This window comes from Rana temporaria, chromosome 5, assembly GCF_905171775.1.
Source record: "Rana temporaria chromosome 5, aRanTem1.1, whole genome shotgun sequence".
NCBI classification, from domain to species: Eukaryota; Metazoa; Chordata; class Amphibia; order Anura; family Ranidae; genus Rana; species Rana temporaria.
Window position 1 is genome coordinate 321,142,243 of NC_053493.1, and position 144,179 is coordinate 321,286,421.

A 144,179-nucleotide genomic window follows, 5' to 3' on the forward strand; every position below is an offset into this window, starting at 1 on the left:
GCGCAGGCGCCGTATAGAGCCGCACCGACGTTCGGTTTCTTTCGGCTACTCGTGATGCGATGTATGCGACCGTCGGAAGACTGTCAATCAAATAGGAACGCCCAGTCCCGAAGACCATACCCGGAAGCGGCGGAGAAGATCGCTCTCTAAAACGGTAAGTACTGCTTCGATTTTAAAAAAAACTACACGATTCCCCTTGACAAAATGAGCCTCAATCTAATGTTAAAAAAAAAAATTTAAAGTTGCATTTAAATATGTAACTTTTGGAAACGCCAGTAAATTTCAATCTGGTAGGTTGGCAACACTGTTCAGGTGACTATTTTTTTTACATAGTAATGTCCCAAGTACAGCACCAGGAACTTGCTGAAATAATCCAAACTTTTTTTTTTTTTTTTTAACATTAAAGAGATAGAAAGTTGAAGCACAACATACAAACAAATCTTTTTAATGAAAAGCTCTATAAAACGAAATCCAGCATGACACAATGTTTAGAAGGAATGAAGCTCAAACTAATCATGTTCCAACATAACTTACTTTGGTGTCACAATTAGCAATTTTCATTTCATGATTAGAAGAACATTTCTAACATTGGAAAAGCCATACATGAGAAATATTAAACTTGTCCACAACCTGTGGCAATATTATGTACACTCATTTTTAACAGCTTTAGGGTCCGACGGGGCAAGACTAATTAATGGCATACAATACAGTTGGGGTATTGGCTAAAAGTAAAACGGATTTGTCGCATATGATCAGACGGAAATGATGCCATAGGAGGTGCTGATAAAAGTTTAAAGTTGATCGTTATAAAATTAGTTTTCCGTTTTAAACTTGCACCATAAAATTGGGGCATTTTTTTTTGTGCAAGGCGAATTTCCAAATTGTTCAGTTCTTAAAAATTCAGATCCCACAAGTTGAATCCAGCTTAAAAAAAATCCAATTTCGGAGAACCACTTGAATGAATCAATTACAAAAAACTCACTCTTCCGTTAAAGTCGGTTGCATTTTCTTTAACAAAACTGAAACAAAAAAAAAAAAAAGGTTGGAAGTTAGTTAACTTTATATTAAGCATTACCACCTAGACTGACAAACATATTGCAACCATCAACCAATAGTAATGTCACCTAAACTAAAGTGAGTACAGATTGTGTGAAAAACCTTTCCTCCACTCTCAGCAGCACACATGGGTGGGTGGGGAGAATGAGCTTACACTGTGGGATCTAATTGGGAGGAAAGAACCCCCCCATCCAAATAGGCAGAGGTACAAAGGAACATGCAGTGCTGTAGTCTGAATAAGCAAGCTCTCTGCTTATCGCCCTTTAAAAAAAAAAATTAAAGCCAGCAGCTACAAATAATGCAGCTGCTGACTAAAAAAAAATAAAAAAATGAACACTTACCTGTCCAGCGTACCCACCATGTCGTCAGCCGAGGACGAGCAATCGCTCGTCCCTCGGCTGCACCCGCCGCCATCCTCGGTTAGGGAATCGGGAAGTGAAGCGTTGCGGCTTCTCAACCCGGTTCCCTATTGCGCATGCACGAGTAGCACGCCGCGACTGGTCCCCACTCTCTCCTGGGAACAGTGCATTTCTGAGGAAACAGCGGGGGTGGGGGGAGTGCAGGTAGGGGCGTGTCTGCCGCACTAGTTGTTCCTGGAAGTGGGTGCAAATACCTGTCTTAAGCTCTCCCCAACACAACATTTTCAGCTCATGTGTCAGAGAGCTTGTCAGAAGTGACACATGCTGATAACAGAGGAACGAAGCACCAGAGAGAAACACTTAGAGCTTTGGAGAGAGATAAACACTACAGGTATATGTGCTTAGGTCAACTTTCATGAATGGGGTTTACAACCACTCTAAGGCTTGCTTTTGTAAAGGCGTGATCCCTTGCTAGGAATTTATGGCTGATATAGAGGCCACCGTGGAAAGCTCCCCACCCTCATGATAAAAGGCCATCTTGCCTGCAGAAACTGTCACTAGCTTCTGAGTTCTCAAACACTTATGGAGAATCCATGAGCGTGCAGAGCACAGAAATGCTGTATGACTTGACACAATTGATATCAGTCAGTATTCAGTAAAAACGATTGTTACAAACGTGTTTATTTTGGATACTGTGATGGAAGCAATCTAGTATCCAATTGCTAGGAGGGCGAGAATAGACATGAATCAATATACTTGGGGGATCTATGCAGAAGGTATACAAGGCAGTCTAACAGTTTTATCATCCAAAGTAGATAAAGGGGACCAGAGAATATAATAATGTCTTTGGGACACATTGATAATGCAGCCATATGGCCTTACTGCTGGGGGGGGGGGGGGGGCACAATTCTAACAGCATAGCTTTGTGATTTCCACTTATCTTTAGAATTCTGAAGAAAGTACAGCCCTGTTTTTTGAAGAAATGGGGGAGAATGACGAGCATGCTCACTATTATGCAGAAAACACTTCTGCTTGAAAAAGCCCAGTACAGCAGGTTGGTTAAGGAGTGAACATTGCAATGTACTGTGAACAGCAAATAGTAGCACATAACCTTCATAATAATTGTCCTCTTGGTGTAGAGGGTATAGTGCAGTATTGTGTCTCAAGTTTATCAAACTATGGACCAATTTAATGAAGGCATTATATACAGACTACCATGTAGGTCACCCAATATCATTACATTATTAACAGTGCCTCCTAACTGAAGATAAAGGTCTTTACAAAAAATGCAGTAATGTCTAAATATCTCCGTACTAGAGGGGGGTTACCCCATAGCTTTCTTTTTATTTAAACATTTAGCTATAGGACTAATTTCCAATCATTCTGACATCACTGAACAGCAACGGGAAGGTTTTATTGCACCTAAAAAAATAAAACTCGACTTACAACCACTTTAAATGGTAGCATATTTTTATGCCAAGAGCTTCAGTTTAAATCCAACTAAATAAAATTTCCAGGATTTTTTATTTTTAAATCGGCTCGTTGCACAGTATTACCAATTTAGTTTGGTGCATCAGGACAGTTTTAGGCCCTTGTGACCAGACAAAGCGATTTATATTTAAAACACCAAATGTGCTGTAAACAAAGTACAAAAATTGCACCATGGCAGTCTGTCTCATTGCAAATAAAGCGGGCAAATATTCAGGACAACACAGCGTCCCATAAGGCCTCAGGCACACTGGACGTTATTTTGCAGCTGTTATTAGGGGCGTCTGGCATTTTTTTTCCTGCCTATAATCTCCCTGGCATGTTAGCCTACAGTACGTGTCCATACACACAGACCTTTAGTATTATTTAGTAGGAGAGTTTAGAGACTGGAAATTTTTTTTAAAAAAAAAACACGCGTCAAACAGCAGCAGCGTTCGGGCAGAAAAAATAAAATATTTATTCTGGTCAATTATGAACGCCCAATTGCTAGACAACTAGAACAAGCCTAAATGCTTGTAAAAGTGCCAGATACTTTGCTTAGCACCGACGTGTGACAAATGTCACTTTGCCTCTTATCATAAGGACATGAATAGCCAACTCAGTAACAGCAACAGAGGTACATACACAGGGACATACATACCTATTGACAAAAAAGATTTCCAGCAAATCAGGCAGCATGTGCCCGCTCAGATGCTGGAAAGAGTTAATGAAGACACGGCTCACCAGCAATAGGATGAGAACTTTGTGTATCCTGCTTCAAGTCACTATTTTTGTACCTTCCTTATTAATGTTAAACTATTTTAAGCCTACTCTAAACAGAGCACACAGAACACCAGGGCAATTTAGATAACTTAATAACGTTTATCTTACCTTCCAACGATTTCCACATGTATTACAGAATACAAATGTTGTCATAGGTTCATCAGCGCTTCGGGTTTGAACCTGTAATATAAACAGACATCCTTAGTATGTAGACAGAAGCTTACACCGATATGTTGTGTGGTGAAGATAGATCGTGAATTTAAGCCCAGTACACAACCCGCTGGTTAAAACACACCACACACCTCACAGATCAGGTAGGAGCCGCTGTACTAACAATCCAATGTTAGTTCAGCGATCCCCCCTGCTGAGCCATTCCGTTCTGGTGGGGGGGGGGGGGCTGCCCCCCTACCAGAACACTCTGGTCAGCGCTCGGAGCCACTGGCCAAAAGCGCTGATCCAGCAGACCTTTTCGGTCATGACCCTTCGACAGAAAAATAAACAAAATGGTCGGCTTCTGTATGACCGGCTGCCAAACACAGGGGCCGAATGTATAATATTTCAATAGAAACCGGCCAATGTCGCTTCACAATTGGCCCATGTGTACTAGGCACTTCTAAAGGGCTCAGATAATGCTGGTTACCAACAAAGGCCACCGATAATTTTGTAGACACAATGACTTCCAGACTCCTGGGATTTGTTTTTCATAGATTCATAGCATAACTTTTTATTTTTCTAATTCAGACACTCTGAAAATTACACATTAAAAAAAAATGGGGAATGTATGTTACTGCTTGTAATTACTGCCATTGATATTTTCCATCCTGCAAAGACTGTTCATCAGCACTAGAGGGAGGCAATGAAGGCAAAGCTACCTACAGAAGTGATGTAATATTTACCTACATTCATTCTCTGCCAGGACCCACACATGTAATAGGGAGGTTCTAGCACTACCCAATCCTTCCACTGCCCTTTTAATAGACACATGGTGCTGGTTTTAAAATAAATGCAGATGTCAACAAAAGAGAAAAAAAAACTGAGGAAAAAGGATGGCAAACAGAGGAGCATATAGACCTACTAAGAGGGAGGTGTGGAAAACTTAGGACCTCTGATCTATGCAGTCAGAAAAGCTCAAATAGAGGTTAATCTCGTCAATGCGAGGGGATCAAATACTAATTTCACTCATTAAAATGCAAATCAATTTATAACTTTTTTTCTGGATTTTTTATGGTTGCTATTCTGTCTCTTACTGTTAAATTTAAAGTGGATGTAAACTCTCACATATACCCAGTAAACAGCCTCAGATGATACACAGGGATAAAAACAAATCTCCCTACATACATTTTACATGAATATCTGCTGTCTTCAGCTTCATATACAGTGGAACCTTAGATTATGAGCATAGCCCGTTCCAGGAGAATGCTCGTAATCCAAAGCACTCGCATATCAAAGTGAGTTTTCTCATAGAAGTCAATGGAAACGAAAATAATTTGTTCCACATCGACTTCTTTGGCATGCAATACCGCATGTGGCTAGAGGTGGGGGGCACCGGAGAGACTCAAATAATCGGAGACTGTTCGGCTGCATTCGGAAACGGAGTGTTAACGAACGGCGCCGGCCCCTCTGGCCAAATGCGGTACTGCACACCACAGTGGCTTGAATCCTGCTCATTTTGCGAGACAACACTGCTATTGCAAAACGCTCATTAACTGCATTATTCGCAATCCGAGGTTCCACTGAACTTTTTAGAAAGTGCACATTGTGTTAGGAGATTTTCTCATCCTGTTCAACACTGCAGTGAAGCCTGGGCATACAGGCGATTGGAGGAAAGGCACACACCCCCTCTCCGCATAGGTAGAGACTCAGCTGTTCGTTAAAGCGGTAGTTCACCCTCACCCACATGATTTTACCATCGAGACAGGCATTGTAGCGCGAGCTACAGTATGCCTGTCCCGATTTTTTTAACCCCGGACTCACCTTGTAATCGGACATCGTAGATTTCGGCTCCCGCGGGGAATGGGCGTGCCTATGGAGAGGGAGGATGATTGACGGCCGGCCCTGGCACGTCACTCTCCCCGAAGACAGCCGGAGTAGGTCTCGGCTCTTCACGGCGCCTGCGCACAGGCTATGCGCAGGCGCCGTGAAGAGCCAAGCCTATTTCGGCTATTTCCAGAGAAGCGTGACGCGCCAGAGCCGGCCGTCAATCATCCTCAGTCTCCATAGGCACGCCCATTCCCCGGTATCTTCGATGAACGATTACAAGGTGAGTACGGGGGTAAAAAAAAAAAAATCGGGACAGGCATACTGTAGCTCGCGCTACAATGCCTGATTTTATGGTAGTAGAAAAAAAAAAAATTCCGTTCATAGGGTGAACCCCCGCTTTAAATAGTTCAGCTGCCAATTTAAAGCATCCTCAACACAAAACTCAGGTTGCTTTTATCTCAGTTGTCGGGGAACATGTCAGATGTTATCAGGCTGATAACAGAAGAATGGAGCAGGAGAAAGCTAGGGGACATAGAGATAACAAAGCACTGCAGATATATGTGCCCAGCTCAAAGTTCATGAAATCGGGTTTACATCCACTTTAGACATTAAAATTATAGACTGATCATTTCTTTGTCAGTGGGCAAATGTACAAAATCAGCAGTAGATAAAAAAATGTTATATTCATTAATTACAGTGTGTGTGGGGAAAGCAACAAAAAATTGATCAGAGAATCGGAGGTCCTGCTACTATACCTACACAGCAGTTGGGAGACCTTCTAGATAAGCAACAAGACACACAGGAGTCTATTTAAGGATTTGTTGTGCAACTTGCACAGCATGCCTACAAAGACATTAGTTCATTTGTGCAACATTCTGCTATCATTTTCAGAGGATTTACCCCATTTGTCCATTATATAGAGGATTTGCCCATCAGCATACAACAAAATAAAGAGATTCCAAAGATTCGCCCATCAACATACAATAGGGAGATTCCAATATAACAAGATTCACCAGCTGGCGCTTGAGGTGAATCCTATTTGAAAACGATAGCCAAATGCTACAAAAGCACAGATGATTGAACACCAAACATTTAGTCTGGTGTTAAGAGATCCATTGGCGGAGTAACAAAGAATATATCCCACCCACCTACAACATACTGACTGACCAGATCCATTCATTAAAAAGCAATCTGCCAATATATGCATTTACTTTATACACCCCCCCCCCCCCCCCCGCCTTTAAAAAAAAAAAAAAACACAACACTTCAGAAAATCATGGATACTGAAAAGGAGCATTGAAAAAACAGTTCTTGTATTAGAAAGCTTACCTGAGTGTATGTACAATTCTTCTTTTTACATTTTCCACAGCTAAACAGGTCAGTCTCTGTACCACCAGTCTTGGCAATTTGGTGCTCCCGGATGGCCTCCTTAGTCATGTTCTTTCTCATTTCCTTAAGTTCATCGCTGGCCATTTCCTGGGCAAAAATCGTAAGAAGCCACATTTCAGACACTTCATAGCAATTTAATGGCTGAACAAGCGGTCACAACTAAAAAACCAAGCCGTTTAAGACAATGCAAATCAGACTTAATTTCTCCAGCCTACAAATAGTATAGATCTGACCCGCTGCCAAGGACAAAAATAAGCTCTGCTATTATTTAGTGAACCAATTTCTGTTTCAACTATTCATCTTTCCATGTCACCTGCTTGTTCGGTGGATCAGTGGTGGGATTAAGCAGATTCGTCGTTCAATGAGAAGGCAGGCGACATCAGGAGCTACAAAGTTGTATATCATGACACCCTTTTGGCAGGTAAACAATTCAACCAAAATGCATTCCAAGTATCGTTTATCAGAATTTCTTCATTGGTTTCTTATTAACCCAACCTTCCTACTGTAAGCCATATTAGGACTCATGCACACTGGGCGCATTTAAAAAAAACAAAGACATTTGGCAGTTTTTTCCCCTAACCTCTAAATGCACCGTTAGCTTATCTGACCATATGCACATAAGCATATTAGAAGAGGAGTGATTAGAGACTGGGGGACCACACACACACACACACACACACACACAATCACTTGCACAAGATAATCTTCAATTCCCAATTTCTGCAAATATACGATACTGGACTTATAGAATGCCAACACTTTAGAAAATAGGATACACAACAATACAGTTATACAATTCAATAAACGAGGTCCCTGCTCATGAGAGCTGACAAACTAAAGAGAAGGGGCGTGTGAGACAAAAAGTTAAAGACTACTGGGGGGGGTTTGAGCTGAGAGAGAAGAGTAAAAGTTCAGTTGTAGGTAGAGAAAGCATAAGCATCCTTGGGGATATGTGTCAAGGGAGAGAGAGGTAAAGATTCCAGAGAATAGGAGAGGTTCTGGAGGCATGGGAGAAGGGACGAGGAAGCAAAAGAGCAGGAGGTTTTGGGAGAACAAAAAAAGAAGATTTGGCTGATATTTTGAGAAGGTTAGTGATGTAGCTCAGGGAAGACATATGTAAAGTAGATGGCTTTGTAGGTTAGTATTTTGAATTGTATTCATTAGGGCGAGCAGAAGCCAGTGGGATACTGTCGTTTGGTAAGATGGAGTCTGGCAGTAACAGGCCAACAAGCGAGTTGCAATACTCAACACAAGAGATAAGGGAATTCGTGCCATCATTGATTAAGAAGGGGCGTATTTTGGAGATTTTACAGAGGTAACGGCAGCAAGATTTATACAGTGACTGGATGTGGGGCCCAAAGGAGAAGCTGGACTCCAGGATTACACCTAGCACCCTGGCATGAGAAGAATGGCAGATAGTTGTGCTATTAAAGGGGTGTAATGGTAAACGTTTTTTCACCTTAATGCATCCTATGCATTAAAGTGAAAAAACATCTGACGGTAACGCCCCCCCCCCCCCCCCCGTTTTACTTACCTGACCCCTCGAAAGTCCCACGCGCATCCACGTGATCCTCTTCGGTTCCCAGCCTGGCCGTTGATTGGCTAGGCTGGACGGATTGATAGCAGTGCAGCCATTGGCTGGCACTGCTGTCAATCACAGCGGATAACGTGGTGCGCCGGGGGCCAGGGCCGAGTGATACAGTCGGCGGCTATGCCCGCCGCTGTATCACGGGAGCGCGCTCGCAAAAGCTTTCCACCATGCTCGCATGAAGGTGGAAAGCTTTTGCGAGGAGGAGCCGAGACAGCGGCCGAGGGACCCCAGAAGACTGGATTAGGGGACACTCTGTGCAAAACGGGCTGCACAGTGGAGGCAAGTATAACATGTTTTTTTTTTTTATATAAGTTTGCTTTTAGTGACCCTTTAAGCTCGATGAAAAAGTGAGGTAAGTGGGAAACCTCAAGCAATAAATTAATACTCTGCAACTTTTGATAATTGTGTTTTTTATCTTCTGCGATTCAAAGTCTTGCACCAATTCTACTAAGAACAAGGCGAAAGGGCTCAGGGGAGCACATTTTATGTGCTAAGACTGCTAAAACATCTTTGACATTTTTACACACTCACCTCTGCAGACATCTTGGCAAATAGAATTGGAGAAATGTTGCCACAAAGGACATTTCGCCTTAAGTTTGGGTTTTTTGCATCCTTTAGGTTGGCGATTCTGCTCCGAACTCTGTTCTTGTACTTTGAATCGGTGTGCCTAAACTCTTGAAACACAGGTTCAGCGCAGTCAAGGGAAAACAATTCTTAAAGTGGACCTTAAATATCTTCACATAATTAAATTCATATCACAATATATTTCCACATCCGGGGGGGGGGGGGGGGGGGGGGGGGAACCACACGCACGCACCCTTCATTCTTAGGACAGAGATGTGCGCCTGTCTACAGGCATTTTAAGGCTTACAAATCTTTTAATAAAAAGGATATCTTCTTCAATCTGAGCCCCAAGCTCCTCATCATCTGCACCAATTGTAATGTAATCATCTATAGGAAGAAAACCAAAAATGAAAAACAGAAAGACAAACAGTAATAGAATACATATTACATCCAATGTTGTCTATCGGCCACTATACACCAACATTGTATTAGCGGATCCTCAAATATGCTTCACTCAAGAATTATTTTCCAAAGCTATAAAACAGTTGTAACTCGACCCAATGTCTGCTTACCCTCAACAAAAGACATCTGAATGAGAACAAGTAACGCCATCAGAATCAAAAAGAATTTGTCACCACTATGCATAATAGTGCCTTTCACTGGGCAAAAATACCAAAAACTTTTAAACTCAGCACAAGACGGAACCAATATACAGTCCAAATGCCAAAAAAGTGGGGATGCCGTGTAAAAGCTATATAAAAAAACAGAATGCAATGATTTACAAATCTTAAATTCACATTTTTTTTTTTTGTGAATAAAAGAAAACATTGTAGGTTAAGTTTGACATTGATGGCAGCAACACGTCTGAAAAAAGTTGGGACAGGGCAACAAAAAGCTGACAATATACAGCCCAAACTCTAAAATGTTGGGGCAGTGCCACAATTACCACAGTGTAGCACCCCCTCTTTAACACTCTAAGCTTCAGGGAACTGAGAAAACTAGTTTCTTGAGTCTTGGGTGAATATTGTGCCATTTTTGCTGATAAGCTGGAATGTTCCTCTCTTTAGTCTGAGGATGCAGCACTCACGGTTGTCAAAAAGAATGGGCGCTGTGGGAATTCTTCACTTCCTATAAAATAAGTGGGAAGAGAGGCATATCCCATATATATATATATAAACTACTTTCATCTTTTCCAATTCAAACCAAAACTTTAAATATGATTAAATGGGAGAAGGATCTATCACAAACTTTTACGTGGGAAGAATGGCAAAAAGCCATCCATATTAACAGTTCTTCTTCTGCATGTGTAGAACATTGGGAGAACGCCCAGAAAATACTAAACCGCTGGTATTTGACCCCTTACAGACTATCCAAAATATTCCCTAGCTCCTCCCCCATATGCTGGAGATGTGAATCCCACACTGGCAATTTGTTACATACCCTCTGGGATTGTAAAACCTTATCTAGCTTCTGGAATAATGTATCCTCCTTTATCGCATCCTTCACTGGTAATCTAAAAATACTCACACCTGAATTAGCCCTACTAGGTTTAAATCTAGATGTCTATCCTCCTCAATTTAGAACTATAGTTGCCAACTTCCTTACAGCAGCGAGACTCACCATAACAAAACTATGGAAATCTACCATAGCACCTAACTTATCTGATGTTGTCCAGAGACTCAATACTCAGGCTCACTATGAGCTAATGTTAGCACATAGGAAAGGAACCATAAGTAAATTCATTAAAAATTGGAATGAATGGATTACTCATCCTAGGGCCTCAAATTTTCTGAAGAATTTTAATAATTATTAAGTGTGTTCCTGAACGACTACACTCCTAAACTAGACCGGATGTAAAAGATAACTTCCTACTCACCTTCCCCTCCCCTCCTTCCCTTGATACCCCTTTATGTTAATTTTGATTTTATTAAATAATATAAGATAATGAGCCATAATCCCTTGTTTACAGCATGATCCCGTTGGGGTAAACAGGGATTGCTAGTTACTTGTTTAAGCATCTGACCACTATCCAACTGGACTAAGGCCCTATATGGTTACTGTTTAGTAAAATGATAATTTGAAGCCTACCCAGGCACACTGTTGAACACATAGTATGACTAAGAAACTGTTGTATTGTTATGACTCTTATTTGTGCTTTATTGTGTATCTTTGAAAAATACAATAAAAAAACATTTGAAAAGAAAAAGAATGTCATATTTTGATTTATCTGACCACAGAACAGTTTTTCACTTTGCAACAGACCATTTTAATTGAGTTTTGGCTCAGAAGACTGTGGCATTTCCAGATAATGTTCAGGCGATTACTGAAAACTCTTCTCTTCATGGAAGCTTATCCTGCCTTCAGCTAACAAATCTAATTTCTCCCATCAGTTCATCCCCCAGTCCTTACCTGTTCCACCTGCCCCTCCCCTAATAAATTAAAAACTCTCCAGGAGCAAGGTCCTCCTAACCCTCTTGTATTGTTGCTGTATGGTCTCCCTTAATATTGTAAAGTGCTGCATAAACTGTTGGCGCTATATAAATCCTGTATTAGAATATATAAAATATTCAGATATAGCTTCTTCTTTGCATGACAGAGATTTGCCTTGGATAGATTTTTGGTGAACTCTGTTCAGACAGTGACTGTTGGAAGTATTCCTGAGCCCATGCAGTGATGTCCATATAAGATGCTCATTGTTAATGCAGTGCCATCTAAAGGCCCGAAGATCACAGGCATCTAATATTCTAATTTAGTGTTTTGGCCTAGTCCCTTGCACACAGATTTCTACAGGTTTTTGGAAGCTGGATAGTTAATGCAATTTTACATTGAGGAAAATTCCAAAAATAGTTCGTCAATTTTTAGACAGCGCTTTTCACAGATTGGTAAACCTCTGCCTATCTTTACTCCTGATATACAGACAAAACATATAGGATAGTGGCGCTGTTAACTAGTGCAATGTAAGAGTTAAACAAAGTCCGTTACATTGGTCCTTTAAGTGTTATTACTGAGTGTGTTAAGACACTTGGGGTAGGTCTCATCCCCATCTTTACTCCTGAGGCACTGACGCTCCAAGATGCTTTTTATATTCAATCATGTTACTACCCTGTTGTCAATAAACCTAAATTAGTTGCAAAAATGTTCTTCCAGCTCATCCATGTTAGTACCACTTTGCCAGGTTTTTGGTGCCCTGTTCCATGAATTTCAAACTTACCTTAAATTTTTCTTAAAATGGCACATTTTCTTAGTTTAAACACTTGATGATTTCTATTGTAAATATGGGTTTATGGGATTTGCAAATCATTGCATTCTGTTTCTATGTAGATTTTTCACAGCGTCCCAACATTTTTTGGAATTGGGATAGTCATTTCTGGATTGATATCAAGGATATTGTGAGGGCTAAACTGCATATTGCCTCATTCCAAGAAAAAGCAGATTCTCAGACCTATGAAGAATGTTATGGAAAGGCTTACATAATTTTCAGTTTGATTCCTCACAATTTCCTATGGTGTGATATTATAAAAGATACATAAACATGCTTCTGTAACGTCATGCATCTCTCATACACAATGCTAAAGATAGTTATGCCCTCTAGTGGCCACAACTAGAAGAAAAAGAAAAAAGGAGTAAAATAAACTAATGAAACCTCAAAAAAGCAGAACTATTTATAAAAACTGATCAAAAAAAGTTCATCTACCTCCCAAAAGAATGCTAGAGTGACCATTTAAATTCATAGTTTCCTAAAGCGACTATAGGCATGTTTCTACTTTGTGGAGAACTTTGTTTTCCCCAATACTAGTCTAAAGTTTGTTATAGGCATCTACTGAAACTCACCTCCTGTTTTCAGGGCTGCAGACAGCAGTTCTCTGCATTTAATCCTAACCGAGTCTGATGTACTAGGAGCTCGTGGATAAGATGTAATGAAGTTTTCAGGTGGGGCGGCACAGTCCTCCTTCAGAAAGCTGGAATTAGTGCTTGAACTGCTGAGAATGGAAAAGAACAGGAGGATAAAGCAGAACGGCCTACAAAACTGTATACTGCTCTGAAGCAAACCAGAATCCGTCAGTCATTCTAATTGGATATGTACAATTTACTAGCAAACTCTAGCAGAGACAAGGGCTTCCATTGCAGTGGAAATGTTCAGCTCTACTCACACAAAGCACCTGAAAAACTAGAAGGGTGGATTCCCATTGGTTGGTAGAGTCCAGGTAAAAAACTATTCAATTTAGATGAAGAAGCAACTGAAGGAGAAATTTCAAAGTAACAAGTTATAAAACCCATCCAAAAATAGGGCTTTTTGGTGGTATTTGATCACGCCTGCGGTTTTTATTTTTTGCGCCAAGAAAAAAAAAAAAAAAAAGCAATATTTTTTTTACCTTTTTCTATAATAAATATCCCCCCCAAAAAAAAAAAAAAAAAAAAAGGATTAACCACTTAACCACTTAAAGACCTCAGGTGTTTTTCAGATTTGGTGTTTGCAAGACTAAAACATTTTTTTCTGCTAGAAAATTACTTAAAACCCCCAAACATTATATATTTTTTTTTTCTAACACCCTAGAGAATAAAATGGCGGTCATTGCAATACTTTTTGTCACACCGTATTTGCGCAGCAGTCTTACAAGCGCACTTTTTTTTGGAAAAAATTCACTTTTTTGAATTAAAAAATAAGACAACAATAAATTTGGCCCAATTTTTTTATATATTGTGAAAGATAATGTTACGCCGAGTAAAATGATACCCAACATGTCACGCTTTAAAATTGCGCCCGCTCGTGGCATGGCGTCAAACTTTTACCCTTAAAAATCTAGATAGGCGACGTTTAAAAAATTCTATAAGTTGCATTTTTTGAGCTACAGAGTAGCTCTAGGGCTATAATTATTGCTCTCGCTCTAACGATCGCGGCGATACCTCACTTGTGTGATTTGAACACCGTTTTCATATGCGGGCGCTACTCACGTATGCGTTCGCTTCTGCGCGCGAGCTCGTCAGGACGGGGCGCTTTAAAAAAAATTTTTTTTTGTTTTCTTATTTAATTTTATTGATTTTATTATTTTTTACACTAAAATATAAAAAAAAAAAATGATCACTTTTATTCCTATTACAAGGAATGTAAACATCCCTTGTAATAGAAAAAAGCATGACAGGTCCTCTTAAATATGAGATCTGGGGTCAAAAAGACCTCAGATCTCATATTTAGGCTAAAATGCAAAAAAAAAAAAAAAAAAAAAGGAAAATTTGTCATTTAAAAAAATGACAGAAAAAAAATTGTCTCTTTAAGAGGCTGGGCGGGACTGACGTTTTGACGTCACTTCCGCCCAGCAGAGCTATGAGGACGGGTGGGGGCCATCTTGCCCTCACTCAAGTCCTCACTCTCCTGGCGGCAGCATCGGATCTCCTCCGCCGCTACCGACGGCTCCGGTAAGCGGCGGAGGGCGCGGAAAAGCGGCGGGAGGGCCCCTCTCCCGCCACCAATAACGGCGATCTCGCGGCGAATCCGCCGCGGAGACCGCCGTTATCGTTTACACGGCCGCCAGCTGAAAACATGGATATCTCAGTTGTGGCAGCAGCTGCTGCCGTTACTGAGATATCCATGTTTAAAAAGAGGACGTATATATACAGTGGGGGGTCCGTAAGTGGTTAAGCCCCGGACCAATTTGCTGCCTAAAGACCCAAGGGGTTTTTACAGTTCGGGACTGCGTCACTTTAACAGACAATTGCGCGGTCGTGCGACGTGGCTCCCAAACAAAATTGGCGTCCTTTTTTCCCCCACAAATAGAGCTTTCTTTTGGTGGCATTTGATGACCTCTGCGGTTTTTATTTTTTGCGCTATAAACAAAAATAGAGCGACAATTTTGAAAAAAATGCAATATTTTTTACTTTTTGCTATAATAAATATCCCCCAAAAACATATATAAAAAAAAAAATTTTCCCTCAGTTTAGGCCGATACGTATTCTACCTATTCTACCTATTTTTGGTAAAAAAAAAAAAAAAAAAAAATATCGCAATAATCGTTTATCGGTTGGTTTGCGCAAAATTTATAGCGTTTACAAAATAGGGAATAGTTTTATTGCATTTTTATTTTTTTTACTACTAATGGCGGCGATCAGCGATTTTTTTCGTGACTGCGACATTATGGCGGACACTTCGGACAATTGACACATTTTTGGGACCATTGTCATTTTCACAGCAAAAAATGCATTTAAATTGCATTCTTTATTGTGAAAATGACAGTTGCAGTTTGGGAGTTAACCACAGGGGGCGCTGTAACATTTAGTGTTCACCTAGTGTGTGTTTACAACTGTAGGGGGGTGTGGCTGTAGGACTGACATCATCGATCGAGTCTTCCCTATAAAAGGGATCACTCGATCGATGCGCCGCCATAGTGAAGCACGGGGAAGCCGTGTTTACACACGGCTCTACCCGTTCTTCAGCTCCGGGGAGCGATCGCGACGGAGCGGCTATAAACGAATAGCCGTGCCGTCGTCCCGGATCGCTCCCCGAGGCTTACCGACCGCCACATGTAGCGGGGGGGGGTCCCGATCGGACCCCCCACCCACGTCAAGCAGAGCACGTACAGGTACGTTGATGTGCCTGTCCGTGCCATTCTGCTGACGTATATCTACATGAGGAGGTCGGCAAGTGGTTAAAAAAAAAAATGCTCTTAGTTTAGGCCGATATGCATTCTACATATTTTTGGTATAAAAAAAAAAAAAAAGGCGCATATATTGATTGGTTTGCACAAAAGTTAGCCTACAAAAATAGGTGATAGATTTATGGCATTTTTATTAGTAATGGCGGTGAGCTGCGATTTTTAATCGGACATTATTTTGGGACCATTGTCATTTATACAGTGATCAGTGCTATAAAAATGTACCGATTACTGTGTAAATGACACTGACAGGGAATGGGTTAAACACTAGGGGGCAATCAAGGGGTTAAGTGTGTCCTAGGGGGTGATTCTAACGGGGGGGGCTGGTCTCACTAGCCGATGGAGACTCTTTACACCGTAAAGGTAAAAATAAATATGCTGTGCAGTAAATTTATGACAACTATGGTCTGTAAGTCGGAATTTACTGACAGGAAATGGTTTGCAAGTTTGGTTACCAGCAGTCACTTTTAAAAGTTGCTGACAGCTTTGCCTTAGGTAGCCTCATAGCAGCTGCGCCTATGATAGGTCATAAGAAGAGTTCTCCATAAATTGACCAAAAATTAAGAAGCCAACAGGCCTGTGACCTTCAGAAAAACGCACCTCCTAACAAAGGTTCATTCGTTGCTTTGTTTTAGGATATACATTTACAGCAACCAAAGTACTTGTCTCCAAAGTCAAGCAGCACACCTTTGTAGGGGGACTTATTAGTCAAAAAGATTCACCAAGAGCCAGTGAGAAAACATGGATACTCAATACTACCATCTCTACTGTGTCATGGGTGGGAAGGTTACCTTGTAAGACTACAGGTAGGATAGAATAGTAGAAAAGCTGCACAATACCTTTCTTCCCTGGGCTCTGGGCTGTTCTGGGCAGGAGGCAGTGGCTCTTTCTTCTTTTCCTCTGGTTCTTTGTCATCTGAAGGACCATCTAGAAAAACAAGGGAAATGTTGCCAGTCAATTATAGCCTTACTAATGTAAAAGGGCATGTCAGTTATCCTTGGAAAACCAAACAATGCATTGTTAAAGCCACAATCTGCCACATAATATTCTACCACAAGACTTAGACAAAAAAACAAGAATCTGAGCCAGTATCGATTAAGGAGCCGGCAAGTTTTTACAAAGGTAGCGCCCTTTTATTCTTTAGGTGATATTTTCCCTGCAACCTGAGAAACAAGTAAATGGTGTTAACTATCCTTGTCTGGACTGATTTATACTACACCAATGTTTCTCAATTCCAGTCCTCAAGTGCCCCCTACAGGTCAGGTTTTCAGGCTTTCCATTTTGCACAGGCGATTTGATCAGTTTCACTGCCTTAGCATTTACCACAGCCGTTTCATTTGAGAACAAGCCTGAAAACATGACCTGTTGGGAGTACTGGAGTTGAGAAACATTGCACTACACCATGGATTGCAGCCTTCTAGAGCAGTGTTTCTCAACCTTTTTCCAGTCGGGGCGCCCTTAAAAAGTATTTTCAGTCTTGAGGCACCCCAGTCCAAGACTTGGTTCACGTTACTGTGTGTCACGGAGCACACGCAAAATTGCACTCATTCCTGACACACAGACAAATGCTCTGCTCTTTAGGGGTACTGTCAATTCTTAATGGTACCCAACACATTTGAAAACGTGGGGTGCTATTGGTGCAGTGAAATTTTTTTTTTTAAAGGTCGGAAACTTCTTTCCCTGCATTTTTGTGGGTAGGGAAGCCCATTGAAATGAATGGACTGCCCTGCACGCAGCCACACAGATGTGAACCAAGGGCTTGTTCACATGTCAGGTTGGAGGGGCGGTAAAACCACATGGTTGAGCTGTTTTTACCACCCCCAACTTCTCCCCCTTTAGCTGCAGATGTAGCAGCTGGGGGTGTACACATGCTGTGGATGCAGCTGGAGGTATACCCAGGGTGAATGGTGCTGCACTGCAACTACCTGTGTGCATTGCACGGTTGCGGTATAGTGATGCTGCATTTACGGGCTTAAAGCAGGTGGTGGAGGCGGCAATATAATGCCTCTTTACGGCCTGTCAAATGCCTCTGAAAAACAATCTGTGCATGGATTTCTTTTCAGAGGAGCAGCAGTCCTGGCTTCTTTTACAAACTAGCCCTACAAAAGCAGTTCTGATGGTACAGGAATGGGGGGGTCAGGATTAAAAGTAACATATTCACACATACATACACACAGACACATGCGCGTGCACACACATACAGACACAAGCACACATACAGATAGACAGACAGGCACATGCACACACACATACAGGCACATGCACACACACATACATACAGGCACATGCACGCACACATACATACAGGCACATGCACGCACACACATGTATAAAACGAATCTAGCTTCTAGCAGGACAGTACCTTCCAGTTTCCTCATTCAGCTGGGTACTGCACTATAGGGGGAAGCAGAGAGCACAGCACACTCCCCTGAACTTCACTTTTGAGACTGATGGAGCTTCTCACAGTGCCAATGTATAGTTCGGTAGAGGATCGGGAGATAGGGCTCATCTGATAGTCCTTCTCTCCCCTGATCCCGCGGCACACCTGAGAACCTCTGACGGCACACTGGTTGAGAAAGGCTGTTCTAGAGTCATTTCATCATCCCAGGCATTACTTGGGTGGATAAGAGGAGCTCTTCAAGAGAAAAACAGCGGAGGAACAAAATACTGGTACACAAAATGTTGTGTCCTTATTAAATTTGTTTTAAAAATCCCCTTCACCCAATTCTTATGGTACCCCTCCCTAAAAATGAAAGCAATTTTAAACCCATGTTTAATAAACAAACACCTAGCACCAAACAAACTAATTATACTTACTTGCTCGGTGCAATGCAATGGTGTTGCACAGAGCAGCCCTGATGCTCCTCTTCTCAGTTCCCTGCCAGCGCTCCTGGCTGCACTCCCCACAAAGTGCCCACCATAGCAAGCTGCTTGCTTAGGGGCACTCATGTGGGCTCGCTCCCAAGCCAGCTAGGTGTCCTAAGACACACCAATAGCTCCCTCTGCCATCTCCTATCTCGAGGAGGCGGAGCTTTGTTACAGTGGACGGCACAGACACTTCCTATACACACACACACACAGCGTAAGATGGTTACACTAGTGTTTAACCACTTAAGACCCGGACTTTTAGGCAGCCAAGGGACCTGGCCAGTTTTTGCGATTCGGCACTGTTGCTTTAACTGACAATTGCGCGGTCGTGCGACGTGGCTCCCAAACAAAATTGACATCCTTTTTTCCCCACAATAGAGATTTATTTTGGTGGTATTTGATCACCTCTGCGGTTTTTATTTTTTGCGCCATTAACAAAAATAGAGCGACAATTTTGAAAAAAATGCAATATTTTTTACCTTTTGCTATAAATATCCCCCAAAAATGTATAAAAAAAGTTATTTTTTTCCCTCAGTTTATGCCGACGTATTCTTCTACCTATTTTTGGTAAAAAAAAATATCGCACTAAGCGTTTATCGATTGGTTTGCGCAAAATTTATAGCGTTTACAAAATAGGGGATAGTTTTATTTATTTATTTTTTACTACTAATGGCGGCGATCAGCGATTTTTTTCTTGACTGCGACATTATGGCGGACACTTCGGACAATTGACATTTTTGGGACCATTGTCATTTTCACAGCAAAAAATGCATTGCTTACTGTGAAAATAGCAATTGAAGTTTGGGAGTTAACCACAAGGGGGCGCTGAAGGGGTTAAGTGACCTAATTTGTGTTTCTAACTGTAGGGGGGTGTGGCTGTAGGTGTGACATCATTGATTGAGTTTCCCTATAAAAGGGGACACACGATCAATGACACCGCTCTCCCCATTCTTCAGCTCCGGGGACCGTTCGCGGGACTCCAGCGGCGATCGGGTCTGCGAGTCCCGCGGTCACGGTGCTTCGGACCGCGGCTGGGCACTTAAAGAGGACGTACCTGTACGTGCTTGTGCCCAGCCGTGCCATTCTGTCGACGTATATGTGCAGGAGGCGGTCCTTAAGTGGTTAAAATGAGTTTAGTAATGCGAGTTCTAAAAGCTTTATAGAGAAAAAGAGGCAATAATGTCAAGAAAGAAGATTATCTACTTAAAGCGGGATTCCACCCGCAATTTTTTATTTTTTTTAACACTGTAGCTGCTGACTTTTAATAAGGACACTTGCCTGTCCTAGTCGGTCGCAATGTCGGTCCCCCGACGGCGATCGCACGGTCCTGGCGCTTCCATCCTTACTAAGGGAAACAGGCAGTGAAGCCTTACGGCTTCACTGGCCGTTTCCTGTGGGGCTTTGTAAATGAGCGGCTGCCTCCTGGAATACACACAGTTCCCAGAAGGCAGCGCGGCTCATTCACCAGAAGACACCGCGACGGAGGACGAGCCAGAAGATCGACCACGGTGGAAGAAGAGGCAGAAGAGCTACTTCCACATAGCAACCGCCCTTTCAGGTGAGTATTAAAAAAAAAAAAAAATATGGAAAGATCTCCACTTTAAAATGGTGCAGGGTGAAATTAAGATGTGCGCAGCACCTTGGATTAAGTATAAATGCTTGGTGGGTATTTAATATAAACTAATGAGGCTGAAAATGGGCACAGCGAGGCAGAAAATGGGCACAGCTGACCCTCTTTTCTACTTACAGTAGCTGCTGCATTCTCACCCTAGGCTTATACTCGAGTCAATAAGTTTTTCCATTTTTTGTGGTGAAATTTGGTGCCTCAGCTTATATGGTAAGTGTCTGTTAATTAAAAGTCAGCGACTACAAAAAGTGTAGCTGCTGACTTAATAAACATAAAAAGCCTGGAACTCCGCTTTAAAAAAGGACAAATATCAGCCGACTGATATATCGGTTGACCTCCAATTCACATGCACCCTCCCAAAAAAAAAATCCAGCAATACACAACAAACTGAGCATGTGCAGCTTGTCACCTGTTGCTCTGTATAGATCAGGATTTATACTGGAGTCAGTGGAAGAAGGGAGAGGATCAGACAGCCTTTTTACACAGTGCAGAGGATTAACCCCTTAGGTTCCACAGTGAGTACAACAAGCCTGCTTTACTGCATATACAGACCGATTTTATTGTTGTGGGTTTAAGGAGAGAGTACCTGGTTTTAACAGGTACCCGCTCCTGCACTCCCGTTTGGATCACCACGGTGATCCGAGCTCAGCCCCTCCTGCCCTGGCAGCCTTCTGGGATGCCTCACAGGTCCCAGAAAGCTGTGGGAACAATCAGATGGCAAGCTATAAAGCCACAAGCAGTCACAGCTGGCTGCCCAGTTAGCATGCTGGCACCAGTGGCTGAATCCCAGTGAAATAAACCAGCCGGGTGAGCATAGCGCTGGATCCTGGGCAGGCGAGTGTAATTAAAAGTCAGCAGATAGTTTTTTTTGTAGCTGCTTACTTAATTTTTCTAAATATGGCTGAAGTACCTCTATTAAAAAAAGATTAACAAACCTTTAGCCTTTGGAAACACTTTAAATAGAAAGATACCGTATTTAGCGGGGTATTGCACGCTCCGGCGTATAACGTGCATCCCTAATGTGGACCCGCAATTCCTGTAAAAAAAACATTTTAGTACTTAGTTTTGGTGTCTTGCGCGGCGTCCATCGGCGGCCTCATCGGGTCTGTCTGCGGCGTCAGTGGTGTGCTCCCGGCTTCTCCCGCGCTGTCTCCCCGTCGAATCGCCGCTTCCCGCGCTCAGTTCGAATGCCTGCGCCGACCTATACCGAGTGCAGTACACTCGGCTACATTCGGCCAGGCCGGGCTTCGTTCGTGCTCACGCTCTGTGACGTTTATGCGTGAGCACGAGCGAAGCCGAGCCTGGCCGAATGTAGCCGAGTTTACTGCACTCTGTATAGGTCGGCGCAGGCATTCGAACTGAGCGCGGGAAGCGGGTATCGGCGTATATCGTGCACCCACGATTTCCCCCTTATTTTAAGGGGAAAAAGGTGCGCGGTATACGCCGATAAATACGGTAATTAACAGAACATCAATTTGTAAGTTGGCCCCAGTGCCCTTGAGTTCAGTCTGAACAAACATTTAAAATGGCAGAGACGACGTCTCCTTTTGAAAAAGCTTAGTTGCTTTACAAAATGGTTTTCCAATTTGGAGTTCAGTAGGCTACATGCTTGCAGTGGTTTGGTGACAGAACATTGAGGCAATTTATTGGGTACCTCAGCTTCTAACAGTCAGGAATATGTGAAAAAAAAAAAAAAAAATTAGAAAAGTCCAGCCTTTCAGAAAACAAGTTACTTCTGTTCATTGTAACAAACTTTTTTTCTCAAATAATTGTTTTACATTTATTTTAAACCTACCTGGAAATTAGCTTTAAGGGGCTTCTAGTGTGATTTATATCCTGGGCTCAATGCAAACTTTGACATTTTCCATTCACAGGAGTCATAGGAGGCCTGGCTGCCTGCAGAGTGTCAGTTTTGAGTATCCAATTCCAATGCATTTGTGTGAATGGACCCTGAAAGAGGAAGTAAACCCTGATGGGTTTTACTTCCTTTTTGTTCCCTGCAAAGTAAAAGCATAATGTACTAGTATACATCATTGCACATTATGTGACACTTACCTGCAAATGAAGCCTGCGCCATCACCGTTGGCCTCCGGCTCTGACCTGGTCGCATGACGTCACTCCCACGCATGCGTGCAGGAGCAACCAATCACAGCATTAGCTAGTGAAGAAATGGCACAGAGGGACGTTTCTTCACAGCGCATGCTCCAACATCGGCGCAGTACAATATCACAGTAAATATCTCCTACGGCACACGTTGGGAGATCTTTACTGTACCTATAGGTTAGCCCTATCATAGACTTACCTATAAGTAAAGCTTGAAAATTTAGGTTCACAACTTCTTTAAAGGGGTTGTAAAGGAAAAAAATGTTTTCCCTAAATAGCTTCCTTTACCTTAGTGCGGTCCTCCTTCACTTGCCTCATCCTTCCATTTTGCTTTTAAATGTCCTTATTTCTTCTGAGAAACCCTCACTTCCTGTTCTTCTGTCTGTAACTCCACACAGTAATGCAAGGCTTTCTCCCTGGTGTAGAGAAAGCCTCTTGAGGGGGGAGGGGGCGAGCAGGAGTGTCAGGACACTCTCTACTTTACAGATAGAGAAAGGAGCTGTGTGTCAGTGGGCGTCCTGACACTCCGGCTCACCCCCTCCCCCCTCAAGAGGCTTTCTCCACACCAGGGAGAAAGCCTCGCATTACTGTGTGGAGTTACAGACAGAAGAACAGGAAGTGAGGATTTCTCAGAAGAAATAAGGACATTTTCTAAGCAAAATCGAAGGATGAGGTAAGTGAAGGAGGACTGCACTAAGGTAAATAAAAAAATTTCCTTTACAACCCCTTTAAGTTAATATAATGCAGTGCCATAGCATCTGTAGACAAGTACATAAAATAATTCCCGGGAAAACTAGCACAAAAAGCAACTTCCCTTTTTAAACATACATTTCTATTAAGGGTATGTGGTTACAAATAGCTTGAAGAAGGCAAGTCCATTGTTACCTAAAAGTTTTTTCCAGGACTTAATGAGCGATTTGGCTAGAGACGTCACGTCATCATCGGAGCTTTGTTTACGGATGGCGTTCACCGACATTCCAATTCGCGTGGACTGAAGAGGAAAAAAAATAAAAAATGGGTTGGGCACATACAGGTATAAAAACAATACTAGAGAAAGCACTGGTGGTGCACGTTCTGTTATTTTCTCAGCAGGGGGTGGAGAGAAGAGAACATATATTTAGCAGAAAGTCCACTGCAGTGACTGTGCAGCAGTTACAGTAACAAGGCAAGTTGAACCTGCAATGTGTTAAAGTGCTTGTAAAGCAATGAGTGCTCTTTTTTTTTTTTTCTAACCCTGCAAGTTAAAGGCATAATGTGCTAGTATGCATTGCTTACTAGCACATAATGTGGAACTTTCCTGAAAAACGAAGCATTCCAGCGATGCAATCTCATTCCTGGAGGCCGCTTCCATCTTCCCCTTTCTTCCGGGTCCGCGGACTCCAGGTGTGTGAATGGCCGGAGCAGCAATGACATCTCTCCCGTGCATTGTGCTGAAGAAGAGTTCTACTTTCACTGTATAGTTCCTCTGCAATGTGGCATAAAACTAACTATTTACACGACTGCTGTAATAGACTATAGTAGCATTAGCTACATACAGTATGCCGCCAGATATAGGTTGTGCGAGTCTTAGCGCACTGTCATTGGCTAAGGGGGAGAGGCAGGAATATGACGATCTCCACCCTGGCCATACTGCCAATGATTAAATTTGTGACTTCACCCGAATTAAAAAAAAATATATATTTGGAGACTCCATCAATTATTTTTTTTTAAAGTGGCGTTCCACCCAAAAGTGGAACTTCCTCTCATCGAATTCCCCCCCCCCCCCCACGTCACAATTGGAACCTTTTGGACAGGACACCAGTCTTTGACAGGTATCCTTTCCCACTTCCGGGAGGTCCGGGCTGCAGCCCGTGACGTCACCGTGGGGGGCTCCCTCCTCCTCCCCCGGCTGCCGGGCCAAAAGGAGAGAGGGAGAGGGGCCTCTGGCATGCGCAGTAGGGTTCCTGGCATGAAAACAGTTGAGGGTGCAGACATTGCTGGACTCCAGGACAGACAACTGTCCCATTATTAAAAGCCAGAAGCTGTAGTATGTGTAGCTGCTGGCCTAGGTAGGGGGGGCGAACACCGCTTTAAGAGCGAGCCCCCGAGCATTCCTCCCCCTTACATTAGAAACGTCTGCTCTCATGTTGCCACAGGGAATGTTTATACTGGACACAGACTAAGTACATTCAAAACCCTCAATGGCAGCACCCAGATCATGTGCCGTTATCTTCAGTTCTGCGTTAAAAAAAAAAAGCAATGCAGAAAACTCACTGCAGCCATAAAGAAAAACGGAAGTGAAACATTTAATGCCATCAGACAGCCAAGTTTCACATTGCATTTGAAATGAAAGCTACAGGCTGGAATTCCCCCCCCCATGCATGTTCATTAGCTGCTAGAAGGCCTCATTTACATGGTGTATACCATACCGTACACCCATGCACAATCGCGTTTACCCGCACGGGGATGCACAGGAATTAAGTGCTTCCCCATGCAGACCGGGCCACTGATGTCAATTGGGACACAGCTGTTGTGTCTCAGCATATCATCAGTGTGGGCACATGTGAGTGCGTGTCCCCCAACACTGTCTGAGGGGACAAAACCACATGAATGGATGTATTGGGACACACCAGCTGTGTCCCAGTTGACAGCAATGGGACTATCTGCGGGAGAGATGCATTGAATCCCTGTACGGGTAAACATGGCCCTGCATGGGCATACAATATAGTACGTCCTGTGTGAACGAGGCCTAAAATAAAGCGATAAACAGAAAGAAACATGCAATTGATAATCTCCGAATACATACAGTAAGGGGAAAAAAGTATTTGATCCCCTGCTGATTTTGTACATTTGCCCACTTACAAAAATTATACAATTTTATTGGTAGGCTTATTAACAGTGGGAGACATAAGAACAAAAAAAAACATTAAAAAAAATTATAAATTGATTTGCATTTTAATGAGCGAAATAAATATTTGATCCTCTATCAGCAAGAGATCTGGTTCCCAGTCATCTTCTATACAGGCAACAAGCTGAGATTAGGAGCACTCTTTTAAAGAAAGGTAGTGCTCCTAATCTCAGCTTGTTACCTGTATATAAGACACCTGCCCACAGAAGTAATCAATCACATTCCAATCTCTCCACCATGGCCAAGACCAAAGAGCTGGCCAAGGATGTCAGGGACAAGATTGTAGACCTACACAAGGCTGGAATGGGCTACAAGACCAAATTGCCAAGCAGCTTGGTGAGGGTGATAACAGTTGGTGCGATTATTCGCAAATAGAAGAAACACAAAATAACTGTCACTCTCCCTCGGTCTGGGGCTCCATACAAGAACTCACCTTGTGGAGTTTCACGATCATGAGAACAGTGAGGAATCAGTCCAAAACTACACAGGAGAATCTTGTCAATGATCGAGGCAACTGGGACCACAGTCACCAAGAAAACAATTGATAATACGCTGTGAAGGACTGAAATCCTGCAGAACCCGTAAGGCCCCTCTGCTCAAGTAAGCAGTTGTACAGGCTGCCTAAAGTTTGCAAATGAACATGTGAATGATTCAAAGGAGAACTGGGTGAAAGTGTTGTGGTCAGATGAGACCAAAATGTACCCCTTTGGCATCAATTCAACATGTTTGAAGGAGGAGGAATCCTGCCTATGACGCCAAGAACACCATCCCCGCCGTCATAAATGGAGGTAGAAACATTCTTTGAGGGAGTTTTTTCTGCTAGGGGGACGGGACAACTTCACTGCAAAGGGACGATGAATGGGGCCATGTACCGTCAAATCTTGGGTGAGACCCTCCTTCCCTCAGCCAGGGAATTGAAAATGGGTCATGGATGGGTATTCCAGCATGACAATGACCCAAAACACATGGCCAAGGCAACAAAGGTGTGGCTCAAGAAGCACATTAAAGGTCCTGGAGTGGTCTTGGCTGTCTCAAGACCTTAATCCCAAAGAAAATATGTGGAGGGAGCTGAAGGTTCGAGTTACAAAACGCCAGCCTCAAAACATTAATGACTTGGAGAGGATCTGCAAAGAGGAGTGGGACAAAATCAACCCGGTGAGCAACTACGAGAAACGTTTGATTGCCAACAAGGGTTTTGCCACCAACTTAGAAGTCATGTTTTGCCAAATTTTGGGTCAAATACTTAGTTCACTCATTAAAATAAAAATCAATTTATAACTTTTTTGAAATGCGTTTTTCTGGATATTTGTTGTTATTCTGCCTCCAACGGTTAAAACAAACCTACCATTTAAACTATAGACCAGTGTTTCTCAACTCCAGTCCTCAAGGCACCCCAACAGGTCATGTTTTCAGGATCACCATTATTTTGCACAGGTGATTTGATCAGTTGCACTGCCTTATTAATTACCACAGCCGTTTCATCTGAGGGAAATCCTGAAAACATGACCTGTTGGGGCGCCTTGAGGACTGGAGTTGAGAAACATTGCTATAGACTGATCATTTCTCCGTCAGTGAGCAGACGTACAAAATCATCAGGGGGGGGGGGGGGGATTAAATACACTCCCCCCCTCTCACTGTATGAAATATATAAAGTCTGTTAAAATGTCAGGTTTTTGTGATGTCAAAAATAAAATAAAAAAAATTAGACAAAGATGAAATCATTTCAGAACTTTTTCCACCTTTAATGTGACATATAAACTGTACAACTCAATTGAAAAATAAACTGAAATCTTTTTAGATGGAGGGAAGTAAAAATAAAAATATATGTTTGCATAAGTGTGCACACCCTTAAACTAATACTTTAAAGCACCTTTTGATTTTATCACAGCACTCAGTCTTTTTGGGTATGAATCCATCAGCATGGCACATCTTGACGTGCCAATATTTGCCCACACTTTGCAAAAACACTCCAAACCTGTCAGCTTGTGAGGGCATCTCCTGCGCACAGCACTCTTCAGATCACCACACAGATTTTCAATCGGTTTTCAGGTCTGGGCCATTCTAAAAAACTTTCATCTTATTCTGGTGAAGCCATTCCTTTGTTGATTTGGATGTATGCTTTGGGTCATTGCCATGCTAAAAAGATGAAGTTTCTCTTCATATTCAGCTTTCTAGAAGAAGCCTGAACGTTTTGTGTCAATATTGACTGGTATTTGGAAGTGCTCATAATTCCCTCTACCTTGACTAAGGCCCCTGTTCCAGCTGATGAAAAACAGCCCCAAAGCATGATGCTGCCACCACCATGCTTCACGGTGGGTATGGTGCTCTTTTGGTGATGTACAGTGCCGTTTTTGCACCAAACATATCTTTTGGAATTATGACCAAAAAGTTCAACCTTGGTTTCATCAGACCATAACACATTTTCCCACATGTCTAAGAGACTTCAGATAGTTTTTGCTAAATTTGGCCAGGCTTGGATGTTTTTCTTCGCAAGAAAAGGCTTCCGTCTTGCTACTCTAACCCATAGTCCAGACATATGAAGAATACGGGAGATAGTTGTCACATGTACCACACAGCCGGATATTCCTGTAGCTCTTTTGAGGTTGCCTTAGGCATCTTGGCAGCCTCCCGACCAGTTTTCTTCTCATCATTTCACACATTTTGAAGAGACGTCCAGTTCTTGGTAATGTCACTGTTGTGCCATATTTTCTCCACTTGATGATTGTCTTCACTGTGTTCCATGGTATCCAACGCCTTGGAAATAATTCTGTACCCTTCTTCTGTGATAACTTTTTACAATGAGATCCCTCTGATGCTTTGGAAGCCCTCTACGGACCATGACTTTTGCTGTAAAGTGCGACTAAGAAAATGTCAGGAAAGACCTACTAAAAACAGTTAAACTTAAATTTGGGGTTAATCAGAGTCACTTTAAATGATGGCACGTGTGTACCGCCTCCTATTTAACATGATATTGCTTCATTCTGAACACAGCTACATCCATAGTTATAAGAGGTGTGCACACTTATGCAACCACATTTATTTTAGATTTCAGTTTGTTTTTCAATTGAGTTGTTCAGTTTATAGGTCACAATAAAAAGGTTGATGTTCTGAAATGATTTCTCATTTTTTACATCACAAAAACCTGACATTTTAACAGGGGTGTGTAGAGAATATTATAGGTGGGACATGCGTGCTGCCAGCGGCTCGTTCCCGCTGCAATTACACACAGCAAGAGCTGATCTGCGGGTACCACGTCCGCTGGCACTCAATCATCAGGCAGAAGCACAGAATACATTTCATCTCTTCCTCTAGTAAAAGCACATCCCACAGTGTGGCAAAACCACTGGTTAGGCACACAGTTAACCCTTTAATCGCCCCTGATGTTAACCCCTTACCAGCCAGCATCATTGCATTTTTTTTTGCACTGATCACTGTATTAGTGTCACTGGTCCCCAAAGTGTCAGTGTCCGAATGTCCACCGCAATATTGCAGTCCTGTTATAAGTTGCTGATCGCCACCATTACTAGTAGTAAAAAATAAAATATTTAAAACATCCCATAGTTTGTAGACGCCATCATTTTTGCGCAAACCAAGCAAACGCTTATTTGTAATGTTTTTTTTTTTTTTTTACCAAAAATATGTAGTAGAATGCTGGCCTAAATTTATGAAGATTTTTTTTTTCAATGTTTTAATTGGATATGCTTTATAGTAGAGAGTAGAGCTGCACAATTAATCGTTAAAAAAAAAAAAATTGCGATCTCGATTCAACCCCCCCCACCACCTCTATTGCAGAGTTTCCCGATTCTTTCATGTAACCAGTGTAGAGACTTGCGCAGGTCTCACATGGTCTCGACTCCCGTGTCGAGACCACGTGAGACCTGTGCAAGCCGGAGGCCAACGGATAGACGCAAGACGGCGTTACACTTGCCACGTCCTGTCGCATCTGATTTTAACTTTTTACCTCTATGTAAGAGTCCAATTTTTTACAATAAAGAACCCCCTGTTTTCAACATACATACCATTGGAGGCATCCACTTTCTCCTTCCTTCCCCTCACCGCTTGACTGCACGGAGCATTTACTAGGTCCTGTTACACAGCCTTAATAGGAACCAGCAGAGTGAAGGATTACCACCTGAAGGAAGTGAGGTCCACATCTTGGAGATGCTGACATCTACACTACATGCATATATATAGCACCTTCAAGGTAAGGGCATAGCGAGACTGGTCTTTGGATGTCATTTCCATTATTGAGAAGATCTTACCACTATATCAATATCATCAGAACGCCGAACCTGTATTACTCTGACCAATTTTATTCATGAACTTTGTACTTTTATTTATTACTACTGTTTCTTTATGTATTTAGCACTTAATGCACTTTTATTCATTGGAATCACTGGTTATTTATTGCTCTGAGTCTTTGTACTCAGTTACAGCTGCAGGCTTTTAATAAATGGAGGAGACTTACCTGTCCTGGTGTCCCTCGATGTCAGCTGTCGGGTGCTGCCGTCGCCATTGCGGGTAAGGGAACCCGGCAGTGAAGCCTTTTGGCTTCACGCCGGGAACCCTACTGTGCATGCGTGAGGCCCCTCTCCTCTCTCCTATAAGCCCAGCGGCCAGGGGAGGCGGAGGAGGGAGACCCGTGGCCAGACTCCAGGAAGTGGGAAAGGATACCAGTCTTTGACAGGTATCCTGTCCCCCCCAAAGGTGGCAATTGTGGCACTGGAGGGGGGGGGGGTAATCCGATGAGCGGAAGTTTCACTTTAGGGTGGAACTCTGCTTTAAAGTCTATAAATTTTAATTTGGCACAGCATCGCACAATTTTCAGTTACATTAACGCAGCATCGTATTGCAAAATAAATAAAAATGGCCTGAAGTGAAGAGGGGTACATTTTGGAGAGCTACTGCAAGCTACAGGCTTATCCTATGTGGTGTATAGAATTCAGCAATAGAAGACTTCATACTTGCAATACCCATCTACCATACCCTATCTACTTATAGTTTTATTTTTAACCCCAAAACCAGAACAGTGCCACCAAACTTACCTGAAGAAGCTCCAAAGTCATTGGGAGATTTTTAAGTTCCTTTAATAAATCTAAAGCCCCACCCTGCAAAAAAAGAAAACATTTCTCAATAAATAAAAAAATACTGTAGAGTACATCAAGCATAAGAAACCCAATCTACCAATGCATATCATTTAATGCATCCCCATTTTTAATATCATTTAAGTGATCAAAATGTATTTAAAGCAGATTTTTAATACATAGGAGAAACCACAAACGCTATATAATAGGGAGTTGTTAGGCAGGGCTGTGCCCCCCTCCAACCTTCATGGAAGCTGTGCCCATTGGGCTCCTTCTGATCCCTGAACTACAGCTCAGATAAGCTCATTCTCTTACTGACAACCTCCATCTGCGCACTGCTAAGCTGCACAGCACAGCAGGCAGCTTCACAGTGTACAGATAGAGGCTGTGTGTAAGAGAAAGGAGGAGGGCAGCAGACAGATATTAGCGAGTCCGGGGAGCCCGCGATGTTGGCACCCCAGACGATTTTCGGATCGGCTGTCGGGTCCTGCAGCCACCGTTCATTGTAAGGGAAACTGGGAGTGAAGCCTTTCAGCTTCACAGCCGGTTCCCTACTGCGCATGCACAAAGGGCTTTCGCACTGGCCCGGCGGCGGAGCCAAAACTTTGAGGGACGGCGCCGCAGCAGAGTCTCCCGGAAGTGGGGAGGGGTACCTGAAACAGATAAACATAGCTTCCACTTTAAGACTGTCAGCAGATCGGCCTCGATAAACTCAGCAGTGCCCCCAGATTACTGGCATCTCTGTATTTACATGTGACCATCTGATTGGGCACAGCCGATCACATGGTTAAAGGTCTAATCTACATGCAGGGCGCCAGACGCACGGATTTCAATGGGGTTTTTCTTTTTTTTCTTAAAGCACATGATTAGAGTCTGAGGCTCTAATTGGATTAAAAAAAGGGTGGGCACAGAGCACTGCACCCTTAGCCCACCCAGTTGTGTGACATTAGTGAATTATTATTAGCCAGTTTCTTCACGTTTCTCCTTCTGGCCAATCAGGAAGCGGGTTCTGAGACCCGACTGGCCGGGAGGAGAAGCAGTGACCACTGGGACACAAGCAGCAACCTGGACGGGGTAAGTGGCGATTGATCAGCGGGCAACGGGGTGGGGGGGGGGGGTGTGTCTCAGGTGTGGCCCTCCCCCCCCACAGAGCACCTGCCACCACTGATCATATACCAGGGAGACAATCAGGTGACTGGTGGAAGGAACAGTTCAGGGAAAGCATTCCTTTTATAAAGTTCATTCCCAGCAGGTATTTCCCACATTCTTCTATTCCTTCCCCTGGTCCCTGGGTGTTCAGTCTATGATGAGGGTTCATGTCCCCTCACTGGCTCCCTCTACTGTTTGGCACATGGGAACCCCAGCAGACAAGGACCGGGGGACATCTCTGGCTCTTCCACACTCAGGAAACCCCCCTGTATAAATCAGCTCCGGTGTACTGCGCCCTATACCGCCAATCACGAGCATTGGTTTGTAGCTCTAGGCGGCACAGACACCCTCTGATAGGCTGCCCGAATCCCCAGCACACACCATTCCATGGGGGGGGGGGGGGGACCAGGGACACAAGGTGTGTGCCAGGAGCGGCCTGTGCCATCGCCACAGCGGGCTCACCGTGTTCTTCTTCTGTACCATCCGCTCCATCTTCTTGGCGATACGGATAATCTCCTCCCCGCCGCACCCGCTCATCTCTGCGTTATTGTTGGCCGCAAACAATGACACGGAGGAGCCTGGAGAACAACACTGGAGCGAAAGGCAAATTCCCGCTTAACGCGACCTCTCTACAGCCCAGCCGGAAGTTTAGCACGACAGTCCCAAACAGCGAGGACGCAACTCTGTTATCGTTCTAGAAGAGCGGCCTCTTCCGGGGAGGTGCTGTACAGTCCGCCACGCCCCGTAGTAAGCGGCTCTTAGTAAGGTATGGCGAGTGCCTGCGCCACCTGGTGGTCAGATATGGGAAATGCACGCAGCGTGTAAACAGTATGACGAGTGTTGCTTCCACCTTGATCATTCATTGGTCAGCTATGAACCTACCCAGCAGATACAGCAGCTTTAGTATTACTTGTGCCTTATTCACCATTTGGTACCTTATTGATAATTTTTGTTATTTATTTTCACTTGGTTCACATTCCACCACTCGCAGTAGCGCAATAGACCACTCATTTACATTACTACCCATCATTGGGCTTGGAGAGCAGGCCTGTTCTGACACTTTCTTTTTGATGTAAAAATCAATTTTTTTATTTATTCCAAAGTTACTTTTTAACTACTTGCCATCCAGGGCCATTTCTGACACTTCGCTCCTACATGTAAAAGTCAACTTTATTGCTAGAAAATAACTTAGAACCCCCAAACATTATATATATATATATATATATATTTCTCTTATCGTCCATGGACGGACACAGCTCCTTAAATCTTGACAAGTGGGTTATGTTCCCTGTTTACAGGAGAGGACTAGGCAGAAACATGTTAAATAGTTAAATACATGTTACATTAACAGAGTTGAACAGCCCCGCCCAGGGGGCGGTCCCTCCAGACATAACCCTCCTCACTGCAGCCTCAGTTTCGTTCTGCCTAGCAAAGGAGAAGGACGTATGGCTCCCTTTGGGCCCAGCGCCCTGAGGAGAAATTTTATTTTATTTTACTTTACTTTTTCTTGAAGAATCTTCTTTCAACTGTTGGCTGAGAGACAGGCTGGATATTATAGATCCTTGTAGTCTACTCAGTCCGACCAGCAAGCGTGGGCACACCTTTGCAAAGAGGCTTGGTCTGCCACGCCATACCTCATGACTCCTGAGGTGGCCGGTGAGCTTTGCTCCGAGGTCCACATATGACTGAGCTGTGGTGTTGCCTCAATCACAGTGGACCGGGCCGACAGCTACCTCCATTGCGGTTGTAGGTCTGTCAGGAATGCGTCAGCGAGTCCTCGCTCGGACGGGTAAGTACAGTCCCTCCTGCTTCGGTGGGTTGGTACAGCTGGGCATTCCTGGGGTTCGGGGGTCCCTTCCCCTTACTTCCCTGCTCCTTTCCCTTGCTGCATTGCTAACATTGCCGCTGTCAGGGGGGGAGGGGGCCTTCCTGAGGGGACTGTTATCTGGCCTGTGTTTTTTCTTTTTTGTATTGGGCTTTCCTGTGAGGTAAAAAGCCCTGTGATGAGCACAGATGTTTATGATTATACTTCAGCAGACGCTGACTGATTGGTGACACCTGTAATGGTTTTGCTTTTTATGCTGTATCTGTGACTTGTCCTTAAATAAAACAGCCCTATGAGGCTTTTCCTGTTTAAACACAGGTCCCTGCAAAAGTTACCTCACGGTTCTTTTCCTCACAGGCAGCGCTGTGCAGTCTCCTCCTGAGGGAGTCCCCTGGTTACACCTGGTCAGCGCAGCAAGTGGGTGAGAGGCCCTGAATAGGGCTCTAGGAGCTTTTGTCTATTTGTATGGACAGGTGTGCATATTATAATACACACTATATGTAAATATTGGAGTCAGTATCTGGGTCCTTCCCCACATGCTGGTGGTGGCAGCAGGTGTTGGCACCTGTGATTCCCACAGAGTTTTTATTGTTAGTCCTGGACACAGTTTGTGCCAGGGTGGGGGTGGACTGCGGGCGGGCGGTAAAAGAGTGCCCCCTTCCCCCGTTATCCCCTGGGGAATGCTCTGTTATGGAGCCATGGACTAGGTACCTAGTTAAAAAAAAAAAAAAAAAAAAAAGGCAGAATAAGGCATTTATGGGTGCGCTTTTTACTGCTGCAAGGGACTCTCCTAAGCTGCATAGTGCAGCTGGGTTTCCGCCGAGGGCTCGGTCTTTTTTGGATCACACAAATCAGACCGCTGTGTAGGTTTTTCCTTCTGTGCCCTTCTTTGATAATTTCTGAGATGCGGAATGAGAAAAGCCACTGAGGGCTTTTGTAGTCCCTCACCGCCGGGCGGGAACCCCTACTTGTCTGGATCTGACTGATAGAAGATCCGAAGTACTGACCCGTTCCATGTTTACCATGCTGGGGTCTGGCTTGCGGCCTATTGTGGCCACTACACTGGGGTCTCAGTGGTCGCTGGCGCTATTTTTTGGGAGATTTTTCAATTACATTGAAAACTCCCATTGGCGCCCATTTTGTCGTAGCCACGCTATGGCGCAGCTTACATTGTGCTGGCCTTTTTCCTGTGGCCGCGTTCTGAACGCTCGGCGGCCATCTTGGAGTAGTCCTGACCCCTAGTGCTGTATACAACTCACAGAGTGAGCATTTTGCACCAGACAGTGGAGGAGCACCGACTCTCTCCTGAGGTTATTAGCCTAGCGGACCAGCTGGTCCAGGGCCTCATCTCATATAGGTCTGTGATGCTTCATTGAATGCTGCGCCCTTGTTATCCAGGGCGTCTGTTTCAGAATGGTTTTATGCACACGGTGGTGTAGTGCTTAACTCCATTACTTGGCAGCAAAAGAGTCATTGGTTCGAATCTGCACACTGACGCCAATCTGCCTGGAGCTTGCATTGTCGCTCCCTGTGTCTGTGTGGGTTTCCTCCGGGTACTCCGGTTTCCTCCAAAGACATGTGTGCATACACCTACATAATATACATACACACTATGTGTGTGTATTATTTAGGGGCAACCCTCCCAGGCCGTCAAAGGCCCAGCTGGGGGACTAATCTGTCCCTGGGTGCATAAGCCGATCACGCCGGCACCCAAATCCTGCCAATGTATATAGCCTTCCCTCCCTGTCTCTAGGTGGGAGGGGCGGCTTGCAGGTTCACAATTCAGTGAAACCTCCCTGCTCTCCGACTAGTGGGTCTGCGAGGTGGTCTCTTCGGAGTACTAGATAGGGTTTCCTCCTATCCACAGAACAAAGTTCTGTCCTTGTGTCTTCCCCTCCCGGCACGTCGGTCTGCCTTGGGCAGTGTGGGATTTGCTAAGCTGCGGGGTAATTTTACCTCTCCCGCAGGACGAGAGTTTTGGGGTTTTCTATGGGCCTCAGGCCCTAAATACCTTTGTGAACGTCGGGTAGTTCCGCATGGAATCCATTTGTTCGGTGGTAGCTGCGCTTCATCCGGGGGATGTCCTGACGTCCTCGGACATCAGGGACGCATACATGCATGTCCCGTTTTGCACATGTCACAGTGTTTTTTTCTGTGCTTCGTGATGAGAGAAGGGTCTCTGTCAGCCTGTGGCCCTCCCTTTTGATCTGGCGTCAGCACCATGGGTTTTCAGCTAGGAGCTCGCACTTATTTGAATTTTGTTGGGACAGCGAGGCTTTGCCTCATTGGCTACTTTGACGACTTTCTTCTGAGAGCAGCTTCTGTCTCCGACCTAGTGGATGGGTTATTCCCATTCAGACCCTCCGAAGATTCGGGTGGATGTTAAACGTTTAGGCCAGAAAGTGTAGCTCAGTGGCAGCAAGCCTGCCCTACATGTGTGCGACCCAGGGTTCAAATTATGGGCATGCTAGGTTCCGACTCAGCGTAGGAGTATCTAGTGTTGATCCAGACTCCTCAGTGGCAAAGGTCCTTCTTCCCCTGGAGAAATTGCAGACTCTTCAGTCTGCGGAGAAGGTATTGGCATCACGCAATCGGTCTTCTCTCCGGGCGCCTGCTGGTTCAGGGTCTGTGGGTAGCCTCCTTCAAGGTGGTACTGTATGCCCAGTTCCACACCCTGGTTTTCCAGTGGAACTACTGTCCAGGTGGTAAAAATCTCTTGTCTCTGAAATCATTAGATTCCTGTGCGCCACCTAGTCAGAGTCTCTCTGAGTTGGTGACAGAGATTCCCGACTCTTCGGTCCGGGAAGTTGTTCCTTCCTTCCAGTGGTCGGTGTTTACGACGAATGCCAGCTCACGGGTTGTGAACCTGGAGGTTCACAAAACTGGGGGGTCCAGTCGGCCCTGAGTCGCTGGACTTGCGTGGACCTATGACCACACCTCCTTGAATGTGTCTGGTCTCGGTAGCTACCCAGGGTCGGGCCTGGCTAGTGCCTGGTGGAAGACCGCCTGGGAATACCAGGTGCTGTCTACTGTTCATTGTCCTACTATTTTAGGCGATCAGGCTATGCTTCTCCTTGTGGTCGACCAATCTGGTTTCAGCCGGACAACGCCACGGCCGTGGCTTCAGTCTACCATCAGGTATGCCGGCAGGCAGACTACTGGAGTCGCCAGATGCTGGACCAGGGCGACTGGTCTTTGTGCTTGGGGTGTTTCGGCTCCCTTGCAGGAGGTGAGCCTCACATGGCATGGATCTCCTGGCAGCTTGTCTCCGCCGCAAGGGTGTCAGTTAGTGGCCAGGTCTAGTGATCTTGTACAGACGCGTCAGTCGCGCTGGTGGCCCTGTGTTGTCTGTATCGGTGATTTTTTGCCATTCCTCCATGGTAGTTGCTTCCTCGGCCGCTCCACAGAGTGGATGCTGAGGAGATCCCGATGATTCTAATCGCTCCAGATTAATCTCGGCGTCCTTGGTACGCTGATATCGGGCGCCTGGTAGCGGAGGCACCCTGGCGATTGCCAGGGCAGGAGGTTCCTGTCTCAAGGTCCCATACTTCCTCCTGTTGTACAGTCACTGACTTGCTTAACATGGTTATTGGAAGCCAGACTTTAGGTGACCAGGGTCTGTCTGACTCGGTCATCTCAACAGGGCACCGTAGTCTTCTTCCGGAGGATCTACCGTCGCACCTCTCTTGGTGCGAAGGGATGGAGTGACGTCCACGGGCGTACTTTCAATGTCCAGGGTCCTGCTGTTTTTAAAGCTTGGATTGGATCTAAAAATTGCTTAAAGCACCGTTTGGGGGCAGATTTCAGCCTTGGCTGTGTTCTTTTAGTGGCCTTTTTGCGGCCCGTTCCCTGGTGGGTCCCCTTTTTTTGTGTGCAAGGGGTTTGTCATATACTTTCCCCTCTTGGCCCATCTCTTCCCCCATGAGTTTTGACTCTGGTGCTCTCGGTTCTTCAGGAACCTTCCTTTTGGAAACATCAGAGAGATTTTCTCTTGACATTATCTCAGAAGGTGGCCCCTTTAGTGGCCTTTACCTCTGTTAGAGGGGTTTCTGAGTTGGCGGTCTTGTCTTGCAAGCCGCCATGCTTGATCCCCCATAAGGATTAGGTGATGGTGCGCCCGCGACCTTCCCTTCTTCCGAAGGAGGTTTCGGCCTTTCATACTTTAGGCGTGGTACGCGCTTTGCGGGTATACCAGCCTACTACGGCTCCATTTCGGAGCTTCTGACTCTCTTTTGTGTCGGTGTCTGGTCCACAAAAGGGCCTGGCGGTCTCGTCGACCACCATTTCTCGGTGGATCGGGCAGGCCGTCATACAGGCCTATGCTCCTAAGGGCGGGCCCCCCTTTCCGGTCACGGCACTTTCGACCAGGGCAATTGGTGCTTCCTGGGTTTTTTTTTTTTTCCCCGACATCATGCGTCGGTCTCACAGGTGTGCGAGGCGGCGATTTGCTCGTCCGTTCACGCTTTTTCCAGAATTTACATGGTTGCTGTGAGTGCATCTTATGATGTTTTTTTCAGCCGCTAGTTTTTGCCGGCGGCTGTTTAAAGTTGCACCTCCTCCGTTGAGGAGCTCTGCTTGTTTTGGGGTGAAGTTAAAATTGTTTTTACTGATATATTTCCCACCCCTCGTTTTTTGACACTGCTTGGGGACGTCCCACTTGTCAAGATTTAAGGAGCTGTGTCCGTCCATGGACGATAAGAGAAAATAGGATTTTTTGTACTCACCGTAAAATCCTTTTCTCTGAAGTCCATGGACGGACACAGCTCCCACCCCTCCTTTTTAGGTTTGTACTGCTTGTTACGAACTGAGGCTGCAAGCTGCAGTGAGGAGGGTTATGTCTGGAGGGACCGCCCCCTGGGCGGGGCTGTTCAACTCTGTTAATGTAACATGTATTTAACTATTTAACATGTTTCTGCCTAGTCCTCTCCTGTAAACAGGGAACATAACCCACTTGTCAAGATTTAAGGAGCTGTGTCCGTCCATGGACTTCAGAGAAAAGGATTTTACGGTGAGTACAAAAAATCCTATTATATATATATATATATATATATATGCAGGGATATGCAATTAGCGGACCTCCAGCTGTTGCAAAACTACAAGTCCCATCATGCCTCTGCCTCTGGGTGTCATGCTTGTGGCTGTCAGAGTCTCGCAATGCCTCATGGGACTTGTAGTTCTGCAACAGCTGGAGGTCTGCTAATTGCATATCCCTGCCCTAGAGAATAAAATGGTGGGTGTTGCAATATGTTATGTCACCACTGTATTTGCGCAGTGGTTTTTAAAACACAATGAATGAATTAAAAAAAGAAAAAGAAAAACACTAAAGTTAGCCCAGTTTTTTTGTATAATGTGAAAGATGATGTTACGCCGGTTAAATAGATACCTAACATGTCACACTTTAAAACTGCGTCTGCCCGTGGAATGGCGGCAAACTACGGTACTTAAAATTCTCCATAGGCGAGGCTTTAAACGCCTTTACAGGTTACCAGTTTAGAGTTGCAGAGGAGGTCTGGTGCTAGAGTTATTGCTCTCGCTCTGGCGTTCATGTGGTTCGATCGCTGTTTACATATGCATGCGGGAGTAACGTATGCATTCTCATTTGCACATAAGCACAGTGGAACTGGTGCGCCTAAAGTTTTTTTTGTTTATATTTATTTTCTGCAAAAATATATATTTTTTACACTTTTTTTGTACAACATCCCTTGTGATAACAGCCGTGACAGGTCATCTTTATGGAGATTTTGGGTCTATTAGACCCCCAAATCTCTCCCCCAGCCTCCCATGTAGAAGTTCAGACACCGACTCCCCTGATCGGCTACTTACCTGGCCATTGGTGACCAGGTAAACAAATGGGCGGGACAGGAAGTGACAAACTACTTGTCGCTACCAGTTTCCAGGGTTACAAAGTGAGAGGAACAACGTCAGTTGCTCTCTCTCTCTCTCTCTGTACAGGGCAGCCATGGGACTGGAGAGCCCGGGAGAGGAGGCAGCGGGAGGGGGGTGGGACCCTCTTCCGCCACCCGCAGAAGTGATCGAGTGGCTAATTAGCCACTTAGATCACTTCTGCCTCGTTTAGAATCACCAGCTGAAAAGATTAATACTTGGATGATGTCTGTAGTTGCAGGCATCATTCGGGTATAACCACTGAAACCGGATGTACGTCCTGCTGGCGGGAAGTGGTTAAAGTGGGGGTTCACCCTAAAAAAAACATTTTTTTTTCTAGCATGCCATCAAGCATACTAGCGCGATCTACAGTACGCCTTTATTTTATTTTTTGGCGCTGTACTCACAGTTTACTGCCTTAGTGAAGTTTCAGACTCCCCGAGGGGAATGGGTGTTCCTATGCAGAGGGAAGATGATTGACGGCCGGCTATGGCGCGTCACGCTTCCCAAAGATAGCCGAAATAGGACTTGCCTCTTCACGGCGCCTGCGCAGTCAGCTTCGATGTCTGTGCGCAGGCGCCGTATAGCGCCGTGAAGAGGCAAGTCCTATTTCGGCTATCTTCGGGAAGCGTGACGCGCCATAGCCGGCCGTCAATCATCTTCCCTCTGCATAGGAACGCCCATTCCCCGCGGGGAGTCGGAATCTTCACTACAGGATTAAACTGAGTACGGCGCAAAAAAAAAAGAAAGGCATACTGTAGCTCGCGCTAGTATGCTTGATGGCATGCTAGAAACTTGTTTTTAGGGTGAAACACCGCTTTAAAGCAGAGAGCCTAGAGAATAAAATGGTGGGTGTTGCAGTTAATGTCACACGGTATTTGCACAGCAGTTTTTCAAACGCAATTTTTTGGGGAAAAAATACACTGGGGCCCTAGCAGTGGGACCGGCGTTGATTTTGGGGGGCAGGGCCAAATCCCGCTGTCTGTGTCAATGGAAGCAGCAGCAGTACTCGGGAGCATGCCCGCACGAGTGCCCCCATGGAAAACGCTTCTCTGTGGGGGCACTCGAGAAGAGGAGCAGCCAGGAGCACCGCTGGGGGACCCCAGAAGAGGAGGATCGGTGCCACTCTGTGCAAAACCCTAAATATAACATGTTTGTTTTTTTGGTTTTTAAATGAACCTTTACAACCCTTTAAAACTCTCTTGGCAGGCCCTTCCACGCAAGCTGTAGTTGTGTCTATTGGCATTGTCAAACCATGGCTATGTGGATTAGGTGCATGGTCCAAAATCCTAGTTCCATTATATGGATGCCCCCCCTATCCATTAGACCAGGGATATGCAATTAGCGGCCCTCCAGCTGTTGTAGAACTACAAGTTCCATGAGGCATAGCAAGACTGACAGCCACAAACATGACACCTAGAGGCAGAGGCATGATGGAACTTGTAGTTTTGCAACAGCTGGAAGTCCGCTAATTGCATATCCCTGCATTAGACCATGGGTGCAGAACCTGTGGCCATCCAGCAGTTGCCAAACTACAAGTCCCATCATGCTCTGCCTTTGGGATTCAGGCTTGCAATGAGTCATGGTACTTATAGTTCCACAACAGCTGAAGGGCCACAAGTTGAGCACTCATGCATTAGACCTTTTACCTACGTAAAAGTTACATTACTGTATGAATGGCTTGGTGGATACATTTCACCAAATCTCACGGATAAGTCTTCCCCACAGAAGAAAAAGGCCTATGCTACTACTAGTAGATCTTCTACTCCTGAAGATAGAAAGTATTTATTTCATTCCTCTCTGTCTTAATCTAAAAAAGGAATGTACTATCATCAGAAGATATTGCGCTCTAAGCCAGTTAAGAATAGTGCCAGCACCTCCCACAGTGATGGGGCACCCCTACTTTTCAAAGTAAGGAGGTGTCTGTCAGCCTTCTGGTCACAGAAAGTCTCAGATGCCTGGGTACAATGTGTAATTACCAAGGGTTACAAAGTAGAATTTCACATTCTGTCTTCTGCTTTAAGCTTTCAAAACAAAAAACGGTCACGGCCAGCAGATTGGTTTGCGGCTGGCCAGCATTTCTTGTCTCAAGGAGTCATTACCCCTGTACCAGCAGAACACTTTCAAGGTTTCTACTTAAACCTTTTTACAATTCCCAAGCTAAAAAAGGTGAAAGTCAGGCCCATTCTGGATCTGAAGACTCAACTTGCTGCTATGGGTTCAAATGTTTTGCATAGAAAATGCCAGATCAGTCATTGCCTCCCTGCTTCCAGCAGATTTTCTGGCTTCAATATATATCTGGGATGCCTACCCTCACATTTCTATCTCATCAACAATATCAGCATTTTGCAGTGGGTAATCAACAGGATTAATTTGTCATCCTTCCCTATAACCTATCCACAGGCCCCTCCCAGCTTTCATCAAAGTGCTTAACCCTGGATTTTGGCATTGCTCTGTGCTCAAGTAGTTCATGTTGTAGGGTACTTGGACAATGTCTTTTGAAAGGATCAGTCCTCCTTACCTTCCTCCCTCCTTAGCCAATATCCAAGACAGTACAGACTCTGCTAAGCTTGGGTCTAATGAACGAGAAAAACAACAACGTGAAAAAATAGAGCAGGTTCTAAATTTTTAACGGACATTTTTCTAGTCGAGGAAAATGCTCTGGAGCCTACACATGGCCATTTTTCACAACCAATTTAAAAAAATTGAATTTTTCTCGTCATAAAAAACGGCCGTGTGTACGCGGCATAATAGTTGCCTACTACAATATGCCCAGTTTAAAGATCATTTCAACTCAAAATTCTGGCAACGTGGGACATATTTGGTCCTTGAACCACCCCAAGTGTCTGACCCTCAAGGCCATAGTGAATTTCCAAGCCAACACTGCAGTAGAGGAAGCCATTTTTTGCATGGCTGTGAAAAGGTTCTCATGAGAGACACCAGCCTGTTGGGCTAGGGAGGAGTCCTGGACACTCTCATAGCAAGGAAACTTGAGGAGAATCCAATAAATGGCCATGGACCACATAAATCACGAAAAGGAGGCAACAGAGTAGCACCAATCCAAGGAAAGGCATGAAAACATGGCAGGTGGACTCTGTCATCAGTATCTGGATCAGGGGGAAATGGGCTATTCTTCTGGAGGTCTTTCAAGTCCATTACCACAGATGGTGGATGCTAAATATGGATCAACTAGATTCAAACTCAACTACAAACTGGACAGGTTTGTTGCCAGGTCCAGGGGGGCCTTCACTATGCATGCTCTAGTAGCAGGATCAGTTCTGCCCGATCCATGCCTTTCTGCCCCCTCCAAATTCTTCCTTGCCTACTTTGTAAGATCAAAGAGGGGGCATTCTGGTGATCATTGCATCGAAATGGCCCAGCGGGTGTCCAGATCTCCTGTCCTGGCCAGTGTCCCAGCCTGCTTCTCAAACACTGGCTTTACAGCATGGCACTACCGTGTTTCCCCGAAAATAAGCCATGGTCTTATTTTAATTTTGGTGACAAAGTAGGGCTTATTTTAAAATAGGTCTTACCATGTAATGTGCTTTCTTCTCCCTGCCCGACAAGAATTCCCAGTGTGAACAGTTAAAATGCTTGTAAAATCCTATAATTTACTCTATTACAGTAGTATATAATGTGTGTGTTTCTGTAATATAATTGTGCCAAATACCTCCGTTATAGTGCTGCTGTGCGCTTCTGTGACCCGCCGGAGCTCTCTTCCCCGCAATTATATTAAAGGAGAACACACATTGGATTATAGTTTTTTTACAAGCATTTTAAGCTAGGGCTTATATTGTAGCCCCCGTGGAAAATAACGCTAGGTCTTATTTTCAGGGAAAATTGGTAGTTAAAGAATGGTTCTAGGTGTAGCTCACATCTCCCCACTGTACAATCTACTGTGTCCCATTGTGCCCTCAATCCAGTTCTTTCTGCCCTTTGAACCTGTTTGGGATATTTTCTTGTCTGACTTTGCCTGTAAGGTGGCATCCCACATCAGAGGGGAGTTTCAATATTAGCAGCCTAATCTCTGCATAAAGTTGTCTTGAGGCCTTCTGCCTCTAATCTCAAAAGGGGGTCTCCGCCTTTCACCAATGAAAATATTGTCCTTCCTTTATATTCTGACTGAAACAACCTAGGGAAATACATCACCTGGATGTGTTGCATGCTCTGAGAGTTTACCCTTTAGCCATTGCCTCCTTTTGGAAATCAGATTACCTTTATGCACTTTCTGAATGTTCCCACTCCACCATTGCTAGCTGGATGAGGCAAGAAATCATTAGAGTTTATAGTCTGAAGGATAGAGTAACTTCCCCCCCAGATTTGTTAGGGCTTTGTCTTTTCAGCATAGGTTTGCAAGCTGGCCACCTAGACTCCTGTGTATACATTTGAACGCCCCAGTCATAGTAATAGTGCCTGTCTTTTATACTGTATGATTTGGGGGGCGGGGGGGGGGGGGAGTGTTAACATAGTAACATGGTTTATTTCAAAACCTGAGTAAATACATAGACATGAAAGCCAAGATAAAAAGGATAGCATGGTGAAAAATGCTTAAAATCATACACAGGTTCTTGTATAAAATATGTGGAACTTTACAAGCATCTAAAAACACGTTTCACAGGCCACTGCTCGCTTCTTCAGGAGTAGGTCTTTGCATGTAGTATATCTAAAAAGACAAGGCAAAAGTATCAAATGAAAATATATATGGTCACAAAAAATCTATTTTGCACATAGAGGCCCACAATAGTATTCATTTGATACTTTGCCTTTTTTAGATATGCTGCATACAAAGACCTACTCCTGAAGAAGCAACAAGTGGCTCGCAAAATGCGTTGTTTTAGATGCTTGTATAATTCCACATTTTATACAATAACATGGTGTATGTTTTTAAGCATTTGTCACCACGCTACCCTTTAGCTTGGCCTTCATTTCTATGTATTTACTCAGGTTTTGAAACAATGTTACTAGGTGTACCCTACTTTGTTGGTCCCCCCATGCTCGCCTCATTTAAAGTCTCATGGGCTATTCTCTTTTCTGTTGCAATATATAGGGATGGAGGTGTGTCATGGGTAGTATCAGACCTGTCTCTTTTGTATTATATAGCTTTTAATCATATACAGTAATAGTGGCCACCTTTAGTAATTTACCTTTGGAAAAATCTGACTGAAATTATGCAGCTCTGACACCATGGAAGCAGATACATCACATCCGTTTTGAGTGGGACAAAACCAGGAGTCCGACTGTCAAAAGATGCAATTACAATGGGCAGTTCAGATTGGGACCATAAACATAATATACATAAAATAAAATAAAACATTTAGTATTGAATAAAACTTGTATTGAATCCTTGTGCTCATGCAACACACAAAAATCCATAAATAAGTGTAGTCTGATTAAGTGTCCCTTTGCCCTCTCCTCCTTTACACTTGATCATGGACCACACCCATTTATGGATTTGTGTGTGTTGCATGAGCACAAGGATTACGGTTTCATTCAAAACTTTTTTTTTATGCATTATGTTGGATATAGCACTGCTTCTTTATTTGTACATGATACCAAACGTGTTAAAAGGGTGCACTTTAAGATGGCAGCTGAAAAATACATTTATTGGGGTATTGTTTAAATCACAAATGGTTTTAGGTAGTGCAGGAGTACACTTTTTAGTACTTTGTTCAGACTGGTAGACAGAGACTATTGGGTTTGCATGCTAAAGTAAGCAGGGATGCAATTATGTCCCCACTAGTGGCAAAGAACTACAATGGGATGCTACAAGACTTGAGGTCGAGGTGGGGAATGGAGGGCATACTTACCCATTTTCTGCCTGCCTTGGTCCAATCACATAATCCCACGTCAGCCATTGGTGGCTGCAGGGGAGAAGAGCTTGTTCGACAATAGCCAGGAAAGCCTTAGCCTCCCATGTCCGACCTAGCTTTTGTTGATGCTCCCTCCTCTCCTATGAATCCGCCGCTGGCTGACACAGAAGTCTGATCACCTGACCCTTCCAGATCTGGTTGATAATAGGCAAGTATCTGATACAGGCCTAACGAATTCCAGTGGGGGACATTCCAGCTGCACAGATGCACGCCCACTGAAGCTTGTCATAATTAGACCCCTGAGGGATCTCAGATGTGGTCACGTCCGGCCAGGGTATGAGGGGGCGTGCAGTGCAACCATGTATATGCTCTTGTATGTTTTTGTATATTCCCACCTGGATTTCCTTCTTGCAATGTATGTATGATTCAATATTGTTGGGGTCCATGTGGGCCAGTTTTTCTCTGCTTTGAACAAATAAAAATAAAAAATAAAAATGGGCAAGTATATGCACATCTTTTTTACACAGGTTAGTCTATATGGGGTGTGGGGGGGGGGTTTAACATGTTTAAGACTATTTAGGGGACAGGCCTATAAATCATATAAAAAGCATGGGTTTCTAATATCCTGGATACCTATGCATATAACAATAGGAAACAAAACGCTTTTATACACATTCAATAAAATATCTGCTTAAAGCTGTAGTCAAGCAAAATGCTTTAAGTACTTTTATGGCTTAATACACCCTTTAGGTTTTAGTGCCGACAATTTTGCGTCATAACTTCAGTAGGACTTTTTTTCGCCTGCAGTTTAAAAAGCTTTCAACACACAGAAAAAAAAAAAAATAATAATAATAATAATAATAATGTTTTAGGACTAGTTTTATTCTTAATTTTATCTTTGAGAAATCATAAAAAAAGCAAGTTCATACTTTAGACGAAAAAGAAAAAAAAAAAAAAAAAAAAATAAAAAAAAAAGAGAAGGGGGAGGATTATTCAGATGTATTCTTTATTAAACATGATCTTAATGTACCAATATTAAAAGAAGCATTATTCTTTACAGGTTTGGAATTTAGCAGTTGTATTAAATGTACCTCATCAAGAATTATCCCATCGTCCATTAGAGAGAATCAAAGACATTATTTTCTATCATAAATTACTAAACACCATTCTGAACATACCGCACAAGCACAGTCTCCATTCACATTTAAAAAAAAAAAAAAAAAAAAAAATCAAGCTGCATCTTAAATTTGCTACACCTATTATAGAGATGAAAAAAAAAAAGAAAAAAAAAAAAAAAGAACCATATGGCTTACAAAAGGAAATTCCCTCAACCTGAAAGATCTAACGTAGCTGGGATCAGCAGTGTGCAACTCCAGTCCTCAAATAGGGACTACAATGCATATTGTCCAATTTCCTATAAATACTCACACAATATTTAATTGTATTCTACAACATTGTCCAAAACCACTGCAGTACTTGAGTAAATGGATTTCACCTCCTAGTTTGATCACTGGGAACTCAAACTTTGCTATTGATTGAAACCACAGATGGCATATTGCTAAGGTTTATAGCCGATGATATAACGTTTCAAACCAGTCAAGCTATGTGCCACCACACATGACCAATTCCTTTCGGAATAGAAAAATATGCAATGTAAATAGTGGACCTTAAGTTGAGCCACTAGTCCCGATTATATGAAAAATTTACAATTGTACTGGTAACAGTAAAACCAGCCCCAGTGTGGATACAGTCTGGTAAAATTGTTAAATACATTTATCAGAAACGTTTTAATGCAGACAATCCTAGATGAGATCAAAGTTTTGAACATCTTAGTAGTTAGAAAAGTAAATAAACAAATGATAATACAACATGGACTATGACTGCAAATTGTTCAACGCAGCCAACCAAAGTTATAAGTGCTCCGAAAAATAACAGGGAGGTTGCATATCATGGGCACAACATAAAAATGAGAACCGCAGTATGTGGGTTCAAAGACCTTCAAGTATAATTTTTTGAACACTTTCAGTCCAGTAGCTTTACATTTGTCTTGTCCAATTGCTGCCATGACCATCTTTATTAATGGTGGATAAAGATGACCGATTTTTTGAAGACTTTTATACCATGGAGACACACACACACACACACACACACCTCAACTCTTATTCTGAAATTTGGGTCCAGCACTGCAGTACCTAAAAGATTTTCACTACAGTCGAGTGTTTTCTTTAACTCACCATTACTATGATTAACATATGTATAATAAAGAGCCATTTAATATGGTTCCTGTCTAGATCAGTGGTGCCATATTCTAGTCATCGACACCTACCAATATTGCATTATATTACCACAACCAGGAAGGTATCTTACCTGCAAGCCTGTGAAAAAAAAACTAAAAAATATGCACCGTTTTGGATAACGATTACAGCTGAGTACCACTGTTCTGGCCGATACATCAACTAACCTATTGCATAGCGTCATCCTTCTTACAATAATAATTTATCATCTTGAGTCTAGCACAAGTACATCCTTATGATGTATTCATGAAATGGTTACAATGAAGTCCACCTCAAAAAAGAAAAAAAAAAGGAAAAAAAAAGGAAAAGAAAAATCTTGAAGCAACTTTTAAACCTTTATTATAGTTATTTGGACAAAGGGGTCATAAATCAAAGGAATGGTAAACCCAATGCAAAGTATTAGTTTACCAATGTACTAAATTATGAAGGGGGGGGGGGGGGGGGTCGTCCCTGCTAGAAAAAGTAATACTTCTAAAACTGGATGTAAATCCTCACATCCAGCTCATGGTCCTGGAGCACCCAAAATACTTGTTGCCCTTGTACATTCAAATTTCTCAAAGTCCCTCAAATTTCTAGCTATAGTCAGTCCCTGTTCACTTCACATTCACTACTGCTTCTTACAAATCTGCAGTTACCTAAAGGGAAGGAGTGAGGGTAATTCTCTGCCCCATGGCAGCATGTAACAAAGTTCTAAGTGAACGTGGTCCATCAATGTTCAAATTATGACACATAAAAATGTATCAACATAGCTGGTAATAAAAAGAACAGGACTAATAAAACAGATATTCTGGGCATAGCTAGTATACTATTCCTGCTAGGCTATAAAAACAGCCAACATTCTATTCTGCCTACCAAAAACACAGCCTAAAAATCGCAAAATGTAACGCTAGCTGGTAACAGAGATATGGACTTTTCCATACATTTTAAACTTTTTATACAACTTTATTGTAGAAACGAACAACAGGTTAAAAAAGCTTAACAAGATGTACTGCATTTGATTGCACAACATGAACACAGAACTGGAAACAAATCTAGAGGGTTGTGTTATACTCTATGTACGTATAGACCCACCATCTGTCAACAGTTTTCAGAGTCCTCTGCTACTTCCATATCATGAAATAGCCCTCACAATGCTATAAATAATATAGCAATCAGTCAACTACATTTTAGTAATGTGGTCTTTAGTATTCTATATTTGGACAAAATTTAAATAAGCAAATCCTTGGTAACCATATTGATTATCCCAACCCTCATTACTGCATCTTATCAGAAGAACTAGAAGTTTCCTTATTGAAGACATTTAGGAGGAGCATAGTGACTGTTGCTGGTGCATATTTCAAAATTCCAAAAGACATACAGAAGTGTCAGTTAACTTGGAGGTAGCTGCTTCTCAATGAATTGCTTGATGTCAGACATTTCCTGAAATAACAAGACAATACATTAAACAAATAAATAGATATACACTATTCAAATACTATCATGCAACACTTTCTTTTGTTAGGCCTTGTGCTTGTTGGACAGTGTTGTCTTTTGCCATGTTTGGCCAAGCTTTAATTTTCATAGTAAAAGATTCTGATGACAGGTAAAAGATAATACACCAATTTGTATGCATTACATCAGTCACATAATCTGTACCTCCATCATAAACCATGCCCTGCCAGAATATCATCTGAGAACTGACTTCGGTTCATAATTTATTGAAGGGTCGTTTCAGAACGATTGCATCATCTTACTAACATATATATCTCACACACATACACACTTGAAAAAGGTATTCATACCCCTTGAAATTTTCCACAATTTGTCATGCTATAGTCCAACACAAAGTGGCACATAATTGTGAAGTGGAAGGAAAATTATGAATGGTTTTCAAATTTTACCATTAAATAGGTGAAAAGTGTGGGGTGCTTTTGTATTTAGTCCCCTTTACTCCGATACCCCTAACTAAAATCTAGTGGTACCAATTGCCTTCAGAAGTCACCCAATTAGTAAAAAAAGTCCACTTGTGTGTAATTCAATCTCAGTATAAATAAAGATGTTCTGTGAAACACTTAGAAGTTTATTAGAGAACCTTAGTAAACAAACAGCATCATGAAGGCCAATGAATACAACAGACAGGTCAGGGATAAAGTTGTGGAGAAGTTTAAAGCAGGGTTAGGTTATAAAAAAAATATCCCAAGTTTTGAACATCTCACTGTTCAATCCATCATCCAAAAATGGAAAAACTATGGCACAACTGCAAACCTATAAAGGCACAGATCAATCCGCGGTACTCCCAAAAAGTACAATTGAAATAATGTTGACTACGCCTCCTTTCCCTGCTGAAGCCAGTTTGGACGAAACGCCGCGTCGGGCGGAGCCGAGCATTTGACATCACTACGCTCATCAGCTGTTTGGACTGCATCGCAGCCGTCAGCTGTTACACACGCTGACATCCTATCTTTTGATTCATGAGGATCCGTGTGTGCAGGGTGAATTTGTTTTACCATCTGTCAGTGTCATACTGAAGAAAATAAAATCCTTTATTAAACCTACTGCACCATGAAGTCCTTTATGCTCTCCTTCTAATCCCACTCATTGTTTGAGCACAAATAATTTGTTTGAGCACACGGAACGGCATATCTTCCAATCCTGAAGGTCCAAGAAGGGAGCTGAGACACAGCATTGGAGTACTTCCCGGAATCCACGGAATTACAGCCCTCTGAGTGCCCAATAACCCCATGAGGGTACAACGTTCTGGTAACCAGCCATCCTATATCTTTTTGGATTTAAATTACCTGCCTGCTGATATCGCCATAGGAACAAGTGTTTATGAAGAGTATAAGATTTTTGAAAATCAGCTGCTTTGCGATAGGACTTATTTCACCTACTGCTTTACAACACTTGTGGTTATCTGTCACACAGAGACTTTTTTATTTGTATTTATATTTTTATTTATTTCCACCAACCCTTTTTTTGATGCATTCCATTCACTATGCACATTGGTCAACTATGGCTTTAATGCCATGATAGTAGCGCACTTGTATTTTTTGTTTTTATACAACTGCAAACCTACCAAGACATGGCCGTCCACCTAAACTGACAGGCTGGGCAAGGAGAGCATTAATCAGAGAAGCAGCCAAGAGGCCCATGGTAACTCTGGAGGAGCTGCAGGGATCTACAGCTCAGGTGGGAGACTCAGTCTACAAGACAACTATTAGTTGTACACTCCACAAATATGGAAGAGCGGCAAGAAGAAAGCCATTGTTAAAAGAAAGCCAAAAGAAGTCATGTTTGCAAGAAGCCATGTGAGGGACACAGCAAAACATGTGGAAGAAGGTGCTCTGGTCAGATGAAACCAAAATGTAACATTTTGGCATAAAAACAAAATTATGTGTGTGGTAGAAAACGAACACTGCACATAATGCTGAACACACACCATCCCTATCGTGAAACATGGTGGTGGCAGCATCATGTTGTGGGGATGGTTTTCTTCAGCAGGGACAGGGAAGCTGGTCAGAGTTGATAGGCAAAAAATTAGAACCAGCTCTCTTTCCCTGTCGTGATTCACGGCGGTCTTTCCCGTCGCAAAAACCGCTTGTGTGTATGCTTTTCCGAGGGAAAAAAAATGCATGCTCAGAATCAAGTATGAGACGGGAGCGCTTGTTCTGGTAATAGAGATAGCACATTCGTCACGCTCTAACGGACTGAAAAGCACAAAGACTGAAAAGCGCAAATCGTCTCTCAAACTTTTACTAACACGAGGATCAGCAAAAGCAGCCCAAAGGGTGGCGCCATTTAAATGGAACTTCCCCTTTATAGTCCCGTCGTACGTGTTGTACATCACCGTGCTTTGGTAGGGTAGGATTTGGCATGAACGTTTGTATGCAAGGCAGGCTGGAGAGGAATCACGTCGGGAAAAAAAAAAATAGGATTTTTTGTACTCACCGTAAAATCCCTTTCTCAGACGTCCATGACGGACACAGCTCCTTAAATCTTGACAAGTGGGTTATGTTCCCTGTTTACAGGAGAGGACTAGGCAGAAACATGTTTGTTAAAGTAACATGTATTTTATCTGAGTTGAACAGCCCTGCCCAGGGGGTGGTCCCTTTAGACATAACCCTCCTCCCTGCAGTATGCAGCCTCAGTTCATAACAAGCAGTACAAACCTAAAAAGGAGGGGTGGGTGCTGTGTCCGTCCATGGACGTCAGAGAAAAGGATTTTACAGTGAGTACAAAAAAAAAATCCTATTTTCTCTTATCGTCCATGGACGGACACAGCTCTTTAAATCTTGACAAGTGGGACGTCCCCAAGCAGTGTCAAAAACGAGGGGTGGGAACAGGATCAGTAAAACCAATTTTAACTTCACCCCAAAACAAGCAGAGCTCCTCAAACGAGGAGGTGCAACTTTAAACAGCTGCCTGCAAAACCTAGCGGCCGAAAGAAGCATCAGAAGATGCACTCACAGCAACCATGTAAATTTTGGAAAAAGTGTGAACGGACAACCAAGTCGCCGCCTCGCACACCTGTGATGTCGGAAAAAACCCAGGAAGCACCAATTGCCCTGGTCGAAAGTGCCGTGACCGGAAAGGGGGCGCCCGCCCCCTAAGAGCATAGGTCTGTATGACAGTCTGCCTGATCCACCGAGAAATGGCGGTCGTCGAGACCGCCAGCCCTTTTGAGGACCAGACACAGAGAGAAAAAAAAAAAAAAGAGAGTCAGATCTCTGAAACGGAGCCATAGCAGGCAGGTACACCTGCAAGGCGCATACCACGCCAAAGTATGAAACGCAACCTCCGTAGGACCCGCCAGCCGAGGACATAAGGATGGAAGAACAAATTCCTTATTCAGGTGGAAGCCCAAAACCACCTTCGGAAGAAGGGAAGGTCGCGGGCGCACCACCACCTAATCATTATGGAGGATCAAGCATGGCGACTTGCAAGACAAGACCGCCAACTCAGAAACCCATCTGACAGAGGTAAAGGCCACTAAAGGGGCCACCTTCTGAGATAGTGTCAAGAGAAAAATCTCTCTGTTTCCAAAAGGAAGGTTCCTGAAGAACCGAGAGCACCACAGTCAAAACTCATGGGGGAAGAGGTGGGCCAAGAGGGGAAATTATATGACAAACCCCCTGAACAAAAAAAAGGTACCCACCAGGGAGTGGGGCCGCAAAAAGGCCACTGAAAGAACACAGCCAAGGCTGAAATCTGCCCCCAAACGGTGCTTCAAGCAATTTTTGGATCCACCCCAAGCTGTAAAAACAGCAGGAACCTGGACACCGAGTACGTCCATGGACATCACCCCATCTCTTCCCACCAAGAGATGTAGGCCTTCCAGGTGCGATGATAGATCTTCCAGGAAGAAGGCTACCATGCCCTCAGCATGGTTGAGATGACCGAGTCGGACAGACCCCGGTCTCTTAAAATCTGGCTTCCAATAGCCATGTTGTGCAAGCCAGCAACTGAACAACAGGAGGAAGTATGGGACCTCGAGACAGAAGGACCTCCTGCCCTGGCAACCGCCAGGGTACCTCCGCTACCAGGCGCCGAGTTCGGCTTACCAAGGACGTCATGGCCAATATGGAGCAATTAGAATCATCGGGATCCCCTCAGCCTTTTCAGAGACAAAGAGATTTGTACCACTCAGACAGTATTTCCCTCTGGAAAACATGTGTGGAACTGGGCATACGGTACCGCCTCGGAGGCTACCCACAGGCCCAGGACTTGCATGCAAACAGAGAGAAAATAAACAATAAAAGAATAAGTAGGACCCTTAATGAAAAGGGGCATAAATATGATGAGGTTCAGAGGAACCAATCCAAAATAGTGTGAAAAAACGTTCAATAATAAAGTTCAGGCATATAAAATATAAGCAGTGGAGTCAGCGAATCCCGACGCGTTTTGATCAATCGATCGTCATCTGGGGTACCCCAGATGACGATCGATTGATCGAAACGCGTCGGGATTCGCTGACTCCACTGCTTATATTTTATATGCCTGCATCATCCACTGAAATTATATGTCCCTATGGTCTCACCGTCCATCGTACTTACCTGTGGAATCATCTCCCTGTGTGTTGTTGAAGTTACCCTGAAGTCAAGGCATTACTACCATTAAGCCTTAGTGACCTATTAGGTATACACCTATTTAGGTCCATGACATCTGGTAAGCCTCTGAATTTTCCTGGTGGTGGACCCTCTACTGCAATTTCACCTCACTTTCTTCTCAGTATCAAGTCACTTTTATGCTGGAGCAATTGTCATTTTTGAACTTTATTATTGAACGTTTTTTCACACTATTTTGGATTGGTTCCTCTGAACCTCATCATATTTATGTCCCTTTTCATTAAGGGTCCTACTTATTCTTTTATTGTTTATTTTCACTTATTATGAGCGCTACACTTTTTGTTGTTTTTTGCTTGTGTTTCAGAACCGATCTAGTTCTGTAGTGTTGGCTGCCATTATTTGCTTTTCTACTAGTAGCGCGGTGATTTATATACTATTGAATATTGTATTTATTGCAAACAGAGAGAAGACTGATTGCGTGATGCCAATATCTTCACCACAGACTGAAGAATCTGCAATTTCTCCAGGGGAAGAAAGCCCTTCGCCACCGAGGAGTCCGGATCAACCCTAGGTACTCCAACGCTGAATCGGAACCAGGACCGACTCCAAATGTTTAACACCCACCTGAATTCTCGGAGGGTCTGGCTGGCTATAGACACATCCACTAATTCTGAGCCAGAAGCTGCTCTCAGAAGAGAAGAGGAAGGGCCACAAACTGACAGTGGGCCTCCCCAATAGCGAAGCATAGAAACCTCTGATTTGGGCAAAAACGGGACATGCATGTATGCGTCCTTGATGTCCAAGGACGCCAGAAAGTCCCCCGGATGGAGCGCAGCTACCACCGAATGAATGGATTCCATGCGGAACTACCCAACGTTCACAAAGGCATTCAGGGCTTGAGGCCCAAAATCGGACAGACCCCGTCCGTCTTCGGGACCAAGAACAGATTCGAATAGAAACCCTCAAACCTCTTGTCCTGCAGGAAAGGTGAAATTACCCCGCAGCTTAGCAAGTCCCACACTGCCCCAAGGCAGACCGACGAGCCGGGAGAGGGAAACACGAGGGAAGAAATCTGTTCGGTGGATAGGAAGGAACCCTATCTAGTACTGCGAAGAGACCACCTCGCAGACCCACTGGTCGGAGAGCAGGGAGGTTCACCGAGTTGTGAACCTGCAAAGCCGACCCCCCACCCCAGAGACGGGCAGGGTAAACTACATACATTGGCGGGTTTGGGTGCCGGCGTGATCAGCTTATGCACCCAGGGATGTTTTAGTCCCCCAGCTGAGCCTTTGTCGGCCTGGGAGGGTTTGCCTGCGGACCCTGACGAAAAAAACGCTTTGGCGTGGCAAAGGAAGGACCCGGCCGACGAAGGGGCTCCTTCCCACTGGAGGACTGAGGGAGGAGAGTCCTATTCCCTCCAGTGACATCCTTGAGAATGTCGTCCAGCGAGGACCAAAAAGGTCTCCCACCCATGAAGGGTAAATCCGCCAGTGCGTATGTTAGAGGCCTGGCCAGCAGACCAGCATTCCAACCAGAGAAAACGACATAAAACCATCTCTGAAAAACAGAAGCCCTGGATATCAAGGACGTGGCATCCAGTGAAGCATCACAGACATATACAAGGCCCTGGACCAGCTGGTCCTCTAGCCTATTAACTTTGGGAGAGAGTCGGTGCTCCTCCACAGTCTGGTGCAAAATGCTCACTCAGTGAGTGACCGAGACCCCAGAGTAGTGGCCACAATAGGCCGCAAGGCAGACCCCAGCATGGTAAACATGGAACGGGTCAGTACTTCGGATCTCCTATCAGTCAGATCCATACAAGCGGGGGTTCCCACAATAGGGAGAGTGGATACCTATACACCCTGGCAACCGGAGGGTCCACCACCGGAGAAGAAGCCCACTTCTTAAAGAGGCTCTCCTCAAAGGGGCACTGAACCGCTAGGCAGTGAGATCTTAGAAATTATCAAAGAATGGCACAGAAGGAAAAACCTACACAGAGCGGTCTGATTTGTGTGACCCAAAAAAGACCGAGCCCTCAGCGGGAAGCCCAGCTGCACTATCCAGCTTAAGGGAGTCTCTTACAGCAGTGAGAAGCGCACCCACAAGTGCTTTATCATGCACAGACCCAGGTACCAGGTCCATGGCTCCATTACAGAGCATTCCCCAGGGGATAACGGGGGAAGGGGGCACTCTTAACCCCCGCCCGTCTGCAGTCCGCCCCCACCCTGGCACAAAAGTGTCCAGGACTAACAGTAAAGCGTCTGTGTGATCGCAGGTGCTAACACCTGCTGCCACCACAAGCATGTTGGGGAAGGAACCCAGATACTGACTCCAGACAAAACGGAAGCTCCTAGGGCTCTATTTAAGGGTAGACTGAAACCCACCCTCTTGCTGCGCTGACTAGGGGTCCCAGGGGACTCACCACAGGAAGATACTGCCCAGTGCTGCGGCCCAATATCAGTACACAGCGTGTGGAGGTAAAAAAAAAAAGGGAGGTATCTGATGAGGCATCTGAAGAGACCTGTGTGCGCCGTAGGATTTAGCACTAGGGGCCAGGACTCCTCAAAGATGGCCGCCGAGCGTTCCCAGACGCACCATAGTCCCCTCAGGAAGGCCCCCCCGAACAGCGGCAATGTTAGCAATGCAGCAGAGGAAAAAGGAGCAGGGAAGGGAGGAAAAGAGGACCTCCGAACCCCAGGAATGCCAATCCGTACCAACCCGCCTAAGCAGGAGAGACAGTACTTACCCGTCCAAGCGAGGACTCGCCAACGCATTCCTGACAGACCTACAACCGCAATGGAGGTAGCTGTCGGCCAGGTCCACTGAGTGAGACAACACCACAGCCCAGTCATGTGTGGACCTCGGAGCAAAGCTCACCGGCCACCCCAGGAGTCATGGGGTATGTCGTGGCAGACCAAGCCTCTTTGCAAAGGTGTGCTTACGCTCGCTGGTCGGACTACAAGGATCTATATATCCAGCCTGTCTCTCAGCCGACAGTTGAACGAATATTCTTCAAGAAAAAAATATTAAATAAAATTTCTCCTCAGGGCGCTGGGCCCAAAGGGAGCCATACGTCCTTCTCCTTTGCTAGGCAGAACGAAACTGAGGCTACATATTGCAGGGAGGAGAGTTGTATCTGGAGGGACTGCCCCCTGGACGGGGCTGTTCAACTGTTAAAGTAACATGTATTTAATTATCCAACATGTTTCTGCCTAGTCCTCTCCTGTAAACAGGGAACATAACCCACTTGTCAAGATTTAAGGAGCTGTGTCCGTCCATGCACGATAAGAGAAACTTCGTTTTTTTTTCCTGACAGGAAAACCGGTTGTGTGTACGAGGCATCAGTCTGAACAAAGACTTGAGACTGGGACGAAGGTTCACCTTCCAGCAGGACAACGACCCTAAACATACAGCCAGAGCTACAATGGAATTGTTTACATCAAAGAATATTCATGTGTTAGAATGGTCCAGTTAACTTGTCCGAAGGTGTGCAGATGGATCAGAGTCTACTCCCTCCTTCGAAACATGCTTCATATTGACCTCGAATGACGCTCTTCTCTGTAAACCAATTGCGGAATTGCTCCGTCCGGAACGCCAATTGGCCATGCACCTCTTTGCTGCAACTAAACTAACTATAGCAAGGGCATGGAGGACGCCAGTACTAAATTTTGAGGCAGTTAAAAATTGTATGAACGATATAATGGTTAACGAAAAGCCGACGGCTATCCTCTCAGACACCCATGATAAGTTCATTAGGGTCTGACAGCCCTGGGTTGATTATTCTACACCCTTCCCATCCCTGCTATTCTTAGACCCTGTTTTTTCCCCCCTTTTCTGTATTTCTATTCTCAGTTTAGACTATCAGGTCATCGGGCATAGGCCAAGAAGAGTTGGGTACATGGATAGTTGCCTAGCTGTTCATAGTTCGGCCCCTGTCCAGATAATACTCTATACACATCTGTTGAACAATGGACAATGCCCTAGTGCAGGGATCCTCAAATTACGGCCCTCCAGCTGTTGTAGAACTACACATCCCATGAGGCTTTGGAACACACTGACATACATGACTAGGCATGTTGGGAATTGTTGTTCCTGAACAACTGGAGGGCCGTAGTTTGAAGACCCATGCCCTAGTGGCACTTCTGGGACCTGCACATATTTAATTGCCTTTATGTACCCAACTTTCATTTACTTTTTACAGTGTTCTTTTTTTTGTTCTTAATACTAGCATTCATATTTTCTTCATAAAATGTTTTTTTTTTTTTTGTTTCCTGGTTATGTTTATTCACAATGTATCCTTTACACTGTTATACTCTGTAGTTGCTATGGATAAAAGAATGGCCCAGTCAAAGTCCAGACCTAAATCAGACCAGACCTAAATCCAATTGAGAATCTGTGGCCAGACAAAAAATTGCTGTTCAAAGATGCTCCCCATCCAATATGACAGAGCTTGAGCTATTTTTCAAAGAAGAATGGTCAAAAACGTCACTCTAGATGTGCAAAGCTGGTAGAGACATCCCCAAAAAGACTTGCAGCTGCGAGAGGTGGTTCTACAAAGTATTGGGGGGGCTAAATAAAAATGTACGTCACATTTATTTGTAAAGAATTTGGTCTCTCTCTCGGCTTGCTCCTGCTGCGATTACACACAGCAGTGGCTACACAATCTGTAATCGCTGATTAGATTGAATTGGTGTTTGGCTACCGAATACAGTCCGGTACAGGAAGATATTTGCGGTTTTCACAGCACAGCAGCTAACTAGGACAAAGTTGTCGCTGTCTCGGAGGTGGACATTTTCTTGGTTAGTTTCCGAGCAGAGTAACAATCTCAGCTCATAATATTGTGCACAGGACTCTATTCTTTTGCCAGTGTTGTGTCCAAACAGCAATTTGTGAAAATCTGCAATTCACAATGGTTTAAAGAAAACGGAAGTGACGCAGGCTGCTCATTCTGCCAGGTTAAACATTTTGTCAGAACACTGTATCGCAAAAAAATGGCCTGGTCAGGAAGGTGGGTAAATCTTCTGGAGGTCAAGTGGATATAAAAAAATAAAGGATTAAAATGATGCAAACAAAGTGAGCTTTAAAATGTCCTTTCTGAGGCAGCACACCGAGGATCAGGACTTCTGATGATCTGTGGTCTATATCCATCTATCCAACATCTCCCCACCCCTGCACAATCACAACTACCATGCTCCGTTATTAACAATCACATCCCCTGTGCAACATGCTGCCAGGGAAAGAAAGTTTGAAATTGTTCTGAAGAAAATGCATCAAACTAAGCCTATGTCGGCATGAAACATTTTAAAATGATTACCAAAACTACGATCACTCTGTACTGTGATGAAACAAGCTGCTGTACAAAGTCATTAAAATAATGAAAACATTGTGTTTCACCTGGTTGCATGAGCTGTGTGCCAAACCCGGGTAGGTCTTGAAATTAACATTCGGTGGATTTATTATAGCTTTTAGCTTTTCTGATGTGAGAGACCCGAACATGAGTGGAACTAGTGGATCACTTTCTCCATGGCACTGGAGAACACATACATCTTTGTTGGCACTATTAACAGCAGCCTGCAAAAAGGAAATAAATAACGTAAACCAAATAAATAATACATTTTTAAATGTATTAACAGGTGGGTGCATTCTTGTGGCTTCCTTTTATGCTTACTTTTTTTTTATTTTAGCTAGATCTCTTGAATTTTACTCACTTTTGTTAAAAAAAATAAATAAAAAAAATAGTTGAAATAAAAGAGCTACTAAAATGTTATTGAGGTCAATTACAATAATGATAATAATAATAATAATAACAACAACATTCATTGACTATTTTAGCGACCTCCTTCAGACCTGCTTTAAACCACTTGCCGACCAGCCACAGTATATATACACACATGCATACACACTGAGGCAGGTTGGCTCTCCTGTACTCTCCTTGATCCGTGTAATGTCAAACTGTGGGAGGGAGCGTGCCCACGGGTCCCGCAGACTGGATGTCTGCCAGACACCCGCAATCGCTGTGAGGAAAGGTAAAAAAGGGGGTTCTGCCCATGTAAACAAGGCGGATCCTTGTTCTGTCAGGAGGACAACTGAGATCTGCTGTTCCTAGTGATAAAGGAACAGCGATCTGCTTGCTGTCCCAGGCAGCCCAGCCCCCACACAGTCAGAACACAGTTAACCCCTTGATCACCACCTAGTGTTAGCCCCTTCCCTGCCAGTGTCATTTATACATTGATCAGTGCATTTTTATAGCACTGATCAATGCAAAAAAGTCACTGGTCCCCAAAAAGTGTAACTTGGAGTCAGATTTGCCCGCTGCAATGTCGCAGTCTCGCTAAAAATCGCAGATTGGGGCCATTATAAGTAAATACCAAAAGGGAAAAAAATAAATCCATAAATCTATCCCCCATTTTGTAGACGCTATAACTTTTGCACAAAGCAATCACAATATATATGCCTATTGTGATTTTTTTTTAACCGAAAATATATATTTTTTCCTTATGTATTATAGCAGAAAGTAAAAAAAATAAAAACATTTTTTTTTTTCAAAATGGTCTATTTTTTTGATTATAGCGCAAAAAAATAAGAACCGCCGAGATGATCAAATACCACTAAAAAAAGGATTTTTGTACTCACCGTAAAATCCATTTCTCTGAGTTCATAGACGGACACAGCCTCCATTGACCTTAGAGTTATGCTTCTTCCTACCAGGAGATTTAGGCAGAATTCTTACAGCACTTAAGGTGTTAAAAACTTTCCTTCATGCCGCTCCTCCCAGGGGGCGTGGCTCCCCCAGGCATAACCCACACCCTGCTCCAGCAGCTTCAGTTCGTAACAAGCAGTACAAACCAAGGAGGGGTGGGTGCTGTGTCCGTCTATGAACTCAGAGAAATGGATTTTACGGTGAGTACAAAAATCCTTTTTTCTCTTTCGTTCATAGACGGACACAGCCTCCATTGACCTTAGAGACGTCCCCAAGCAGTGTCAAAAAACGAGGGGTGGGAAAGATAACACAGCAAACAGGTTACACCCCAAACAAAACCGGAGTTACTCAACGGAGGAACTCCAACCTTAAACTGCCGCCTGTAACACCCTGCGGCCGAATGAGGCATCAGAAGATGCACTCACAAACTTTGAAAAAGTGTGGACCGACGACCAGGTCGCAGCCTTACACACCTGTAACACAGAGGCTTGGTGTCGGAAAGCCCAGGAGGCTCCAATCGCCCTGGTCGAATGCGCAGTGACCCGAAAGGGAGGCGCCCGCCCCTTCAGGGCGTAGGCCTGAAGCACAACCTGTCGGATCCACCTGAAAATGGTGGCCGACGAGACTGCCAGGCCCTTACTGGGACCGGACACAGACACGAACAGCGAATCCGACTTCCGGAACGGAGTCGTCGCCGACAAGTAAACTCGAAGGGCCCGAACCACATCCAGAGAATGTAAAACGGCTTCCTTCGGGTTATTCGGCTGAGGACATAATGATGGAACAACAATGTCCTCGTTAATGTGAAAGGCCGAAACGACCTTCGGAAGAAAAGAAGGTCGCGGGCGCAGCACCGCCTTATCCTGATGGATGACCAAGTAGGGGGCCTTGCAAGACAGGGCCGCCAGTTCAGACACTCGTCTGATAGAGGTAATAGCTACCAGAAAGACCACCTTCTGCGACAAAGTCAGCAAGGGGATCTCCCGAATGTCCTCAAAGGGGGCACGCTGAAGCGCCGAGAGGACCAAGTTCAAGTCCCAAGAAGGTAGCGGAGGGCGCACCGGGGGGCAACATGCCGGACCCCCTGCACAAACGTGCGAACCAAAGAGTGCGCTGCCACGGGACGCTGAAAATAAACAGCCAGAGCAGAAATCTGACTCTTGATCGTGCTCAAGGCAAGAGCCTGGTCCACTCCCCGCTGTAGGAACAGCAGGATCCGGGACACCACGTAAGTACAGGGGTGCCACTTCATCTCCTCACACAGAGATGTATGCTTTCCATGTACGATGGTAAATTTTTCGAGAAGTGGACTTCCGTGCACGCATCATGGTAGAGATTACCGGGCCCGACAGGCCCCGGTCCTTCAGTACCTGGTTTTCAACAGCCACGCCATTAAAGCCAGTGACCGTAAAGCAGGATGGAAGATCGGGCCCTGAGACAGGAGATCTTCCCTCAGAGGCAGGCGCCAGGGGGCGTCTGCCACCAGACGTACCAGGTCCGCGTACCAAGAGCGACGCGGCCAATCTGGGGCGATCAGGATCGTTGGAATCCCTTCGGCTTCCACCCTGCGCAGCAGGCGGGGTAGGAGCCTTAGAGGAGGGAAGGCGTAAAGCAGGTGATATTGACCCCAGGGAGTCACCACCGCGTCTGACGCGTCTGCCCACGGGTCCCTTGACCTGGCCACAAACCGTGGCACCTTCCGATTGAGACGGGACGCCAGAAGGTCTACGTCTGGAGTGCCCCATTTTTGGCACAGGATCTGAAACACCTCCGGGTGGAGAGACCACTCCCCTTGATCCAGAGTCGTGCGACTCAGGAAGTCGGCTTGCCAATTCAGAACTCCCGGAATGTATACCGCCGACAGGGCCGGAACGGACCTTTCGGCCCACCGAAGTATGTGAGCACTGTCGGACTGGATCCTGACAGGACGGCCCTGCAGCTCCAGGGACCACCTGACAAGGCACAGCTTGATCGCTCGGAGCTCCAGGATATTGATCGGCAGGCGGGACTCCTCCTGAGTCCAGCGCCCCTGGGCTGACTGGGTGCCCCAGACGCCCCCCCAGCTGAAGAGGCTGGCATCCGTCGTGACCACTGTCCAGCGGCACGGAAGAAAAGACTTCCCGGACCGAAGCACTGGAGACGTCAGCCACCATGCCAGGGAAGACTTGGCCAGATGGCTCAACCGAATCTGGCGATCCAGAGAAGATGGGACCCTGTCCCATCGTGACAGAATCTCCTTCTGTAGTACCCTGGTGTGGAATTGGGCATACGGAACCGCCTCGAAGGAGGCCACCATCAGACCCAGAACCCGCATGCAGAAGCGAAGAGACGACCACTTCTGGGTCGACAACTGTCTCACTGCAGATTGCAGGGTCCGCAGTTTTTCCGATGGGAGGAACACTTTTGCCTCCCCCGAATCCAAAACCATCCCCAGGTGTTCCAGCCTCTGGGACGGAACCAACACTGATTTTTTGAGATTCAGAAGCCAGCCGAACTCCTGCAGAGTCCGACACGTGATGGACACGTCCTCCTCTAACTCTGAGCCTGAAGAAGCTCTCAGGAGAAGGTCGTCCAGGTATCCCACGATAGCGATCCCTCGCTACCTTAGCAAGGCCAGGATCGGGGCGAGCACCTTGGTGAACACCCGTGGTGCCGACGCCAGCCCGAACTGGAGGGCCACGAATTGATAGTGGTCCTCCCCGATCGCAAAGCGCAGATACCTTTGGTGGCTTGTGCAAACGGGGACATGCAGGTATGCGTCCATGATGTCCAAGGACGCCATGAAGTCCCCCTGGTGGAGGGCCGCTATGATAGAACGGACCGACTCCATCCTGAATCGCTGCACCTTGACAAAGGAGTTGAGGGCTTTTAGGTCCAGGACAGGGCGAACCCCTCCCTTCTTGGGGACCACGAACAGATTGGAGTAGAACCCCCGAAACCGTTCCAGCGAGGGAACCGGCACAACCACCCCCCTGTCCAGAAGATCCTGGACAGCCCCGGACAGGGCTAGCCGACGATCCGGAGGAAGCTGGAGGTTGGATGGAAAAAATCTGTTTGGGGGACAAGAGAGGAACTCTATCTTGTACCCCGAGGCGACCACCTCGCAAACCGAACGGTCGGTCAGAAGAGAATTCCACCGATCCGCGAAGTCGTGAAGCCGTCCCCCCACCCGAGACCCGGGCAGGGGCAGACCTTCATGCGGAAGCAGGCTTGTCCGCAGGCTTGTTTGGTTTGTTGAACCAGGGGCGCTTACGCCCGGCAGCAGGGGCTTTTGCACCTTGCGGACCTTTTCCAGCCGCGCTGGGCGCACAAAAAAAACGCTTAGGGGTAGTAAAAGTAGGACCTTGCTGCGAGGTTCCTTACCCTTCCCCGACTGAGGGAGCAAGGTGCTCTTACCTCCAGTGGCATCCTTAATGATGTCATCCAGGGATGCCCCAAAGAGCCGTCCGCCCTTAAAGGGCAAATCCACCAAGGCCTTTTTCGAAGACTGGTCAGCCGACCAGCACTTCAGCCACATAAGGCGGCGCAGAACCACTGCGTAGACAGAAGCCCTGGAAAGCAAAGGAATCGAATCCATAGCCGCCTCACAGAGAAACTTCTGACCCTGAATCAACTGCTCAGCCAGGTCCCTAGAGGACTCGGAAGCACCTTGGACCTCCAGATCCTGCAGCAGGAGCTTCGCCCTTTCAGTTGGCGTCTGAGCAACCAGGGCTCCGGCCAGAGCCGGCCTTACCGCCGAACCCACCACCGAGAACAGGGAGCAGGCCACGGCCTCCACTCTCCTATCAGCGGGGTCCTTGAAAGCAGGAGCCCCCTCCACAGGCAACGTAGTAGCCTTACTCAGTCTGGACACAGGAGGGTCCACCGACGGAGGAGTGACCCACTTTTTTAAAAAGTCCTCCTCCAGGGGGTAACAGTAAAAGCCTTTTGCGGTGTATCCCATTCCTTATACAACATATTGTCCAGATAGGAACACAGGGGAATACCTTAGCGGTACGCGGTGGTTTGCGGAATCCAAAAGGGACTGACACCGCTGGTGTCTCCGCCACATCCTCTAAATGAAGAGTCTCACGTACCGCAGTAATTAGAGCTCCAACAAATTCCTTGTCAGCAGACTCTGCAGCAGAGTCATCCTCGCTGTCCATGTGGGTTAAGCCCGCATCCTCTGACATGACAGAACCAGAAGCAGCAACAGCGTTATCAGATTCTGCGTCAGAGATATCCCCAGAAACAGCCTCGGGGGGGGGGGGCGCTTTTTACCCCCCAACCGAGCACTGGCAGCTTCAAACCTGGTGAGAAAAGACTCCAGGACAGCCGACACCGACTCAACAGATGTGGCAGGGGAAGGGGCGCTAAGGGTTAATTCCGGCATTGTGAGGAATGAGGGGCCTGATTCAGGCTCCATATTGCAGCTGCCGTGTCACCCCCACTGCCAATGGCAGGAAAAAAGTCCCCCACAGGTCACCTCCCGGCCGCTAGAGCACAGTATGGGGCCCCCTGAGACTCACCACCCCCCTGGTACAGCGCGGTCTGTGAAGGACAAGTGTGTGCTGAGGAGAAGCTGCAGCGCTGCGTCTGTCCCCTCAGAGGATTCGCGGTCTTTTTTCCTCGCCGAAACGGCCACTAGAGGCCGAACTAGTGCTGAAAACGGCGCCGGCCACAAGAAAATGCCTGCCGAATAACACAAGCGCGGCTCCGGCAAAATGGCCGCCATTGCGCAGTTTTAAAAAGACAGTGTACCCAAAAAAGACAGTACACCAAAACAGCACACCGCACACACAAAAATGCCCAGAATGACCACCACAGTCCCCTGCAGCGACACAGAACAGCCCCAGCCATACCCGAGTGAAAAAAATGAGCCCCAGGGAAAAAAAAACCCTGCACAGCCGTCACCCAAAGGGGGAAGGAGGGAGAGGAATAAGGGAGAGAGGAAAGCAGGGAAAAACCCTCAGTCGACCTCCCAAGGGAAAACATTCCAGCCAGACCACTTACCTGAGTAAGGGGCCACTACTTACCTGTCCTGCGACTACACGGCTGGAGGTATCCCAGACAGAACCAACGCCCGCGAACGGCATGGTTGTCAGCCAGACACACTGTGACAAGGCCATAGAGACCGGTCATATGTGTGCCCTAGAACCGAAATTCCCCGGCCGCCCCTGGAGCCACGGGGCCTGTCGTGGACGTCCCAAAGCGGAGCTGAGGGCCGGCACACGCTCGAAGGCCGAACCTGGGGGGACTACAAGGGTCGAGGACCCAGCCTGTCACCCAGTCGGCTGTTGATAGAAGAATCGCAGGGTTCAAAAATAAAAATAAAATAAAAAAGCGAGGAAAAAACTCGCAAGATGCAAAAAAATTTGCAAGAAAAAACTCCAGAGTCCAGGACTCCAGAGAGAGCCTGACTCTCCTGACGGTTAGGCAGAAACAAAACTGAAGCTGCTGGAGCAGGGTGTGGGTTATGCCTGGGGAGCCACGCCCCCTGGGAGGAGCGGCATGAAGGAAAGTTTTTAACACCTTAGGTGCTGTAAGAATTCTGCCTATATCTCCTGGTAGGAAGAAGCATAACCCTAAGGTCAATGGAGGCTGTGTCCGTCTATGAACGAAAGAGAAAGAAAGTTCTATATCTGCATTAATTTTGTTTGGGTACAGCGTCGGATGCCCACACAATCGTCAATTAAAGCGAAGCAGTGTGGTATCACAAAAAAATGGCCTGGTCATTAAGGTGGTAAAACCTTTGGGGGCTGAAGTGGCTAAAGGATAAGTTCACTTATTTAAATAAAAACAAAAATACACATTTTTTGCAGATATTTTTTGTTGCAGGAGCCTGTAAAGCAGGGGTCTTCAAACTACGGCCCTCCAGTTGTTTAGGAACTACAATTCCCATCATGCCTAGTCATGTCTGTGAATGTCAGTGTGTTACAATGCCTCATGGGATGTGTAGTTCTACAACAGATGGAGGGCCGTAGGTGGAGGATCCCTGCTGTAAAGCATTCCACCAGATCTGGTGCCTTGCAGGTCTCCTACAGATCCGTCAATGTATCGGCTTGCTCATACCTCATACCATACATTCTGACAGAAAGATTAAATACTGTATTTATTGGCGTATAACACTCACTTTTTTACACTGAAAATAGAGGGTAAACTGTGCCTGCGTGTTATATGCAGGGGGCTTTGGCTTTTGAAACTTCCCTCTTCAAGTTGGGGTGTGGGTGTGTGTGTGTGTTATACGCCGATAAATACAGTAACTACCACAGCACAGTGGTAGTTCATTGAACGCTACAAGCAACACAGGCAGGGGCCGCTGCTTTCATAACGTTACAGATTACTAGCCTGAATATGGGTGTAACAGGTCATGAAAGGTAAACTTATCTTTTAAAGCAGAGTTCCGTTTTGGGGGGGGGGGGGGGAAGTCAGCAGCTTCAAATACTGTAGCTGCTGACTTTTACTATATTGACACTAACCTGTCCAGGAAGCCTGTGTTTTCAGCACCCCAGCCGACCTTCGGATCGACTGTTGGGTGCAGCCGCCGCTGTATTATTAATTAATAGATAGATATATCTCTTTTGTGGCCCCCAACAAATTCAAGCGCCATTGTCGGGGGGGGCAAAAAAGATAGATACCGTATTTGTCGCTAAGTTCTGTCAGCCATGGAGGGTACAGGGAAGGGGTGGGATGAGTTCTGTCAGATTACATACAGGAGAATCTCCTGTGTAATAGGAAGTCCTGGGTTGGCATAGAACAACTGTTCTGTCTATCATAGGAGGTGGGGAAGAAAGCAATTAAGCGGAAGTTCCACTTTTGGGTGGAACTCAGCTTTAAGTGGATTTTGCATTGCTATAGACTTGTGTGGGAATGCAAAGCCAGCTTGACATGACAATGCAGGACCTAAAAATGGAAATACAATAGGTTCATTCAATATAAGAATTTCAATGAAATAATCCCAAAGTTTTGGCGATCAATTGCACCAAATAGACAATAAATGATTCATACTGAAAAGAAACAGCTAGTCCTGAAAAAAAAAAAAATAGTTTTTTTTTTTTTTTTTTTTTATTGTATTCAATCAAAATACTCTGTTGTTTAATGATGATTTTGCTTGAAAACAAATCTGAAGCAACTGAATCTATAGCCTATCATATTTTTTTCCATGTACAGCCAGTATAATCCGTTGAGTGACTTTCTACATTACCTGGGGAAAAGAGGTTCTTAATGGAAGCCAACAGCTCAGGGCAACAACACCAGCTAATTTCTGACTCATTGTTAGAGCAGTGTACAGTGACAGAGCTCCTCCCTGAAAGAGTAAAAAGTCTGTTAACACAAATTCTACATTACAAATGTTGTTTATTACTACAACGACAGCCATAACTAGGTTTATAAACCCTGCTTTAGCCAAGCCCAAAGCTTGGCAATTAAAAGACAACCCAGCTGGGTGCCACATTCTTTCATTGTATGGCAAATGCATTCCAACAGAGTGCAACTTGTACCTTTGTCACTCACTGACTGCTTGATTTCAAGTTACGAATCATGAAGCTAAATCAGGCTACTGCACCACTAGACTTCTTATATAGCTTTAAGCAGTAATAGAGTAAAAGGCTGTGAGGGTTAGAAATGTACAGAGAAAACAGATTTACAGCCTTCAACAGTTTGAAAGGACTTTCTAACAGGTCTGACTTACCTGAGAAAATCCTCCTAAAATGATTCTATTTGAGGGTATACCATTCTTTACTTCTTGGTCTATAAGAGCTTTAACTGGAAAGAAGAAAATAAATATATATATTGGTTATAAAATTACGCAACATTCATATGGCTAATGTTTTTCATAGTGGTACTAGCCGCCAAGCAGCTACAGTTTCTTCCTCAACCTTCCATTAGTCATTTGTTTCATAATCACTCTTTATGAAATTACACATTGATTCAAAGTCTTGTCAAGCACTGAACTAAAAGGATGCCTTTAATTTCTAAGTGAAATATTGTGAAATATATCGTATATATTCAAATATAAACAAGTTTTTCATCACATTATTTGGTGCTGAAAATGCCCCCCTCTGCTTATACTCGAGTCACCTTTTTGCACGTGATCTCCTGGACTTTGGCACACATATAGCCCCACTCTTCCTCTACAAGTGTGCAAAGTACAGCCGGGGAGCACTGTTTATTCAAATTCGGGCACACCTTCCGTAGACTCCCATGTTAACCGCTTCCATACCGGGCTTTTATACACACATCCATACCAGGCCTATTCTGGCACTTCTCTCCTACATGTACAAATCATAATTTTTTTGCTAGAAAATTACGCAGGACCCCCAAACATTATATATGTTTTTTTTAGCAGACACCCTAGGGAATAAAACGACGGTCATTGAAACGTTTTATCTTGCACGGTATTTGCGCAATAAATTTTTCAAACGCCTTTTTTTGGGAAAAAAATTGTTTCATGAATTAAAAAAACAAAAAAACAGTAAAGTTAGCCCAATTTTTTTGTAAAATATGAAAGATGATGTTACACCGAGTAAATAGATACCCAACATGTCACGCTTTAAAATTGCGCACACTCGGAATGGCGCCAAACTTCGGTACTTAAAAATCTCCATAGGCAACGCTTTGAAATTTTTTACAGGTTACCAGTTTAGATTTACAGAGGAGATCTTGTGCTAGAATTGTTGCTGGCACTCTAACGCACGCGGCGATACCTCACATATGTGGTTTAAACGCCGTTTTACATATGTCGGCGGGACTTGCGTGTGGGTTCGCTTATGCGCGCGAGCTACTGGGGACAGGGGCGTTAAAAAAAATATATATATTTTTTTTTTTTACACTTTTTTTTTATTTTTATTTTTTTGTTATCACTTTTATTCCCATTACAAGGAATGTAAACATCCCTTGTAATAGGAATGTGTGTGACAGGTCCTCTTTATGGAGAGATGCGGGGTCAATAAGACCCCACATCTCTCCTCCAGGCTGGAAAGCATGAAATTGCGGCTTTGTTTACTCACGGGGACCCGGGCGTGACGTCATCACATCGCGCCCGGGTCCTCCGATGGTCCAGTCATCTCTATGCTTCCTGCCAGCGCCGGACGATTTGTTCTCCGGGCCCCCGATGGCACGGGAGAGCCCGGAGAAGCACCGGATGGCGGCGGGAGGGGGGGGGGGGATGTCCCCTCCCGCCGCCTGTAAGAACGATCTAGCGGCGGAACTGCCGCTATGATCATTCTTACGTTGTGCAGAATCGCCGGCAGAAGAGAAGGATATCTGAATGATGCCTCTAGCTGCAGGCATCATTCAGATATCCCCCCACAAAGCCCAGTTCTCCTCTACAAGTGTACAAAGTTGCTGTCTGGGGGACCTACGGCCAGGGAGCACCCATTTTTCAAAGCCGGGCACCCCTTCTATATACTCCCATGTTAAACGCAAGTCTAGTCATGGACGCAGTGAGGCATGCAGATAGACACCCTAGGCTTATACTCGAGTCAATACGTTTTCCAATTTTTTTGTGGTAAAATTAGGTGCCTCTGCTTATATTCGGGTCAGCTTATACTCGAGTATATACGGTATGTAGAAGATGAATTCTATATAAAAGAATGCCTACAAAGAAAGCAGTAAAATAAGAGAAAGCCATACTGTTCTCTGAAGCCTGCTTAATGCCAGCATCATCCTCCTGAGCATCTGGAGACAACCCAATGATGTCAAACCTAAAAAAAAAACATAATGAGCACAAATTATTAAGAAAATATGCCTCGAGTATTAATTGTATAATAAAATATGGAACTGGTTTATCAAAATCGTTCCCAATTAAGCTGCAAACATCTTAAATGAAAGCTACATTATCATTATACAACCATTGTTTTACGCTTAAAGCCTTAAGGAACCATTCATTTGTGTTGTTACCAGACAACACTGAGCCTGCTTTGCCCTGTGGACACTATGCATTTTTAATTACAAAGTAATTTAAAAATTAATTAGGAGGGAAGTAGATATTTTTAAAGTCTCCTGACAGGACTACAAGAGGGAGGCCAAAAGCTAGCAGGGAGATGTACATTCATTAATAAAAAGCACGTCTGAAGCTACAGTGTGTTCTAAATAGCAGGAGATTATATCCACTTCATTATAGGGGGAAGCATCAGAAATAAGGGTATGCCACAGAGCCGTTTAGTCATTTCTAACCTAAAAGGTTTCTTGGGGGGGGGGGGGGGGGGGAAGAAAGGCCCTGGACTCTGGAAATTGCAAATAATATTTTTCTACAAGGACCAATCCCTTGTTCACAAAATGCTGGAATGATGCAGAGCAAAAAAGTGACAGGGAAATGTCCCCAATTCTTCGTACCTTCAGGCACTGTATGACAAAAGTCTCACTCTTTCATCCTGGTCAATATGAAAAGTAGAGCCTAAACCTGAGGGGAAAAAAAAAAAAAAAAAAAAAAAAAAGCGCAAGCCCCCCCCTTCCCCAAAGCACCCATGTTGAGAGCATGCGGCCTGGTGGATGGGGCGCTCGCTCATCCCTACCCTTTTTCTTGACCTGCCGTGCTCGGACATCGTGCTATGGATTTTGGGGGGCCCTCACGCCTTTTTTACAGTTTCCCCTAAAGATTCATACAGTCAGGATGAAAGAAAGGAAAAGAGAAAAAAAAAAAAAAAAGCTGCCTATGACCAAGAACACCACCCCCACCAACAAACATGGAGGTGGAAACATTACGCTTTGGGGGTGTTTTCTGCTAAAGGGACAGGACAACGTCATCGCATCAAAGGGACGATAGACGGGGGAAAACTTGGACGAGAACCTCCTTGCCTCAGCCAGGGCATTGAAAATGGGTCATGGCTGGGTATTCCAACACGACAATGACCCAAAACACATGGCCAAGGCAACAAAAGGAGTGGTTCAAGAAAAAGCACATTAAGGTCCTGGAGTGGCTTAGCCAGCCTCCAGACCTTGATTCCATCGAAAATATGTGGAGAGAGCTGAAGGTTTGAGTTTCCAAATGTCAGCCTTGAAACCTTAATTGACTTGGACAGAATCTGCAAAGAGGAGCATGACAGAATCCCTCCTGAGAGGTGTGCAAACCTGGTGGCCAACTGCAAGAAATGTCTGACCTCTTATACTGCAACAAGGATTTTGCCACCAAGAACCAAGTCATATTTTGCGAAGGGGTCAAATGCTTATTTCATTTATTTAGGCTACATTAACACCTGTGCATTTTCAGTTTGTAAAACGCCCAACAAGTAAAATCCATTCATTTCAATGGCACCTGTTCACATTTGAGCATTTTGTCACCTGAAGCAAAATGCCTGAAGCTCAAAAAAAGTACGAGCTTCTTTTTGGGCAGATTACAGGCATTTTTCTGCCTTTTACCTTGGTGACCTGTACAAAAATTGCAGCAAAAATGCACGACTTTCTGCCTGAAAACGAAACTCAGGTGTGAATACAGCCTAAAATGCAAATCATCCTACAACTTTTTGAAATGCAGATTTCTGGATTTTTGTGTTAATCTGTCTCTCTGTTAAAACAAACCTACCATAAAGCCTCGTACACACGGTCGGACTTCAAACTTTTCCGTGGATTTTTGTCCAAGGGGGGTAGGCCGGGCACACCCATAGCATACACATGGCAGGACTTTTCTGCAAACTTTCCCAAAACTTTTCCAACATCACGTGGTTTTTCTGCTCTTTTCCGCCACCCTTTGGTCAACTTCTGCTATTGTTGGTTGATTTTAACATTGGTTATGGGCATGCATATTTGTACTTCGGACAAAAGTCAGATGGATTTCTGTACAAACGATAGGACTTTTCACCGTAGGACTTTTGTTGCCGAAAAGTTTGAACTTTTGTCCGATGAAAACTGAAAAAGTTTGTCCGATGGAGCGTAGACACGGTCGGATTTTTTTGAAAACCTGGGAATTTTGAAGTTTGTTGGCAAAAAGTCCTACCATGTGTAAGGGCCTTTATACTGATCATTTGTCAGTAGACAAAATGTATAAAATTCAGCAGGGGATCAAATACTTTTTTTTCTCCCCCTCACTGTATGACACCACAATGAGAGCTGTGGACTGGATTTGATCTGTCAGTGGAAGCAGTGCCACTTTTACACTGCAAAGGTGCATACTGACCTCCTTTAGGTAGCGGGGTCCACCCAAGCAGGTGAAAAGACACACAGGATTCATCTTATTTTTGGGATTACACGATTCACGGATTTTATACTATATATCACACACACACTCTTTATGGAGTCACGTTGAGATAGAAATAAAATTAGAGATAAATAGAACTTGTTGTATTTTATTAATATTTTTATCATCACTGATGAACTTTATAGATTAATCTATGCACTTAACATATTGAAGGAGAGCGTTGTACCCTTAATAGTACAATATGAAAAGTACTCTCCTTGTGGAAGTTGCCAGCTGACCTCTCATACTGTACATTGTTTGGCTGCCCATGATGCTCACCCTTATATTTCAAGAGTAACTAACCTCGAAAAACTTAAGATTTTACTCCAACATCGCTGATTGGCAAACTTGTTCCAGGTCAGGGTCTCAAAAAGTATCAAAAAAGGCAAAGTTAGCATAACATTAAGGTAAGCAGCATCTTCAGAAGGAAACCAGCAAGAGTAGCCACCTTATCCCTCTTGGGAAATATTCACTTTAAACACTTCACTTTAAACAGCAGAGGGGTAATCTCAAGGGACACGAGCCATGTAAAGAAGATCCAAGGCTGTAGTTTCCAAGCATACAAAACTGGCTGACAAAATAGATTTCACTATCAGAATCTAATTAGCCCAAACAAAGTATCTGCAACAAAGAAGCCAGGTACCGTTTACTCATACGGACATACATGCTATTTTTAAGCTCATCCTGCCAATTGTTCCACCTTTGTTTACAATAATGTGAGAGAAGAATTTTTGTTGCATAATATATTCAACCTGTGACACAAAGCAAACTCATTTAGAATAAATTGTAAATCCGGTTTTAAAATGGAATCAAGTTACTTTGCATGTGTATTTATCAATAATGCAAACTGCTGACTCATAACAAACGTGTAGCATGTTCTGTCCACCATTAACCAGAATCGAAAGTGTTATTGGGTACGATTTATTGAGGTGAATAGATATTTCCAGGCAACAAATAGTGCAACTGCATTTTCCCATTTTCTCTTTAAATATTACCCCATTGAGGCTAGAAATTAGATGCCATCTGCTGATCCACAAAAAAAAAAAAAAAAGGGGGGGGGGGGAGGAAGTAGATAGGAGAAAGGAGGGTATCTGCCGACTACAGATGTTTGTCCCATCCTGAAAGGATATCGAACTGAAGAGTTTGAGTGAAATTGTACAAAAGGGATTGAAAAAGGCGGCTTTCAATCTTCCCCAGCATCTTTGTGCAGGCCCAAATTGAGGGACTTTCCATTGGCCTCAGGGACTCCACCTGGGATCGAAGAGACTGCAAGTGTCCCAAACCAGCAAAAACCTTTAAAAGATGTTCACACAGACTGTAAATTGCTGCTGACAATTTCCCCCTAGACTAAAAAGAATTGGAGGATTGTACCCTTGGAAGTGGATATACCAGGATAATAATTCCAAACTAATCTTACCTTTAGGGGAGAGCCTTTAGAGCAGGGGTCTTCAAACTACGGCCCTCCAGGTGTTCAGGAACTACAATTCCCATCATGCCTAGTCATGTTTGTGAATGTCAGAGCTTTGAAATGCCTCATGGGATCTGTAGTTCCACAACAGCTGGAGGGCTGTAGTTTGAGGATCCCTGCTTTAGAGGATGAAATATACAGAGGGTCCTCCTCACCTGATGGGAGAAAGCTTTCACAGCCCACTTCATCACCCCCCCCCCCCCCACCTGATGGGAGAGGGCTTTCACAGCCCACTTCATCACCCCCCCCCCCTCTGCCTGCGTATTGCTACAGCCTGCTGTCAATAGACCTGTACCATGGTAAAAACAAGCAGCCACTGAGCTGGGTGGAATGTCTGCCAAGATGAACACCTATGTGGCAAGTCACCCATGTCCCTAAACTTACAGAAGGCAATGGCCAGATTGAGCTGTAGCCATACACAGCACTCACCCATTTCCAGACCCAATCTTTACCCCTCGTGGTTGGCCTACCTCGTAGGGCTTTCAGGGACTCCACTGCTGCTGAAGGGGGGGGGGGGGAATCACTGCCCTGGACCCATATAGCACCCTGCCAGAAAGGTCACAATACTTGGTAGCCCAGAGATGGATCCAGCGCAAGGGAAAATTACAGCCTGACCCTGCTCTTTGCTTGCAGGGTCCAGGCGTCCGATTTGGATGAAGCCTGCCCCCTTCCCCAATGGGGGTGTGCAGGACAGGTCATGAATTCAGAAGACAAATACCCACAGAAAGGAATCTATAGAGACTTCACAATCACATCCTAAAAACACTAGCAAAAAAAAAAAAAAAAAATCTGAGGCTTAGCTAAGATGGGAGGAGTTATGCCTGGGCAGGAAATTCCTGCCTTTCTTATGGCCAGTGTCCATTCACCTGATACTACCTGCATAACCCAAGTGGTCATAAATAAAAGTATGATCAACAATAAATGCTTTATGTATTTTGTTCACACCACAATGCTGCCTTGAGGTGGGTTGCAGTACTTTGTTTTTTTGTAAGAAATTCACAAAATGTATGCAAACACACACAAAGAACTCTGGCTTGCATTAACAAACCTTTAGGCTGGGTTCACACCATCCCCACATCCATCTTACAGCAGGGGTCCGGTGCGTTCTGGTTCACCGTTTCAGGTCCGATTTCAGCCCGAATTCAGACTTGAAACGGACCAAAAGATAGAGTTTTTCTGCAAAATGCATCAGCTCCATAGAGAGCTGGTGAAAATCTCCTGCTATTGCAAATTGGAGGGTGGAGGGGGGTTAGGGGGGAACCCGCATCCAATTTGCAATGGTGTGAACCCAGCCTTATAGAGTGAAAAGTTGGCAAGGGAACAAAACAAAAAGTAAGTGAAAAAATCAATAAAAAAAAAAAAATCATCATTTAGTTGAAACAGGGTCATGTCACTTTAGATTAAGTAATTATACCATTTACAGTAGGTTTGTCAATAGTATGGCATAAGGAAATACTGTCATCTGAATTATTAAAACACAAAAGTGCTGACTGCATCAGTCTCTAACCAGTTCTGCTAATACTCTGACCAAACCCATTTCTCGTTCTTTTTATACAACAATGTGTGAGGTGATAGTTCTTGCCTTTAGCAGAATAAGTGAGGAAAATTATGCATATGCGACAAAAATTTTTATAAAAAAGGAAGGGCAGACAAAACCAAACCTTTGCAAATATAAAACTAAAACGCACCATATACTGTACTGATGAATGTCCTTTTATACAATAAAGTACAAGTTGTGGATATTACACAGAAGACAAGGTCTAAATGGCACATAGTATTTATTTTTCTGTCAGACAGATGCGTTATCTATGAGAGGCAGCATAGTAACTGCCAATCTAATATAGTGGCATATGGCAACACCTGCTAAGCTAGCCAAAAGAAAGGATCACTAATACTTGGCCTACTTTCATGAAGAGAAACAGCGGAACACGCCCTAGTAATAGTGCTGCAAAAACTGCTATTGTAGCCTCGGATGATATTAGTGAGGAGCAGCGTATACAGTTTACTACAATTGTAGCTTTCCTAGATTCATTGATGCAGAAACAGTTTCAATGTGCACAGCAAATCATTTACATATGCTGCATTGCCATTATTGGGCAACAAATGTATTGCGTTACATTATACTGTACCGGGATGACAGAAAGTGCCCACAAAAACCTGCGGAGCTTTATCTACCACCACTCTCAGGATTCCCTAAGAGACAAATAAAAAAAAAAAAAAAAGGGGTCTCTACAGATAAGATCCCTGTTGTAAATTGCCAGCCATTCTACAGGTACAGACCATAGGCGTGCACACAGGGTGTGCTGGGTACACCCTTATCACCCCATGTGCATCAGCATTATCCAGGGGTGGCACCCGGTGGGTGGTTGGGGTGCCAGTGGCCAGTGTAAATGCCCCCATTATATTAAAGGCTAGGTTCAACTGTAGGAACATGTTACACCTATACTTAGGATGTAACAAAAGATGCTCCCAATCAACTGTCTCCCACCATCAGAGCCTTCTCCCTGTGACAGCATGTGGCATTATTGTGTGTTTGTGCTTTGGGGTGCACACCCTAATGCAATAGGCTGCGCACACCTATGGTACAGACAACTATCTAACCGTGTATAGGTTACTGCATATACTGTAGTATGGAAGTCAAAGGAAAAAAGGTGGTCTATCAACTTTACTCACAGTGTGCATGAATTGACATGCTTCATTTCCTGACTCGAGCATGTCAATCATTATCTAGACCTTTCGTGATATCTTTAAATAATTACAGCAGGGGTGCACAAATACGCCAAGATTAACCCCCCCCCCCCCCCTTTGAGACTGACTTGTTAAGAACAGCAAGACAAAAAGGTAGGATTATTGCAGTGTGCACTTACCATGAAGGCATAGCCATGTTCATGTTTAATGTTACCGGCATGATAGGCCTGCAAATAGAAAGCTCTAGTTATGCATCTGACCTGCAATATTTTTATAAGATAAGACAATCAAAGTGGATAAATCTAATGCAATATACAACACTTACGCATGTGGACATATATACTTCACATGAGGACTCCTGATGCTTGCCATTGCTTCTGCCCAGCCATGCCTAGTGGGTACAGGAAAACAAAACAAAAAAAATGTTTGTGCCAAGTGTAAAAAAGTAGCTCTGACCATAAGCTTTTTGTGCTCTTCGTTATGGTATGAATGTTTACTTTAATACGGTGGTTGAATCCAAAATATCTGTTTCATGTCTGAGGTCCCCTTATAAAAAGAAAGCCTCCATACTGGCTTTGCTGCAGCTGCACAAAAGGCACGTCACTCTGCATCTGGTGTTGAAACATGCAAATATGTGCGCTGGTCTCTTCAAATAGTAAGCTTGCCTTTACATGTCATTACACTGCAATTATATTGAGAATGGAATGCCTCTGGATCTGTCAGCCACAGATATGTAGCACCTAAAAGGTGTCGTGAAGCCAAAAGATTTCTGTTAAATTCTTAGATGTATGGACTGTGCTAGGTTCTAGCTGAGAGAGACTCCCACACCCGAGACTATACCAACTTGGTCTGAGTAGTGCTCAGCCATTCATAGGAAACTTTGAATTCTGTGAATGAATACAAAGCTTCCTCAGGATTGGCTGAGGTGGGCTGGTGACATCAACCTATCAAAGGACGCTTGGTATTCATTCACAGAATACAAAGCCGCCTATGAATGGCTGACCACTCAGACTGATTCGAGTACAAGATGGTAGGTAGTCTGTCTTACAGCCGGTACCTAGCTACATGCAGTACATACAGCACTTAAAGTGGTTGTAAACAGAACCCCCCACCCCCCCCCCCCCCCGGGAAGTTACACCTCCAGGTAAGCCTAGATTAAGGCTTACCTGTAGGTGTTTGCAATATCTCCTAAACCTACATGGTTTAGGAGATATTTGCCAAAAGGTATATTATACACCGTTGTCTACGGCGAATTCCATTCATAAAAACGGCAATGCCATATTTGACAGGTCCCGCGCGCATGCGCAGAGTGACGTCTTCGCCGCTCATGCTAATCACAGTGCCGGAGCGGCGATACCGGGAAGTAACCTTCCGGGTATCTGTGGAGAGATGTCTGCGGCCGGAGGGGGAGACGAGGATGGCTTCGATCTAAGGAAGGTAATGCATAATGAGCTAGTATGCTAGTCATACTAGCTCATTATGGCTTTGTCTTGCAGGTGATCCCCTCCTTGTTTACAAACACTTTAAAGCCGATTTCCATGTTTTCATTTAGACGCCTTTCACACTAGGGCAGCGTTCAGGCACTTAGCGCTGGAAATGGCTTCTGCTAAGCGCCTGAAACCGCCTCCCATTTATTCAAGCAGGGTGGATATAAATCAATGATAAAAAAAAAAAAAATCAAAAAATAAACAGATTTTCTAGATTTTTTATTTAAGATACCTTAATAATTTAGTTTATTCAGCATGAAATGGAGCTTAGTTATGTAGCATGAGGCTGCATATTCTGCAATATTTACATTTTTGGTAAACTCATTTACTACCACTCAGCACAAAGGCCCACCTACCAAGAGGCCGCATATTTGCATGCGGCTGGTGCCAAGAAATTAAAACAGAAAAAGATATGTCATATATTTTCTGTTATTCTTTTATCTGTGATGAAGCACACACAGCTCACCAACAAACACATTCTAATAAGCCATCAAACTTTAGACATACCCAGTATCTCCCAAGCCGTGCAGGAATATAACCTGAAATAAAGAACATTGTTTTAAAGCCAAGTCTTTATTATGATTTTAAAAACATTTAATACATAACTAGCATGTCAAAATTCTGAAAAGATACACTGGCATGTATTAATTTACAGACTTTAATACATTGAAATAGAAAGCATAAATTAACCCCCCTGATGCTGCCTCCAGACAGCCTTTTTGGTGGGCTTTAATGCCCAGGAGGGGGGCACAGCTTCTCCATCATACAATTTAAACAGTCATGCGATCAGGACCTCTACTCACTGGATTCCAATCAGAAGCTTAGAGCAAGCTTGGTCAGCTTGCTGTGAGAATGCCCTCAGTCCCCAAATCTCATGCCACCTTAAAACGCATAAGTGCAGCAGTTGGACATTACAGCCCACCTTTTCTTGTTGCCACATGTATGCATCAAGTAGTTAGCAAGAGGTAATAGAGACTTCTATTATAACCTATTGAGTTGATGGAAAAAGTGAAATTCCAGTCATTGGGTACAGATGAGACAGTAACGGACAGAGTAAGATATAGGATGGATTGGGGTAGGGAGTTCCAGAGCGAGAGAGGCTCTGGTGAAGTCCTGGAGACAAGAAAAAGGAGGCGACAATGGGGCTGGAGAGCAGAAGATCTTGGGAGGTGCAAAAAGATGGTTTGGGTGATAAGGCTGGTGATGTAGCTCGGAGCTGAAATGTGGATGGCTTTGTTTATTATGGTTAGTATTCTAAATCTTATGCACTGGGTGGCCAGTAGAGGGATTACAAAGAAGGGAGGCAGCCACTGAGCAGTTAGAGGTGGACGAATCTGGCCGCAGCAATAGATTGAAGGGGGGATGGCCCAACGCCACACAAACCAATAAAAATGAGTTGCGATAGTTCAGGCAAGAGATAACAAGAGTGAATCAGGAGCATTGTGGTGTCTGGGGCATAGTCAGGAAATCTTGTTGAGATGAAGGCAACCAGATCTGGACAGTGACTGGATGTGGGGTTGGAATCCAGGATTATACCCAATAGCTCTTGCACATGGGGCGGTCCAGCTGCAGTGTGTCCGCGAGGGATAGGTGCAGGATCCAGCCTTGATGCAGGCAGCCTGAAGCACCAGAAAGGACACAGCAGCTGAACAGCCCCACATGCAAGGGGCCCAACATCCTGGAGGAATACTATGCCTTCAGTATTGGAAAGATTTAGTTGGAGGACGTGGCTCAACATACACAGATATGTCAATCGGTAAGGAAGAGCAGGAAATCAAATAACAAAAACACCAGTCAAAAAAAAAGGGCCTAAATTTACAGTCTGCAGAACTAGTCAATAAGTTTGCCGGCAGTGTCAAATTATTTTAAAGTGGTTCTAAAGGCTGGATGTTTTTTTTTACACTTTAACCCCTTCAATACAGGGCCTTTATACCCACCTCCATACCCGGCCTATTCTGGCACTTCTCATCTACAAAATCATCATTCTTTTGCTAGAAAATTACTCAGAACCCCCAAACATTATATATGTTTTTTTAGCAGACACCCTAGGGAATAAAATGGCGGTCATTGCAACTTTTTATCTTGCACGGTATTTGCGCAATCATTTTTCAAACGTCTTTTTTTTTGGAAAAAAATGGTTTCATGAATTAAAAAAAAACAAACAAAACAGTAAAGTTAGCCCAATTTTTTTGTAAAATATGATGTTACGCAGAGTAAATAGATACCCAACATGTCACACTTTAAAATTGCGCACACTCATGAAATGGCACCAAACTTTGTTACTTAAAAATCTCCAAAGGCGACGCTTTGAAAATGTTTACTTTAATTGTTGCACATGCTCTAACGCACGCGGCGATACTTCACATATGTGGTTTGAACAGCGTTTACATACACGTGAATTCACTTCTGAGCGCGAGCTACCGGGGACAGGGGCGTTTAAAAAAAAAAAAAAAAAAAAAAGAAGAAGTATTTTTTTTTTTTTTTATCACTTTTATTCCCATTACAAGGAATGTAAACATCCCTTGTAATAGAATAGTGTGCAACAGGTCCTCTTTATGGAAAGATGCGGGGTCAATAAGACCTCACATCTCTCCTCCAGGCTGGAAAGCAGGAGATCGTGAAAAAAAAAAAAAAAATCACCGATCTCATGCTTTCTACCAGCAATCGCAGCTTTGTTTACTTCCGGGTACCGGGGCGTGACGTCATCACATCGCACCCGGGCCTCCGACGGTCATAGAGATGACTGGTGACCATCTGGTCACCAGTCATCTCTATGCTTCCCATCTGGCGCTGGACGATTCTTTCTCCAGGCCTCTGATGGAACAGGAGAGCCTGGAGAAGCACCGGATGGAGGATGTCAACTATAAGAACGATCAAGTGGCGGAACCGCCAATATATGATCGTTCTTATGGTGCGCAGGATCGCCGCCGGCAAACAATGATATCTGAATGATGCCTGCAGCTATCATTCAGATATCACCGCCCAAAGTCCAGGATGTCATATGACGGCCGGACAACCCCCCAACCCCACCCCCCCGGCCACCCAAGCCCCCTCTCCCCCTTCACTAGCCATTCTACTTTATTAGAGTAGAGCGGCTGGTACTCTTATAGGCAGTACCAGTGGGAAAGCTAGACATTATTTTACCCGTGGCAAAAAATCAGTTTGGTGCCCCCCCTTATGGGACAAGATTAGGCAGAAGTGATAAACTCCCAGGCCATAGCTGTTGAGTCAGCCGTCTGTCCCCTCCCCCATACTCCTCTGTATTAACAAAGATAAAAAACACCCAATAACTATTTCCCTACCGCACCCCCTCCCCCTCTAAACACCAACACCTGAGCCCTTCAAGGATCCAGCGCTGTGCCCGGCTGTGAACTTTCACAAATAGGTTTCCATTTAAACCCTACAGTCTTTGATGGCTAGTGATATGCAACATAAAAACTTATTTGAGGCAAGTGTTGCAAATGAAATGTACAATGTAACATGATGTATCAGAAGATGATTGCATATTTAATCTGCGATTTATATTGGTCCTGTAACTAGCAAACAGACTGCTTACACTACACACCATCACACAAAATCTCTTCAAGGTCAGGTATTTCAGTTATTTTATTGGAAAGGCAAAATGTCTGTGTGCATAGCTTTGTAACACAAGGCTCCATTATAATATGGTGCCCTCATTGCTGACACTGTTCATTTTTATGAAATCACGGGGGCTGGCATTTCAGGCTCAATGGACTTTGAGAAACTTGACTCCAAAGGGCTACATGAATATGTTGAACAATAAGATTGTGGCAAAACTGGAGTTAAAAGAAATGGGGCCAAAGCTCTTATGAAGTGCACTCCTGTGACCCAGACTCAGCCAATAGCTGAAATCTTCTGTCAGCCGACGTCACACACTCGGGCCAGGCTATAGAGGGGGGGGGTCGCAACTTTAATGCCGGTATCAGCTTCTCATAGCACCACCAAGAGCCTAGGCTGGCCATAGATCGTTAAAATCTCGTCCGGTTCAGCAGGAACCAGCCGAGATTCCAACTGTTAAAGTGGATGTAAACCCTTACATACCACTTTCACCTACAAGTAAGCCTAGGATAAGGCTTACCTGTTGGTGCCGGAAATATTTCATAAACCTACACGGTTTAGAAGATATTTACAAATCGGCGTACAGCGATTTCTTCTGCGCATGTGCCGGAGTTAGAAAGGGTATGCTGTGCCGTTTCTAGCTTGGGTCATGCCGTGACTGGCATGCGCGGGAGTGACATCACGCGGCTCCAGCCAGTCACAGAGCCGGAGTTTGTGGCCCTGGAAGGAAGAGGAGTGAAGAATGGATGCTCGCTGCCAGCACGGAAGACGGAGACATCACAGGCTTCTCCTGCAGTAAGTGTCACATAATGGGCTACTATGTAATGCATAGTAGCCCATTATGATTTACCTTTGCAGGGAAACAAAGAGGAAGTAAACCCCATCAGGGTTCACTTCCTCTTTAAATGGGCAGGCTGAATGTACCAAGTACAACCAGCGTGCCGGATTCGCTTGTGATCATCGCAAGTGGCAGGTACAGCGATAATCATGGTCTTCTCCCAGCAGGGACAGCTTACCCCTGCCAGGAGAAATGACAGTTGATCAGCAAGAGAGAATTCCCATTAACACTGTCGGGGGGTGGGGGTGTCGCATAGGTGTCGCCAATCATGGCCAGCTGCTGCTGCCCTGCCCACAGGCCAATGCTCCAGTGAGCTCTGGAGGGGCAGAGCAGAGAACTGGTGACTGACAGTAACCAGTTCTCTGAAGACTAAGAGCTGAGCAGTCAGCGATGTCTGATCTCTCCGTTCTCAGTGTAAAGGCAGCGGGGGACAGTTGCTGCATTCACCTATTATGTAGGTTTGTCGTCATTTTGAAATCCCACACCTCTCTTTTAAACTGCTACATTAAACGTTAACCCAAGAAGATTGACCCGAGGAGACGGTCTCTTGTAAATGCAGTTGCCGCTGTGCATTAATGTTCACTGTGCATGAGCATCAGACATAAAATATGGGAAAGCCTTGCAAGCTACCTTGCGTGTTCACTTGAGCCATGATGAAATCTATATATAAAACTCAACGTGTGTGTGTGTGTGTTCCAGCATCACGTCCAAACGGCTAAAGATATTAACATGAAACTTGGCACACATGTTACTTATATGTCAGCAAAACATAGGATAGGTGGTTTAACCCTTACCCACCCCCATTTGCCATGGTCGGGGTTTTCCTTTAAAGTCCCATTCAACTCTATGGGAAATACATGTTACTTCATAACTTCCAAACGGCTGTAGATATTTCGATAACACTTGGTCACATGTTACTTATATGTCCACTTAAACTATAGGATAGTTCATTTATCCCTTAACTACCCCCATTTGTGAGGGTCGGGGTTTTTGTTTAAAGTCCCATGCAAATCAATGGGAAATGTATGTTCCTACATAACTTCTGTACGCCTGGAGATATTTCAATAATACCTGCTACACATATTACTTATATGCCAAATAAAAATATATGACAGTTAAATTAACCCTTACCTACACCCTTATATAAAAGATGGGTATATTTATATTACTATGATTTTCCTCCCCAAAAGGTTAAGATAGGAAGACCGGGCCACGCCGGGTATTCAGCTAGTGTATTATATAGATGGCCAGCTGCTAACACTGTTCACAACCCCAAATAAAGTGCAAAGTAAATACAAATAAAGTAAATTCAAATAATTGTAATAATTCACTGGATTTAATGAATTTGGAGCACAGGGCAACACTTTTATTTATGAGCATCGGACATACGGTACTTCACAGAAGTTTCACGCTCAAACACATCAGACTTGCAGATATTGGGTCAATGCTGAGGCAAGGGCACATTGGCATATGCAAAAGTACAGCCGTGCACAGCAATCCACCTGTAGGTCAGGCTGTAGGTGGTAACTGCAACAACTAGGGTGTGGGAAAGCCATCGGAAAATGAAGCTAGGCATATAAAATGCAAATGAAACCTCTGTATGCAAGAACCCTGAACGCAGTCCAGAAGTAATTATTATACAGGATTTATATAGAACCAACAGTTTGTTCAGCACTTTGATAAATAAGGCAGAGCGAAGAGTCACAGTGCAATTAAAGACAAGAGGGTTGGTGGTCCAGTTAGACCCCTTTCACACTTGCAGCATCAAAAAGAAAACATAAAACAGTGCTAAAGCACTTCCAAACTGCCCCAAAAGATGCTGCTTGCAGGACTTTTTCTAACATCCCACAAGCGCAGTGCCCAAGTGTGAAAGCACTCATTACAAAGAATGGAAAGGCACTTTTTAGAGGTCATTTCTAGCACTAAAATGCCTGAAAACTGCCAGTCAGTCCCCTGTCCATGTCATAGGGGTCTTAATGAGGAATTACACTGTAAGGAAGAGAGAGAGAAAAAAAGAAAAAAAGTTCTCCATTGGGGGGTTTGGGGTACATTGATGAAGAAAGTTAAACTTCAGTTGTCAGATAGAGGTATGATCAGCTTAGCTAGACAGGAGTTTTTAGGGATCACTAAAAGCAAACAGGAGTAGGAGATAGGGAGTTCCAGGGGATGTGCGGGGCTCTGGAGAAGTTTTAAAAGGGAGGAGGTGATGTGGGAGCTAGAAAGCAGGAGGTCTCCAGAGGATCGGAGGGGACAATTTGGGTGATTTTTTTTTTAAGGCAATGTTGGTGATGTAGCTGGAGTCGTGGATTGCCATTTATGTTAGTATTTTGGAGTGGAGGGATTGGCATAGAAGTAGGGGTCAACAATGAGCGGTTGGCAAGGTGAGCAAGTATTGCAGCAGCAATCATGTGTAGTAGAAGACCAACAAGTAAGGAGTTGCAGTAGTTTAGCTGAGGAATAACCAGGGAGTTAATTAGTAGCTTTGGACAACTCACTAATCTCTCCTCCCAGTGTTCAGAGAACGGATGACCTCACAGTCTCAATAGCCATTTCTTTGAATAGAAGTTACAGAAAAATATAATAAAGTCTGTCTCGTATATACTGGCATGGACAAGGGACGCTCCAGAGAAAAATTGAGTGCATCCTGGAGTTAAAGTGGCTGTAGACATATACCCAGCGAAGAGCTGATACACAGATGAAACAAATCCTCCTACATAAGTTGTACTTGTATATCTACCTCTCTACATCGGTTCAAAGTGCTGAATTTTAAAGCTAGTCTGAGAAAAAAAAATACATATAGATAATTATAATCATAGGCAACAAAGCATTTCTTGACCAGCAGCTGCACATACACACACTGCCTATGATTGGCGGTGTGCAGTGCCCTTTCCTGTTGGGTTCAATCCGAACACGCCTGAGCCAACTTCTATTACATACTGCAGAGCTCAGTGAGAGCTCCGACAGCTGATTGGAGAGAAGGGACATAAGCCCCCCCCCCCCTCACACAGCTGACATTGACAATGGAGGGATCTCCAGCAGATTGACATTCTTCTCTTGGTGTCAGGAAAATGTGTCAGAAGTGATTCATGCTGATAGCAGAGGAAGGAAGCAGCAGACAGAAATTACACTTAGAGATCTGGATTGAGACAAGTACAAACTATAAAGGGATATGCTTTATTCATATTTCATGTCTGGAGGTCTCTAACCACTTTAAGCATGGATAATGGATGCCAACAACTTCATAGTAAGTTTAAACCACACTGATGTAACCCGTAAGATTTTGGTTAAATACCAAGTTCCTCAAAAGCCATCTAGTGCCGATAGACATTAAATTGCACAACGCAGACAGCCCCAAGTTTGAAACATCTATAGCAGAGGAAGCAATTCTACAGTGGGAATCGAAAGTTTGGGCACCCCAGGTAAAAATGTGTATTAATGTGCATAACGAAGCCAAGCAAAGATGGAAAAATCTCCAAAAGACATCAAATTACAGATAAGACATTCTTATAATATGTCAAAAATAGTTAATTTTATTTCCATCATTTACACTTTCAAAATTACAGAAAACAAAACAATGGCGTCTGCAAAAGTTTGGGCACCCTGCAGAATTTATAGCATGCACTGCCCCCTTTGCAAAGCTGAGACCTGCCAGTGTCATGGATTGTTCTCAATAATCGTCAGGGAAGACCAGGTGATGTCAATCTCAAAGGTTTTAAATGCCCAGACTCATCTGACCTTGCCCCAACAATCGGCACCATGGGTTCTTCTAAGCAGTTGTCTAGAAAACTGAAACTGAAAATAGTTGACGCTCACAAAGCTGGAGAAGGCTATAAGAACATAGCAAAGCGTTTTCAGATGTCAATATCCTCTGTTCGGAATGTAATTAAGAAATGGCAGTCATCAGGAACAGTGGAAGTTAAAGCAAGATCTGGAAGACCAAGAAAAATATCAGACAGAACAGCTCGCAGGATTGTGAGAAAAGCAATTCAAAACCCACGTTTGACTGCACGATCCCTCCAGAAAGATCTGGCAGACACTGGAGTTGTGGTACACTATTCCACTATAAAGAGATACTTGTACAAATATGGTCTTCATGGAAGAGTCATCAGAAGAAAACCTCTTCTACGTCCTCACCACAAAAATCAGCGTTTGAACTTTGCAAATGAACATATAGACAAGCCTGATGCATTTTGGAAAAAAGTTCTGTGGACCGATGAGGTTAAAATAGAACTTTTTGGCCGGAATGAGCAGAATTTAATGAAAAGAACCTCTGTCCAACTGTTAAGCATGGGGGTGGATAAATCATGCTTTGGGGGTTGTATTGCAGCCAGTGGCACAGGGAACATTTCACGAGAAAGAAGGAAAAATGGATTCAATAAAATGTCAGCAAATTTTGGATGGTAACTTGATGCCATCTGTGAAAAAGCTGAAGTTAAAGAGAGGATGGCTTCTACAAATGGATAATGATCCTAAATACACCTCAAAATCCACGGGTGATTACATCAAGAGGCGTAAACTGAAGGTTTTGCCATGGCCTTCACAATCTCCTGACCTCAACATAATTGAAAATCTATGGATAGACCTTAAAAGAGCAGTGCGTGACAGACAGCCCAGAAATCTTAAAGCGGGAGTTCACCCATTTGTAAAAAAAAAAAATTTATCCCCTTAGCTTCCTGCTCGTTCGGTCTAGGGGAATCGGCTATTTGTATTAAAATATGAGCAGTACTTACCCATTTTCGAGCTGCATCTTCTCCGTCGCTTCCGGGTATGGTCTTCGGGAGCGGGCGTTCCTTCTTGAGTGACAGCCTTCCGAGAGGCTTCCGACGGTCGCATCCGTCGCGTCACTCGTAGCCGAAAGAAGCCGAACGTCGGTGCGGCTCTATACTGCGCCTGCGCACCGACGTTCGGCTTCTTTCGGAAAATCGTGACGCGATGGATGCGACCGTCGGAAGCCTCTCGGAAGACTGTCACTCAAGAAGGAACGCCCATTCCCGAAGCCCATACCCGGAAGCGACGGAGAGGATGCATCTCGTAAACGGGTAAGTACTGCACATATTTTAAAATAAATAGCCGATTCCCCTAGTAAAAACGAGCAGGAATCTAAGGGGGAAAAGTGCCCTCTAAGGGTGAACCCCGCTTTTAACAACTGGAAGACTTTTGTTAGGAAGAATGGGCAAAGATACCTCCAACAAGAATTGAAAGACTCTTGGTTGGCTACAAAAAGCGTTTACAAGCTGTGATACTTGCCAAAGGGGGCAGTACAAGATATTAACTCTGCAGGGTGCCCAAACTTTTGCAGACGCCATTTTTTTGTTTTCTGTAATTCTGAAAGTGTAAATGATGGAAATAAAATCTAACTTACATATTATAAAAATGTCTAATCTGTAATTTGATGCCTTTTGGAGATTTTTCCATCTTTCCTTGGCTTCGTTATGCACATGAATACAATTTTTTACCTGGGGTGCCCAAACTTTCGATCCCCACTGTATATTAAAGCAAACCCACACATATTTGCCACACTTTAAACATACAAGTGCATAAACTGAATGCATGTGTGTGCTGCTGGAAAAAGACACCAACATGTTCATATTCTGTCCCTTTAAAATTGACCTTCACCCACTTTATACAAAACGCCAACACAAAGTAGAAAGTGGACAATAGGGGACGATGGTGGAGGTTGAAGGATGCCATAAGAAAGCTGAGGGAGGCAGAGCATTTCGTGGAGGTGGACATGGTAGAGAATGGAAGGTGACAATGTCTGGAGTTGAGATAGTGACTAGAATTGAGGGGTGACATTCGGGTGGCAGTAAAGTTGGCAGAGGTAGGGGGAATATTAGGGGAGAAAAGGCGGCGACACGGATAGGAAATGACGAGAGATCTGAAAAGGAGGAGATGAAGGGAAAGTTGATGGAGGGAGACACACTGCAGACTGTTATAAAGTGACAACGTTTGGAGAAGAGGGTGACAGGAATGACTTGGGAAGAGGAGAAGGCAGAGCAAATTGGTAGACACACTGGAGGTGATTAGAGTTGAGGGGAAGGGGGGGTATAAAGTGGAGGGGGGCGATCAGAGTTGGGTACAGAGAGGAGAAGGTGGGTAAAGCATTGGGGGTGGGTAGAGGAGGTGAGCTGTTGGGGGGGGGGGGGTGATCAGATTCAGAGGGAAAGGAAGGGGGGGGGTGACAGTTGGAGGGGAGGGATCAGGATTGGAAGGGAGTGATCAGAGGTGGAAGGATAGGCGGGGGGGATCAGATTCGAGGGGATGGGGGGGGGGGGGTGATGACAGCTGGAGGGATTGGGGGGGGGGGATAGAGTTTAGAGGGAAGGGTTAAGAGTAGGGGGTGATGAGAGGTGGAAGGATGGGGAGATCAGATTTGGATGGGGGATACCAGTTGGAGGGATAATCAGAGTTAGAGTGATTGGGGGGGTCAGGGAAAAATCAGGATTGGATTGGGGGGGGGGTGATGACAGTTGGAGGGATAGAGTTTGAGGGATGGGGAAGAGGAGGGGGAATCAGGCTTGGAAGGGGGTGATCCGAGTTGAGGGGGGGTACTGAGAGGTGGAAGGATGGGGAGATCAGATTCGAAGGGCTTGGGGGGGGGGGGGGGCTTGATGACAGTTGGAGATCAGGATTGGAAAGGGGGTGATCAGAGTTGGAGGGGGGTTCTGAGCAGATATGGGGGGTACAGGGAGGAAAGGGGGTTAGAAGTTGGGGTAATGAGGTGTAAGGATGAAAAGGGGGGTGAGCAGTTGGGTGTAATCAGAGTGTGGGGGGGGGGTTTATTCCAGACAGTCACGACGGGTGTATTGGTTGGGGTGTGAGCAGCGTCTGCTGGGAGGGGGGGGACACACTTGGTCGGACAGGTGGGGGGGGCACACCAAGTCATACAGGTGTGGGGGGGACACACACACTAAGTCATACAGGTGAGGGGGGACACACACTAAGTCATACAGGTGTGGGGGGACACACACTAAGTCATACAGGTGTGGGGGGACACACACTAAGTCATACAGGTGTGGGGGGGGGGGGGACACACACTAAGTCATACAGGTGTGGGGGGACACACACTAAGTCATACAGGTGTGGGGGGACACACACTAAGTCATACAGGTGTGGGGGGACACACACTAAGTCATACAGGTGTGGGGGGACACACACTAAGTCATACAGGTGTGGGGGGGGGGGGCACACACTTAGTCATACAGGTGTGGGGGGGGGACACACACTAAGTCATACAGGTGTGGGGGGGGGGGCACACACTTAGTCATACAGGTGTGGGGGGGGGGGGCACACACTTAGTCATACAGGTGTGGGGGGGGGGGGCACACACTTAGTCATACAGGTGTGGGGGGGGGGGGACACACTTAGTCATACAGGTGTGGGGGGGGACACACTTAGTCATACAGGTGTGGGGGGGGACACACACTTAGTCATACAGGTGTGGGGGGGGGCACACTTAGTAATACAGGTGTGGGGGGGGGGGGACACTTAGTCATACAGGTGTGTGTGTGTGTGTGTGTGGGACACACACTTCGTCATACAGGTGTCAGTGTCCGGAGCGGGCAGGACGGAAGTTGCAGAGTACATGCAGTATGCAGTGTCCGGTTTGTATATGAGGACTCACCGCGGCCGTGGCCTTTCTGGCGGCGGGCACTATGGCAGGCAGGGGTGCGGACATGGTGTTGCCGCACATACACCGGGTGTGCCCAAATTCGTCTCCGTACTACCGGGTATCTTTGGCCGTCAACCGCCGCGCCGCCCTTATCCTTCAATAACCCGGAGATAAGCCGCGCGGAAGAGGGCGGTCCAGCGGCGTCATGAGGCACAGCAGACACTCAGCCCCTCCTCAGCCGATCCCACCAATCACCAGCTGAGCCGGGACCTGGACTGGAGACTTGAAGGGGCCCGTATGGCGGCCTTGATGTCACATACTAGACGTCTCTGATTGGGGGAAGATGCCTGTGGGCGGGGATAAAGTGGGCAGAATTCGACCTTTCATTTTTGGGGAGTCAGAGGATGTGTAAACGGGGGCGTGGTGGTGTGTGGGCGGAGCTCCGAAGTATACAGAGCTGGAGTGATAGGACCCTGATAATCCATTGATAAGGAGCGGAGCGGTCCGCACTGTTCTATGGTGATCTGTATTGTATGAGGTCACAGGGGGGAGGGGTCCTTCTTCCGAATGTCTGTATACCCCACACGGATATGTGATACTCCCAGCTGAAATACTCCATAGATCCGTCCCTTCCTATACACACCAATCATTGTATATTAACCATTTGTCTACCAACTACCGGGACAATGTTTTCATTTTTTCTGCATGTTTTCCTAGAAATCCCAGGAACAATGATATATTTAATCCCCGGAGTTTGAATTTTTTTATGTCACACAATATCTGTGCAGTTATATTTTCAGGGAAAATACAGTAAAATGTATTTTTTTACAAACAAACAATATTATACCCAAATAAGGTCAAATAAAAAAGATGACGGGCCGGATTCAAAAAGCCCGGCGTAAATTTGTGCGGGCGTAGCGTATCGCAGATACGCTACGCCGCCGTAACTTAGTGAGGCAGGTTCTGTATTCAGAAAGAACCTGCGCCCTAAGTTAAGGCGGCGTAGCGTATGTGGTCCGGCGTAAGCCCGCGGAATATAAATTATCCATGCAGTGGGCATGTTGTATGGTAATGAAGGCTGACCCCACGTAAATGACGTTTTTGACTAACGGCGCATGCGCCGTCCGTGAACGTATCCCAGTGCGCATGCTCCAAATTACGCCGCAAATAGTCAATGCTATCGACGTGAACGTAACTTATGTACAGCCCTATTCTCGAACGACTTGCGCAAACGACGTAATCGACGGAAAATTCGACGCTGGCCGGACGTTCATTGTCATGTTACATGATATTATTTTTATTATGTACTGTCGCTTTAATGCCTATCTAGTTTGTCTCTTGTGGCATTCCTTAGTTTGCATGCTGCTCAGTCTCCTCCCCCTCTTTGCTGTATCAGTCATTTTAATGCTGTAATTCATCTGACCTGTGTCTATTCTCTATACCTGCATGGAAGAATCGTTCTTTTACCTGTTGTAACTTGCATTCTACGGATCATACGACGAATAAACATCGCCAGATCTTCTTTCATGTGAGTTGTGACTGAGTAAGCTATCTGGAAAGGTGATTTGGGATGGATAATCTCTTCAGGGCAATGAGCTCCATGTGCTACTGAAAACCACATTCATAGCCTTTGTAGCCGATTCAGAATAGTAAAAGAACGTATCCAGCAGCCTGCACAGAGATAACTGCGTCACAGGACAGATCATAGTGAAGTGTAACTGTGTGTATTGCATGAGAATTCTGCATACAACCCCAGCACAGCTTGTTACAGCTCCTCACAGTATACAGACACTCTTCACTGCTACAGTCAAGCCTGTGTACTGCAGGCCATCATGAGTGGAAAGGGCTCAGTGTGTGATGAAACACCACAGCATGCACCACACAGAGAAAGCCAGGATGAGGACCCAGAGTCCACTGCATTGACCAAACGCTCTGTGAAACCCACTTGGAAGGTTAAAGAGAACTATGAATCCATGAGAACTGAACTAGCAACCAGTTTGAAGCAGATTTGGGATAAAATCCTCACCCACATTGATGTGATTTCATGTCCCAGCCATGAGGTACTGCAACTAGAGGGCGCCATAAAGCATCTCTCTGCTTCATACGAACTGTACCAGACTACAAGCAAGAAATATAAAACTATTCTGCAAAGCATCAACACTGAGGAGTCCTTAGAGCAACTTAACAATGCCCAGCTTCTTAATGAGGAAAGAGAAAGTTTTATCCAGCGAACTAAAGCAAAGGCAGAAGCAAAATTAATGCTGCCACGGGGCACTGTATCTCACAAATCTGTATCCACCAGACGTTCTAAAGGTTCCTCTAGATCCCGAAGTTCAAGGCACTCAACGCTTAGTGAACAGCTAATAAATGCCCGCGCCGAAGCAGAGGCTATCAAAGTACGGGCCGCATATGCAAAAAAGAGAGCAGACATGGAGGCCGAGGTTGCAGTAATGGAAGCCGAGGCAGCGCATCAAAAGGCAGCAATTGAAGCTTTAAAGGAACAGAGCAACTACGAGGCAGCTGCAGCAAAACTAAAGGTTTTGGAACAAGCTATCGGTGCAGATGAAAACGCTAGCGAAAGGGTCAGCGTCAAGGCAGATGTAGAAGATCCTTTTGAACGCACTAAGAACTATGTTCTAAACCACAGCAGTGAACACTCAATTACCTCCACGTTTCACGGCAACGCAAGTACTTCACCACATCATCAGGTAAAAGCCGTTCCAGCCACTTCCTACATGCAAACCCACCCCAGTGCAGCTCCCGACTGTCATGCTGATCCCGCATATGTCACAAAACGGCACACTAATCCGCAAGCAAGTCGCCAGCCTCCTGCTAACAGTACTGTTCCAGACCTTCACCCAACAATTCAGCTGAATGCCCTTGCTGCACCATATCTTCCCACGTCTCTTTGCAACGATACCATAAACGATGCAATCCACAACAATCAACCAGCAACCTCCTATGTAAAGTCAGAGGCAACCGATACAACAGAGGTAGTAAAGTACTTACTTCGACATGAGCTCGCCAAGTCAGGCCTAGTAAACTTCGACGACCATCCTGAAAATTATAGAAGCTGGAAAGCCGCTTTCAAAACTACATTAGGCGGTATCGGTTTTACTGCCGATCGTGAGCTGGATCTGCTGATCGGGTTGCTTGGCCCACAGTCAACAGAACGTGTCAAGAGCCTCAGGTCAGTTTACATCGACAATCCAACTGCAGGTCTCACCGCAGCATGGGAGCGCCTAGAACAGACTTACGGTAGTCCTGAAGCCATAGAGAATGCATTGCTCAAACGATTGGAAAATTTCCCAAGGATATCTGGTAAGGACAATATAGAGTTCCAGAGACTCAGCGACCTTCTTCTCGAAGTCCAGCTTGCCAAAACTGACCCTAAGCTACCTGGCCTCAGTTACCTGGACACTGCTCGAGGAGTTAACCCTATCGTTTGCAAGCTTCCGCATGGCCTACAAGAAAAGTGGATCCAAGTTGGGTCATCATACAAACGGGAAAACAAGGTTTCCTTTCCCCCGTTCTCCTACTTCTGCAATTTCGTCAGGAACATTGCTGACACCAAGAACGATCCTAGTTTTGCATTCAGCGAGTTCAATACTCCCTCACCTAAAGATGACAACCTACATACTAGCTACAGGAACCACAGAGGTCCCGTGTCTGTTAGGAAGACAGACATTATTCCCACTCCCGCCCCAAACAAGAGCGGCAAGATCGAAAACCCAAACCGATTATGTCCCATCCACAAGAAGCCTCATCCCCTCAAGAAATGTATCGGTTTCAGAAAGAAGCCCCTACAAGAACGAAAGGAACTCCTAAAGACTTTTGGGGTATGTTATAGATGCTGTGCTTCCACCGATCACTTTGCCAAGGAATGTAAAACTCCTATCAAGTGCATAGAGTGCGGTTCCGAGGACCATGTGCAAGCACTCCATCCCCTTGAGTCCAATCCTTCACAACATGCAGACCTTCCGCCTGGGCAGAACCACAGCGGGAAGAGTACAGATCACGTACCTAATTCCACCATGGTATTTTCTTCGTGCACTGAAGTCTGTGGGGAAGACCACTGTGACAAATCTTGCGCTAAAATATGCCTAGTGAATATTCATCACAAGGATCAGCCAGAAAAGACTTTAAGGGTGTATGCTATCTTAGACGATCAAAGCAATCGATCGCTTGCACGATCCGAACTGTTCGATCTATTTTGCACAAAAGGAGAGGTTCACCCTTACACCTTAGGCACTTGTAGTGGAACTACAGAGGTTTTTGGAAGAAGGGCTCATGGATTTATTGTGTCCTCCCTAGAAAATAACCTACAATTACCCTTACCTACACTTGTAGAGTGTAACCAGATACCAGCCAACAAAGAAGAAATACCTACACCAGAAGTTGCCTTCTACCACCCTCATCTAAGGTCAATAGCCAGTGAAATCCCACCACTTGACAAATATGCTAAAATCCTTCTTCTGCTGGGAAGAGATATTCTAAGGATCCACAAGGTACACAGGCAGGTCAGCGGACCTCCAGAGGCCCCATTCGCCCAGTACCTGGACTTAGGCTGGGTCATCATAGGCAACGTCTGTATAGGCAAAATGAAAAGGCCTACTAACATTTCTTCATTCAAGACAAAGGTATTGCCAAATGGTCGTAATACTCACTTTGAGCCATGCCCACATCACTACTGGGTAAAGGAGAAGGTAACTAGCTGCAAGTTGCGACATTGCAACACAAACCTTTCCCGCACCTACGATGACAGCTTTGGTTCTACAGTTTTCAATGTAAGCAGTGAAGACGACAAGTTGGCTCCTTCGGCAGAAGACAAAGAATTCCTTAAAGTAATGGACAATGAGTTCTTTCAGGAAGATTCCAATAGCTGGGTAGCACCCCTACCCTTTCGCCTCCCGAGAGAGAAGCTACCAAACAATCTACATCAAGCACAGTCAAAAGATTCTCCTCCTTAAAGCGTACCTTAAGCAGGAAGCCAGAGATGGAAAGACATTTTGTGGACTTCATACAGAATATCTTTGACAGGGGTCATGCCGAACCCGCACCCCCATTGAAAGAAGGAGAAGAATGCTGGTACCTCCCTTCCTTCGGTGTGTATCACCCACGAAAGCCAGACCAAATCAGAGTTGTCTTTGACTCCAGTGCCCAACATGAAGGCTTCTCACTTAACGACATGCTCCTCACAGGGCCCAACTTGAACAACAACCTCATTGGAGTCCTAATTCGCTTTCGTCAAGAACCTGTAGCGGTGATGGCCGACATTCAACAAATGTTCCACTGCTTCATCGTCAAGGAAGATAACAGGAATTACCTCAGGTTTCTATGGCACAAGGACAACGACATCAACAAAGAGGTAATTGATTACCGAATGAGGGTGCATGTCGTTGGGAACAGCCCTTCCCCAGCTGTAGCAATCTATGGACTAAAAAAGACAGCTCAGCTTGGAGAAGCTGAGTATGGATCCGATGCTCGTCAATTTGTTGAAAGGAACTTTTACGTAGACGACGGGCTCAAATCCTTTCCTACTGCTAAAGAAGCAATTAATCTTCTTACCAGAACAAAGGAGATGCTAGCTGTAGCAAACTTGAGACTTCACACAATTATATCTAACAGCCAAGAGCTAATGAATGCATTTCACCCTGAGGACTATGCTGCCAGTGTGAAAGACCTTGACCTTGGGTCAGACACACCCCCTATACAGAGAAGTCTAGGTCTGCTGTGGAACATCAAGGCAGACACATTCACCTTCCAGGTGTCAACCTGTGACAAACCCTTCACCAAGAGAGGAGTCTTGTCCGTAGTGAACAGCATCTACGACCCACTGGGATTTATAGCCCCAGTCACCATCCAAGGTAAGATGTTATTAAGACAGCTTACTACTGATAACATAGATTGGGACACTCCGTTACCTATTGAGAAACAACAAAGATGGGAGAAATGGAGAGGTTCTCTGAAGACATTAGAACAGCTCCAAATTCCACGTTGCTATGCCCCAGTCTCCATCTCAGCCGCTGTCCAGAGGGAAATCCATATTTTCTCAGATGCATCAGTTGAAGCTATAGCTGCAGTGGCCTATTTGAAGACCTCAGGAGTTAATGGAGACATACACTGCAACTTTGTTCTATGCAAGACAAAGCTAACACCAAAACCCGCACATACCATACCCAGACTTGAACTTTGTGCAGCTGTGCTAGCAGTGGAAATAGCTGAAGTCATAAAGAGTGAAATGGACATTAACATTGATTCCTTCACATTTTACACAGACAGCAAGATAGTGCTTGGTTACATTTACAACCAAACTAAACAATTTTACGTGTACGTCAGCAATAGAGTAGAACGTATCAGAAGGTTCTCCTTGCCAAAGCAATGGCACCATATTCCCACTGACCTTAATCCTGCCGATTGTGGGACAAGAGCTATATCTCCAGTAGCTCTCCTCGACTGCTTGTGGCTGTCGCCTCCAAGATTTCTTTCTGAAAACTCCTACTCAATTTCCACGGACACTACCTATGAACTGGTACATCCTGACGATGATAAAGAAATCAGGTCTATGTACACCACACTGTGTACCTCTGCGAGTTCGGAACAAAAACTAAAGTCGCATCGTTTTGAACGTTTCTCAACCTGGTCATCAGCTGTTAGGGCTGTTGCTTATTTGATACACATTGCCCATTGTTTTTAAAGGAGGTTCTGCTCGGACTTTCTCACGACCAATCACGGAATTGGTGCTTCTTCTCCCAAGTGAGTGACTTAGGCAGGAGTACCGGCTATACCTGCTATGGCGGGGAGAATATCACTATCGACTGTGCTACTGTTGAAGTCCCACGATTATAAACGATAGACTGCAGGACTCAAGCCATCTGTTTTTTGAACGTCATGTTTCATTGTTCATTTACTGCATACCTTCTTGTGTTTGCGGGTATCTCGTATCTATGGTTTACACACCAGTTTTACCTTTAACGTTTCTTCCCCTACAGGTTCAAGTTGGACTTATCTTTATATATGTAATAGACTTTGAAATCTAAAGATTTCAGGCGGGGAGTGTCATGTTACATGATATTATTTTTATTATGTACTGTCGCTTTAATGCCTATCTAGTTTGTCTCTTGTGGCATTCCTTAGTTTGCATGCTGCTCAGTCTCCTCCCCCTCTTTGCTGTATCAGTCATTTTAATGCTGTAATTCATCTGACCTGTGTCTGTTCTCTATACCTGCATGGAAGAATCGTTCTTTTACCTGTTGTAACTTGCATTCTACGGATCATACGACGAATAAACATCGCCAGATCTTCTTTCATGTGAGTTGTGACTGAGTAAGCTATCTGGAAAGGTGATTTGGGATGGATAATCTCTTCAGGGCAATGAGCTCCATGTGCTACTGAAAACCACATTCATAGCCTTTGTAGCCGATTCAGAATATTCATACTTAACATTGCGTACGCCTCATATAGCAGGGGTAAATTTACGCCGTAAAAAGGCTTACTTAAACGACATAAAAAATGCGCCGGGCGCACGTACGTTTCTGAATCGGCGTATCTACCTAATTTGCATATTCTACGCGTAAATCTACGGAACCGCCACCTAGCGGCCAGCGTAAATATGCAACTAAGATACGACGGCGTAAGAGACTTACGTCAGTCGGATCTTAGCCAAATTTTGGCGTATCTTACTTTCTGAATACAGAAAGAAGATACGCCGGCGCAGCTTAGACATTACGCAGCGTGTCAATAGATACGCCGACGTAAATTCTTTCTGAATCCGGCCCGACGAGTATATAGACACCAAACATGTCAAGTATTAAAATTGTGCTTGGCCATGGAATCACAAAAAACATCATTCTCGCAAATCCTCCATCGGCGAACTTTTAAAAGCTTTTACAGCTCATCAGTTCAGTGTTATGCTGGCCGTACACATTAAAAAAATTGTTCGAATAAAACGATCGTATTTCTGAAAGAACTGTCACTGCATGTGATAACGCCATCATTGTATCAATAGATGACACCCAATTATCAGCATATTATCGATCATTAACAATATCAGTTGATTTTTCATTGATCGATTACACGATCCAGGGTTACGTTTTAACACACGCATGCGCTGTAGATTTGTTCAAATTGTTTTTGATCAATTCTACTTCTAGCGTTTCAAAAATCGTTAGTTTCGGCACAAAAAAAAACAACAACATGTCGGTTCGATTTTTTTTTGTCATAAAATTTAAATTTCAAGAATCAAAATTAGCCCACAAACATTTCAAACGTCAAACAATCAAGCGCATCGAATGCTTTTTCATATATTTTGAATGGCCAGCATTAATCATGAATTAGGCCCCTTTCACACGGTCGGACCGCGCAGGTTCGCCTTGTCAGTTTTGTCGGCGGACCTGAATGGCGGCTCCATACATCTCTACGGAGCGTCGGATGTCAGTGGAGACATGTCTGCTGACATCCGACCCGATCCGCTAAAATCAGACGGGTGGCGATACGTCCATGCATCCGACCCCATGCAGGATGCATGAATTCCAATGGGGGGGAGTGTTTTTTAACAACTTCAGACCCGGCATATAGTCAAATGACGGCGGCAAGGTGGCTCTATAAATCGCAGCTGCCGTCTTTTGACGTCCTCAGTTCCTCCGGCCACTGGGGGGCGCGCACCGGCACGTCCCCGAGATGCCGATGCGCCGGGTACCCGCGATCGGCAATAACAGAGCAGGGACGTGGAGCTCTGTGTGTCAGGGAGAGGAAACAGATGCTGTGTCCCTTGTACATAGGGACACAGCATCGTTCACCTCCCCCAGTCACCCCCCCCCACAGTAAGAATCACTCCCAGGATACACATTTAACCCCTTCCTCGCCCCCTAGTGTTAACCCCTTCCCTGCCAGTCACATTTATACAGTAATCAATGCATTTTTATAGCACTTTTCGCTGTATTAATGTGAATAGTCCCAGAAAATGTGTCAAAAGTGTCCGATGTGTCCGCCGCAATATCGCAGTCCTGCCAAAATTCGCAGCTCGCCGTATTACTAGTAAAAAAAAAATAATAAAAAAAAATTTCAGAATTCTATCCCCTATTTTGTAGCCACTATAACTTTTGCGCAAACCAATCACTATACGCTTATTGCAATTTTTTTTTTTTACCAAAAATATGTAGAATACGTGTTGGCCTAAACTGAGAAAAAATGGGATATTTATTATAGCAAAAAGTAAAAAATATTGTGTTTTTTTTTTCAAATCTGTCGCCCTTTTTTTGTTTATAGCGCAAAAAATAAAAACCGCAGAGGTTATCAAATACCACCAAAAGAAAGCTCTATTTGTGGGGAAAAAAAGGACGTAGATTTTGTTTGGGAGGCACGTCGCACGACCGCGCAGTTTTAATTTAAAGCGACGCAGTGCTGAAAGCTGAAATTTCGCCTGGGCAGGAAGGGGGTATATGTGCCCAGTAAGCAAGTGGTTAAAGCATGCGATTAGAGACAAAAGCTCTAATAGGCTTAAAAAAAGGGTGGGCTCGGGACACAGAGCACTGCTCCCTTAGCCCACCCAGTTGTGTGACAATAGCGAATGAATATTCACTATTTTCACACTGATTTCCCTCCCGGCCAATCAGGAAGCAGGGTGCTTTAAAGCTAAATTGAAATAATTTTTATTTGGTTGGCGCAATTCTTTTTTTTTTTTTTACACATTTCAATATATATTTTTTTTTTGCTATCACAAGGGAGCTAACCCCTATGTGATAGCATGGGAAGATGAAAGGTACTCTTTATGGAGACATTGGGCGTCTCTTTGACCCCCAATATCTCCTCTGCCCTCCAAACAAGCTATTCAAACATAGATTGTGCTGGAATTGCTGCATCTGCTGCACTAGCCAAGGAGTGACAACTGTGATCCCGGAAGTGTAGTAATACATGACGCTTCTGGGGACATTAGTTGGTCATTAGGAGAGGGATAGGGGAATGTATGTACATTTGAGAGCCCTTGTAAACGTGATCGGGCAACTCTAGAGCTGCCCAGATCATTTTTTATCAGAAAGCTTTTCACCACCTCTAAGGCTAGTTGCACTTGCGACTGGGCCCTTATGTTCCGCCCCCATGGCGGGGGGTGGGGGGGGGCTGAGACTCAGTGTTGTCAAAGCAGGCCCTTTTTTCCCATCAGTGCCGTGACTCGCAACTCATGAGTGGCTGGTAGAAAAAAAAAACTTCTCTGTTCAGCCTCGGATCAGACAGTGAGGTGTGCAGTTTTCTAATCGGCTGGCTCCGGAACCGTCCATGCGCAGTTCAAAGTCGCTGAGACAGATATTTTCTTTCTAAAGTGTTTTACCGTCAGCGGCTTGCAGCCAGGCCAGAAGGTATGTGAAAGGGAGCACTAACTTTGGGGGCACACTGGAGGACCAGGACATAAGGGGGGGACCAACTTTGGGGGTACTCTGGAGGAGAAGAGGGGCATAAGGGGCACTCTGGGGGAGCAGGACATAAGGGGTCACTATGGAGGAGGATGTACTAACGTAGTACCTCCAGAGTGCCCCTTTAGTGCCTCCAGAGTGCCCCTTTACATCCTCCAGAGTGCCCCCTTGGTACAGTATTACCAAGGGGGCACTGGAGGATATAAAGGGGCACTCTGGGGGAGAAGGACATAAGGGGTCACTATAGAGGAGGATGTACTAACGTAGTACCTCCAGAGTGCCCCTTTAGTGCCTCCAGAGTTCCCCTTTACATCCTCCAGAGTGCCCCCTTGGTACAGTATTACAGAGGGGGCACTGGAGGATATAAAGGGGCACTCTGGAGGAGGATGTAAGCAGGCACTCTTTAACCATTTCAATACATGGCATTTTCACCCCCTTCCACCCCCTCCCAGCTCTGCTCACCCCCTCTTCAACATCACCCTCAACTCTGTTGACCCCACGCCGCCGGTCTAAAGGCCCGTACACATGATACAAAAATCGGAAGTAAAATTCTACCGATTTTCGGATCGTTGAAATGGTGCTTTCGACAGCCGATTGCGTGCGATTTTTCGTCCGACAAAACCTGGATGTGCAGACTATAAAATGTTTGTCGTATGGGAACTCAACGTCCGATTTTCGTATAATTAGTACAGTTATCGCCTGTAAAAAAACGTAAGAGCAAGACTATGCATGCTCAGAAATAAAAGAATACATACAAAACTATTCAACACACATTACATCACTTCTGAAGTTGTATTCTGTCATATGAGAATTTTCGTATGGCGAGTAACCGCTTCACTTTCCACATGAGACTAGCATGCTGCAAAAGAACGTCTAAAAATCTGATTGTGTAATAGGCTTTAGGCTGTATTCACATACAACAGACAGCTGCCAGAGAAGTAACCCACAAGGGTTTTCTCTGCAGCAGCTGTCCCTTTTGGCTGCGGTAGGGGGCGGTGGCAATTTTTTTCCCCTCACTGAACTTTATTTGAAGTGTTCAAAAGTACACTTCAATCATATCAGTGTACAGCAGTGTGATGTGCAGTGACATGCAATCCTGTACAGTGCGCTGCGGTAAAATGTAGTATGTCTGCATTTTAGACTGCATTCACACCTGAGCGTAGGTCGTTCGGTCGTTTTTTCCGGCGTTTTTTTCCGGCGTTTTGTCGCGCGTATTCATGCTTATTTGCATACAGCGTCGTCCGACGTTTTTGTACTTCGACGTTTTTTATTTTAGCCAATAGGAAAAATTATCATCTTTTTATCACTTGTTGCTATGTTGGTAGATTTTTTTTATCTTCTGCCCGGGTGAAATGTTTTATTGATTAAAGTGACAAAACGCCCGTACGAAACGCTCGTTGTCGCTAGGGTTGTCCCGATACCGATACAAGTATCGGTATCGGGACCGATACTGAGCATTTGCGGGAGTACTTGTACTCCCGCAAATGCCCCCGATGCCAGATCCGATACTACCCCCTCGCCGCAGTTGCCGCCACAATGCCGCCGCATACCGCAACGCCCCAGCCGCCTATTTAATCAGCGTGCGGGGAACATTACAGCTTTCATTTGAATAGCTGTCTGTTCCCCGCCACGCCGCGTATAGACACTCCCCCTTGCTTGGGATTGGACGGGTGATCTGTCTATCAAAGTGCAGATCACGCGTCCAATCCCGAGCAAGGGGGAGTGTCTATACGCAGCGTGGCGGGGAACAGACAGCTATTCAAATAAAAGCTGTAATGTTCCCTGCACGCTGATTAACTAGGCGGCGGCATCTAGGTATGGGGAGACATGGCTGCATATGTGGGGGGACATGGCTGCATATGTGGGGGACATGGCTGCATATGTGGGGGGGACATGGCTGCATATGTGGGGGGACATGGCTGCATATGTGGGGGGACATGGCTGCATATGTGGGGGACATGGCTGCATATGTGGGGGACATGGCTGCATATGTGGGGGGACATGGCTGCATATGTGGGGGGACATGGCTGCATATGTGGGGGGACATGGCTGCATATGTGGGGGGACATGGCTGCATATGTGGGGGGACATGGCTGCATATGTGGGGGACATGGCTGCATATGTGGGGGACATGGCTGCATATATGGGGGACATGGCTGCATCTGTGGGGGACATGGCTGCATCTGTGGGGGACATGGCTGCATCTTTGGGGGACATGGCTGCATTTGGGGACACATTTAAAAAACGTATCGGTATTCGGTATCGGCGAGTACTTGAGAAAAATTATCGGTACTTGTACTTGGTCGCTTGAATCAAGCGTTTCCATTACTTTCTATGGGAAATGGAAACGCTCAAAAATGCCCAAACTGCCCGATTCGCGCGTCCGGAACTTGTTTAAGCTTCAGGCGTTCGGCGTCAGGCGTTTTGGAGTGGAGATGTGAACCATCTCCATAGGGAATAATGTATTTTTTCCCCTCTAGTGTTTTTGAGCGTCGCGCTTCAAGCGACAAAACGCTCAGGTGTGAATGCAGCCTTAGGCCCCGTACACACGACCGGATCTATCCGCTGGGATTGATCCGCGCATCAGTTCCAGCAGATAGATCCGGTCGTGTGTATGTCCGAGCGGACATTTCCCAGTGGATAAAAATCCAGCCGACGTATTCCCAGCGGATAAAAATTTCTTAGCATGCTAGGAAATCTATCCGCTGGAATCCAGTCCCTCGGACTTATCCGGTCGTCTGTACAGACTCACCGGATAAGTCCGTCCGATCCCATCCCTCGCATGCGTCGTAATGATTCGACGCATGCATGGAAGTATTTACCTTCCAGGGTCGCGCACGTCGCCGTGTCATCGTCGCGGCCACGTCACCGCGGATGTATTCCGCTGGGATTTTGATCTGATGGTGTGTACAGCCATCAGATCAAAATTCGCCAGAGGATTTATCCGCTGGAAACGGTCCGGCAGACCGTTTTCAGCGGATATCCTCTCGTCTGTACGAGGCCTTATCGTAGCTTTCTGCAGCGCAGCCCTGGGCTGTGACCTTGTGCGACCTTGTGATGACCAGTGTTTTACAATGCAGTAAAATGCCGGTCACTTCACATGCAACCTTATGGTAGGTTCACATGAACTATTGCATTAGAATGCGGTGCGGCTCAGCCGGATCAGCGCAGTGTAGATCCACTGTTCCCTAATGCAGGCCTTACTGATTCTTTTTAGAATTCATAGATATTAAAAAGCTGACAAATTAAAATCTGCAAGAATATGAAGCATCAGCAGTTCTCGCTGTAGATTTTGGTACAAGAATGAAACCATATCTGGTTCATACCTGCAGCCCATATAGGCTTTGATCATTGATTGGATTCATGTAATGGCACACTTGATGTTTGAGGAGATAATCAGCAGATCACCGCAGCACTCTGGGGACAGCAGCGGATATGCCTGCTCATATCACCTGACCCCATCTAAGGGGGGGGGGGGGGGGTATTTACTGGAACTTGGCACTCTTCAACACTTATTCTCCATAGCTGCGTCACTGACTTCCATTGAGGTCTTGGTCTTGATCTGCCGGTTATCTCTTAAGCTTACAATGATATTATAAGCACATAATCATTATCAGGTCAGACTGCACAGACATTTTATTCATTAACTAGTTATTAGCCATTTCTAGTTTTCTAGACTCTTGTAGATCATAAAATGTTCCAATTTAATACAAGTTTATTTCCTCCCATGGCAGAGATGTATTTGAACACTTCTTTTTATTTAGATATGAATTACAATTGAACATTATAACCTGCTTTCACCTTAGGTCAGTACTTTGGGACTTCAAGGTACAGTATGTCTGTGATGATGCATCCAAAATGCCCATATTAGGGTCAAATGCAATCATTAAATATTCATATAAGCTTTAGCATAATAATGTATATTCTGTAAAGTTATTGTGAATATTTCTTAAAGAGGAGCTCCAGGCTCCCCCCAAAAAAATGTAGTCAGTAGCAGGGATGGCCATTGGGACTACAGGGAGTTTCCCGGTGGGTTGATGGCTCAGTGGGCCGGCTTCAGTGACAGTGGACCGCCGCCCCCTCCGCTCCTCTGTCTCTCCCTTCCTGCAGCGCTCACCTCCTCTCCCTCCCCGCAGCGCTCACCTCCTCTCCCTCCCCGCAGCGCTCACCTCCTCTCCCTCCCCGCAGCGCTCACCTGGGGGGAACAGAGAAGCAGGGGGAGGACCAGAGGAGAAGGGAGGACTACAGAGGAGCATGGGGGAGGGGACAGACAGCTGACTCAACAGCTATGGCCTGGGAGTTTCTCACGTCTGCCTAATCTTGTCCCATAAGGGGGAGCACCGAACTGATTCTTTGCCCCGGGTGAAATAATGTCTAGCTTCCCCACTGGTACTGCCTATAAGAGTACCAGTACCAGCCGTTCTACTCTAATAAAGTAGAACGGCTAGTGGCTAGTGAAGGGGGAGAGGGGGCTTGGGTGGCCAGGGGGGTGGCGGGAGTTGTCCGGCCGCCATGGGAGAGACCTGTCAAAGTGGGCCAGTCTGGATGAAGCCCAGGGCCAAATTTTTGTCCCAGTCCAGCCCTGGTCAGTAGCTACAAATACTGTAACTGCTGACCTTTATTATAAAGACACTTACCTGTCCAGGCATCCAGCGAAGTCCTTGCACGAGCCGATTCTTCAATCAGCTTCGGGTGCAGGCGCCAGCATCTTAAGTAGGAGAAACAGGAAGTGAAGCCTTGCAGCTTAAGGGCCCTTTTAGTCTCCATTCACACCTCAGCGTAGGTGATCTGCCGCTTATTGCGGCGACATCAAATAGGCGTTTAGTCCCGCGATTTGCGGCGACAAAACGCAACGTTTTAAACATTTTTTTTTGCTGGAGGGGTGATTTTTTACATGGTCGGCTATGCCCGAACGCCGAAGCCGCCCGGAAAAAAGGGTCCGGGACTTCTTTTGAGCTTCAGGCGTCTCGGCGTTCGGCGTTCGGCATGGAGATGTGAACCATCTCCATAGCCGACCATGTAAAATCACCCCTCCAGCGTATCAGGGGCGGCTGCGGCGTCGCGCTTTAGGCATATATACGCCGATGTGTGAATGCAGCCTTACACGGAGCGGATCAGTAATGATCTGCTCCGTGTGTCCGCAAAAGCTCAGCGGGGATCCTCCGTAAAATCCCCACTGAGCTGGCAGCTGACAGGGCGGTCCCAGCACACTGTGCAGGGACCGCCCTGTCTTTCCTCCGCTCTCCCCTATGGGGGATCGGATGAACACGGACTGTGTGTCCGTGTTCATCCGATCTGACCTGGCAGACGGAAGAAAAATAGGATTTTCATCCGTCCGCAAATGCGGATCATTGCGGAGGCGGACAATTACGGGTGTCAGCGGATGGTCATCCGCTGACACCCGTAATCACATAGGGACCCATGTATGTCCCGTTTTCATCCGCAACGGACGGATGAAAATGCGGACATATGGTCCGTACGTGTGAAAGGGCCCTAACAGTTTACTTCTGTGCATGCGCAAGCCTCACTGCACCTTGTGAATGGTCCCACAGTCTTCTGGAACCTGTTATGTGTCCCGTGAGACTGTGGTGTCCCAGAAGATTGCAGGGAGGGAGGGCGGAGAGGTGAACTTTCTTGTGGAGTCCCAGGAGAAAGTGGGACCTGGATGCCTCTAAAAAGAGGGTATCCGCGCCTCGCCCCAAAAAAATGACATGCCAAATGTGGCATGTCAAGGGGTCACCTTCACTTAAAGCGGAAGTTCCAATATTGGTTGGAACTCCGCTTTAATATACAGACAGGGTGTGTAAAACGGGAAAAGCAGTGGAATATATGATGGTATGGGATACATGTTTTTATTGCTTGGTAAATGTTTTACTGTAATGACATGTTCTCTTATGTAAACCTCTGTGGTCCACAGATTTCCAAAATGAAATCCAGGGGCACCACCAATAAAATCCATAACATTGGACACAGTTTGGGAGCAGACGCACTTCTTCTCTCCTTCCTAATGCTCCAGGCCAATCACAGAAATGTTGCTAAAACAGATTAGGGTGCAGCTGCCTGGGCCTGAGACTTCATTATTAAAGCTGGGAAGAATTAGTGACAAATCTTTTAACTGGGGACACAATCAGGGACACTTGTTTTTAATGTTGAGTAAGCAGATATCACCAGTTTTTGGGGACAGTCCTTGATTTTAGGGGAGTGTCCCCAGAAACCGGGGACATCTGGTCACCCTACATTAGGCCACTAATGTCTCCTCTGTGTTTATGCGATACGGGCCAGGGACAGAGAATGTCACTCTTCAGTGACTGGGGGTGAGCTCTGCCTGTGTGCTATGGATATGCGGTCTGTCTCCACTCTCCTATGAATGAGTGTATGTATTCTGTGACTGGTGTGTAATCTGTGTGGTATGCGTCGTGTATGAAAAAAGCAACAATGGCAGCTGCTCTGATATGTTGGAAACTAGCACATAGCAGATAGTGTACAGCTACAGACCACACTAAACCTACATGTCCTGAAGCAGCAGTGTGGATTCCACATGTATTTGCAAATGTATGCAACAAAGAATTCAATGAATGCTAAAAGCTCTCCTCATAGTAGCTGTGGCCAATCATCTCACTGACATTGGCTTAATTACCAAGGTGAAGCTCAGTCTGCCTAACTCGAGTCCCTCTTCTGCAGTAATCTTATCAATGTTCTCCATGCCTTCCACCTCGTAAGTCAGAGAGGCAAGTACTGTATTCACAAAGTACTTGCCTCCTAAGTTACGGCGGCGTATCGTGAATAGGCCGGCGTAAGCGCGCCTAATTCAAATGAGGATGTGGGGGGCGTGTTTTATGCATATTAACTGTGACCCGACGTGATTGGCGTTTTTTTACGAACGGCGCAAGCGCCGTCTGTGTACATATCCCAGTGTGCATTGCGGCAAAGTACGCCGCAAAGACGTATTGGTTTCGACGTGGACGTAAATTACGTCCAGCCCTATTCAGGGACGACTTACGCAAACAACGTAAAATTTTCAAATTTCAACGCGGGAACGACGGCCATACTTAACATTACTAGTCCAGCTATTTGATGGAATAACTTTACGCCTGAAAATGCCTTACGTAAACGGCGTATCTTTACTGCAACGGATGCACATACGTTCATGAATAGGCGTATCTAGTTATTTACATATGTTACGCCAAATTAGATGGAAGCGCCACCTAGCGGCCAGCCTAAATATTGCACCCTAAGATACGACGGCGCAGGCTGTCGTATCTTAGATAGGTTTATATCTCAGATAGTCTGTATATCTCAGTTTGAGAATACACTTAAACTTAGGATGGTGCAGATTCCGAGTTAGGTCACATTCTGCTCCCTATCGTAGAATGCTGCCGAAGTCACGTGGCAGCCAACTGCGCATGCGCGATGCGTTCCAAACGCAAGTGCGATGCGTTCCAATGAATTCACGACCAGTACACACCAGTGAAACCTCGGTCGGCATCCAGGCTCTTTCCTTAACATCCCCGTGGATTGGAGGATGTTAAAAAAAGAGCCAGGAGGCGGAGCGAGGCGTCCGAGCGAAGCGAGGACTTGAGGCCGACTGGCCACTTTCCTCTAATTCCACGTCGCCCTGAATGCCGGATTCGCTGGTGTGTACTGTCGTAAATCCATTGGAACGCATCGCAGTTGCGTTTGGAACGCATCGCGCATGCGCAGTTGGCCGCCACGTGACTTCCGCAGCATTCTACGATAGGCAGCAGACTGTGACACTACACCGGCCTAACTCTTTCTGAATCCACCTAACTGTCTGCTTTCAGACCTCCATGTCTTCAGTGGTCCTATTGTGCCTCAGTGTCTGTACCAAGTGCCCCCAGTTTTTCCAGTATGTGCCTGTGTGTCCCCATGTCTCCATGTGTGCCCTGTGAACCCCTGTGTCCCCATGTCTGCCCTGTGAACCCCCTGTGTCCCCAGTGCACCTCTTATCTCAAAGATTGTCCTTGTGTCTCCAAGGGTTTCCTGTACACTACTATATCTCGAAGGTCACTCTTGTGTCCCCAAGTAAGCATAGCTCCCAACTGTCCCTGATTTCGAGGGACTGTCCCTGATTTCGAGGGACTGTCCCTGATTTCGAGGGACTGTCCCTGATTTGGAACAATGTCCCTCTTTCCTCCTCATTTGTCCCTCATTTTGGTCTGATCCATATAGTTTTATATAAAATGCACTTTTTATTTTTCAAAACGTGTTTCCCAGGGCTAAACCTTTCATCCAATTTCTAAATTGCTGCATTTGTACATTTTAAAAGCCAATATACCGTATTTATCGCGGTATAACGCGCTCCCGCGTATACCGCGCACCCCTAAAGTTGCCCCCAATCCTGTGGAAAAAAAGTTTTTTTTGTACTTACAGTTTTGGTGTCTTGCGCGGTGGCCTCGTCGGGTTCGGCGTTCGTCTGCGGCTTCGGGTGTCCTCTTCGTCGGGTCCGGCGTCCTTCTGCGGCTTCGGGTGTCCTCTTCGTCGGGTCTGGCGTCCTTCTGCGGCTTCGGGTGTCCTCTTCGTAGGGTCCGGCGTCCTTCTGCGGCATCCTCGCGTCCTCCCCGCTCGTTTCCCGCGCCGAGTTTGAATACTGCGCCGACATATACAGAGCGCAGTACACTCGTGTATTGTCGGCAATGCTTGGCAACTCTCGCGCTGACGTCCTGTATGTCCAGGATGTGAGCGCGGAAGGACCCGAGACTGCCCGACTATACCCGAGTGTACTGCGCTCGGTATGTCGGCACAGTATTCAAAACTCTGCGTGGGAAAGCGGGTATCGGCGTATACCGCGCACCCACGATTATGCCCTGATTCTCAGGGAAAAAAAGTGTGCGGTATACGTCGATAAATACGGTAAATTAATAATTGTGGGGGAAAAAAAAAAAGCACTTGTGGATTTAATTTACCCTTTTCTTTTTGTTATTTCTTTTTTAACCACTTCCCGCCCGGTCAATAGCATATTGACGTCCGGGAAGTGGTTGTGAAATCCTGACTGGACGTCTGTTGACGTCCTGCAGGATTTAATGCCGACGCGCGCCCGTGGGGGCACGCAGCGCGGCGATCGGTGATGCGGGGTGTCAGTCTGACACCCTGCATCTCCGATCTCGGTAAAGAGCCTCCGGCGGAGGCTCTTTACCACGTGATCAGCTGTGTCCAACCATGGCTGATCACGATGTAAACAGGAAGAGCCGTTGATCGGCTCTTCCTCACTCGCTTCTGACAGACGCGAGTAGAGGAGAGCCGATTGGCGGCTCTCCTGACAAGGGGGTTCTATGTAAACAAGGCAGATTGCCGTTCTGTCAGTAGGTAAGGCATGGATCCTGTGTTTCTGCAAAGCAGGAACATGGATCCATGCCTTCCCATAGTTCAAGCCCCTCCCCCGCAGTAAAAAAGCACTGGCCTGCCACACAGTTAATCCTTTGATTGCCCCTGATGTTAACCCCTTCCCAGCCAGTGTCATTCGTACAGTGACAGTGCATATTTTTTAGCACTGATCACTGTATCAGTGTAACTGGTCCCCAAAAAGTGTCAATTAGGTGTCTGGTTTGTCCACCAAAATATCACAGTCTGCTATAAGTCACTAATTGCCACCATTACTAATAAAAAAGAAATAAAAATTCCATAAATATATACCGTAATTTGTAGATGTGATAACTTTTGTGCAAACCAATCAATATACGCTTATTGGGATTTATTTTTTATTTTTTTTACCAAAAACATGTAGCAGAATACATATTGGCCTAAATGTATTAAACAAATTGTTTTTTTTTTGTTCCTTTTTTTTGGACGTGTTTTATAGCAGAAAGTTAGGCTGGCTTCACACTGAAGCGTCAGCCGCGGTGACGGTATAGCCACGCTATTTGTAGCGCGGCTATACCATTGTGTTTACCGCGATATTCGGGCGCTAGCGGTGAGGTTTTAACCCCCGCTAGCGGCCGAAAAAGGGTTAATACCGCCCGCGTTGCGGCGGTATTACATCGGTATTACAGCGCTTTCCCATTGATTTCAATGGGAAGGCGCGGTATAGGAGCGGTGAACACACCGCTCCTATACCGCGGTAAAGATGCGGCTAGCAGGACTTTTGGAGCGTTCCTGCTAGCGCACCGCTTCAGTGTGAAAGCCTTCGGGCTTTCACATTGAAGAGTACAGGGCATGATTTTTCATGCGGTATAGCAGCACTATTTTTAGCGCTGTACCGCATGAAAAACGTCCCAATGTGAAAGGGGCCTAAAACATTATTTTTTCCAAATTTGTCAATCTTTTTTTGTTTATAGTGTAAGAAAAAAAAACGCAGAGGTGGTCAAAAACCACCAAAAAAAAGTTCTACTTGTGGAGGGAAAAAAGGACACAATTTTGGTAAAGCGCTACGCGACCGTGCAATTGTCAGTTGAAGTAACGCAGTGCTGTATTACAAAATATTGCCTGGTCATGAGGGGGGGGGTAAATCTTCCAGAGCTGACGTGGTTAAAGTGGAGGTTCACCCAAAAACCTTTTTTTTAACATTAGATTGAGTCTCGTTTTGTGAAGGGGGATCGGGTGTTCTTTTTACAATCGAAGCAGTACTTACCGTTTTAGAGATGCATCTTCTCCGCCGCTTCCGGGTATGGGCTGCGGGACCGGGTGCTCCTACTTGATTGACAGGCTTCCGACGGTCGCATACATCGCGTCACGATTTTCCGAAAGTAGCCGAACGTCGGTGCGCAGGCGCCGTATAGAGCACCGACGTTCGGCTTCTTTCGGCTACTCGTGACGCGATGTATGCGACCGTCGGAAGCCTGTCGGAAGACTGTCAATCAAATAGGAACGCCCAGTCGCGAAGACCATACCCGGAAGCGGCGGAGAAGATCGCTCTCTAAAACGGTAAGTACTGCTTCGATTTAAAAAAAAACACCCGATTCCCCTTGACAAAATGAGCCTCAATCTAATGTTAAAAAAAAATTTCCGGGTGAACTCTCGCTTTAATTAGTACTTTTATTATAGAGTGTGTGTGTATATATATATATACTTACTTTACAATAAAAAGAGGGACAACTGGAGGAAGGACAGAGGGATTATTCCTAATAAAGAACGGTTGGGAGCCCTGATACTGCTTTGAATATTATTAGTACAGAGACGACCAAATATCTGAAGACTGGGAAAGACTTGGCGCCACCCACACGTCTTCTATGTGTCCTCCACTAGCCTCTGCCCGAAACCAAAATGGCGGAACTCTGAGGTTAGCGCCGTAAAGCAAAACTATGGAGGCGGGGCTTAGTAGTAAATGGTGGTCACATGGTCTTTGCTGTCATTCTGCCCTTCAGAATGCGAACATGGCGGCCTCCGGGAACAGCGGGAAGAAAGCCGGGGAGCTTCTGAAGACTCTGCCCCGGGTGTCCCTGGCCAACCTGAGACCCAACCCCGGAGCCAGGCACAGAGTAAGAACAGATCTGTGTCCGCACACCGCCATAGACGGGGCTTAGGGGGTTGTCACGTGGTCCCTGCCAGGACCCGATCACATACACTGTGCATTGGCCAGCTCTGGTAGAACTACAAGTACCAGCAAGGCTTCTACACTACAGCAAGCTTTTCATTATTTGCACACATGTAAAATCTGGATTGTTGGCTTTATAATCACATAACCGCCCCCAGAACATCATATTTTCTGAAAGCAGAGACCCCGGGAATAAAAAGATAGTAGTTTCAATTTTTATGTTGCATGATATTTGTGTAACTGTCTCATATTTTCATGAAAAAATATAATATTTCTCGTGTGTAAAACCACAATATAATAAGTTTATGGTAAAATATAAAAGATGAGGTTGTGCCAAGTAAATACCCAACATGCCAAGTGTTACATGTGATGCGACTGATATTGCAAAAAAAAAATATGGTACCCCAATATCTCCATAGGTGACGCGTTTAAAAGCCTTTACAGATCATCAGTTTAGGACTAATAGCCAGATTCAGGTACGGCGGCGCATCTTTCCGGCGGCGTATCGTATTTTACGCTACCTCGCCGTAAGTAAGTGAGGCAAGTGCTGTATTCACAAAGCACTTGCCTCCTAAGTTACGGCGGCGTAGCGTCAATAGGCCAGCGCAAGCGCGCCTAATTCAAATGAGGATGAGGGGGGCGTGTTTTATGTAAATTACTTGTGACCCGACGTCATTGACGTTTTTTACGAACGGCGCATTCGCCGTCCGTGTACATATCCCAGTGTGCATTGCTCCAAAGTACGCCGCAAGGACATTTTGGTTTCGACGTGAACGTAAATGACGTCCAGCCCCATTCACAGACGACTTACGCAAACGATGTAAAATTTTCAAATTTTGACGTGGGAACGACGGCCATACTTAACATTGACTAGGCCAGCTAGGAGGCAGCTTTATCTTTACGCGGCGTACCTCTTACGGAAACGGCGTATCTTTACTGCGACGGGCGCACGTATGTTTGTGAATCGGCGTATCTAGTCATTTGCATATTCTACGCCGAACTCAACGGAAGCGCCACCTAGCGGCCATCGTAAATATTGCACCCTAAGATACGACGGCGATAGGTTTAAGTGTATCTCAGTTTGAGAATACACTTAAACTTACGACGGTGTAGATTCAGAGTTACGTCGGCGTATCTACTGATACGCCGGCGTAAAGCTACCTGAATCTGGCTATATGTGTGAGCTGTGGCGCTAGAATGAGCATCTTCATTCCGACGTTTGTGGCGATGCCTCACATGGGTGGCGTGATCATGGTTTACACACACTATTGTCAAAAGTATTGGGACACCTTGAGACTGGGTCTACACCTATGCGACCCGCATCCAGTACATATCTGTTGCAACTGCGGAGCAGCTTGTATGGGAACGCTGTGCATCTTTGGCTCCGTTTCAGGGCTGAATTTATGCAAAAATTCGTCCCTGAAACAGGGAAAAGGGGCGCACCGGACCCCTGCTGCGAGTCGCATCCATTGGAGGTGTGAACTTGGCCTTACACACACAAACTTTAATGGCATCTCAAGCCTCGTACACACAATAGGACTTTTCCGTGGCTTTTTGTGCGAAGGGGCGTTTGCCGTGAACTTGTTCTGCGTACAGACGGCAGAACATTTTCAGCCAACATTCACCAAATCACGTTTTTTCAGCTCTTTACCGCCACCTTTGGGCAACTTCTGCTATTGTTGTTAATCACAGTTAAAAACTTGTGTTGGCGCCAAACTAGGGTACTTCAAAATCTCCATAGGCGACATTTTTAAAACGTTTACAGGTTACCAGTTTAGAGTTGCACAGGGGGTCTAGAATTATTGGTCTTACTCATGTTAGTGGTGTAGAGCTGCACGATTCTGACTAAAATGAGAATCACATCCCCCCCCCCCCCCCTCCCCAAAAAAACAAAACAAAAAAACATCATGGAGGTGCTGGACGTACCCATAAGCCCATGCTTGTAGCTGCTTGCACTCTTGACGGTCTCAAGGTGTCTATATGACCCATTTACAGCATATATGTCAATACTGATTTATGTTAATGCTGTGGGCAAGGGGTGGGTCATATGAAGATACTGCAGATTATCTTGGCATTCACAGCAGTGACTTGGTATTCTGATCTCTGAGAAAAGCTGCTAGGGCGCCTTTCCCCTACCATGGTCCTATACCACACTCCTGATTTACTTTGTAAAACTATCAGATGTTTATTTTTAATACATTTCCGTATATGTTAGCCGTTACTGTTTTTTATTCTTTTTCATTTGTTTTAAGGAAAGACAACGAGGTCGTGGCACACATGGTGGCAATAGAAGTGGTAGAGGTCACAAAGGAGAAACGCAGAGAGGAACCAAACCACGTCTAGGGTTTGAAGGCGGGCAGACTCCTTTCTACTTGATTATCCCAAAGTATGGATTCAACGAGGGACACAGGCATGTATTGTTTATCTTATAAAAAAATAATAAAAGGGGTAACCTTGGAGGCATTAACGTGATTTTACATATAATATATGTATGTGTATAGAGGTCGACCGATATTTGGTCTTTTTTAGGAAATCGGCATCGGCCGATTATTGTGTTAATTAAGCCGATTAGCATAGCGGCGCGCGTGGCTCCCATATGTACCTTGCTCGGCTGACACGGCACGCACAGTGATAAGCAGCACAGCGAATTTCAGACGCTGCCTCTCACAAACTTCTTTCTGCTCCCCCAGCCCCTCCTTCTCCTCCTCTCTCCCAGTAAGCTGCAAGTTAGATGATGGCCACTCGTTTTTGAACCCCTCCCTTTCTCTCCCTCCCGTGAGAGAGTGAGAGAGTGCCGGGAAGAGTAAAACCAGAGGGAGGGGCCGAGTTATACCAGGGGGCGGGGCCAGCAGTTACAGGTTCTGGAATGGCATTGCACGTATGAGAATCCTCGGTGGAAGGTAGGACATGGATTAGATGCTTCATTCTATGTGGCTATCTGTTCTGATTATGCAGCTGCTGCATGTACACCATGGGGACTCTCTAGACTAGAGAGGTAAACTCATGAGGAATAGTTGGGGGGACAAAGAGCAAGTGAAAAAGAAGGGGGGCAGAAGGGGACAGAGCAAAGGTGATGGGGACAAAACAAAAGACACAGGGTGGGCTTTACTCAGTGGGGTATCTGTCTGCTGAGTGCGGTCGGATGACAAGCCCATGTCTGCTCAGTTTCTGCTGAGCGAACACAGACACAGCCCCACTCTACTCTATGGGCAGTCAGATTTAGGCCCGGTTCACACTAGTGCGATGCGAGAACTGTGCAAATTCAGTGCGGGTCCCACATCGCACCTGAATCGCACAGTGGTTCACACTGTGATCTGAAAACCACTGCAGGTGTCAATGTAAAGCTAATACCCCCAGATCAGTTTCCAGATCGCAGTGCAAACGATGACATGGTACAGGAATCGGATTGGATGGGTGTGAACACCCATCCGATCCCAGTGCGGACCAAATAAAGGGCCCTGCACCATTTTGGTGCGAATGCAATGCGATTTCAGCCATACAGTTTGTATGGCTGAAATTGCATCGCACAGACATTGCATGTGATGTGCACTCCAATGTGGTGCGAATCGCATGCGATGTCTGGCATCACGCTTTTATTTTTTAACCGTTAGATTTTATGAGATAAAGGGGGGAAAAAAGAAGAAATATCGGCCGCAAAAATCGGCATCATATATCGGCCATCGGCCGCCCCGATTTCCAAATATCGGCATCGGCCAGAGAAAAACCCATATCGGTCGACCTCTATATGTGTGTATATGTTATAAAAAATGTCATACCTGCCTGCTCTGTGCTGTGGTATTGCACAGAGCAGCTCCAATCCTCCTTTTCTCAGGTCCCCTGCCATTACTCCTGGCTTCTCCCTCACACCAAGTGCTTAGTCACTCCTGAGTAATGCTCTGTGTGTCTATTGCAGAGAATGCATTTTCCAATCGGCAGTCGTTAACAGTGTCCCCTTTTCATTACTTGTGCAGCATTTATTACTTATGGCTCAAACTTGTCTTGCATACACACGGTCACACAAATCTTGTCGGAAATTCCGACGGTCGAGAACGCAGTGACGTACAAGACGTATGACGAGCCGAGATCAATGAAGTTCAATAGGCAGTTCGGCTCTTCTGCTTTATTCTGAGCATGCATGTTTTTTTTTGCGCATCGGAATTTCATATAGATGAGCGGATTTTCCGATATTAACTTTTTCTGTTGGGAAAAATTGAGAACCCGTTCTAAATCTTTTGTTGGTGGAATTTCCGACCAAAAGCGCAAATCGGACTTTTCTTGTTGGAATTTCCCATCGTGTGTACGCGGCATTACTGTGTTCTCCTTCTGCACAGTGTGGCTATCCTGATTGTGGGCATGTGAAGCCCGCTGGGTCTTTGATCTGGGATTAGGTTGGGGTTAGTCGCATTTGCGACTAGAATTAGCGACCTGGCACCCGGGGCGGCACAGCTGGGGTAGCCTGTCTCTCCGTGCGCACCCCTCGGCGTGATTGCGTTGGGCCGTGCCAAGGGGTATTTGAGGCCGCTCCTTTCCTTTAAGCTAGTGCATTGTTGGTTCACTTACCTTTTCCTTCGATTTCCCTTCTAAATGTTTTTTTTTCTTTTGTTTTCTTTGTCTGAATTTCTCACTTCCTGTTCCTCCTCAGTAAGCGGTTCTGACTGACTTTCCACCACTCGGATGATGGTGGAAAGCTTACTGAGGAGAAACAGGAAGTGAGAAATTTGGAAGGGAAATGGAAGGAAAAGGTAAGTGAACCAACAATGCACTAGCTTAAAGGAACCTATTTAGAAAATAAAAGATAAACCTTTACAACCCCTTAAGGTAAAAAGCCTTTAGAATCACTTTTTAGTTTAACATTGTAAAATAAATGCTCCAATATGATTCCTTCCAAAGTAATTGTATACTAATGCCACTTTCCGGTCCCTGCCTGGTTTATATTCCCTGTGTACAGTATATTCTGTAGCTGCCATGTTTTATGATGCTCATTCTACATTAAGGGCTCATACACACAGGACGTTTTTTAGAAGCGTCTGATTTTTTTTTTTTTTAAACTGCCTCGAAACGCCCCTCCATGTTCGCCTATGAGTCCATAGATGCTCATAAATGCTATTCAAAAACACGGCGTTTTTAACGCTACTTTTTCCTGGCAGCAGTGCTGGCGTTTTTTTTTAAAAACCCTGTGTGGGTCCTAAAGCCTCGTTCACATGATCGGATTTTCTGCGGACAACGCCTCGGACTTTTGTCCGTTGGCCGTGAACTTGTATTGCATACAAATGGCACAGAATCATCAGCCAACAAATACGGAACTACGTTTTTTTTGTTTTTGTTTTGTTTTTTTCAGCTCTTTATCGCAACCCTTTGGGAAACTTCTGCTAATGTTGTGTTATGGTTTAGCATTGCTTCTGAGCATGTGTGTTTGTACTTGGTACGTGTTTTTTTTTTCTGACTGACGTGTGTACACACGATTGGATAATCCGACGTCGCACATTTGTTGTCGGAAAATTTTAACGCATTGTCCGATTGTCCGATTTGATTATCCGACAACAGCCTGTCATCACACAATTCCCACCGGAAAATCCGATCGTGTACGAGGCTTTAGAGTGCCTCCAGGTTGTCGTGTAATTCTTTCTGTACTGAGAAAATATGTAGCGCTAGTAAAAACACTTATAAAGAATGAATAAGTGAAAAACCATGGATAAATGGAATTAAGCCACAGTGACGTGTAAATAAGTGTCCATTAATTGATAATAGAAGCACCAAAAAACAAAGTCCATCAGTAGAAAGCATATGACCACATCGTCATGGAGGGGACATTCTGCACGATAAAACAGGAGTAGATGGAATACTCTTACCGGATAACGTGGATCTGCTTGTCAGCGACAACAGATCATAAGCGCATGGAAGGACTTCACTCGAATCTGCTCAGCTGGACGAGGGCCTGATGGTAGACTCCACACAGGATATTCAGATGAATGGCTGTAGTCCTGGACTGGAACCTCACCGTAGGTAAATTCGCTCAGACTCCGATTCAAAGGCAAAGACAGTCTGCTCACTCCAAAGCGACAATCGGTGGTGAAAAAGTGGTATCCACTCAGAAGAAGGTAGGCACAATCGTGGAGTATGAAAAACTTGGTAACCAAGCGGGTCATGCAGGAGAAAGAGAAAAACAATGCTCCGGATGGTGCAGGTAAAAAAGGATAAGGCTTTCTTATAATAAAATCAAATATACATAAAAGTGATCACTATAGCATAAAAAGGATAAAAGCAATATGGGGAGCAGGTGTACCAAGCCCAAAGCGTTTCTTCCTACTGGGGCATCAGTTGAAGTCCTGTTGGACGAAACGCGTTTTATCGTGCAGAATGTCCACTCCATGACGATGTGGTTATATGCTTTCTACTGATGGACTTTGTTTTTCGGTGCTTCTATTATCAATTAATGGACACTTATTTACTCGTCACTGTGACTTAATTCCATTTATCCATGGTTTTTCACTTATTCATTCTTTATAAGTGTTTTTACTAGCGCTACATATTTTCTCACTATTTCCATCCAATTTTTGTCACGTTGTTTATGTAGCTGCTCACTTTTTGTTTCTAGATTAGCGCAGTTTTTTCCCCTTTTTTTTAACAATTCTTTCTGTATTGCCAGCTAAGGGATGACCTGGTGTACAGAGCATAGAAAGAAAAACGGGCAAACCGTCCCAATACATATTCCTATTCAGGATAATTGGGGACTTCAGACGCAATGTTTATAACCTGTACTAAAGCGCACAGAATCTGATTTTTAACCTCCTCCCAATGAAAATGTTCTAATTTATCAGAGAACCTGAAATGAGGACTGTCTGTGTAACGTCTGACAACTCAGCTTGACACCTAAAATTAGGGGTGCAACGGATCGTCATTGATCCGTGATCCGAACCGAAAAAGATTGATCCGAACCGCACACACGCGATCCGAGGATTGTTTTCTAAAAAAATAATAATAATAATAATTTGCGCATGTTCAGTCCACACACAGCGTGGTCATGGCGAATGGAGGAGCTTGAATGCCCCGCGTCATTTAAATCCCCTGTATGGGAGCATTTTGTCTTCCATGTCAAATATAATGATGAAGGAAAGAGGTTAGTGGATAAAACCGTGACGGTGTGTAGGCACTGTGGCACAAGAATGCCATATATCAGTGGGAACACATCAAGTATTGTCACTAGGGGTGCAACTGATCCGTATGGATCAGCACCTTCGGGTCGAGACACACGGCGATCCACGGGCCTCCCGGTCCATAGGAAAGGCTTCGGCCTAGCTATCGAAGCGGCGGCCATCGAGGTCCACCCGGCGCGGGGGATGCAGGCTGCTCCTCGGAAGTTTGTGGGCACTTGAGCTCAATATGTCATTGACTCCTAACAGCCCAGCGATGAGCTCCATTCTGCACCTTGAGGAATCCACACGGGGAGCCGCTGCCGCCGCCGCACCGGGCGTCCTGCTGCTTGCCAGAGAAGAGAGAGGAGGCGATCGGGAGGATCTGTATGGACTGAGCACGTAGGGGGGATTTTCACTAGACACTCAGCCCGCCGATCAATGACACTAAAGGGATCTGATGATTGGGATAGTTCAGGTCACAGTAGGGAACTGGTGACACCACTTTCGTACATGGGGCTGCGACTTCCACTTGGCTGCACATATAAGTATTGCGAGATGCAGTTATTTCAACACAAAACAGAGCTTATACGCTTAAATACAGTATTTGTAAATCTGACGGACTGTTTAAATGTGAAAATCAGAGGTGTTCTGTCATATTAGCAATAAGCAGTCCGTCGGATTTTCAAACACTGTATTTAAGCACATAAGCTCAGTTTTGTGTTGAGAAGAACTGTGAAATCTAAAACTCTGGTGGGTGTAACAAGATTTGTCTTTTTTTTTTTGCTGATCCGAAAATGATCCGATCCGTGACTCCTGATCCGAGGATCGATCCGATCCGTGAGTTTTTTGATCCGTTGCACCCCTACCTAAAATTGAAAATAGCAAAGGCAGAAAAGTAAATGTTTAGCCAGAAGAAGAAAAAACAATGGATAAAATGTTCCCATTATTTAATGACTTGTGTGTTCTGAATTGTTTTTTGTTTAGCAACCGACGGCAGTATCAGCCGCTAAGCCTTAAGAAGCTCCAGTACCTTATTGACCTTGGAAGGGTCGATCCATCGCAACCAATCGATCTAACCCAGCTGGTCAATGCTAGAGGAGTGACCATCCAGCCACTGAAAAGGGATTATGGTGTACAGCTGGTGGAAGAGGTATGGCAATGACTGAATGCTTGAGCCGCAATGTATCTGTTCAGTGTGATAATTCTTTATTTCTTTAAAAGAGACATCTTGGGTTCTTCAGCCGTCTTTCATTAAAATTGTATCACAGTTCTAATCCTGTAACAGAAATTATTCCGGGGCCTACTATAGTCTTTGTAGTTGGTGCTTCGCCCCAATCGGACTGGCTATGGCGGAACTGCAGGAGTGGCCCCAGTTCTCTGCCTCTAGTAATGCCGTCATTTTATTTTACAAGAAGGAGCTCCTCTGTAAAGTAGAGAATGCAATCACCATGGTCATTGGCCCCCACTCCCCTCATTTTTGGTACAGTGGAACCTTGGATTATGAGCATAATGCTTGTAATCCAAAGCACTCGCATATCAAAGCGAGTTTCCCCATAGAAGTCAATGGAAACAAAGATCATTTGTTCTGCATTGCTTTCTATGGCATGCAATACTGCATGTGGCCAGAGGTGGGGGAGGGGCTGGGGGGGTAATGGAGAGCCTCGAAAATACTTGGGGACAGCTCGGCTGAACTCGGAAAGGCTCTGAAAAACATGGGAACCGAGTGGCTCTGAACCATTCCGAGTGTCACCGGTGTCCCCACACCTCTGGCCAGATGCGGTACTGCACACCCTATTGGCTTGAATTCCGCTCGTTTTTGGGGGACAACACTCGCAAACAGTCAGGATTTAAAACAAAGTTGTTTGTCTTTCAAAAACGCTTGTTAACTGTGTTACTCGTAAACCAAAGTTCCACTGTATTGGCCAGTTGAGTACCCTGGTTATTGTGACAAAGAATACAATCATTTATTTTTGTTTTTCCTGTGAATTGACATGGCTCCCATGCACATCGCTGGATTTAGAAAAGGCTCAGGTGAGTATAAGGGAGGGGGTGTGGGGGGAGCAACACACAGGATGTTTTTTTACCTTTATGCATGAAGGTAAAAAAACATCAGCCTTAAAGGGGTCATAAAGGTAAATCCCCCCCCCCCCCCCCCAAAATAGCTTCCTTTACCTTAGTGCAGTCCTCCTTCACTTACCTCATACTTCGATTTTGCTTTTAAATGTTCTTATTTCTTCTGAGAAATCCTCACTTCCTGTTCTTCTGTCTGTAACTTCACACAGTAATGCAAGGCTTTCTCCCTGGTGTGGAGAAAGCCTCTTGAGGGGGAGAGCAGGAGTGTCAGGACACTCTCTACTTTGCAGATAGAGAAAGGAGCTGTGTGTTAGTGGGTGTCCTGACCCTCTTGCTCCCCCCTCCCCCTTCAAGAGGCTTTCTCCACACCAGGGAGAAAGCCTTGCATTACTGTGTGGAGTTACAGACAGAAGAACAGGAAGTGAGCATTTCTCAGAAGAAATAAGGACATTTAAAAGCAAAATGGAAGGATGAGGTAAGTGAAGGAGGACTGCACTAAGGTAAAGGAAGCTATTTAGAGAAAACATTTATTACCTTTACTACCCCATTAACAACCAATTTAAAGTCTGTGTTACAGTGCCAAAGTCTAGGTTTCCTGGCACTTTAAATCCCCGTCTGCTGCCAGGATCGAGTCGGACTGAGTTCTCCTCAATCACTCAGAGGAAGCCTTTTATTTTTTTATCAGTGGATGCAATACTCCCTCTGATGGATGGAGGTTGACATCATCCACTGGCCTCTCCCCCTTGGCCAATCAGAGGAAGCCTTGTATTTGTTGATAAAGACTTGCTCTGATTGCACTCAGTTTGTTCTGGCAGTAAAAGGGAAATTGTGCATACTGATGCCAGAACACAGTGCAGTATGCAGTTAATGTTGCTACCATATAGCAGTGTTCACAGTGGCCGAATCATTTGGTAATAGAAATAGTTAATTTGATCATTTGTTCGGTTTGATCCAGCATGGCCCAAAGAAATGTAAAATAAACAGGCAATCTGGAAAGTGTAACTAAAGTCCACAATAATTACCTCTGCTCCAATGGTCTGATGTCCATGTTTATGGTCTGATGTCCATGAGGTCTATTGCCACCATATTTTCCCCAGCTTCTTCAAAGTGACGATCTTTGATTAGATTAATTAGCCAGCACTTAGATTACTTAACTCTGCGCATTCACAGGAGTTCAAGTATCGGGCCACACAGGTATTGTGCTGGGAATGCAAACATACCTGCGCATGCACAGCTCGGTGTACGTTTTAAAGAAGACTGCAAATAGGCACGCACTTTTTTTTTTTTTTTTTTTTTAAAGTCTGCAAAAATAGACATTTGGTCACCACTAGGTGGAGACATCATCCAAGTGAACGGTTTTAAAAAGTATTTCTTATTGCCATTATTTTTCTTTTTATCCTTTTTTTTTTATTTTGCTCTTAAAAGCAGAACTTCACCCTAAGGCTGCATTCACACCTGAACGCGGCGTATGTTACTGCGATTTGCCGCGACAAATAGCAGCGTTTTGTCCCACGATTCGCCGCGACAAAACGCTGCGTTTTTTAAGCCTAACATACGCCGGAGGGGTGATCAACATTGTCGGCTATGCCGAAAGCCGCCAGAAAAAAAAGGTCTGGGACTTGTTTTGAGCTTCTGGCGTTTCGGCGTTCGGCGTGGAGATGTGAACCATCTCCATAACCGACAATGTTAACTCACCCCTCCAGCGTATTGCAGGCTGCAATAGCGTCGCGCTACAGGCGACAATACGCCTAGGTGTGAATGGAGCCTAAAGGGGAAGTTCAGCTTGTATCCTTATTAACCCCCCCCCATTTGAGGGGGGGGCATACTTATTATTGAAAGGCACCCACTCCCACTTATACTCGGAGCGCTTAGGTGGTCTGTGCGCAAGTTTGGTCCGCAGCTTTCTGGGACAAAAAACTGTCTTAGATGAGGACAGCGCTGGATCCATGGACAGTTTAAAAAAAAAAAAGTCAGCAGCTACAGTATTTACAGATGCTGACTTTAAAAAAATATTCTCTTTTTAGGTTCAAGATCATCTTTTTAAAAAAAAAAAAAAATATATATATATATATTTTCTTTGAAATAAATGCAAAAAAAATTGTGTAGACTAATTTTAGCCTTTCTGTATTTTCTGGATGCAAACGTCCAATAATATTTGGTCCTGAAAGTATGAAGACATTTACACGTGGAGAAGTTCTAGTGCGGGGATATGCAATTAGCAGACCTCCAGCTGTTGCAGAACTACAAGTCCCATGAGGCATAGCAAGACTCAGACAGCCACAAGCATGACACCCAGAGTCAGAGGCATGATGGGACTTGTAGTTTTGCAACAGCTGGAGGTCCGCTAATTGCATATCCCTGGTCTAGTGCTATAAATATTGCTCTCGCTCTACCGATCGCGGCGATACCTCACGTGTGGTTTGAACACTGTTTACATTTGCGCCCGTAATTTACGCATGCGTTCGCTTCTGCATGCGAGCACGGGGGGAAGGAATGTAAACACCCCCTGCGACAGTAATAGTCACGTGTCGGGTGTTTTTTTGAAGGGATCTGGGGTCTATGAGATCCCAAATACCTCCTTTGCAATTAAAAACATTCAAGTTTGGCTGTTTTGAATACTGACTTTTGTTTTGTATTTATTTTTTAAATCTGTCGCCTTTAAAGCTCCAGTAAACCTGGAAGTGATGTATTTTGGGTTACTAGATCCAAGACCTGATCAAAGCAAAGTCCAGCTTTGTGCGGGTCAGCCGGCTCGGGCCTCCTGGTGGGATGGGAGAGCCCGGGTGGAGCGGCTGAAGGCAGCTGGATGTCCCCTCCCGTTACTTGTAATAAGAATAGAATGGCTGCTTAGCTGCATCAGTTTATCACTAGTAAGCCGACTGTCGGCCCTAAAAAAACGGTACCACAGGCTTCACCCTGGTACAACCCCCTTAAAGCAGAATGACGTACAAGTATGCGATTTTGCAGCAAGAGGTTAAAAACGGGTTGGAAGTGGAAAGAAAGCGTATGAGCTAATAACTTGGTGTTACAGGACCGAGGCAAAGTCGGCCATCTTGTCTTCTATGTAGTATGTGAATATGCTGTGATCTGTTCTGCATGTGGATAAACAGGGTAGTGTATGGAGAAAAAAGTGCTTGGGAGATATACACAAAGGTATTCTTGCTGCTGCAAGGATAGAGATTATAACTTTACATGTTGACATATTTATAAAGCAGTGAATGTGCCTCACAAAAAAACTAGAAAAAAGTCAAGCTATATAGGCCAAAACTGGAGTCTTGCATAAAATCACAAATTTTTATTATACTAAATATTTAAAAACAAGAATTTCATAAAAGCAAATATCATCATGGTGCTTATCAGAATAATTGTACATATAGGGGTAGATTCAGGTAGGAGATACGACGGCGTATCTCCAGATACGACGCCGCACACTCAGATATGACGGCGTATCTATGCGCCTGATTCATAGAATCGGTTACGCATAGATTTGACTAAGATACGACCGGCGCAAGTCTCTTACGCCGTCGTATCTTAGTTGCAATTTTAGGCTGGCTGCTAGGTGGCGCTTTCGTATATTTACACGTCGAATATGCTAATTGCCTAGATACGCCGATTCAGAAATGTACGTTTGCCCGGCGCATTTTTTTACGTTGTTTACGTTAGGCTTTTTCCGTTGTATAGTTACCCCTGCTATATGAGGCGTATCCTATGTGAAGTATGGACGTCGTTCCCGCGTCGAATTTTGAAAATTTTACGTCGTTCGCGTAAGTTGTCCGTAAATGGGGATGTGCGCAATTTACGTTCACGTCGAAAGCATTGGCTTTTTGCGGGTTAATTTGGAGCATGCGCACTGGGTTACTTTCACGGACTAGGCATGCGCTGTTCGTCAAAAAAACATTTACGTGGGGTCATGTTTTATTTGCATAAAACACGCCCACCTCTTCACAATTTGAATTAGGCGCGGTTACGCCGGCAGATTTACGCTACGCCGCCGTTACTTAGGGCGCAGGTTCTTGGTGAATACAGAACCTGACTCACTAAGTTGCGGCGTAGCGTATCGGAGATGCGCTACGCCCGCACGAATTTAAGCCATTCTACCTGAATCTACCCCATAAGGTGATTAGAGATCTTGCTTGATTATGCCAATAGTAATAGAGGTGTCAACGCATTTCGCCAAGATATAGCTTCATTCATGAGCACAGTACTGCAATCCTCTTAAAGAAAAATAGTGCTTAGAATATCATACACATACTAATACCACTCTGTTTTCTGTGTGGAACATACCTCAGCAAACTAGTACCAAAATTCACATGATCCCTGGGCAGGCACCGGAGCAACAGGGGGGAGTCCAGCATGACACTGCAGAAATGGTAATCTATATCAGAGACATTTTTAATTCCTATAAGGTCTAGTATTGCACAGATCAAATAATATAAAGTCCAATATGAAATGCAGGTATGATAGATGCCTCAATAGCACTTCCCGGGTCTTGTGCCTTTCACCATATAATCTCTGCAGGTGAATCTTCCCATTGCATGCATTTCTTAATTACATGGCGTGATTAACCACCTGTGAATGTTAAAATATTTTGTGTCGGTCAAGAAAGCTCTTTGAATCCTAGGGTTGGTGCTGCTCATATGTAAGTGTCTGATAACACCCTAAACAAAAATTACAAATAAGCGCACCAACGTGCTAGAAGGCTCCATTCACACATGGCGTTCCGGAATCGTGGGCAGAATCAGGCAATACATTATTTCTGGCACAGCAACAGATTTTATATATATATATGTGTGTGTGTGTGTGTGTGTGTGTGTGTGTATATATATATATATATATATATATATATATATATATATATATATATATATATATATATATATATATATATATATAATTACACACACACAGGGAAATGTGCATGTATGCTAGAGATGTACAAAAGTATGTTTTTATTTTAAGTTTTGTCTTGACATCTACTTTTAACAGATTGGAGAGTTGGGGTATACCTACACATTAAAGTCTTGGGTTTAATCAGACAACTCTGTCAATATTTGCCTGTTTTTCAGGGGGCTGATTTGTTTTGTGCAAGAGTTAACATTGAAGTCCAATGGGCATCAGAGTTGGTGGTTGCAGCCATAGAGAGAAATGGTGGCGTTATAACAACTGGTTTTTATGATCCACGAAGTCTTGGTAAGTTGTCTTGTATGTCATATGTTGAATGTGGTCTGCTGTTGCGATCTCTCTGCCATGACAGATAATGACATTTTGATTTCTGTATTCGTAATTATTTATATACAGTTCTAGAAAAAAGGACTAACCTCCCTGAAATGCTCATGCTATATTGTAATATACCATTAAACCAATGTGAATTTAAAGCGGAGTTCCACCCTAAAGTGTAACGTCCTTTAATCGGAACCCCCCCCCCCCCTCCGGTGTCACATTTGACACCTTTCAGGGGGGAGGGGTGTGCAGATACCTGTCAGGTATTTGCACCCACTTCCGGCCACACAGTCTGCGGGCAGGACGTCAGATCCCTCCCCCCCCCCCCCCCCCCATTGTGTTTTGGGAAACACATGGCTCCCAGAACACAGCGGGGACCAGTGAGCACGGTGCAGCGCGTCTCGCGCATGCACCGTAGGGAACCGGGCAGTGAAGCCACAATGCTTCACTTCCTGGTTCCCTCACCGAGGATGACGGTGGGGGCAACAGAGTGACGAACGATCGATCGCTCAACCTCTGCTGCCGACGATGCTGGACTCCCAGGACAGGTAAGTGCCCTAATATTAAAAGTCTGGCTTTTAATAATTTTTTTTTTTTTTTTTTCCCGCGGTGAGCTAAACCACAATTTTACATTTTTTATTTTTTATTTTTTTTTCAAACATTCTTACTCCCTCTCTGTGTATAGGGAAAAAAATGGTTCCAACGCTGTTTTAAAGCTGACCATAGATGATTTGAATCTTACTGGTTCAGAAGGACCAGCTGAGATTCGAACCATGTATGGGCAGGCTGAATGTACCCAACTTGATCAGCTTGGGTACAACCAGCCTGTCGGATATTATACACACTTATCTGTTGCTTTAAATGCTAGTTACACTTGCTGCCTAATATATCCTGCTGGCTTTCAGTTGTCGTGGTAACGAGATAATTGTTATTAATTTTAACCCATCGGTGGTCCTAAAGTTTTGGATCATCGGTGTGTATAAACGCAGTGGGATTGATTTTACTAATCCTGAAAAGTCCAAAATCTGGTGCAGCTTTGAATGGTAGCCAATCTGTGTCTAGCTTCAGCTTTATTCAATTAACCTTCCACAAAAATAAAAAACCTGGAAGCCGATTGGTTTCTATGCAGAGCTGCACCAGATATTGCACTTTAGTTTTCGTATATCGATCCCACTGTGTGTATACACACCGATCATCCATAACTTTATGACCACTGATGGCTTAAGTGTATAACCTTAATTATCTTGTTACAATGACAACAAAGTTGGTGAAATATAAGAGGCAGCAAGTGAACACGTTGTTCCTTAAATTGATGTTGGGGGGGGGGGGGGGGAAATGGGCATCACAGTAACTGCAGACTGCTCGGGGTGCCCATGCTGACTCGTGTCCACAGCCAAAAGCACCTACATTAGGGACATGAGCATCAGAACTGCATCATGAAAAAATGGAAGAAGGTGGCCTGGTCTGATAAATCATGTTTTCTTTTAGGCTACTTTCACACTGCCAGCGTGGTGCTTTACCATCTTTTTTGCCGCGCTTTTTTAACCCCTGCTAGCGGCTGACAAAGGGTTAAAAATCGCCTGCAAATCGTCACTTTGCTGGCGGTTCGGCGGCGCTGCCCATTGATTTCAATGGACACGGGTGCTGTAGGGACAGTGTATACACCTCTCCTACAGCGCTGCAAAGATGCTGCTAGCAGGATTTTTTTTTTTGTGTCCTGCTAGCACACCACTCCAGTGTGAAAGCCCTCAAACACTTGTTAAAGCGGAGATTCATCCTAAAGTGGAACTCCCGCTGATCGGAACCCTCCCCTCCTCCGGTGTCACATTTGACACCTTTCAAGGGGGGTGCAGATACCTGTCTAAAGACAGGTATTTGCACCCACTTCTGGCCACACAGTCTCGGCAGACTGAGGACATGTCACCCCCCCCCCCCCCCCGTTGTGTTCTGGGAACTCTCGGCTCCCAGTACACAACAGGAGCCAATTGGCAGGCGTAGCCGGAGCGCTTCACTTCCTGGTTCCCTTACCGAGGATGGCGGGGGGGGCAGCAGGGTGACGAGCGATCGCTCGTCCTCCGCTGCGGATGGCGCTGGACTCCAGGACAGGCAGTGTCTTAATATTAAAAGTCAGCAGCTGCAGTATTTGTAGCTGCTGGCTTTTAATATTTTTTTTTTCAGCGGATATCTGCTTTAGGATAGATGGATGGGGCAAAATACCATCAAATTCTTGAGGAAAATCTGCTGCTAGAAAGTTGTCAATGGCAAGAAGGTTTACTTCCCAACATGACAATGACCCAAAGCACACAGCAAACATGACCACGCAGTAATTGATGGGGGAAAAAAAGGTGAATGTCCTTGCATGGCCTAGTCAGAGCCCAGACTTGAATCCATTGAAAATCTGTGGAATGATTTCAAGACTACAGTCCACAAACAGTCACCATCAAATTTAACTGAACTTGTGCAGATCTGCAAAGAAGAGTGGGCAAATATTGCAAAGTCTAGATGTGTGAAGTTAGTAGGGACATATCCCAACAGACTAAAGGCTGTAGTTAAAGTAAAAGGTGGTTCAAAATACTGACACAAGGGAGTGGTCCTTTTCTAACTCTGTGATTCTGTGTGTGTGTGTGGTGTGTGTTTTTTTTTACATGTTGGTGTTTTATATCTTTCACTTTGGATGTTAGTTGCACTAAGCAAACACAGCAGGATAAAACAAAAGCTGTGCCTGTCTTCATTTCAGGCTGCAAAGCAACAACGTAATTATTTTAAAGTAGGTGATTCTTTTCTATATCCACTGTGATTCAGTGTAGTATGATGTAACATATAGAAACATGAAAATCCTATAAAAAAAATTCACCCCTTGGAAGTTCTTTATTCCCATTGTGTAGAAAGGGAGTTTCTTCTGTGCACTTTTGCTATGTATGTAGGCTGCTGTAGATGGAAGTTGAAACCCTGCATTGGAGTTAATGCTGCTGAGTAATATCCTTTTGACAGGATAAAATCTGTGGTTTTGTTTGTCCATATTTAATTCTCTAGTTTTGTCAAACCTATTTTATCTTTCCTGCAGAGATTCTGTGTAAACCAGTCCCATTTTTCATGCGTGGTAAACCTATTCCCAAACGAATGCTTCCACCAGAGGACTTGGTGAAATATTATACTGATGCTGAAAAACGTGGCTACTTGGCAGATCCCATAAAGATCGCTGAAGCAAGGACGCAACTCGCTCGGAAATATGGCTATATCCTTCCTGACATTACCAAAGATGAACAGTATGAAATGTTGTGCCAGCGCAAGGATCCCCGGCAGATGTTCTTTGGCCTTGCTCCAGGTTGGGTGGTCAACATGACTGAAAAGAAGATCTTGAAGCCTACAGATGAGCGATTACTGGCATATTACAGTTCTTAAGTGACTGGAGCAGCCACACAGTCCTGTGTGTATAATAAATCTTTTTCTTTTTTCTATGGCTACTTGTAGCGTTTTTACTATAAAATATATTATTGCTCTGTGCACAGAAAGGCCCTGACCCTTCTCTTCTTGGGTCCCCCTCCGACACTCCTAGATCCTTCCTTCCCTTTCTTTCTTTCTTCTGTGAGTGCCCCCATTACAAGTCACTTACTATTGGGGTACTTGTGCGGGATTGATCCTGAGCCACACTGTGCATCTATTGACACTTTCAGTGCTGCTCAGCCCTGCCCCTCACTCCCTCCTTGCTGAATTTGACAGAAGCCAATGTATTAACAATTCACCATAACTTTTTTTTTTTTTTTTTATTTAACCAGTTCCCGACCACCGCATGTACATATACGTCCACAATATGGCACGTACAGGCACATGGGCGTATAGGTACGTCCTCGCCTATTAGCGGGTGGGGGGTCCGATCGGGACCCCCCCCCCGCTACATGCGGCGGTCGGGTCCGCTCGGGGAGCGATCCGGGACCACGGCGCGGCTATTTGTTTATAGCCGCTCCGTCGCGATCGCTCCCCGGAGCTGAAGAACGAGGAGAGCCGTGTGTAAACACGGCTTCCCCGTCCTTCACTATGGCGGCGCATCGATCGCGTCATTCCCTTTATAGGGAAGACACGATCGATGACGTCATTCCTACAGCCACACCCCCAAACAGTTGTAAACACATACTAGGTGCACCCTAACTCCTACAGCGCCACCTGTGGTTAACTCCCAAACTGCAACTGTCATTTTCACAATAAAGAATGCAATTTAAATGCATTTTTTGCTGTGAAAATGACAATGGTCCCAAAAATGTGTCAAAATTGTCCGAAGTGTCCGCCATAATGTCGCAGTCACGAAAAAAATTGCTGATCGCCGCCATTAGTAGTAAAAAAAAAATAAAAAATAAAAATGCAATAAAACTATCCCCTATTTTGTAAACACTATAAATTTTGCGCAAACCAATCGATAAACGCTTATTGCGATTTTTTTTTTACTAAAAATAGGTAGAAGAATACGTATCGGCCTAAACTGAGGAAAAAAAATGTTTTTATATATGTTTTTGGGGGATATTTATTACAGCAAAAAGTAAAAAATATTGCTTTTTTTTCAAAATTGTCGCTCTATTTTTGTTTATAGCGCAAAAACTAAAAACCGCAGATGTGATCAAATACCACCAAAAGAAAGCTCTATTTGTGGGGAAAAAAGGACGCCAATTTTGTTTGGGAGCAATTGTCTGTTAAAGCGACGCAGTCCCGAACTGTAAAAACACCTTGGGTCTTTAGGCTGCATATTGGTCCGGGGCTTAAGTGGATAAACAGCTACTTTAAATCTTTAAACAAAATCTGTGGGGAGCTCTTCAAATCCCCTCTGGCGATTGACAAAGACCCGCCCTCGGCCTCCTGATTAAATATGGGTCCTGGGATGTTCTAGGGGGTCAGGTGACCATAATCACTTCAGCTCCGGACAAATTTTACCCCCTTTTTGACCAGGGCATTTTTTTGCGATTTTATGGCACTGCATCGCTTTAACTGACAATTGTGCAGTCGTGCAACGCTGTACCCAAACAAAATTGACATCCATTTTTTACATTTGTTTACATAGGCATCGCCCCGTTCTGCCTTTCCATGTCACGATCACGGGCCACCAGTGAAAATAGAGTCTGCGAGCACGCAATGACAGTGGGACGTACGGGTACGTACCATTCTTCTGAAGTACATCGTACAGTGGTCTGCAAGCGGTTGAATACCTTATCAGCTGACTTTTTTTTTTAACCTGTCACAAACTCCCCCACTGAAATCAATCAAGACTGGTATTGGATTCCATTACCCACCATCCAACACTCATGCACCGTACACACGTCCGGTTTCAGAATCAAGTCGATGCATGCTCGGAAGCATTGAACTTCATTTTCTTTATCGTACATCACGGGACACAGAACGGCATTCATTACTATATGGGTTATATGGAGTACCTTCAGGTGTAGACACTGGCAATCTCAAACAGGAAATGCCCCTCCCTATATAACCCCCTCCCATAGGAGGAGTACCTCAGTTTTTACGCCAGTGTCTTAGGTGTTAGTCATGGTTTAGCTTGCCTCCGCATCCTTGGGATTAGGTGAGCTACCGGTTCTGTCCAAAAAAGCCTCAGCGCTAAAGTGGTCAGTAACCGGACCCCAAACCCTTGGGGTATAGCCCATAATGCTTTTCTTTTTAGAGAGCTGGACCCTGGGCCCAGAACTTAGAAACCTTTGGGTACCTAAAGTTTTCTGTTGCCAGGGTGCTATATGGGCCCAGGACAGTGGATCCTTCATAGGAACCCAGGGCCTGAAGGTCTAGACATCCCCACGGAGATGGGGGAAGATTGGGCCTCTTGCTTGGCAAAGTCCTGCGGCATGGAGCAGGTAAGTGAGGGGAAAACTTGCGGAACTTGGTTCTTAGCAGGTTTTTTTTCTGGGGGGTCACAGGGGACATGCCTAAAGTTATGCACTGCATCTGGCAAACTAGTCACATATCATAAAGATAGGATGGCTCTCTATGTATTATTCCCCATAAGATGTGACCTCCCTTGTAGTGTTGGAAAAGCATTGAGTGGGGCCTGTGTTATATAAAAATATATGTGTGTGTCAGAGAGCTTTGCTTACCTGCAGGCCTCCAGGCGATGCTCCATTCAGTCTTCCTCCTCAGAGCCTGCAAGCAGGCAAAACGCTGACCTCCTCATGGTTCCAGGCTGCAGGCTGCAGTTTGCTGGAACAGAGAGGTCCCTTCCTCCCAAAATCCCCCCCCCCTCCCCCTGTCGGGAGGGGCATTTCCTGTTTGAGATTGCTGGGGGGGAAGGGCGGGTCAGTGGCTTAAAGGAAGGGGCGGCCCTTCCTTGTTTGTTCCATTCAATACTTTGGAACTGAGGAGAAAGACCAGAGCGGCAGCACGGGGCGCCGAGGACACACAGTGGCCAGAAAGGATATTGCAGTCTTCAGAGGACTGTTTTTTCAAGCCTAGAAATAGGCTGTTTCTTTTCCATCTCATAGTTTTTCTTTGCAATACTACTCAGGGGGACAGAATGTTTTTTCTTTCCTGGATTTGAAACAAAAACGAAAAAAAAAAAAAAAAAAAAAAAAGTCATCTAGGGGAGAGGAAGCATTTTTTTATCCCCCAAACAGGTGTTTGGACAATTAACTTTTATAGTTCCAAATACCAATAGGTAGCAGGTGTACCTCGGTATTGTACCATGGTATGCCGCTGTTTTCCCTACAGGGAGCCTTGGGGCCATCGGGATCTGGGGCTGGAGCTGACGCGGGTCAGTCCAACCCTAAGATGGTCACGGAGGAGGTATTACTCACCTCTTTAAAAGAGATGCAGAAAAGCATGGGAAAAATGATAGCCGCAGCTATGCGGGGCAGTAAGCGGAATAGATCTCCGTCGCCCGAGCGCGGACCCTCAGAAGAGGAGGTCCTTTCCTCAGGGGAATTGGACGACCTCTTGGACAAGGACCAAGTAGGTTCAGGGATCGAAGACCCGGATACAGAGGAGTCTGGGGCAGTCTCCCTGAGGGAGAGCTGGTGGATTCAAGGATTGTCGGACTTGGTCCATAGGGCATTCAACTTGCCAGTACCAGATCTCCAGGTATCGACGGTTTCAGCTTTGGGCTCACTGAGGGCGCCTCAAAGCAATGCTGTGTTTCCGATCCATCCTCTATTAGAGGGAATTTTGTTCCAAGATTGGAACAAGCCAGATAAGATCTTTTTACCACCTAAAAGGTTCTCTGTCCTATATCCTATGGAAGAAAAATTTTCCAAAAGATGGGCTACTCCTGCAGTGGACGCAGCCATCTCATGTGTTAACAGATCGTTAACATGCCCTGTAGAAAACATACAGGTGTTCAAGGATCCAGTTGATAAGCGCTTGGAAGCACTACTTAAGAACTCCTTCACTACTGCAGGGGCAGTAGTACAGCCAGCTGTGGCTGCGATTGGGGTCGCTCAAGCATTATCGGATCAATTTAAGCAGATGCTTAAACTTATTCCGGCCCAGCAGGCAGAAAAATTTTCGGATGTCCCTAAGGCCATATGTTTTACGGTAGACGCAATCAAGGATTCTATCCAGCAAGCGTCACGTTTATCGTTATCCCTTATCCATATGAGAAGACTCTTATGGTTAAAAAGCTGGGAGGCTGAGCCCCCATGCAAGAAGCTCCTGGTAGGGTTCCCCTTCCATGGAGGACGACTCTTCGGAGAAGACCTAGATAAATACATTCAGACCATTTCAAACGGCAAGAGTACTCTCTTGCCAACTAAGAAGAAGGTTCAGGGACCTGCGTTTAAACGACAGTATTCCCCTGGGCAGGGGCCCTCTAATGCCAAGCAGTATCGACGGCCTCCTGCAAAAGCAAACTTCGGCTTCAACAGCAGATCACAAGGACAGGCTGTTAGAGGCAAAAGGCAGTGGTTTCGCAAACCAGCAAAACCAGCCCCCAAGCCAACCTTATGAAGGGGCGCCCCCACCCACGAAGGTGGGGGGAAGGCTGCGACTCTTTTCAGAGATTTGGGAAGCCAGCATTCCCGACGAGTGGGTACGGTCTTCCGTGGCCACAGGCTACAAATTAGATTTCCTAAGGTTTCCTCCTCCTCATTTCCAGAAGTCGAGGATTCCAAACGATCCGGAAAAGGGAGCCGCATTAAGATCGGCATTAGATCATCTACTTTCCCAGGAAGTAATAGTAGAGGTACCAGTCCTGGAACAGGGGCTGGGTTTCTACTCCAACCTATTCATCATCCCAAAATCCAATGGAGATGTCAGGCCAATTTTGGACCTAAAGATGGTAAATGCATATCTAAAGATCCGCTCATTTCGGATGGAATCCGTGCGGTCAGCAGCTGCCACACTCCAGAAGGACGACTTCATGGCGTCCATAGACATAAAGGATGCCTACCTTCATGTTCCAATTTATCAGCCACATCAAAGATATCTACGCTTCATGGTGGCTTCGCGTCACTTCCAATTCGTGGCGCTTCCCTTCGGGTTGGCTACGGCCCCCCGGGTGTTCACGAAGGTCCTAGCTCCAATCCTAGCCAAACTAAGGATCCAAGGGGTCACGATCCTAGCATACCTGGACGACCTCCTAGTCATAGATCACTCGTCTCCCGGCTTGGAGCGAGCAGTGGCCCTCACGGTCCAATACCTCGAGAGGTTCGGCTGGGTCCTAAATCGAGAAAGGTCAGCTTTCCAGCCCACAAAGCAGTTGGAATATCTCGGCATGAGATTAGACACAGAACAACAAGGAGTGTTCCTACCTCTGAGGAAGGTAAAAGCCATCAAGGAATTAATCCTACTGGTTCTAAGCAAGAAAGAACCGACTATTCGCCTATGTATGAGGTTACTAGGCAAGATGGTGGCCACATTCGAGGCGGTACCATACGCCCAGAGCCACACTCGCATCCTACAGGCAGCCATCCTGTCAGCATGGAGCAGAAGGCCACAGGCCTTGGATATCCCGTTGCCGCTCTCATCAAGAGTCCGACAAAGTCTGTGTTGGTGGTTAGACCCTCAGAATCTACTGAAGGGGAGGTCTTTCAGCCCAGTGGCTTGGAAGATAGTGACCACAGACGCCAGCCTGACGGGCTGGGGAGCAATTTTGGATGGTTGCACTCGCCAAGGTACTTGGGCAAAGCCAGAGAAGCAGTTGCCCATCAACATCTTGGAGCTCAGAGCTGCTCGACTAGCCCTCAGGGCTTGGACGTCAAAATTGCAGGGGTTCCCGGTGAGAATTCAATCAGACAATGCCACGGCCGTGGCATACATAAATCACCAAGGGGGAACCAGGAGTCAAGCCGCTCAGAGAGAGGTGAGCTTGATTCTTCTATGGGCAGAGGCTCATGTGCCCTGCATATCGGCAATATTCATTCCAGGAGTGGACAACTTTCAGGCGGACTTCTTAAGCCGCCAGACTCTATGGCCGGGGGAATGGTCTCTGCATCCACTAGTCTTTCAAGCACTCTGCCAAAGATGGGGAGTGCCGGACGTGGATATCATGGCATCGAGACTCAACAAGAAACTAGACAGGTTCATGTCCCGCTCAAGGGATCCGATGGCCTGCGGAACCGATGCGTTGGTTTGCCCTTGGCATCAGTTCAAACTTCTTTATGCGTTTCCCCCGCTCCAGTTACTACCCCGCCTGCTGCGCAGGATCCGGGTGGAGCACATACCAGTCATCCTGGTAGCTCCAGCATGGCCCAGAAGGGCATGGTACTCACTAATCTTAAGGATGGTAGTGGGAGACCCTTGGACTCTTCCTCTACGGCCAGACCTGCTATCGCAAGGTCCGATCCTCCACCCTGCCTTACGGCATCTAAATTTGACGGCCTGGAAGCTGAATCCCTGATTCTCAGGGGTAGAAGTCTGTCTCAGAAAGTAATCTCTACCCTAATCAGAGCCAGGAAACCGGTCTCTAGGGTGATTTATTACAGGGTCTGGAAGGCCTATGTAGGCTGGTGTGAGTCCAAGCGATGGCTTTCTCGCAAATTTACCATCGATAGAGTATTAAGTTTTCTCCAGCTAGGAGTGGATAAAGGATTGGCATTAAGCACAATCAAAGGACAGATTTCTGCTCTGTCAGTGTGGTTTCAGCGGCCGCTGGCCACCCACTCGCTGGTTAAGACCTTCCTTCAAGGGGTCTTACGTATTAGACCTCCAGTTAAATCCCCGCTTTGTCCGTGGGATTTAAATCTTGTTCTGTCAAGTTTACAGAAACAACCGTTTGAGCCGTTGGCTGATATTCCTTTGGTTCTACTGACAAGGAAGTTAGTATTTTTGGTTGCCATAGTTTCCGCAAGAAGAGTTTCGGAGCTGGCAGCCTTATCCTGTAAGGAACCATATCTTGTTTTTCATAAGGACAGGGTCGTTCTCCGCCCTCATCCTTCCTTCCTTCCGAAGGTCATATCCAGTTTTCATTTGAACCAGGATTTGGTATTACCATCCTTCTTCCCTAAACCTACTTCCAGAAAGGAAGGGTTGCTGCATACCTTGGATATTGTCAGGGCCATGAAGGCCTATCTTAAAGCTACAAAGAAGATCCGGAAGACAGATGTGCTGTTCATTCTACCGGATGGGCCCAAGAAGGGGCAGGCAGCTGCAAAGTCCACCATTTCTAGGTGGATTAAGCAATTAATCACTCAGGCCTACGGCTTGAAAGGGTTGCCTCCTCCAGTATCATTAAAGGCTCATTCTACTAGAGCCATGGGCGCCTCCTGGGCAGCACACCACCAGATCTCTATGGCTCAAGTTTGCAAGGCGGCAACCTGGTCTTCTGTCCACACGTTTACAAAATTCTACAAGTTGGACGTAAGAAGGAATACTGATACTGCCTTCGGGCAGGCAGTGCTGCAGGCTGCAGTTTGAGACCCTCGGATTCCGGGGGCTCCTCTTGTTCGAGTTAAATTTAAAATTTTTATTTTTCTCAACTAAGTTGGATTTATTATGATTTGAGTATATCTCTAAATTAAATCCTTTTGTCTTGGAGATGTTCTCCCTCCCCTCATTGTAAGCATTGCTTTGGGACATCCCATATAGTAATGAATGCCGCTCTGTGTCCCGTGATGTACGATAAAGAAAAAGAGATTTTTAATACAGCTTACCTGTAAAATCTTTTTCTTGGAGTACATCACGGGACACAGAGCTCCCACCCCTCTTTTTTGAGGACCATTTTGGGAGGCATACTGCTTGCTACAAAACTGAGGTACTCCTCCTATGGGAGGGGGTTATATAGGGAGGGGCATTTCCTGTTTGAGATTGCCAGTGTCTACACCTGAAGGTACTCCATATAACCCATATAGTAATGAATGCCGCTCTGTGTCCCGTGATGTACTCCAAGAAAAAGATTTTACAGGTAAGCTGTATTAAAAATCTCTTTTTTCTCGGCTCTTCGTAGTGTTATATGTCACTGCGTTTTTAACTCTCTGAATTTGGTGTGACTGTGTGTACGCAAGACAAGCTTAAAGTGGTAGTAAAGTCTTTACTACCACTTTTACCCACTGGTAAGCCTATAATAAGGCTTACCTGTAGGTATAAAGAATATCTCCTAAACTTGTACGGTTAAGGAGATATTCCCCCTCGCAGGGCGCCGCTGATTGCAGCGGGGATCCTCGGCTAAAGGGCCGGCAGCCGCCGGACCTTCACGAAATGAAGTCTCCCGTGCGCATGCGCAGGAGTGATGACATCGCCGCTCCAGCCAATCACAGCGCTGGAGCGGCGATACCCGGAAGAAACGCCGAGGCAAGATGACATCTCGCTCGGCGTGGACCAGGTAAGTTCTCTACACCTCGTTTCAAGGTAAGTATTTCATAATGAGCTAGTATGCGGTGCATACTAGCTCACTATGCCTTTTTGTCTTTCAGGTGTAAAAAAAAAAAAAAATTATTGCGGGTATACAACCGCTTTAAGCGTAAGGTTTTTTTTTTCAACGGCAAAACCGGTCGTGCGTACGGGGTCATAAGATTTGTTAATTCCCAGGAGAATTAGGCTGTCTTGGATGCCAAAGGCGGTCCTACACCTTATTGGCTAACGACTTCGTTCTTTTACCAGGTGTTTCCTTATTTATTTTTTGTGTATATATACACACTATTTGTTCTGCATAGCCTGGTTGTCTCTCTCCTGTTTGTCATTTACACCAATGGACAAATTTCTGCTACTAAATATACAAATACACAGTATTCGTTCTAAAGTGATATTTCATACAATAATCATCATCAGAGGCCCTCAGAATACTCTAAGGCCCAACATAAGATGGGGGGATTAGTATTGCAATGTTTTTTTTTTTTAAATATCTAACATCTCAGATAATTTTGAAACCGACTTCCAAAACTCACATTTCTAGTTCTTCACAGATGCTGCATAGTTAGAAATAGCCAGAGGATCTAAATATGGGATCTGCCGTTGTGTAAGTTCAAAGGCTATTGCCCTGCTCTTGATTTCAGTACCCCTAGTGATTAGCGATGACTTAAAGGATAAGTTTACTTTTGGGAACATGTTGCATGTTCCATCCATTTTTAGGGTGAAACATGTAACCTTTTCCCATTCCTGCAGTCTCTCCCCCCTTCTAATTGTGTCAGGGGCCCTGGAAACTTCTCCACGTACCCCCTGTCACAATTTGAAAAGAAAGCATCTACCCACATGGCCACGTCATTCTTTCATAGAGTTCTGTGAATGGGAGAACTACTGTAGAAGTACCAGCATCCTTTGTGGCTACTGGCTCGTAGCTCTTAAAGCGGGGGTTCACCCAAAAAAAAAAAATTAAAATTGCATCTAGCAGGTGGAGCATATTAAGGACTATAGATTTCGGCATTTATTATTTTATTTTTTTCTTGGTACATGCCTTTATATCCTGATGTTGTCCAGGGCTTCCGTGTTCCAATGACTGCTTGACTGGGCGTTCCTATCCCTCCGTACGATGATTGACGTCTTGTGAAACAGGTGACCTGTCGCACAACGCGCGTCACCAGACGTCGGGAAAGAGCCGAGCTGTGACTCGGCACTATACAGCGCCTGCGCAGTCGGCGCTACAGGCAGGCGCTGTATAGTGCCGACTCTTGGCTCGAGTATTTCCAGAAATCTGGTGACACGCGTTGTGCGTCAGGTCACCTGTTTCACAAGCCGTCAATCATCGAATGGAAGGATAGGAATGCCGGGAAAGAGCCAAGCTGCGAGTCGGCACTATACGGCCCCTGCGCAGTCAGCTCTACACGGCAGGTGCCGTATAGTGCCGACTCTTAGCTCGGGTATTTCCGGAAATCTGGTGACGCGCGTTGTGCGACAGGTCACCTGTTTCACAAGCCATCAATCATCGAACGGAAGGATAGGAACGCCCAGTCCCGCAGTTATCGGAACCCTGAGGCTGGGATAGGAACACCCAGTCCCGGAGTCGTCAGAACGCGGAAGCCCTGGACAAAATCCGGATATAAAGGTAAGTACAGAGCAAAAAAAAAAAAAAAACTGTCGAAATGAAATGTACTTACTATTGTACTTATTAATGTAAAAAAATTGTTTTTAGGTGAACCTCCTGAATTATAGGATGCTTTTGAGCACTGTAGAAGTTCATTGATTCTTCCAGGCATTCAGTAACTGCCTACTTATACAAGGTACAGGCAGACAGCTACACAGTCTACCGGAGCCTGAGATTGCACCTGAGATTTGCCGATCTTGGGTGCAATGCTCTACAGACAAATAGACGCACTTTCTTTTTCAGCAGGTAAAAACACACACACACTACTTTTTCTGGAGGTAAAAAAAAAGTGTGTGTTTATAAAAATAAAAAAATCTCTACAGTAGAAAGGTGTACTAATTCTTTTAAGTCATTTCTATGAAATTGAGTTCACCTTAAATACCAACTTCACTTTTGATTTGATAAAATGACATTCAAAATAACTCCTATGTATAGCACTAAAATATCAAATAAACCAAACTACAGTTTTGCTGATCTGGAATAGGGAGTTGGAAAACTCCAGAGTACTTATTGCACTGGGTCAGTGACTCCATAAGTTAAAGGATCCAGAAAATCATCCAGCCATTTGGGTGACCATAGCGGTTTTAGAAAGAGAAAGTAGCAATGGCTCTGTGGCAGCATCTCCTAAACGTCCCTAGAGTTCTATAGGCTTTGCTATACAAATGATAAAATGGAAAGCTTACAGAGCATAACAAGAGCGTATTCACCCAAATGGCCCGCACCAGGATCGGATTGCATGGGTGTTCACATCCATGTGATCTGATTCCTGTCCGAATTGACAGTTCACACCGCAATATGCAAACTGACCTGGGGGGTGTCATTAACTTTCTATTGACACCTGCAGCGGTTCGTATAGGGCAGTGTGAACAGCCCGCGGGTGACATGCGATGCAGGAACCCCTTGTGGATTTGCACGGGTACTCGCATCGCAGCAGTGTGACCTGGCCCTAAGGCCAGGTTCACACCTATGCGAATTGGGTGCGGCTTAAACCGCATCCAATTCGCAGAACATTTCAAAATACATTGTTTTCAATGAGGCTGGTTCACATATGTGCAATGCATTCGCACTGCGCATTGCCGTCAAACAGTGTGCGTTTTTTAGGTCTTGCGGTGCGGCTCAGGTGCAAATTCAGTCCCATTATCTTCTATGGGTACGCTGCTGAATCGCAGATGTGTTCATTTCTCTTCAGTATTTCTCTCATTGAGCTCAATACACTTCCCCCCTCCCCAGGTCTCCAAATTCGTAGCTAATCTGCATCTAAAACGCAATGGATCTGCTGAACACTTCTCTTATGTCTCTGCAGAGATAAGAGAGCTGAAATTTGCACCGCACTAGTGTGATTCCGGCCTAAAGGTTTCAAATGGGAAACTTTCAAGTGTGGGAATGAAACCATAGCAGTGGTATGGGAATCTGTAGGGAGTACTGTAGCTGCAGACTTTCGATGGCATATTTATGAAATGGAATATTTGAGCTTATAAAAATAGGAACATTTAAGTAAAAACCTTTTAATTGCAATGCAAAAAAATATCACTTTGCTAATGGGCATCGCAGTTGTGTGAGTTTTTTTTTTTTTTTTTTTAACTTTATTTGTTAATGAAAGCTTCTCTTTCCAGTATGCCATGTGCAAAAAGACTGGCTATGGACTAGTCACCCTGAAAGACTGTAAGTCTCTCCTTGGCAGGAGTACCAGGTCAAAAACGGAAGAAATAAAAAAGAAAACAGCTCCGTCAACACAATAAACAGAAGGTACTTAACCAAGATTTTTCCAGGACGGCATTCACTTTAACTAAAGAAAATAGCTTTGTAAAATGGACATTATGAAAAAAACATTGGCAACTAGTAGTCCCTTGGAAGCCTCTTTCCTTGAATTAAATAATGCACTCTTAAAATGCCTTCCTTGATTTCAATACCAAAACGATCCCGTATCCTGGCTGAGCAACATACGCACTTGACAAACTGCTTTCTCCTCACAATCACAATGCTTCAGAAGCAGTTTTGGATTATGAATTGGCTTCCCTTATTTGTAAGGATTTTGTTTTATGAACATATTCACTATTGTACTCAGGTTCTGCAGAAGTTTCAAATGAACAAGCAGGAAAAAGTAGTGCTAATGTTGGCTATAAAGGAAGTGTACCCTGCAACAAAAGCGTTATTTTTGGCGACTTTTTAATGCCTTTTAAACCTTCAATCTACCATTTTTTTTTTTTTGTACCACCTTGCACCGCCAGGGTCCACTGGGCCCTGTACTATACAAAAGGAAAAAATATTGCGCTCATCTAAAAGTAAACAAAAACAAACAGAATGAGCTGCTACACAACAATGTGACAAGGATTATAACAGTGATACAAATAAAATTTAGCGCTAGGTGATTGAAAAGAGACAGTGATGTCTCACTCGATGTGTCATGTCACATCGAGTGAGACATCACTGTCTCTTTTTAATCACTTAGCGCTGCATTTTATTTTTATCCCTGTACTATAGTTTAGTACATATATTGAATAAATGTTGGTACATATTGAATAAAAGTTTAAGTATAATTTTTATTATGAAATGGGGTAATTATGAATTTTGATGATAATTTTAGCTAGTAAAATATTGAATAACCATAAAATACTAAGCAATGATTACTCATTTGGTGATGATAAAGTGTATTTTTCATATTTTGAGCTCTAACTGTGAAGTGTATTTTGTCTTATACTATTTTACACACATCGATTATGAAGAAAGTTTAGAGAAACATGACATTTTGATATTTAGGTGTAGGGCTTAGGTAGTTAGAAAAGTTATGCTAATATTATGAAAAAGTTTCACTATCCACAGTTCACAACACACCACTTTAAGATGTTTTTGACATTTTTTTGCCCATACAACACTGTTCGAGTTTTTCGGTCTTTGCTGTTGGGGAAGATACTGCAACATGCTTTCTTACTTGGTGGTTCTGAGGTAGAAGTTTGAGGAACGTCGGGCCCCTCAGATACTCCAGTCAGTGCTTTCCCAAGATGTGTAAGGAAAAACCTTCCTTTTATGCAATTTACTTGAATTTCAGTCTGGTTTTAGCGACATCCAGGTAATGTAGGCGTTGATAGCACTAGCATCAAACATATTATAAAATATAACCATTGACAATCTTCTGGTCATTCGTTTAGCTCTGTAAGTATGAACCATCTGATCCAACGTATGACGCCTCCTTTTGTCTCATTATATGACTGAATTATCTCTGTTTTTTCTCTTCTCGTTTTTGAACAGTAGGTTGGGAATGTGCTCAAGAGGGTAACAACAGTATGATGCAATTATCACGTCTTTCTGGAAAGTGCAGTAGACATTTTGTTTTTTTGTGGTCACAAATTCTTGGGGCAGTTCTTTTTGATTTTACGAATTGTTCCAACAACTGATTTTCTTCTTCAGTAATTTTTTTTTAGCTAACTGCAGGCTCGTGAAGAAGTTAAAACAAGTAATGTTTTGTTCCTTGAGCCAAATCCATTACCACTCGCTCCCCCCGATTCACTTCCCTTCCTTGGTCTTGACATTTCCTGGTGTACACCTGCATAGTAAATAGTTTCTATTCGCGGATGAAGATGGCAAATCAGTTTGGGTGGTAGGTGCTGTGACAGTCCTATCATCAGAATCCAAATTGTCTTCTACAAGGATATCCTCTATTTTGTTTTCATCATCTGATGCATGTTATTCTTCAGCATCTGAGTTCAACAAACTAAGTGCCGTATTTATCGGTGTATAACACGCGCCGGCATATCACCCCAATTTTAAGAGGGAATTTTCTGGAAAAACAATTTTTTTTAATAAACAACTTTGAAGCAATCTAAGCCAGTCTCTGGGGTGTCCCTCAGACTTTCCTGACAGATGGGAGGGGAGGGACAAAGCTAGGAGAGCAGCAGCTCTCATGCATAATGCTGGATCGCAATTAGGAGCCTACTCTGCCATCGTCACACACACCCCTCCCTCCCCCTTTCTATTCGAAGAGGGAATTAAAACAGATTTGGAGACGTTGCAAGAGAGCGGTGTCAATGCTGCAATACACGCCGGCTTATTTATACAATTCATTTGGGCCAGTGGCAAGGATTGGCCGTCCACCTAATAAAACTTAGTGTACGGAGTACACTTACCTCTCACACATACCTCGGAGGGGAAGGAGGGGGACGAGTGCCCGCTGGAAATCACTGAGCCGTCATCTCCTCTCCACCCGGCTCTCACTCGGCTGTCACGTCACACACGCACAGTCCCGCCATCGGCATTGGACCATCTCCTGTGATAGAACACTGGTCCAATGCTGGTGGCGGAGGCGGGACTGTGCGCGTGTGACGTGACAGCCGAGAGGAGATGACAGCTCAGTGATTTCTGGTGGGCGCTCGTCCCCCTCCTTCACAGGAGATGGTCCAATGCCGATAGCGGAGGCGGGACTGTGCATGTGTGACATGACAGCCGAGTGAGAGCCGAGAGGAAATGACGGCTCAGTGATTTCCGGCGGGCGATCCT

The 144,179-nt window shown here is 45.0% G+C and overlaps 3 protein-coding genes across 4 annotated transcripts; 1 reads left to right on the forward strand and 2 right to left on the reverse strand.

Annotated features, from left to right (window-relative positions):
• Nucleotides 1–429: 429 nt before the first annotated feature.
• TCEA1 (transcription elongation factor A1) lies at nt 430–32,257 on the reverse strand. 2 transcript variants are annotated; one of them, XM_040354204.1, is made up of 10 exons: nt 32,017–32,257; nt 30,367–30,429; nt 23,320–23,425; nt 16,676–16,763; nt 13,021–13,166; nt 9,520–9,576; nt 9,157–9,311; nt 6,975–7,121; nt 3,774–3,845; nt 430–1,019 (listed from the first exon to the last, which is right to left on the reverse strand). In XM_040354204.1, the coding sequence occupies exons 1-10, from the start codon at nt 32,089–32,091 to the stop codon at nt 1,011–1,013; spliced, it is 918 nt and encodes a 305-aa protein (XP_040210138.1). In that variant the 5' UTR covers nt 32,092–32,257; the 3' UTR covers nt 430–1,010. The 2 variants fall into 2 exon arrangements, with proteins under 2 accessions (XP_040210138.1, XP_040210137.1); XM_040354203.1 differs by having other exon boundaries at nt 13,021–13,169; nt 32,017–32,255.
• A 13,802-nt stretch (nt 32,258–46,059) lies between these two features.
• Nucleotides 46,060–90,208, reverse strand: LYPLA1 (lysophospholipase 1). The gene is made up of 9 exons (XM_040354205.1): nt 89,946–90,208; nt 78,412–78,443; nt 76,743–76,808; nt 76,597–76,644; nt 69,723–69,793; nt 67,780–67,853; nt 67,294–67,395; nt 58,805–58,981; nt 46,060–48,785 (listed from the first exon to the last, which is right to left on the reverse strand). The coding sequence occupies exons 1-9, from the start codon at nt 90,012–90,014 to the stop codon at nt 48,735–48,737; spliced, it is 690 nt and encodes a 229-aa protein (XP_040210139.1). The 5' UTR covers nt 90,015–90,208; the 3' UTR covers nt 46,060–48,734.
• A 21,408-nt stretch (nt 90,209–111,616) lies between these two features.
• MRPL15 (mitochondrial ribosomal protein L15) lies at nt 111,617–129,713 on the forward strand. Its single transcript, XM_040354206.1, has 5 exons — nt 111,617–111,771; nt 114,080–114,237; nt 119,945–120,110; nt 126,100–126,223; nt 129,318–129,713. Exons 1-5 carry the CDS (start codon nt 111,667–111,669, stop codon nt 129,653–129,655), a joined length of 891 nt encoding a protein of 296 aa, XP_040210140.1. The 5' UTR covers nt 111,617–111,666; the 3' UTR covers nt 129,656–129,713.
• Nucleotides 129,714–144,179: the final 14,466 nt, after the last annotated feature.

What these genes read in the sequence shown, in the direction of transcription:
- LYPLA1 (XM_040354205.1), bottom strand. Translation starts at nt 90,014, where the DNA reads ATGTGCGGCAACACCATGTCCGCACCCCTGCCTGCCATAGTGCCCGCC. An exon ending in TTTTAGGAGGATTTTCTCAG is followed by an intron (nt 67,396 to 67,779) that starts GTAAGTCAGACC and finishes TTACTCTTTCAG; the next exon opens with GGAGGAGCTCTGTCACTGTA. An exon ending in CACACAGCTCATGCAACCAG is followed by an intron (nt 48,786 to 58,804) that starts GTGAAACACAAT and finishes TTGTTATTTCAG; the next exon opens with GAAATGTCTGACATCAAGCA.
- MRPL15 (XM_040354206.1), top strand. Translation starts at nt 111,667, where the DNA reads ATGGCGGCCTCCGGGAACAGCGGGAAGAAAGCCGGGGAGCTTCTGAAG. An exon ending in ACCCCGGAGCCAGGCACAGA is followed by an intron (nt 111,772 to 114,079) that starts GTAAGAACAGAT and finishes ATTTGTTTTAAG; the next exon opens with GAAAGACAACGAGGTCGTGG. An exon ending in GGATTCAACGAGGGACACAG is followed by an intron (nt 114,238 to 119,944) that starts GCATGTATTGTT and finishes TTTTTTGTTTAG; the next exon opens with CAACCGACGGCAGTATCAGC.
- TCEA1 (XM_040354203.1), bottom strand. Translation starts at nt 32,091, where the DNA reads ATGAGCGGGTGCGGCGGGGAGGAGATTATCCGTATCGCCAAGAAGATG. An exon ending in TGGGGCTCAGATTGAAGAAG is followed by an intron (nt 9,312 to 9,519) that starts ATATCCTTTTTA and finishes ACTGCGCTGAAC; the next exon opens with CTGTGTTTCAAGAGTTTAGG. An exon ending in TTGCCAAGATGTCTGCAGAG is followed by an intron (nt 7,122 to 9,156) that starts GTGAGTGTGTAA and finishes ATTTTTGCCCAG; the next exon opens with GAAATGGCCAGCGATGAACT.